The sequence below is a fragment of the Rutidosis leptorrhynchoides genome, chromosome 5 (assembly GCF_046630445.1).
Source record: "Rutidosis leptorrhynchoides isolate AG116_Rl617_1_P2 chromosome 5, CSIRO_AGI_Rlap_v1, whole genome shotgun sequence".
In the NCBI taxonomy this organism is placed as follows: Eukaryota; Viridiplantae; Streptophyta; class Magnoliopsida; order Asterales; family Asteraceae; genus Rutidosis; species Rutidosis leptorrhynchoides.
In genome coordinates, this window is record NC_092337.1 from 89,929,042 (window position 1) to 90,073,220 (window position 144,179).

Sequence of the window (144,179 nt, forward strand, 5' to 3'; positions counted from 1 at the left end):
TACAATCAAAATGGTTCAAATTATTGATGAGAAACGTCTAAAAATTACAAGAGTACGTGAAATGTCCCATTCATATTGATTATAAACGTTCCATATTAATTGATTTCGTCGCGAGGTTTTGACCTCTATATGAGACGTTTTTCAAAGACTGCATTCATTTTTAAAACAATCATAACCTTTATTTTATCTATAAAGTTTTAAAAAGCATTACGTAGATTATCAAATAATGATAATCTAAAATATACCGTTTACACACGACCATTACATAATGGTTTACAATAAGAATATATTATATCAAAAATAAGTTTCTTGAATGCAGTTTTTACATAATATCATACAAGCATGGACTCCAAATCTTGTCCTTATTTTAGTATGCAACAGCGGAAGCTCTTAATAATCACCTGAGAATAAACATGCTTAAAACGTCAATAAAAATGTTGGTGAGTTATAGGTTTAATCTATATATTATCAAATCATAATAATAGACCACAAGATTTCATATTTCAATATACATCTCATACATAGAGATAAAAATCATTCATATGGTGAACACCTGGTAACCGACATTAACAAGATACATATAAGAATATCCCCTATCATTCCGGGAAATCCTTCGGACATGATAAAAATAACATCGAAGTACTAAAGCATCCGGTACTTTGGATGGGGTTCGTTAGGCCCAATAGATCTATCTTTAGGATTCGCGTCAATTAGTAGATCGGTTTACTAATTCTTAGGTTACCAAGCAAAAGGGGCATATTCGGCTTCGATCATTCACCCTTATAATGTAGTTTCATTTACTTGTGTCTATTTCGTAAAACATTTATAAAACTGCATGTATTCTCATCCCAAAATATTAGATTTTAAAAGTGGGACTATAACTCACTTTCACAGATTTTTACTTCGTCGGGAAGTAAGACTTGGCCACTGGTCGATTCACAAACCTATATAAATATGTACATATATATCAAAGTATGATCAAAATATATTTACAACATTTTTATTACGTTTTAATGATTTGAGTTTGTTAAGTCAGCATTCCTCGTTAGTAACCTACAGCTAGTTGTCCACAGTTAGATGTATAGAAATAAATAAATATAAATTATCTTGGATCAATCCACGACCCAGTGTATACAAGCCTCAGGCTAGATCACAACTCAAACTATATATATTATTTTGAAATCAACCTCAACCCTGTATAGCTAACTCCAACATTACTGCATATAGAGTGTCTATGGTTGTTCCAAAATATATTATATAGATGGGTCGATATGATATGTCAAAACATTGTATACGTGTCTATGGTATCCCAAGATTACATAATATATATTAGAATACATGAATAATACAATATAAGTTAGCTAGGATATGATTTGTATAGAATTGTTACAATATTTCCCGTAGCTACAACAATCAAAAATATCCAATCTTGTTTTACCCATAACTTCTTCGTTTTAAATCCGTTTTGAGTGAATCAAATTGCTATGGTTTCATATTGAACTCTATTTTATGAATATAAACAGAAAAAGTATAGGTTTATAGTCAGCAATATAAGTTACAAGTCATTTTTGTAAGAGGTAGTCATTTCAGTCGAAAGAACGACGTCTTGATGACCATTTTGAAAAACATACTTCCACTTTGAGTTTAACCATGATTTTTGGATATAGTTTCATGTTCATAAGAAAAATCATTTTCCCAGAAGAAAAACTTTTAAATCAAAGTTTATCATAGTTTTTAATTATCAAACCCAAAACAGCCCGCGGTGTTACTACGACGGCGTATATCCAGTTTTACGGTGTTTTTCGTGTTTTCAGGTTTTAAATCATTAAGTTAGCATATCATATAGATATAGAGCATGTGTTTACTTGATTTTAAAAGTCAAGTTAGAAGGATTAACTTTTGTTTGCGAACAAGTTTAGAATTAACTAAACTATGTTCTAGTGATTACGAGTTTAAACATTCGAATAAGATAGTTTTATATATATGAATCGAATGATGTTATGAACATCATTACTACCTTAAGTTTAGTAGGTAAACCTACTGGAAGTGACAAGAAATGATCTAGCTTCAAAGGATCTTGGATGGCTTGAAAGTTCTTGAAGTAGGATCATGACACAAAAACAAGTTCAAGTAAGATTTTTACTCGAATTAAGATAGTTTATAGTTATAGAAATTGAATCAAAGTTTGAATATGAATATTACCTTGAATAAGAAAGATAACCTACTGTAAATAACAAAGATTTCTTGATCTTAGATGATTACTTGGAATGGATTAGAAAGCTTGGATGTAAACTAGTAAACTTGAAAGGATTTTCGAAGTATTCTTCCTAAGATGATTATAGCTTGATTCTTGAAGTAATTTTTGATGAAGATGATGATTAGCTACTGGAAAAATTCGTTCATAAGTGTGTGTATGTGTGTGTGTTGAGAGAGAATTAGAAAGAGAATTGGAAGTGAAATGGAGTGAATGATGAGTGGTGAGTGGTGAGTGGTGAGTGGTGAGTGGGGTTAAAAGGAGTTCTAGTTAGTTGACTAGTTCATGGTAGAAGTTAAAATTGATTAGTAATACATGACATAATCAAGAGTGGAATTCCATGCTAGTTCTAATTGGTATATACCCACAGTAAGTACGTCTAGAAGCTGTGTATAATACGGGTATGAATACGACTAGAATTCTTGATGGAAAAAGAATGGGAATGTAACTGTACCCATTTTCGTTAAGTATGAGTGTTTTGATATATGTCTTGAAGTCTTCCAAAAGTATATTAATAAATCTAAATACACTACATGTATATACATTTTAACTGAGTCGTTAAGTCATCGTTAGTCGTTACATGTAAGTGTTGTTTTGAAACCTTTAAGTTAACGATCTCATTTAATGTTGTTAACCCATTGTTTATTATATCTAATGAGATGTTAAATTATTATCTTATCATGATATTATGATATATTAATATATCTTAATATGATATATATACATTTAAATGTCGTTACAATGATAATCGTTACATATATGTCTCGTTTCGAAATCCTTAAGTTAGTAGTCTTGTTTTTACATATGTAGTTCATTGTTAACATACTTAATGATATATATAATTATCATTTTATCATGTTAAATATAGTGTAACAATATCTTAATATGATACATATGTATTTAGTAAGACGTTGTAATAACGATAATCGTTATATATATCGTTTCGAGTATCTTAACTTAGTAGTCTCATTTTTATGTATATAACTCATTGTTAATATACTTATGGAGATACTTACTTATCATAATCTCATGTTAACTATATGTATATTCATATATATATCGTCATGTCGTTTTTACAAGTTTTAACGTTCGTGAATCGCCGGTCAACTTGGGTGGTCAATTGTCTACATGAAACTCATTTCAAATAATCAAGTCTTAACAATTTGATTGCTTAACATGTTGGAAACACTTAATCATGTAAAAATCAATTTCATTTAATATATATAAACATGGAAAAGTTCGGGTCACTACAGTACGAGCCGCAAAACGCAAAATACAAGATATTAAATTGTACGCAAGGATGTTCGAAAATCCGGAACCGGGACCAGAGTCAACTCTCAACGCACGACGCAACGGACTAAAAATTACAAGTCAACTATGCACAAGAATATAATATAATATATAAATAATTCATAATAATAATAATATATAATAATATCTCAATTTACAAATTGAGAATTAGCGAACGTACAGAATTGAACAAGCTGATTGAAAACATCACCAAAGTCTTCTCATCTACCAATCAACACATGCAGTACCTTTCCAACTTTATCAACTAAATTATCACCTAAGGATCAAACTTGAAATAGTGTGATAAAATTGCCTATAAAAACAAGCATACGGAGCACTCATCAATTACACCTTCATCAATCATCAACTCTCTGTCTCTCTTATATATTTATATTTATATTTATATTTTAATTATAATTTTAATATTAAGTTAATAATAATAAGGTTATAGTGGCGAATGTTGTAAGTTTGTAAGTCGAAACTCTGTCCGCGTAACACTACGCGATTAATACTCATTGTAAGTTATGTTCAACCTTTTTAAATTAATGTCTCGTAGCTAAGTTATTATTATGCTTATTTAAGCCGAAGTAATCGTGATGTTGGGCTAAATATTAAGATTGGGTAATTGGGCTTTGTACCATAATTGAAGTTTGGACAAAAGAACGACACTTGTTGAAATTGGACTATGGGCTATTAATGGGCTTTATATTTACTAAACGATACCTCGTTAATTTAATATAAAGATTACAATTTGACGTATCTATATATGACCACATACGCTTAATCGGGTACGGTGGGCGGGATATCTATAAATACGAATTATTGTTCATTTGACCGGACACGGGGATGGATTAATAGTTAATGGACTCATTAAAACAGGGGTGGATTACATTCAAGGGTAATTGGTGTAATTGTTAACAAAGTAGTAAAACCTTGGATTACACGCTGATAAGGCTAAAAAGGAACATATATTTCATAGCAATATCCCTCCTAAATAATAGGTTTTCATATGTAATTGTATTATATTTTAATTGTAATTGTTTAAATAAATAAGTGCGAAGACAAAAGGCGAAAACGAAGATTTGAAGACACAAACGTCCAAAAAGCTCAAATGTTCAAGATACAATCCAAGTGGTTCAAATTATTGATGAAGAACGTCTAAAAAAGATAAGAGTACAAGTTACAAAACGCAAAGTACAAGATATTAAATTGTACGCAAGGACGTTCGAAAATCCGGAACCAGGACATGAGTCAACTATCAACGCCCGACGCAACGGACTAAAAATTACAAGTCTACTATGCACAAGAATATAATATAATATATAAATAATTATATTAATTATTTATATTTTATATTTATATATATAAAACGTCGGCAAAGAAGATCTAAAGGGGTGTGAGCTGTATTCCATTTCCCCGCGACTCGCGGAGTTCACAGGCACAAAGTGCCGCGACTCGCGGAGCACAGAAATTTCAGAATCCCTATAAAAGGTCGCGAATTCTGCCGAGTTTAAAAACATAATAATAATAATACTCCCTAGTATAATATAAATAAATATAAAATATATATATATATATATATATAATATAGATTAGTGTTATATTAGATTAGTTCGGGTTATGTAAAGGTTATTTTACGGGTTTTAAAGTCGGGGCTCTGTCCGTGTAACACTACGCGATAAATAATCAATGTAAGCTATGTTCTCCTTTTTAAATTAATGTCTCGTACTTAAGTTATTATTATGCTTATTTGATCCAAAGTAATCATGATGTTGGACTAAATATTAAAGACGGGGTAATTAGGCTTTGTACCATAATTGGGGTTTGGACAAAAGAACGACACTTGTGGAAATTAGACTATGGGCTATTAATGGGCTTTATATTAAATTAACGATACCTCGTTAATTTAATATAAAGGTTATGATTTGACGTATCTATATATAACCACATACGCTTAATCGGACACGATGGACGGGATATTTATAAGTACGAATTATTGTTCATTTGACCGGACACGGGGATGGATTAATAGTCAATGGACTCATTAAAACAGGGGTGGATTACATTCAAGGGTAATTGGTGTAATTGTTAACAAAATATTAAAACCTTGGTTTACACACAGTCGATAACCTGGTGTATTCATTAAGCAAAGTATTAAGACCTTGTTACAGTTCGAATCCCCAGTTAGTTGGAATATTTGACTTCGGGTATAAGGTTAAATTTGCCGAGCAGTTTATAATTATGACCGATGAACTATTATGGACAAAAACCAGATAGGTTTCAAATACATCCAGGACAAAGGATAATTAACCCAGGACAATAAATTAAAATCAAAACGTCAAACATCATGGTTACGGAAGTTTAAATAAGCATAATATATTTTATTTCATTTTTCCTCGTACTTTTATTTATTGTCATTTTAATTATTGTTATTTATTTTATATTGTTATTTAAATATCGTCATTTACTATACGCTTCACTTAAAATATAAATCGACAAACCGGTCATTAAACGGTAAACCCCCTTTTATATATTATTATATATAATTATATATATTTTGTACAAATATAGTTGTTTAAAAATATAGTGTGCAATAAGCCCGCTCCCTGTGGAACGAACCGGACTTACTAAAAACTATACTGCTCTACGATTAGGTACACTGCCTATAGTGTTGTAGCAAGGTTTAGGTATATCCCATTTGTAAATAAATAATTAAAACTTGTGTAATTTTTAATAGTATTTCTTGTAAAATTAATAGTATTTTATATACACCTCGTACGACATCAAGTTTTTGGCGCCGCTGCCGGGGACTTGGCGAAACGCTATATTTGTAATATATATTTGTATAAATATATTTTTAGAAAAACAATATCAAATTTAAAAAAAAAAAAAAACCGAAAAAAAATAAAAAATAAAAAATATATATAAATCTAGTTTTACGAGAGTTGAATTAAAAACTGTACCAGAGTTGAATTTTGGAACCCCGCGACTCGCGGAGACACTCTGACACACGTGACAGAACCCTAATTTCACATTAATTACGGATTTTATTATTATTATTATTAATAAACCCTAATTAGTTTAATTATTATAATTAGTTTAAGTTTTTTTTTAATTAAATTGTATTTTAAATTTTAATTAGTTTTATTATATGTAAAATTAATAGTTTTAATAAATAAATAATATAAAAATAATATTTTTATAAAAATTGTACTTTTTACAACTTTTTGTATATTTTTATATTTTGTCCCTTTTTAATCGTTTTAGCGTAATATTTGTATTTTTAGCTCATATTTAGTTTTAAACTTAGTTTTTGCCATAGTTATTTTTACTTCTAGATTTTTAGGCTTTGCCGTAAAATCCCTTAAGTGCTTTTTCTTTAGACTAAGATTTAGGTGCTTTAGAATTTTGCGACGCCGTTTTTATATTTTAGTACCTTTTTAAGTTATTACCATTTGGGATATAGTTTTTCTTTTAAGCTTTAATATTTTTAGACGCAACTTTTAATTCTTAGTTTTTAATTCCTTTTTAAGTTACGACGAGCTATTTTCTTATTTTTATTTTTCGACGTTTTTCGACGCGCATTCTTTTTCTTTCTTATTTCTCGACGCTTTAGTTTTTAGGACTTACAAATTTTCTCTATTTCTTATCTAATATCTCAAACAGAAAGAAAAATTATTTAAGTGGTTAAATTAATGGACGTTGACAATTTTCTGCTTCGTAGTAATAGTTGGATTTGTTAGTGGCTGAGTTGTGAGCTTCCGATTTAAAGGGTTCTGGCTCCCTGCTGCATCTTTTGGCTATTCGAAACGTGGGCAAAAGCAGAAAAGTCTATTAATTGGACAACTTATATAAGTTTTTCTATTTTTATAACTAATAGGATAATTAGTAAATGCACCACATTGTAGCTAAAATTTGGCCATCGCAATAAAATGGAAAATTTTGAAAACAAGGCTATGAAAACTCTTTTTGATATCCAAAATCAATTAAATCAATACTCTCAACCGAGTGTTGATGACAATTCGCTCAGTCAATCTTGGATCACCAATGACGAAACAATAACTGGTTGTGAAATCTGTGGAGATTATCACTCAACATGGGAATGTTATTATTACGTTCCTATGGAAAATTACGCACCCACGGAACCTGAATGGAATGATTATGAAGAATACAATTCAAATTGGGATTATTCCCAAGAATATTTCCAAACTCAACAACCAGTAGACGAGGAAAATTACGTGTCTAAAAATTTATTAGACAATATGAAAATCAAACTCGAAGAACTCAATGCTCAAAATGAACAAATGAGAGAGTTTGTAAACCGGCAAGCTGAAACTCTATCAGACTACACACCTGTTGATCTGAGGAGTATTGTGCAAGAAAATCTCATATCATCGAATTTTGATGAATTCGAGAGCTCCGAAATCACCAACTATCCCGATGATACTTTTTATTCAGTCTTACCAATTTCACAACATATCGACACATTAGCCTCTACTGACGAAATCAACGATCCATCAATGGATGAAGAAGAAGAAGTAAGGGTGACAAATTGGTACTCTTGGGAAAACGATAACGTTGAAAATTTTACCCCCGAGACAAAAATGGAGGGACTGATAAGGACCGTTAATGAAGAAGAATTTACTTCGATCCCGAAATTCACTATTCAACAACCTTCCAACCCAATATTCTCAATAGACGAGTCATCTACTGAAGATGAACTACGAGCTTTAATAGATAATGACACCTCAGATTTCACCCAAATGGGTAATAGAGGTGAAAACTTTGATCCCGAGAATAAACGGAAGGAAATGTTAGGAATTGTCCACCCTATAGTATGTATGTCGGTGTATATCGATCCATTTGACCAAGAACCAGAAAAGAGACATATCCATTTACTAAAAGCTACACTTAAAAAAGAATTAAGTAGTGATGATTTGGTGAGTCTAAACTTTAAACCCATTGATATATTATACACCACCCGAGATGTAAATAACTGGCTCACTATTTTAATTCGTGGAACTTATTCTACCGACTTCACATGTCGTCAGCTAAGTGTGGGGAAGTTTAACCCCACTTAACGTTAAATTAGGGGTTCGGGTTAGTGCATAACTCGTTAATAAACATGCATAATAAATTAGGGTAAAAGACGCATTTTTAAAAATTATCAAACAGTTCAGAAAAGCAACCATTTTTTGAAGAAAAACATGTGTGATAAAACAAAAAGGAATGACGATGAGGCGCGCCATCTATCATTCAACGAGCTTTGAAATTACAAACTGGGTATTTTCAATCACTTTTCTACACTAATCACCCTCATGAATTTATAATTAGAGTCTGATTTCATGCAAATGAGGGCATTGCATGATCTCAAGTGTGGGGAAGGGTTATAAATTCTCTCGGGTTTATACCTGGTTTATTTGCCAAATTTTATGAAAATTTGAAAAAAAATTTCAACTAAATGAAGTCAAAATCATGTTTATACATATTTATGAACGATGAAAACTAGGTGTTAATACCGAAATTATCGTTACCTCGAAAAAGACATAAATTGAGAAACAACTTAAAACGCTTGAATTCATTTAAAATGGAATAAAGGAGAATAAAAAGGCAAAGAAAGAAACTAAGTGTGGGGAGAATGTACCAAGTTATTCAATTAAAAACTATCTATCACATGTTTCTGTAAAGTTATTGCAGGTACTTTTGTTTTGAATAATAGTAATCAGTTTTACCCGATTTATTGTAATACTTTTGAAAGAAGAGATGGATCTACACGATGAATCAATTCCATCATTAAAAGGAAGTAAAGTCTTTCGAAAAAGACACGCGCTTCTTGATTTAGGTCAGGAAGTGGTCGTCCAGACCAGCTGTAGGTTGACGAAAAATCTAGAAAAGTCATCTCTAAAATCAGCAGGAAATCCACGGACCTCAGCATCAAACAGGGTCGCCAAGTGGTCAGACTTATCCTAACCATGAGAGGATCTGTCTCGTAAAATGGGGAGGGTGCCATGCAAATTAGCTTGATAAGACTAATGAATCAGACCCCCAGAAAGGATAATCTCCTTTTAAAGATTAAAAATCAGCTTTTAAGACTGATATTACTCAATCCTTGAGATTGACTTTAAAGATTGAGAATTACAAACTCGTGGAATTCGATGATATCTAAACTCGAGCTTGAACGAGAAAATATTTTGATCAAATTAAAACCGATTTGTTTTCTGAAAACCCATTTTCAATGCGTTCATTACCATTGAACGTAAAATCCTAGGAATTCACCTGGAATTCATTAGGTCACCTGAACCAAATCGGGTGTCAACCGTAAGAACGGTGGTTGCATAGCATGGTCGAAGACAGGACCTTGTGCCAGACCGAAAAACTATAGGGTGATCTTTACTATTGCTCCTACAAAGGATAGTAACTGCATCCGACACGTTTTTGACCATAATTAAAAGCATGTCAGGGGACATTGCCTTAACAGTTGCTTGTTCAACGCTTTCCTTTACAACTGGACGGTAGTTTACCGAAAGGTAATATACGGAGCAAGTATACTGGATGTGTGCTTTCCTAAATACAAGGTTAGCAAGTGGGTGACACAAAACCGCAAGTTTTGAGCTAAAATTTTAAATCTGAAACCCACAAAACCCACAAAAATATTTTGCAAACACCGGTGAAGGGTTATTCCGGAAAACTTGTCTAGGGTAAAATCTAGCTTGAATTTTCAAAAGATCAAATGTTTTCATAAAGATCCAATTTTCTTAAGGATCTACATTTTCATAGTCATGTGGGACTGTAAACCGCCTTTCAAATGTGCACTTTGCTTTGGAAACCGAAAGTAAATCGGCTATTTGATTGCAAGTGTCGTTGCCCTAAACCCAAGGCAACTGTGGATGACACACCCACCTTTAACCATGGTTCTATCGTTACTATCATTGTTTATACCACCATATCAAAATCACTGATGTACAAAGTGTGATGAATAAAAAAGTGATTCATGTATGTTTTTATTTCAAGTTCTGTATTGCTTGAGGACAAGCAACGCTCAAGTGTGGGGATGTTTGATAAGGCTAAAAAGGAACATATATTTCATAGCAATATCCCTCCTAAATAATAGGTTTTCATATGTAATTGTATTATATTTTCATTGTAATTGTTTAAATAAATAAGTGCGAAGACAAAAGGCGAAAACGAAGATTTGAAGACACAAACGTCCAAAAAGCTCAAATGTTCAAGATACAATCCAAGTGGTTCAAATTATTGATGAAGAACGTCTAAAAAAGATAAGAGTACAAGTTACAAAACGCAAAGTACAAGATATTAAATTGTACGCAAGGACGTTCGAAAATCCGGAACCAGGACATGAGTCAACTATCAACGCCCGACGCAACGGACTAAAAATTACAAGTCTACTATGCACAAGAATATAATATAATATATAAATAATTATATTAATTATTTATATTTTATATTTATATATATAAAACGTCGGCAAAGAAGATCCAAAGGGGTGTGAGCTGTATTCCATTTCCCCGCGACTCGCGGAGTTCACAGGCACAAAGTGCCGCGACTAGCGGAGCACCGAAATTTCAGAATCCCTATAAAAAGTCGCGAATTCTGCCGAGTTTAAAAACATAATAATAATAATACTCCCTAGTATAATATAAATAAATATAATATATATATATATACATATATATATATATAATATAGATTAGTGTTATATTAGATTAGTTCGGGTTATGTAAAGGTTATTTTACGGGTTTTAAAGTCGGGGCTCTGTCCTTGTAACACTACGCGATAAATAATCAATGTAAGCTATGTTCTCCTTTTTAAATTAATGTCTCGTACTTAAGTTATTATTATGCTTATTTGAGCCAAAGTAATCATGATGTTGGACTAAATGTTAAAGATGGGGTAATTAGGCTTTGTACCATAATTGGGGTTTGGACAAAAGAACGACACTTGTGGAAATTAGACTATGGGCTATTAATGGGCTTTATATTAAATTAACGATACCTCGTTAATTTAATATAAAGGTTATGATTTGACGTATCTATATATAAACACATACGCTTAATCGGACACGATGGGCGGGATATTTATAAGTACGAATTATTGTTCATTTGACCGGACACGGGGATGGATTAATAGTCAATGGACTCATTAAAACATGGGTGGATTACATTCAAGGGTAATTGGTGTAATTGTTAAAAAAATATTAAAACCTTGGTTTACACACAGTCGATAACCTGGTGTATTCATTAAGCAAAGTATTAAGACCTTGTTACAGTTCGAATCCCCAGTTAGTTGGAATATTTGACTTCGGGTATAAGGTTAAATTTGCCGAGCAGTTTATAATTATGACCGATGAACTATTATGGACAAAAACCAGATAGGTTTCAAATACATCCAGGATAAAGGACAATTAACCCAGGACAATAAATTAAAATCAAAACGTCAAACATCATGGTTACAGAAGTTTAAATAAGCATAATATATTTTATTTCATTTTTCCTCGTACTTTTATTTATTGTCATTTTAATTATTGTTATTTATTTTATATTGTTATTTAAATATCGTCATTTACTATACGCTTCGCTTAAAATATAAATCGACAAACCGGTCATTAAACGGTAAACCCCCTTTTATATATTATTATATATAATTATATATATTTTGTACAAATATAGTTGTTTAAAAATATAGTGTGCAATAAGCCCGCTCCCTGTGGAACGAACCGGACTTACTAAAAACTATACTGCTCTACGATTAGGTACACTGCCTATAGTATTGTAGCAAGGTTTAGGTATATCCCATTTGTAAATAAATAATTAAAACTTGTGTAATTTTTAATAGTATTTCTTGTAAAATTAATAGTATTTTATATACACCTCGCACGACATCACACGCAGTCGATAACTTGGTGTATTCATTAAACAAAGTATTAAGACCTTGTAACAGTTCGAATCCCCAATTAGTTGGAATATTTGACTTCGGGTATAAGGATAATTTGACGAAGACTCTCGCACTTTATAATTATGACTGATGGACTATTATGGACAAACCCGTATGGACATATCGAATAATTCAGGACAAATGACAATTAACCCATGGTAATAAATTAAAATCAACACGTCAAACATCATGATTACGGAAGTTTAAATAAGCATAATTCCTTTATTTTATATCTTGTCGCACTTTTAATTATCGTACTTTTTAATTATCGCAATTTTATTTACTGTCATTTTATTTATCGCACTTTTAATTATCGCAATTTTATTATCGTCATTTATTTTACATTAGGTTTAATTGTAACTTAAGACGTAAAATCGACAAACCGGTCATTAAACGGTAAAACCTCCCTTTTATAATAATAATAATATTACTTATATGTATATTTTTATACAAATATAGTTTAAAACATATAGCGTTAAACTTAGCTGAGTCCATGTGGAACGAACCGGACTTACTAAAAACTACACTACTCTACGATTAGGTACACTGCCTATAAGTGTTGTAGCAAGGTTTAGGTATATCCATTCAATAAATAAATAAATAACTTGTGTAAATTGTATCGTTTTAATAATATTTTGTAGTAAAATATAATCTTTTACGTACCCCTTTGCTTTAAAATCAAGTATTTTTGGCGCCGCTGCCGGGGACTCGTGGTTATTTAAAAAAAATAATTAAAAAAATCTCGTTTTTTTTAAAATAAAATAAAATAAAATAAAAAACTTTTTAAAAAATAAATTTTAAAAATAAATTTTTTTTAAAATTAAAACGTAAAAAAAATAAAATAATAATTTAAAAAAAATTTAAAAAGTATTAATTTCGTAAAAAAAAGAATTTTTTTTTTTTTAAATATTAAAATCGTAAAAAAAATAAAGAAATTTTTTTTTTAAAAAAATTATAGTATTTGGGCCAAACCAGTTTGAACCTGCAATTTCAGAATTTACACATGCAATTTCGGATTTCAACAGGCAATTTCAGATTTTACACATGCAATTTCAGATTTTAAACATGCAATTCCAGTTTTAAACACGCAATTTCATATTTTTAACAGGCAATTTCGGATTTTACACACGCAATTTCAGTTCTGAACACGCAATTTCGGACTTTCAACACGCAGTTTCAGTTTTTGAACACGCAATTTCAGTTTTTGAACACGCAATTTCAGTCTTGAACATGCAATTTCGGATTTTACACACGCAATTTCGGTTTTGAACTTGCAATTCCAAATTTAAAAAAAAAATTAAAAAAATATATATTTTTAAGATTTTGTCTATAAAATTAAAAAGTGTTTTTAATTTAAGTTTTATTACCTTTAGATTTTTAGACTTTAGTCGCAACTTTTAGTTGTAAGTTTGTAGACGCTAAGCTTTAGACGTAAAACTTTAATTTGTAAGTTTATTTTGTTTTTGACGATTATTTTTCGACCTCTTATTTTTCGACGCGCTTTTTCTTTTTCATTTCTACGCTCTAGTTTTTAGGACTTAGAATTTTTTCTATTTCTTCTCTAAAATTTCAAAACGAAAAATTATTTTAAGCGGTTAAATTGATAGACATCCAAATTTTCTGGTTCGTAGTAATAGTTGGATTTGTTAGTGGCGAGTTGTGGGCTTCCGATTTAAAGAGTCCTGGCTACCTGCTGCATCTATTGGCTATTCGAAACGTGGGCAAAATCAGAAAAGTCTTTTAACTTGATAACTTATATAATTTTTATCTTTTATAACTAATAGGATATTCAGTGAATGCACCGAGCAAAACATTCACCACCTTTTATACGTTCACCACCTGTAACTCGATCAAGACATCTAGCCAACATTGTCGCCGTTGATTTTTCTTTAGAATCGTCATCCAGTCGACCAAGTACTCCAATTTAAATTTCTGATAATCCATTTTTTGAACCCAACTTCACAATTGAGAACCTGGAGGATATTCAGGGACAATTCAGAGATCCTGAACCACTAATCATTCCTCCTGAACCACAAATCACTCATCCAGAAATTATCGAGGAAGAAACCATTAAGTCAGAATCTTCTAGCGATTCAGATTCAACAAACTCAATCATGGAAAATCTGGAACCTCTAAGTATGGAAGACCGAATGAGAGCTAAACGCACTAGCCAATGTTATGCCATTACTCAACCAGACATTAATGCGCCAGATTATAAAATCAAAGGACAAATCCTACACATGGTAACTAATCAATGCCAATTTAGTGGTGCGCCGAAGGAAGATCCAAACGAACATCTTCGAACCTTTAATAGGATCTTTACTCTATTCAAAATCCGAGAAGTGGAGGATGAACAGATATATCTTATGTTATTTCCCTGGACTTTAAAGGGAGAAGTCAAAGATTGGTTAGAATCGTTACCTGAAGGGGCGATTGATACATGGGATGTTTTAGTTGAAAATTTTCTTAAACAATTCTTTCCGGCATCAAAAGCCGTGAGACTTTAAGGAGAAATTGTTACGTTCACGCAAAAGCCAAATGAAACTCTATATGAAGCATGGACAAGATTTGGAAAGTTATTGAGAGGATGTCCGCAACATGGTTTAGATACTTATCAAATAGTACAAATATTCTACCAAGGATGCGACATCACTACACGAAAAGACATCGATATAGCAGCTGGTGGTTCTATTATGAAGAAAACCGCAACTGAAGCTTACAAAATTATTGATAACACTGCTTCCCACTCACATGAGTGGCACCAAGAAAAAGATATCGTTAGATCATCTAAAGCGGCTAGAGCCGATTCTAGCCATGACTTTGATTCCATTTCCGCAAAGATAGATGCTGTCGAGAGACGAATGGAAAAGATGACTAAAGATATTCACTCAATACGAATTAGTTGTGAGCAGTGTGGAGGACCACATTTGACAAAAGATTGTCTCAGTATTGAACAAACAATGGAACAAAGAGAGAATGTTTCATACATGAACCAAAGGCCTGGAAATAATTATCAGAATAATTATCAACAAGACCAATCTACATTCAAAATCAGAATTATAACCGAAATATTCCATACAACAACCAATAAGGTCCTAGCAATCAACAAGTATCCAATAATACTTACAATAAGCAAAGACCTATTTTTCAAAATAAACCACCACAAACCGATGATAAAAAGCCAAATTTAGAAGATATGATGTCAAAGCTAGTTGAATCTCAAATGCAGTTTTTCACATCTCAGAAACAAACCAATGAACAAAATGCTCAAGCATTTAGAAATCAACAAGCTTCTATTCAAAATCTGGAACAAGAAGTAAGCAACCTAGCAAGGTTGATAGGTGAAAGAAAATCGGGGAGTCTACCTAGCGATACAAATGCTAACCCCCGGAATGAAACAGCTAAAGCCATTACCACAAGAAGTGGAATTACACTTAAACCACCTGAAATACCTGTAATTTCTAATGACTCTATTCCTACTCCACAAGAACAACAATATGATCAAGAGAAGGAATCAGAACCGGTAGTAGAAAAGGTTAATGAAGATAACACAGTTAAGGCTAAACCTTATGTTAAACCATACCAACCACCACTTCCTTACCCGAGTAAAATGAGAAAAGAAAGACTTGAAGCCGAGCAATCCAAAATCTTGGATATGTTTAAACAAATAAATGTAAGTCTTCCTTTCATTGATGTGATTTCAGGAACGCCTAGATATGCTAAATTCTTGAAAGATCTAATCACAAATAGAAAGAAAATGGAAGAACTTTCGGCTGTAACTATGAATGCTAATTGTTCTGCAGTGCTGTTGAATAAGATACCAGAAAAATTATCTGATCCAGAAAGTTTCACAATTCCATGTTTTCTGGGTAGTCTTAGTTCAATAGAAGCATTAGCAGATTTAGGTGCTAATATAAATTTAATGCCGTATTCATTATACGCTAAACTAGACCTCGGAGAATTAAAACCAACACGAATAAGCATATAACTAGCCGATCGATCAGTAAAATATCCTAGAGGGATAATGGAAAACATGCTAGTTAAAGTTGGTACTTTAGTATTTCCAGTAGATTTTGTTATTTTGGACATGGAATAAGATTCTCGAGTTCCTCTAATATTTGGAAGACCATTCTTAAACACGGTTAAAGCAATAATAGACGTGTTCGGTAAGAAACTGACCCTAAGTATAGAGGACGAGAGTGTTACCTTTTCTGTGGATAGAGCCATGCAACAACCGCAATCTGCAGATGATACATGTTATTATATTCAAACTATAGATTCACATGCAGAATTGTTAGAAGAATTTCTAGAATTACAAGGAACAGGAGAATGTTCTTTAGGAGAAGGAACTGAACCAATTGATGAAGCTGAAATGTTAGCTGCACTTATGGCTAATGGATATGAACCAACAACAGAAGAAATTCAAATGCTAAAAGAAGAAGACAGATATCGATATAAATCATCGATAGAAGAACCACCGACATTAGAGTTAAAGCCACTTCCATACCATTTGGAATATGCTTATTTACATGGTGAATCTGAATTACCTGTAATAATATCGTCTTCTCTTACTGAAAATGAAAAATCTCAACTCATTTCTGTGCTAAAAGCTCATAAACCAGCTATTGCATGGAAGATTCATGACATTAAAGGCATAAGTCCTTCGTATTGCACACATAAAATCCTTATGGAAGAAGGTAATAAAACGTATGTGCAACGCCAATGAAGACTAAATCCTAATATGCAAGATGTTGTTAAGAAAGAAATTTTTAAACTGCTTGATGCAGGATTAATTTATCCAATCTCTGATAGTCCATGGGTAAGCCCAGTTCAATGTGTACCTAAGAAGGGTGGCATGACTGTCATCACAAATGAAAAAAATGAGCTTATTCCTACTAGGATTGTAACAGGATGGCGTGTTTGTATTGATTATAGAAAATTAAATGACGCCACCAGAAAAGATCACTTTCCCTTACCTTTCATTGATCAAATGTTGGAAAGATTAGCCGGAAATAGTTACTATTGTTTTCTTGATGGTTTCTCTGGATATTTTCAAATTCCAATAGCACTCGAGGACCAAGAGAAAACCACATTCACTTGCCCTTATGGTACTTTTGCTTACAAACGCATGCCATTTGGACTTTGCAACGCCCCTGCAACCTTTCAAAGGTGCATGATGGCGATTTTTCACGACATGATAGAAGAATGCATGGAAGTTTTCATGGATGACTTCTTAGTCTTCGGTGATACATTTGAATCATGTCTAGTTAATCTTGAACGAATGCTTATTAGATGCGAACAATCAAATCTAGTACTTAATTGGGAGAAATGCCATTTCATGGTTAAAGAAGGCATCGTTCTTGGTCATAAAATTTCAAAGGAAGGAATAGAAGTGGATAGAGCTAATGTAGATGTAATTGCTAAACTTCCACATCCCACCAATGTTAGAGGAGTTAGGAGTTTTCTAGGGCATGCCGATTTTTACCGACATTTCATAAAATTTTTTTCTAAAATTGCCACTCCTATGAATAAACTCCTAGAAAAGGATGCTCCATTCATCTTTTCGGATGAATGCATCAAATCTTTTAATATTCTTAAAGAAAAACTCACTAATGCGCCGATCATGATAACTCCAAATTGGAATTTACCTTTTGAACTCATGTGCGATGCAAGTGATTTTGCAATGGGAGCCGTTTTAGGACAAAGAATTGAAAAACAATTTTAACCTGTTTATTACGCTAGTAAGACGTTACAAGGAGCACAAACGAACTACACAACTAATGAAAAAGAACTCCTTGCTATTGTCTTTGCTTTTGACAAATTTCGTTCATATCTCGTTCTAGCTAAAACGGTGGTCTATACTGACCATTCTGCTCTTAGATACCTATTTTCAAAACAAGATGCCAAACCACGATTAATCCGTTGGATCTTACTCTTACAAGAATTCGATATTGAAATCCAAGACAAAAAGGGAGCAGAAAATCTCGCCGCTGATCATCTTTCTCGTCTTGAAAATCCCGAATTAGAAGTTCTAAATGAATCGGCCATACAAGATAACTTTCCTGATGAATATCTCTTGAAAATCGATTATAATGAAATTCCATGGTTTGCGGACTATGCAAACTACTTAGTATGTGGATTCCTTGAAAAAGGGCTGTCGTACAAAAAACGAAAGAAATTCTTTAGTGATATAAAACACTATTTCTGGGAAGATCCACATTTATTTAAAAGTTGTCCCGATGGAATAATACGCCGATGTGTATTCGGGGATGAAGCCAGTCAAATCTTAAACCATTGTCACACAAGACAAACATGAGGGCATTATGGGCCTCAACTTACAGCAAGAAAAGTTTACGATGCTGGATTCTATTGGCTTACAATTTTCAAAAACGCACACCTTCTTTGTAAATCCTGTGATGCATGTCAAAGGGCCGGAAAAATAAGTCAACGTGATGAAATGCCACAAAATGTCATTCAAGTATGTGAAGTATTTGACGTTTTGGGTATTGACTTTATGGGTCCATTTCCAAAATCTCATAATAATCTCTACATTCTCGTTGCTATTGATTATGTATCTAAATGGGCGGAAGCACAAGCTCTCCCAACTAACGATGCACGAGTTGTAGTCAACTTCTTAAAACGTCTTTTTGCTAGGTTCGGAACACCGAAAGCTTTAATAAGTGATCGGGGTACTCATTTTTGTAATAATCAACTTGAGAAAGTTCTCAAAAGATATGGAGTAACTGATGTGTGTAATGTGGGGGTACGAAATAGTTATATTTTTTTATTGCGAAATACTATTACAAATTACACAAGTTTTAATTATTTATTTACAGATGGGATATACCTAAACCTTGCTACAACACTATAGGCAGTGTACCTAATCGTAAGATAGTATAGTTTTTAGTAAGTCCGGTTCATTCCACAGGGAGACGACTTATTTTACACTATATTTTTAAACAATTATATTTGTACAAAATATATTATATATAGTAATAATATATAAAAGGGGGTTTACCTTTTAATGATCGGTTTGTTGATTTTATATTTTAAGTCACAATTAAAATCTAATGCAAAATATAAATGACGATAATTAAAGGTACGATGAAATATAAAATAAAATAATTATGCTTATTTAAACTTCCGTAACCATGATGTTTGACGTTTTGATTTTAATTTATTACCCTGGGTTTATTATCCTTTGTCCTGGATTATTCGATAAGTCCATATGGTTTTGTCTATAATAGTCCATCGGTCATAATTATAAAGTGCGAGGGTCTTCGCCAGATTAACCTTATACCCGAAGTCAAATATTCCAACTAATTAGGGATTCGAACTGTAACAAGGTCTTAATACTTTGTTTAATGAATACACCAGGTTATCGACTGTGTGTAATCCAAGGTTTTAATACTTTGTTAAGAATTACACCAATTACCCTTGAATATAATCCACCCCTGTTTTAATGAGTCCATTGACTATTAATCCATCCCTGTGTCCGGTCAAATGAACAATAATTCGTACTTATAAATATCCCGCCCATCGTGTCCGATTAAGCGTATGTGGTTATATATAGATACATCAAATCATAACCTTTATATTAAATTAACGAGGTATCGTTAATTAAATATAAAGCCCATTAATAGCCCATAGTCTAATTTCCACAAGTGTCGTTCTTTTGTTCAAACCCCAATTATGGTACAAAGCCCAATAATCCCATCTTTAATATTTAGCCCAACATCATGATTACTTCGGCTCAAATAAGCATAATAATAACTTAGTTACGATGTGATGACCCGGGAATTTCCGACCAAATTTAAACATAATCTTATATGATTCGACTCGATAAGCAAAGTCTATTAAACCGAGTCTCATTATGTTTGAACTATTTCATGATAACATTTGACCTTTAACTATTTCCGACGATTCACGAACCTTTAATTGTAACTAAGAATGTAAATATAAATAATTATATATAAAACTAATTATATTAGTATTAATGAACTATTAAGTAATTTTGTTATTATAAAAGATAACATTTAATAACTAAAGATTTTCATTTTGAATATATATAGTATATTGTATATAAATGATTCAAACATATTTTACCAACGTTATCAAAATATTAAATGTACAATGTTATACTTTGTAGTTAATTGTTTAATATACATAATTAATCATCTACTCAACATTTAAAACATGATTTTATATATATGGTAGTATACATATATACATAAATATAACTATATATATATATATATATATATGATTTTATACATAATTATTATATTATGTATATGTAGAAATTTATAATATATCTATGATGAAATAATGTACTATTTTAATAAATATATATAATACTTACATATATAAAACATTTATATTTTTCATAATTACATACATAAGTATAATATAATTAGTATGTAAATATGTAAATAAATATTATAATATATTTATATTAAAATGCATAAATATATAATATTCAGTATATGTTACAATACATATTACATAATTATTAAATATTACATAATAATAGATGATATTAATAAATTAAATTTAAATACAAATATAGTTGTTGTATTAATGTTATTTGTATCGTCAAATATCAATATTTGTATTCATAATATCACTTTATATCATATAAAGATGAAATTGGATGTATATATTAGATTATTATTACTAATATTATTATTATCGATAAAATATTAATATTATCATAATTAGTATGGTATTATTATTATTATTATTGTTATCATTTTTACAATTATTATTATCATTAATATTATATTTATCATTATTATTAATTTTATTAATATTATTAGATATTAATAGTATTGTTGTTATATATTATTATTATTAATTAAAAAAAACAGTAGGGATCTATATTATACGCGTGACCTCTGTATCCTTTATCTCTATTATTATTATTTTTTTTTGTTTCTTTCCTGCTCCCAACTCGCGAACCTGTGTTGACATTTTCTCCATTTTTTATCAACCGATCTCTGTTATTACAACATGATTATGTATAATTGCAAATCAAATAAAAAGGAAATCCAATGGGATTAAAGAGCACATCGATATTATTTTTTTTTCTTCTTCTCTGCACGCTCCAATTTTTTTTTCCTCTTAATTCAATTTCGAATAAAGTTTCAAAATCTAAAAATGCAGAAAGGTTAGAAATCTTTCTTTGAATCTATCTGCAAAATCTCAACTCTCAAATCTTTATATCGATCTTGAATTTTGAAGTCAAAGTTTAGTTTAAAAAAAGTCAACAATTGTTCTTGAGACAAATTCGCGTTCGTGTATATGTTTCTGATCAAATTGACGATTCCAGTAGTTTTTATACATGTTTAGAAAACTATTTCATGTTATAAACATTATCTATAATGTTATCTATTACGAAATCAATTTTTTTTATTTTTTTCCAAGAACCGACGCTGCAGTAGGCCTTTAGTATTTTTTTTTTATTTTAGAACCCAAATTATTTTTTTTTCTGTAATGTTTTGAAGCTTTAAAGGGAACCCCGATTTTGTTTTTTTTTTGGTTATTGATGTTTTGTTGAATCCATGAGACTTGTGGAGAAGAAGAGGAATAGAAGAAAAACAGTTTATATATAAAATTTAAATTCGAGGTAGTTTTCTTTTCTAATTTTATTATTGTTATTATATATTAATTATTATTAGTATTATTATTATTATTGTGATTGTTTTGATTGTTATTGTTATTGTTATTATTAGTATCATACTTGTTATCATATTTGAAAGTATTATAGACATTACTATTATTATTATGATAGGTATTAATAATATTATTATTAGTAATAAACTTATCATTTTAGTATTTTATCATCATTAGGATTATGATTATGATTATCATTATTATTATTATGAAGGAAATAAAAATATATTATTATCATCAATATTAGAATTTGTACCGGTTTATAAATAATAGTATCATCAGTACATTTACAATTAATAATATCATATTTATCAGTATCATCATTAATATTTACTAGTATTATTATGATTATCATTTATCATTTTATAAATATTAGAACCCTTATTATTAACATAAGTATGGTATTAGTATTAATATTATTTTAGAGTTATTATTATTAGTATCATTAACAGTTATCATTTTCATTTTTTTTGCTATTAGTATTATCATTATTAATAAAATTATTATTATTATTAGTAAATCATTATTATTTAAATTATTATTTTAACAAATAAATCTTTTGTACACTATATATATACTTATGGTATATATTAGGATTGTATTAATAATTCACATAACAAACTAATAAAATTTCATAAATACAATACTAACCACAAATATATGTATATAAATATATTAATGTCACTATTTATATAAACGTAAATCATTATAGATATATATACATAAAATCGATATATATATAAAATATAACTTAAAATATAATATAAGTATACGTTTAAAATAAAGGTTAGAATAAATTCTACAAAACTATAATATATAAATAATACATATTAATAAATGAAATTTTGTAACTTACATTATACGTATTAATATATACACAATTGATATAGGTTCGTGAATCCGAGGCCAACCCTGCATTGTTCAATGACGTCATATGTATTTTTACTACAAAATACAGTATCGTGAGTTTCATTTGCCTTTTTACCCTTTATATTTTTGGGCTGAGAATACATGCGCAACTTTTATAACTGTTTTACGAAATTGACACAAGTACGTGAAACTACATTCTATGGTTGGATTATCGAAGTCGAATATGCCCTTTTTTATTAAGTCTGGTAATCTAAGAATTAGGGAACAGACACCCTAATTGACGCGAATCCTAAAGATAGATCTATCGGGTCCAACAAGCCCCATCCAAAGTACCGGATGTTTTAGTACTTCGAAATTTATATCATGTCCGAAGGAGGATCCCGGAATGATGGGGATATTCTTATATATGCATATTGTTAATGTCGGTTACCAGGTGTTCAATCCATATGAATGATATTTTTGTCTCTATGCATGGGACGTATGTTTATGAGAAATGGAAATCTGAAATCTTGTGGTCTATTAAAATGATGGAAACGATTGTTTAAGTTAAACTAATGAACTCACCAACCTTTTGGTTGACACTTTAAAGCATGTTTATTCTCAGGTACGAAAGAAATCTTCCGCTGTGTATTTGCTCATTTTATAGATATTACTTGGAGTCATTCATGGCATATTTCGAAAGACGTTGCATTCGAGTCGTCGAGTTCATCAAGATTATTATCAAGTCAATTATAGTTGGATATATTATGAAATGGTATGCATGCCTGTCAACTTTCGATGTAATGAAAGTTTGTCTTTTCAAAAACGAATGCAATGTTTGTAAAATGTATCATATAGAGGTCAAGTACCTCGCGATGTAATCAACTGTTGTGAATCGTTTATAATTGATATGGACTTCGTCCGGATGGATTAGGACGGGTCTTCACAGTTGGTATCAGAGCGGTGGTCTTAGCGAACCAGGTCTTGCATTAGTGAGTCTAACTGATAGTCGTTAGAATGCATTAATGAGTCTGGACTTCGACCGTGTCTGCATGTCAAAAGTTTTGCTTATCATTTAGTGTCGAAAAATTATTTGCTTATCATCCTTAAAGTCTAAGACACGTCTTACTGCCTTTATTGCATAGACAGTGTATAGTTAAATTCATATCTTAGCGTATCTGTTATTGTTACCTTTGCCTGACAGCTTCCGTAGATTCCTCCGTAGCTTATGGGATTTTAGTATTATATATGCATATGTAAATTATGTATTGCAGGGTACTAATCTACATCCTATAATCTATTTCTTATCGAAAATCCTTCATCTGATCGTACGAGATGAATCCCTCAACCAGTTCGAGTCCATCAGATTTCGATAGCTATTTCGATAGTTATTCCGACAGCTATTTCGATATGGATTTTCACTCGAGCTCCGAAAGCAGAGTAACCGGAATGAATCGATCATTTAGCCATCATCTATTCTGAATGAATTGGAGATGAGTTCGTAGTCGACTTAATCAATGGAAACGCGAAGAAGGCGATCATTTCCACTAACCAAATTCACCTCTTGACAATGAACCTAAAACGTTTACCGGCGAACCTGTTCGAGACACCATTTTCTCTCTCATTTCCAAAGTATCTCATCACGATCATATACTATCTCAGATTCTAAACCTCATTCATCCGCTCGTCCGAACCGACAATCATCCCGGTGTAATAGAAGAAGTTAACGAACTTCGCGCATAAGTTGTAGTCTTGGAAAATATGGTGCAAAACGTACCAGCTTCATCCAAATCACCGGCACCAACAGTACCACCAACAACCCAAATTTCAATATCACATGCCTCAACATCTCAATCTATACCTCGAGTATAATCATCATTCTACATGACATTCTACATCAGTTATCTTCGTTCGACATGGTGATTATGTAATCTCTAATGTTTTAGAGATTATTTATTCTAGTTCCAACTGAAAACTAAATGAGTTTAATATCATGTTAACTCATTAAATTCATGATTACATCTGAAGAAAATATATATGTATATATGTTTTCATAAAGATTGTAATTAAAAATTCTTTTGTACAAACTGTTAATAATAAAAATATTTTAACGGGTAGGTAATACCCGAGGAATATTTAAATTTCACATTAATAAGTTACACTGTATATTCTTCGAATCTGATTCAACAGTTATTCACTATCCTATTTACAACCACCGGGATACTTATCCGTTCACCAAAGAATAACTATTTTCATTCAAATTCAATTTCATATTTGAATTTTGACCTATCAGAATCCAATAAATGGCATAATGAAGAAATAATGGACACAATAAAAATTGATTAGAAACAGACTAATTAACAATATTAAATTTTATTAGGAAACCACGCTAACAAAATCCTAGCTAACTGTTCCTAGCTAACTGTTAATTCCGTATTACATTTTATTTATCGCATTTTATTTATCGCAATTTATTTTATCGCAATTTATATTCTCGCAATTTTATTTATTGTCATTTAATTTCTGTTATTTACTTTACGCACTTTATTTATCGTCATTTAATTTCTGTTATTTATTTTACGCACTTTAAATATCGGGACACGTATACATGGTTTTGACATATCATATCGACACATCTATATATATTATTTGGAATCACCATAGACACTCTATATGCAGTAATGATCGAGTTCTCTATACAGGGTTGAGGTTGATTCTATAATAATACATATACTTTGAGTTGTGATCGAGTCTGAGACATGTACACGGGTCACGATACGTATTAATTAATTCAAATATTATATATTAAACTATATATGAATGATTGCACTGTCAACTGTGGACTATCGACTGTGGACTAATAACATTAGACAATTAAAATGAATTAAAATATTGAATATAACATATGAAACTAAACAATTCTTCAAGTTTGCCACTTGATTTCGTCTTAAACCTCATTTGTATCTTCACGATTACATTCTGCGTTCAAACCTTTCATGATTCTTGAAAACACCTCAATCGATAGGATGAATCAACCGCACTTCATCTACGGAAGGAAAGATTTATGCATATAGTTATGCACCTGAGAAACTCTCGGCAATTGAGCAAAAGTTCAACACGTAGCCGCGTCAGATTCTTTGGCATTTATTAACAAAAACAACTTTGCGATCCCTTTTCAAAATTAGCCAATTTTGTCACAGCTCCAACAAGTCAACTTCGACTTTTCGTACGAAACAACCTTATTATAACGTTTATATATACGCGTGCTCTTTTATTGTTACCAGGTAACCTTTCATATTCCATCATATTACCATCAGCGTTTAATCATCTAAAAACACAATTCTCCTGAAACCACCTCGGATTAATAACCGATGATTCAGATATCATAGCATTAAATGCAGAGGAAACAGAAAAATGGTAGATGGTCTAAACGGACAAAAGTTTGATGATAAAGAAAGGAGTGTTAGGAACGCTCGATAGAAAATTGGGTATTGAAAAACATATTGAGTTACCCATGAAGGAGACCAAGGACAAATACAAGGACCAAATCCTATATTCAAAGGATTCAGGTAATTCTGGATCCGTTGAAATCTTTAGAGAATATCTTGCTCCGAAGTCATGTTAAAATCTTGCGGAAAATCTTTCTCCATCAACCGTCGAACTTAGAAATTCCAAAATATCATCATCAATATCTTTGATATTTCTGAAGATATTTTCATAAATATTCTCGTCCGAAATTATATACCTCTTCGTGCTTCCTGTGTATCAATATATTGGAAACATTCAATAGAAAATATAGTACCGAAAAGCAGATTATGCGAAACTATGAAGAAAGCCGTGGATAAATCACAAAGAATAAGTTTGACTTCAAAGAATCCAAATAATTCAATGTCTGCTAAAGTCTATAGTGAATAACTTGCTCCTTACTCTAAACCCTTGCAGACAATAGTTTCTATCATCCTCTGATCTTAGATATTCTGAGATATTATCGTACCTTTCATTATAAATATCCTCCATATTTCTGGAGATATTTTTATAACTATTCTTATCTGAAATCATTAATCTTTTCGTGCTATCAGTATTACATCATATAGAAACTGTTAGTTTCTATATTCTGTAAATTTTCAAGCTTAAAATATGAATGTTATTGAAGTAATGATGGGAACTGATGCATGAGTTAGTATAATATAATGACACTTGATCAACGTGATTATATTACAGTAAGTCATGCTGAGTTTCTAAATGAAACGTGATGATTCACAGATCATAACGTCATCATGTGCCATGTTACATAACTCTTTCATCCTACTTAACTCCGTAACAAATCAAGAAAATGTATTCTTGATGGTTCTATCTTCCGTGATGTTGATAAATTTGAAAATCAAATCGTGCTATCACGTTCCTTCATGCTTAGAACATTATAATCATTCGAAACTCTATATCTATAAATTCTGGACCATTATTCGCTTGACTTGAAGTCGGGAAGAGAAAACAAAAGCATAGAGCTTTGAAATATAAGGGAGAATATAAAGTTCGATAACAACACATAAATTACAAACCGTGTATATCAATATTTATCGCAACATAAAGACACGGGAGAATTAAAAACATTATAATCCCGAGGGCGAAGTAGAAGAAAGCAGATTCCTCTGGTGGAAGTTGGAAAAGGAGAATGATTGTTGCGATAGTAAGGATGAGGACAAGGATCAGAACTGGATTAATCATTTTTAGAATCTTTTGGATGTATGAACTAAGAAAGAAAGTATAAGAATGGTGAGAATAATGGAAAGGAAGAGCTTAATTTATACTGGAAATATCAGACGTAGTAATCGGGGCAGATCACCGTATTTAATTAAAGAGATCTTAATTTCCATAAATCCCGAAGAATCAGATTTTATAGATCTTCAAGATTTTCTTTAAATCCCTTAAATTCCGGAATTTAACCAAGGCAATGTCAAAAGTTAAGACGCGCCTTATTTTCTAAATTCAAACCTGACTACGTCAAAAGTTAAAAACAAATCTTTGTTTCTCATTTCATCCTTTTGTGAATAGCTTCATTCGCACTCTTCGAATAATCGAATTATTTTTATCCATATTACTCAATGATGATAAAACTCAAGTTATCAACTCATATTCTTCAGGAAAACATATTTATTGTTAGCTATGACGACCTCACTCAAATTTCGGGACGAAATTTCTTTAACGGGTAGGTACTGTGATGACCCGGGAATTTCCGACCAAATTTAAACATAATCTTATATGATTCGACTCGATAAGCAAAGTCTATTAAACCGAGTCTCATTATGTTTGAACTATTTCATGATAACATTTGACCTTTAACTATTTCCGACGATTCACGAACCTTTAATTGTAACTAAGAATGTAAATATAAATAATTATATATAAAACTAATTATATTAGTATTAATGAACTATTAAGTAATTTTGTTATTATAAAAGATAACATTTAATAACTAAAGATTTTCATTTTGAATATATATAGTATATTGTATATAAATGATTCAAACATATTTTACCAACGTTATCAAAATATTAAATGTACAATGTTATACTTTGTAGTTAATTGTTTAATATACATAATTAATCATCTACTCAACATTTAAAACATGATTTTATATATATGGTAGTATACATATATACATAAATATAACTATATATATATATATATATGATTTTATACATAATTATTATATTATGTATATGTAGAAATTTATAATATATCTATGATGAAATAATGTACTATTTTAATAAATATATATAATACTTACATATATAAAACATTTATATTTTTCATAATTACATACATAAGTATAATATAATTAGTATGTAAATATGTAAATAAATATTATAATATATTTATATTAAAATGCATAAATATATAATATTCAGTATATGTTACAATACATATTACATAATTATTAAATATTACATAATAATAGATGATATTAATAAATTAAATTTAAATACAAATATAGTTGTTGTATTAATGTTATTTGTATAGTCAAATATCAATATTTGTATTCATAATATCACTTTATATCATATAAAGATGAAATTGGATGTATATATTAGATTATTATTACTAATATTATTATTATCGATAAAATATTAATATTATCATAATTAGTATGGTATTATTATTATTATTATTGTTATCATTTTTACAATTAATATTATATTTATCATTATTATTAATTTTATTAATATTATTAGATATTAATAGTATTGTTATTATATATTATTATTATTAATTAAAAAAAACAGTAGGGATCTATATTATACGCGTGACCTCTGTATCCTTTATCTCTATTATTATTATTTTTTTTGTTTCTTTCCTGCTCCCAACTCGCGAACCTGTGTTGACATTTTCTCCATTTTTTATCAACCGATCTCTGTTATTACAACATGATTATGTATAATTGCAAATCAAATAAAAAGGAAATCCAATGGGATTAAAGAGCACATCGATATTATTTTTTTTTCTTCTTCTCTGCACGCTCCAATTTTTTTTTCCTCTTAATTCAATTTCGAATAAAGTTTCAAAATCTAAAAATGCAGAAAGGTTAGAAATCTTTCTTTGAATCTATCTGCAAAATCTCAACTCTCAAATCTTTATATCGATCTTGAATTTTGAAGTCAAAGTTTAGTTTAAAAAAAGTCAACAATTGTTCTTGAGACAAATTCGCGTTCGTGTATATGTTTCTGATCAAATTGACGATTCCAGTAGTTTTTATACATGTTTAGAAAACTATTTCGTGTTATAAACATTATCTATAATGTTATCTATTACGAAATCAATTTTTTTTGTTTTTTTCCAAGAACCGACGCTGCAGTAGGCCTTTAGTATTTTTTTTTATTTTAGAACCCAAATTATTTTTTTTTCTGTAATATTTTGAAGCTTTAAAGGGAACCCCGATTTTGTTTTTGTTTTTGGTTATTGATGTTTTGTTGAATCCATGAGACTTGTGGAGAAGAAGAGGAATAGAAGAAAAACAGTTTATATATAAAATTTAAATTCGAGGTAGTTTTCTTTTCTAATTTTATTATTGTTATTATATATTAATTATTATTAGTATTATTATTATTATTGTGATTGTTTTGATTGTTATTGTTATTGTTATTATTAGTATCATACTTGTTATCATATTTGAAAGTATTATAGACATTACTATTATTATTATGATAGGTATTAATAATATTATTATTAGTAATAAACTTATCATTTTAGTATTTTATCATCATTAGGATTATGATTATGATTATCATTATTATTATTATGAAGGAAATAAAAATATATTATTATCATCAATATTAGAATTTGTACCGGTTTATAAATAATAGTATCATCAGTACATTTACAATTAATAATATCATATTTATCAGTATCATCATTAATATTTACTAGTATTATTATGATTATCATTTATCATTTTATAAATATTAGAACCCTTATTATTAACATAAGTATGGTATTAGTATTAATATTATTTTAGAGTTATTATTATTAGTATCATTAACAGTTATCATTTTCATTTTTTTTGCTATTAGTATTATCATTATTAATAAAATTATTATTATTATTAGTAAATCATTATTATTTAAATTATTATTTTAACAAATAAATCTTTTGTACACTATATATATACTTATGATATTTTTGTCTCTATGCATGGGACGTATGTTTATGAGAAATGGAAATCTGAAATCTTGTGGTCTATTAAAATGATGGAAACGATTGTTTAAGTTAAACTAATGAACTCACCAACCTTTTGGTTGACACTTTAAAGCATGTTTATTCTCAGGTACGAAAGAAATCTTCCGCTGTGTATTTGCTCATTTTATAGATATTACTTGGAGTCATTCATGGCATATTTCGAAAGACGTTGCATTCGAGTCGTCGAGTTCATCAAGATTATTATCAAGTCAATTATAGTTGGATATATTATGAAATGGTATGCATGCCTGTCAACTTTCGATGTAATGAAAGTTTGTCTTTTCAAAAACGAATGCAATGTTTGTAAAATGTATCATATAGAGGTCAAGTACCTCGCGATGTAATCAACTGTTGTGAATCGTTTATAATTGATATGGACTTCGTCCGGATGGATTAGGACGGGTCTTCACATACGAGACATTAATTTAAAAAGGAGAACATAACTTACATTGATTATTTATCGCGTAGTGTTACACGGACAGAGTTCCGGCTTTAAAACCCGTAAATAACCGTTACATTACCCAAACTAACTAATATAAAACTAACCTATACTATATATATATATATATATATATATATATATATATATATATATATATATATATATATATATATATATATATATATATATATATATATATATATATATATATATATTATTATTATTACAGAGGAAAGATATATGAATTGGTGTATCAAACTCGGCAGAAGCTCGTGCCTTTTATAGGCATTTCTTATTTTGGCTGCTCCGCTATCGCTTAGCAGATGTGCCTTCCAGCTCCGAGATCGTGAAGTGACGCACTCCAGCTCACCAACTTTTGGCCATTTGCTTGTCGACATTTTTATTATATAATATAATATATATATATATATATATATAAATTTATATAATTATTTATATATTATATTATATTCTTGTGCATAGTTGACTTGTAATTTTTTGTCTGTTGCGTCGGGCGTTGATAGTTGGTTTATGTCTCGGTTCCGGATTTTCGAACGCCTTTTCGTATAATTTAATATCTTGTACTTTGCGTTTCACAACTTGTACTCTTGTCATTTTTAGACGTTTTTTATCAATAAATTGAACCATTTGAATTGTATCTTGTACATTTGAGCTTTTTGGACGTTTGCGTCTTCAAATCTTCGTTTTCGCCTTTTGTCTTTGCACTTATTTATTTAAACGAATATTACTTGAAAATAGAACAATTGCAACTGAAAACTTTACATATTGGAAGGATATTGCTACTAAATATATGTTCATTTGGAGCACTATCAAATATCCCCACACTTGAACATTGCTTGTCCTCAAGCAATACAAAACTTGAAATTAAATCACACGAATCACTTCTTTATTCTTCACACTTTATACATCAGTGATTTTGATACGGCGGTATAAACAATGATAGTAACGATGTGGTTTAAAGTCCCACATGACTATAAAAATTTAGATCCTTTAGGAAATTGGAACTTTATGAAAACATTTGATCTTTTAAAAATTCAATCTAGCTTTTACCCTAGATAAGTTTTTCGGAATAACCCTTCACCGGTGTTTGCAAAATATTTTTGTGGGTTTTGTGGGTTTCAGATTTGAAAATTTTAGCTCAAAACTTATGGTTTTGTGTCACCCACTTGCTATCCTTGTATTGGGAAAGCAACACGTCCAGTATACTTGCTCCGTATATTACCTTTCGGCAAACTACCGTCCGGTTGTAAAGGAAAGCGTTGAACAAGCAACTGTTAAGGCAGTGTCTAATGACATACATTTGATTATGGTTCAAAAACGTGTCGGATGCTAGTACTATCCTTTGTAGGAGCAATAGTAAAGATCATCCTATAATTTTTTCGGTCTGGCACAAGGTCCTGTCTCCGACCATGCTATGCAACCACCGTTCTTATGGTTGACACCCGATTTGGTTCAGGTGACCTAATGAATTCTTGTGAATTCTCAGGATTTTACGTTCAATGGTAATGAACGCATTGAAAATGGGTTTTCAGAAAACAAATCGGTTTTATTTTTGATCAAAATATTTTCTCGTTCAAGCTCGAGTTTAGATATCATTGAATTCCATGAGTTTGTAATTCTCAATCTTTAAGGTCAATCTCAAGGATTGAGTAATATCAGGCTTAAAGCTGATTTTTAATCTTTAAGGAGATTATCCTTTCTGGGGGTCTGATTCATTAGTCTTATCAAGCTAATTTGCACGGCGCCCTCCCCATTTTACGAGACAGATCCTCTCATGGATAGGATAAGTCTGACCACATGGTGACTCTGTTTGATGCTGAGGTCCGTGGATTTCCTGCTGATTTTAGAGATGACTTTTCTAGATTTTTCGTCAACCTACAGCCGGTCTTCTTGACCTAAATCAAGAAGCGCGTGTATTTTTCAGAAGACTTTACTTCCTTTTAATGATGAAATTGATTCATCGTGTAGATCCATCTTTCTTTCAAATATATTACAATAAATCGGGTAAAACAGTTAATTTAGTCCAAAATAAAAGCACCTGCAATAACTTTACAGAAACATGTGATAGATAGCTTTTAATCGAATAACTTGGTACATTCTCCCCACACTTGGCTTTTTTCATGCGTCTTTTTATATCTTAATAAATAAATCCAGGCGATTTAGTTGTTTCTCAATTTATGTCCTTTTCGAGGTAACGATAATTTCGGCATTAACACCTAGTTTTCATCGTTCATAAATATGTATAAACAAGATTTTGAAATCATTTAGTTGAAATTTTTTCAAATTTTCATAAAATTTAGAAAATAAGCCAAGTATAAACCCGAGAGAATTTATAACCCTTCCCCACACTTGAGATCATGCAATGCCCTCATTTGCATGAAATCAGACTATAATTATAAATTCATGAGGATGATTAGTGTAGAAAAGTAGTTAAAGATACCATAGAATTGCAGGATGATAGATGGTGCACCTCATCGTTCATTCCTTCTTGTATTATCACACATGTTTTTTTCTTCAAAAATGGTTGCTTTTATGAACTGTTTGCTAATATTTGAAAATGCGTCTTTTACCCTTACTTATTATGCATGTTTATTAACGAGTTATGCACTAACCCGAACCCCGAATTTAACTTTAAGTGGGGTTAGACTTCCCCACACTTAGCTGACGACATGTGAAGTCGGTAGAATAAGTTCCACGAATTAGAATAGTGAGCCAGTTATTTACATCTCGGGTGGTGTATAATATATCAATGAGTTTAAAGTTTAAAACCACCCGATCGTCACTACTTAATTCTGTTTTAAGTGTAGCTTTTAGTAAATGGATATGTCTCTTTTCTGGTTCTTGGTCAAATGGATCGATATACACCGGCATACATACTATAGGGTGGACAATTCCTAACATTTCCTTCCATTTATTCTTGGGATCAAAGTTTTCACCTTTATTACCCAATTGGGTGAAATCCGAGGTGTCATTATCTATTGAAGCTCGTAGTTCATCTTCGGTAGATGACTCGTCTATTGAGAATATTGGGTTGGAAGGTTGTGGAATGGTGAATTTCGGGATCGAAGCAAATTCTTCTTCACTAACGGTACTTATCGGTCCCACTACTTTGGTCTCAGGGGGTAAAGTTTTCAACGTTATCGTTTTCCCAAGAGTACCAATTTGTCACCCTTATTTCTTCTTCATCCATTTATGGATTGATGAGTTCGTCGGTAGAGGCTAATGTGTCGATATGTTGTGAAATTGGTAAGACTGAATAAAAAGTATCATCGGGATAATTGGTGATTTCGGAGCTCTCGAATTCATCAAAATTCGATGATATGAGATTTTCTTGCACACGACTCCTCAGATCAACAGGTGTGTAATCTGATAGAGTTTCAGCTTGCCGATTTAGAAACTCTCTCATTTGTTCATTTTGAGCATCAAGTTCTTCTAGTTTGTTTTCATATAATCTAAAGAATTTTCAGACACATAATTTTCCTCGTCATCTGGTTGTTGAGTTTGGATGTATTCTTGGGAATAATCCCAATTTGAATTGTATTCTTCGTAATCATTCCATTCAGGTTCTGTGGGTGCGTAATTTTCCATAGGAACGTAATAATAACATTCCCATGTTGAGTGATAATCTCCACAGATTTCACAACCAGTTATTGTTTCGTCATTCGTGATCCAAGATTGACCGAACGAATTGTCATCAACACCCGTTTGAGAGTATTGATTTCGTATGTCATAAAGAGTTTCCAGAATATATTCGAGATTTTCCATAATGCGCTTATTACCAAATTTTAGCTACAATGCGGTGCATTTACTAATTATCCTATTAGTTATAAAACTAAAAATTATGTAAGTTATCAAATTAATAGACTTTTCTGATTTTGCCCACGTTTCGAATAGCCAATAGATGCAGCAGGTAGCCAGGACCCTTTAAATCGGAAGCCCACAACTCGCCACTAACAAATCCAACTATTACTACGAACCAGAAAATTTGGATGTCTATCAATTTAACCGCTTAAAATAATTTTTCGTTTGGAATTTTAGAGAAGAAATAGAAAATCTATGTCCTAAAAACTAGCGTGTCGAGAAATAAGAAAGAAAAAGATTACGCGTCGAAAAAAAACGTCGAAAAATAAAAATAAGAAAGTAGCGCGTCGTAACTTAAAAGGTACTAAAATTTATAAACAGCGTCGCAAAATTCTAAAGCACCTAAATCTTAATCTAAAGAAAAGGCACTTAAGGGATTTTACGGCAAAGCCTAAAAATATAGAAATACTACGGCAAATACTAAGCTTAAAACTAATTACGAACGATAAATATAAAAATTACGAATTAAACGATAAAAATACAAATTATAACTAAAATGATAAAAATACAAATTTTATAAAAATATTATTTTTATATTATTATTTTATAACAATATTAATCTATATATTTAATAATAATATTAAAACTTAATATTACAAATTATTATTAAAACTAACTATAAATAAATATAATTAAATAAAAACCCTAATTAGGGTAAATATTAATAAAATCTAACCCTAAATCGTAATTAATGCAATGAGAGTTGACCTGTCAGAAGGCTACGCGATCGCGTAGATATTTGTCTTTGTTACTCCGAGATCGCGGAGTTGTGTAGACTCAGTTTGTGGGCAGGCTCAAAACTCGTTTTTTTTTTTAGCTTTTATATTGTTTTTCTAAAAATTATATACAAATATATTTTTACAAATATATATTAAAAATATAGAGTTTCGTCGACTCCCCGGCAGCGGCGCCAAAAACTTGATGTGTGTAACGTGGGGGTACGAAATAGTTATATTTTTTATTGCGAAATACTATTACAAATTACACAAGTTTTAATTATTTATTTACAGATGGGATATACCTAAACCTTGCTACAACACTATAGGCAGTGTACCTAATCGTAAGGTAGTATAGTTTTTAGTAAGTCCGGTTCGTTCCACAGGGAGACGACTTATTTTACACTATATTTTTAAACAATTATATTTGTACAAAATATATTATATATAGTAATAATATATAAAATGAGGTTTACCGTTTAATGACCGGTTTGTTGATTTTATATTTTAAGTCACAATTAAAACCTAATGCAAAATATAAATGATGATAATTAAAGGTACGATGAAATATAAAATAAAATAATTATGCTTATTTAAACTTCCGTAACCATGATGTTTGACATTTTGATTTTAATTTATTACCCTGGGTTAATTGTCCTTTGTCCTGGATTATTCGATAAGTCCATATGGTTTTGTCCATAATAGTCCATCGGTCATAATTATAAAGTGTGAGGGTCTTCGCCAAATTAACCTTATACCCGAAGTCAAATATTCCAACTAATTGGGGATTCGAACTGTAACAAGGTCTTAATACTTTGTTTAATGAATACACCAGGTTATCGACTGTGTGTAATCCAAGGTTTTAATACTTTGTTAACAATTACACCAATTACCCTTGAATGTAATCCACCCCTGTTTTAATGAGTCCATTGACTATTAATCCATCCCTGTGTCCGGTAAAATGAACAATAATTCGTACTTATAAATATCCCGCCCATCGTGTCCGATTAAGCGTATGTGGTTATATATAGATACGTCAAATCATAACCTTTATAATAAATTAACGAGGTATCGTTAATTAAATATAAAGCCCATTAATAGCCCATAGTCTAATTTCCACAAGTGTCGTTCTTTTGTTCAAACCCCAATTATGGTACAAAGCCCACTAATCCCATCTTTAATATTTAGCCCAACATCATGATTACTTCGGCTCAAATAAGCATAATAATAACTTAGTTACGAGACATTAATTTAAAAAGGAGAACATAACTTACATTGATTATTTATCGCGTAGTGTTACACGGACAGAGTTCCGGCTTTAAAACCCGTAAATAACCGTTACATTACCCAAACTAACTAATATAAAACTAACCTATACTATATATATATACAATATATATATTTATTATTATTACAGAGGAAAGATATATGAATTGGTGTATCAAACTCGGCAGAAGCTCGTGCCTTTTATAGGCATTTCTGATTTTGGATGCTCCGCTATCGCTTAGCAGATGTGCCTTCCAGCTCCGAGATCGCGAAGTGACGCACTCCAGCTCACCAACTTTTGGCCATTTGCTTGTCGACATTTTTATTATATAATATATATATATATATATATATATATATATATATATATATATATATATATATATATATATATATATATATATATATATATAATTTTATATAATTATTTATATATTACATTATATTCTTGTGCATAGTTGACTTGTAATTTTTTGTCCGTTGCGTCGGGCGTTGATAGTTGGTTCATGTCTTGGTTCCGGATTTTCGAATGCCTTTTCGTACAATTTAATATCTTGTACTTTGCGTTTCACAACTTGTACTCTTGTCATATTTAGAAGTTTCTTATCAATAAATTGAACCATTTGAATTGTATCTTGTACATTTGAGCTTTTTGGACGTTTACGTCTTCAAATCTTCATTTTCGCCTTTTGTCTTCGCACTGATTTATTTAAACGAATATTACTTGAAAATAGAACAATTGCAACTGAAAACTTTACATATTGGAAGGATATTGCTACTAAATATATGTTCATTTGGAGCACTATCAGTAACTCATAAAATCTCAACCGCTTATCATCCACAAACAAGTGGACAAGTTGAAAATACCAACCGAGCATTAAAACGTATTCTAGAGAAAACCGTAGGATCAAATCCAAATGAATGGTCCATGAAATTGGAGGATGCACTCTGGGCTTTTAGAACAGCCTACAAAACTCCAATTGGCACCACACCTTTTAAACTCGTTTACGGAAAAGCATGTCATCTTCCAGTAGAAATTGAGCACAAAGCATTTTGGGCTTTGAAGACATGTAATCTTGATTTACATGAAGCCGGACGTCTACGGTTAAGTTAATTAAACGAATTAGAAGAATTAAGACATGAAGCATATGAAAATTCGTTAATCTATAAGGAAAGAACGAAGAAATGGCATGATAAAAGAATCAGAAGTTCAAAAGAATTTAAGGAAGGAGACCGAATTCTTCTTTTCAATTCACGATTCAAGCTATTTCCTGGAAAATTGAAATCTAGATGGTCTGGACCATTCATAGTCAAAAGAGTTTTTCCATACGGAATAATAGAGTTAATAAATTCAAATGGGATTGAATTTAAAGTTAATGGTCACAGAGTTAAACATTACATACATGGTCCGATGGAAGTTGACAATGAAGTCAATCATAATTTCACAACCCAAGAAAACCCTCAGAATGAAAACATAAATATGTTATCAACAACATATGAAAAACCAAAATTGGAAGACGGGGAAGCTTCAAATTGGAATGATGAAGAAGAATTCCTATACAAACCTCCCATTCCAAGAAACGAAGAAAAACGTGAACAAGAAGTTCAAGTAGAAGTGAAAGAACCAAGAAAAGATCACTTGGAAAAGGTTAATAAACCAACTCTACTTAATAAAGTAGGAGACCCAGGTGAATTTATCATTTCTTTCTTGCTTAAGGATGGTGCTATGTATAATGGACTCGCAGATTTAGGAGCAAGTGCAAATGCTATGCCTCTTTCCTTATACAAAAGATTAGGTATGGGTAAATTAAGACCAACTAGAATAGGTGTTCAATTATTTGATAAAACCATTAAACAACCGGTTGGAATAGCAAATAATTTACTTGTTAAAGTGAGAAGTTTGACCTTTGTTGCAAATTTCATAGTTATTAATATGGAGAAAGACCTTGATATTCCTCTAATTTTAGGTCACCCATTTTTAGCAACCACCGAGGCATTCATTGATGTAAGAGAAGGTAGAATGACACTTAGGGATGGTGACAAATCGGTTACCTTTGTGAACCGAAAGTTTAGATCTCCACCAACCAAAACTATTGAACCAATAAAAACGCCTAAGTGTGAGGAAGATGAAGCAACAACCAATGATGACCTGATAACAAAGAACCTCGTTATTGATACGAAATTAGATGAACCCATTTTTAACAGTTCAACGAAGAAACTTTATAAACGGATTCAAGATGCTAGGATTAAGGGGAACTTTAAGTTATGTAACCGATTAGTATCCAATTTGTCTCCTAAAGAAAAGGAAATGTTAGTTGAATTTGTGAAAGTTACAGAGGAAATCAACAATTGGCTTGAAGCAAAAGTCAGAGATATACAAGTTGTTGATAGTCCAACTGAAAACGAAGATAATCACAATTTCGACACCACATCTAACTAAGTGTGGGGAGAATCAAGTCTTTTAAGGATAATATATATTTCTGTTAGAGTTAGATTTTCTGTTTTCATGTAGTTCTCAAAAATGGAATCCGAATGGTCTTTCCCTAGCAGACCCTAAAGAACTAGTCTTCTCCCTCCATTCTGAATTTTTATTTTTTTAGGTTTTACGAGATGAAGAATTCCTTTGATCTGAACCATGGTCTACTACTACACGTTATGATTACTAAACGTAATAATAACATCTTCCCGAGTGAACTGGTATCATTCGTAAGAGGAAAAATGGACGAAGTAAGGAAAGAACTCAGGAAAGATCATCATAAGACACATTTTGGTAAAGGAAAATCAAAATCCGCAACAAAAAGAAGAGCACGACACCTTGAAAGATGTTATAAATGCGGAAAATGGACGCACGAAGTTAAATGTTCAAACAATCAAACATATTCAAATACCGAATTTGTTACTCTATGCAGAGAAGGACCGTTCATATGTTTAGAAGAAAAGATATTGAAGAATCGAGGTTACGCTTATGTAGGTATGGAAAATCAAATCACACGACTCTCCTATGAGTCGACTAAAGCAGGTCTCTGATAATTCTATCTCACAGGTAACTATGTACAGTTTTTATTTGTTTTTATTTTATTGCTTTTAACCTTTTGATAATAAACGCTGAATCGTTCGCTATAAAGTATTAAATTGATATTCAATAAAACTAGGAGTAAATATTCAATAAAACTAGGAGTAAATAGTTACCTTCGTCAGGAGTAAAACTAGGTAAAATAGCCGAAATTACTTTACCTAAAAGAGGGACGTATATTTTTGTTAATATTTGATTGATTAAAGTGGGATTAAAAAAAAACCAAAAAGATTTTAATTTTATTTTTACCTTATTTTTAAAATTAATATATAACTATATTATTTTAAATGTAAAATTGTAAAATTAATGTATATAAAAAAATAATAATATTTATATGAAAATTTATATGCTTTTTAAATTTAAGTTTGGTGTGAATTTAAAAACAAAATTTACTTTATTTCATTAAGTTAAAAATTGATTTCCAAAATTCATCGTAAGTTGAAGGCTAGGTCTTTGAACCAAAATTGCTTTACCCAATGGCGGGACGAGAAATTTTGTTATCATTATTTTTAATCTTATTGATTTAAAGTATGCCAAAAAAAAAAAATCCGAAAAACTTCGCTTTTAAAACAATCACTTTAAAATGACAAATTTTAAAATTTTGTCGAGGGACGGACTAGGTAAACATACTGAAACTACCTCTACCTAAAGTAAAAGGAAACAAAATAATAAAAATTATTCATTTAAATTGTTTTAATAAATAAAGGTTTTATAAAAAAATATATTATGTATATATTTGTTTGTAGTTTATATTATGTACAAAACAGGGTAAAATAGCACACTTTCAAAAACTGGCATTATGTTGAGCAAAAGCTACTAATTTTAACGACAAGACGTAAAATATCAAATGTGATATAAAACAATAGGTTTGCAAACTCGGTAGTTTTAATCATTTTTCTACACTAATCACCCTCGTGAATTTAAATTTTTACTGATTTCTTGCAAATGAGGGCATTGGAAGATCTCAAGTGTGGGGAAGGGTTATAAATTCTCTCGGGTTTACACTTGGTTTAATTGCCAAATTTTGTGAAAATTTGAAAAATTTTCAACTAAATGAATTCAAAATCATGTTTATACATATTTATGAACGATGAAAACTAGGTGTTAATACCGAAATTATTGTTACCTCGGAAAGGACATAAATTGATAAACACCCTAAAACGCTTGAATTCAATTAAAACAGAATAAAGGAGAATAAAAAGGTAAAGAAAGAAACTAAGTGTGGGGAGAATGTACCAAGTTATTCAATAAAACTATCTATCACATGTTCTGTAAAGTTTATTGTAGGTGCTTTTGTTTTGATATAAATTAACTGTTTTACCCGTAATATTATAATAAAGATAAAAGAAAAGATGGATCTACACGATGAATCAATTCCATCATTAAAAGGAAGTAAAGTCTTCAGAAAAAGAAATGCGCTTCTTGATTTAAGTCAGAAAGTTGTCATCCAGACCAGTTGTAGAGTCTACGAAAAACCTTAAAAAGTTTTCTCGAAAATCAGCTGGAAATCCACGGACCTCAACATCAAACAGGTTCGCCAAGTGGTCAGACTTATCCTAACCATGAGAGGATCTGTCTCGTACAATGGGGGGCACCGTGCAAATTAGCTTATAAGACTAATGAATCAGATCCCCAGAAAGGATAATCTCCTTAAAGATCAAAAATCAGCTTTTAAGACTGATATTACTCAATCCTTAAGATTGACCTTAAAGATTAAGAATTCAAACTCATGGAATTCAATGATATCTAAACTCGAGCTTGAACGAGAAAATATTTTTATCAAAATTACAAATCGATTTGTTTTCTGAAGCCCTATTTTCAATGCGTTCATTACCATTGAACGTAAAATCCTAGGAATTCACCTGGAATTCATTAGGTCACCTGAACCAAATCGGGTGTCAACCGTAAGAACGGTGGTTGCATAGCATGGTCGAAGACAGGACCTTGTGCCAGACCGAAAAATTATAGGGTGATCTTTGCTATTTCTCCTACAAAGGATAGTAATTGCATCCGACACGTTGTGGACCATAATGAAAAGCATGTCATTAGACATTGCCTTAACAGTTGCTTGTTCAACGCTTTCCTTTACAACCGGACGGTAGTTTACCGAAAGGTAATATACGGAGCAAGTAAACTGGATGTATGCTTTTCTAATACAAGGTTGGCAAGTGGGTGACACAAAACTGCAATTTTGAGCTAAAATTTTCAAATTTGAAACCCACAAAAACATTTTACAAACACCGGTGAAGGGTTATTCCGGAAAACTTATCTAGGGTAAAAGCTAGATTGAATTTTCAAAAAGATCAAATGTTTTTATAAAGATCCAATTTCCTAAAGGATCTAAATTTTCATAGTCATGTGGGACTGTAAACCACATCGTTACTACCATTGTTCATACCGCCGTATAGAAATCACTGATGTACAAAGTGTGAAGAATAAAAAAGTGATTCTAGTATTTTTATTTCAAGATTATATTGCTTGAGGACAAGCAACGCTCAAGTGTGGTAATATTTAATAATGCTAAAAATGAACATATATTTCACAGCATTATCCTTCAAGAAAGACAAGCTTTTGGTTGCAATTGTTCTATTTACAAGTGATATTCGTTTAAATAATAAAAGGTGAAGACAAAAGACAGATTCGACGATTTGAAGACGCAAATGACTAAAAAACTAAAAAGTACAAAGTACAATCAAAGTGGTTAAAATTATTGATGAGAAACGTCTAAAAATTACAAGAGTACGAGCCGCAAAACGCAAACGGACTAAAAATTACAAGTCAGCTATGCACAAGAATATAATATAATATATAAATAATTCATAATAATAATAATAATAATATAATAATAATATATAATAATATCTCAATTTACAAATTGAGAATTAGCGAACGTACAGAATTGAACAAGTTGATTGAAAACTTACCCAAAGTCTTCTCATCTACCAATCAACACATGCAGTACCTTTCCAACTTTATCAACTAAATTATCACCTAAGGATCAAACTTGAAATAGTGTGATAAAATTGCCTATAAAAACAAGCATACGGAGCACTCATCAATTACACCTTCATCAATCATCAACTCTCTGTCTCTCTTATATATTTATATTTATATTTTAATTATAATTTTAATATTAAGTTAATAATAATAAGGTTATAGTGGCGAATGTTGTAAGTTTGTAAGTTGAAACTCTGTCCGTGTAACACTACGCGATTAATACTCATTGTAAGTTATGTTCAACCTTTTTAAATTAATGTTTCGTAGCTAAGTTATTATTATGCTTATTTAAGCCGAAGTAATCGTGATGTTGGGCTAAATATTAAGATTGGGTAATTGGGCTTTGTACCATAATTGGGGTTTGGACAAAAGAACGACACTTGTTGAAATTGGACTATGGGCTATTAATGGGCTTTATATTAACTAAACGATACCTCGTTAATTTAATATAAAGATTACAATTTGACGTATCTATATATGACCACATACGCTTAATCGGGTACGGTGGGCGGGATATCTATAAATACGAATTATTGTTCATTTGACCGGACACGGGGATGGATTAATAGTTAATAGACTCATTAAAACAGGGGTGGATTACATTCAAGGGTAATTGGTGTAATTATTAACAAAGTAGTAAAACCTTGGATTACACGCAGTCGATAACCTGGTGTATTCATTAAACAACGTATTAAGACCTTGTTACAGTTCGAATCCCCAATTAGTTGGAATATTTGACTTCGGGTATAAGGATAATTTGACGAAGACTCTCGTACTTTATAATTATGACTGATGGACTATTATGGGCAAAACCGTATGGACATATTGAATAATCCAGGACAAAGGACAATTAACCCATGGTAATAAATTAAAATCAACACGTCAAACATCATGATTGCGGAAGTTTAAATAAGCATAATTCCTTTATTTTATATCTTATCGCACTTTTAATTATCGTACTTTTTAATTATCGCAATTTTATTTACTGTCATTTTGTTTATCACACTTTTAATTATCGCAATTTTATTATCGTCATTTACTTTACGCTTTAAATTAAGTTATATTTATTTTTAATATTTTACATTAGATTTTAATTGTAACTTAAGACGTAAAATCGACAAAACGGTCATTAAACGGTAAAACTCCCCTTTTATAATAATAATAATATTACTTATATGTATATTTTTATACAAATATAGTTTAAAACATATAGCGTTAAACTTAGCTGAGTCCCTATGGAACGAACCGGACTTACTAAAAACTACACTACTCTACGATTAGGTACACTGCCTATAAGTGTTGTAGCAAGGTTTAGGTATATCCATTCAATAAATAAATAAATAACTTTTGTAAATTGTATCGTTTTAATAATATTTTGTTTTAAAATATAATCTTTTACGTACCCCTTTGCTTTAACATCAGATCCCAACCATGCGATTTGACGTCTAGATAGTGTTAGCCACGGATTTTACTAATCCCTTAATTTTGGAAGGAGACCATAGGTATAAAGAACCCGATTTTTAAGAAACGTTTGTTTGATTAAATGAATTGAAATTTTAGCCGAAGGTGACAAATCAGACTTACATGCAATGCCAGCCATAATTATTTATAGTGTCTTCAGGACGATCTGAATGAACAATGAAAGATATCACCCAGTTTTCCATGATACATGTGATCTTATCCTTGAATGGAATGAAAGCACAGTTCTATAATGTAACTTTATCCTTTCAGTTACACGTTGAAGTTAGGGTTAACTTTAACTAGAAAACATATAGTTGTAACCAACGAAGGAAGGAATATGTAGAGTATCCACATCAGTGTCGTAAATGTTTTAAGCAGTCCCCTTCCAAGAGGATAGCAAGATTCATAGATTCCTAAAGTATTTTACAATTCCAAAAGAAAATCGCACGAAAGGTGTGATCTTTGAACGAGAGTGAATTCTTCGAGCGTTTCGTTCTGAATTTATCCTTATACTTAAGGGGATGCGCGGATGAGAAGATACGTGAACTTTTAGTTCTAAAGAATGGTTTACTCCAAGTGAAAAAAATCTCAAAAACGATTCCTTGTACCTCAACCTACTGATTCATAGCGATGATGTTTACGAGGGGGTTGCGATTAGCCGTGAAATATTGAGAGTAGAAACCCTCCTAGTGCCTTTCCTACGATAGGGTGACCACTGAGTGTACCCCAGAAAAATGATTTATCAGCCCGCGTTTTTGCCATGTCTAACCTTACATTTTATGAGCGCAAAGACTTCTTAACAAATTTTGTAAAATTGCCATCTAAAGTGGCTCAAGAGTTTTTAACAAAGATTTTAATAGTAAAATTTTTCCCTAACGGAGTGCGAGAAAAAGTGTGATCCATACATGGTGTAGTCTAATACGAAAACTTTTAATAAAATCAACCAAGGGAGTTTTGAAACAAAACCTGTAAACATTTGATGTGACAACATAAACGAAATGAAGTTCCTGGTAATTTAGAAGTATGTACAACGTGTATCATTTTGCACAAAACTATTTGACTTAAGTTAAACAGCTCACTAAAGGAGTGATCTTTAAATAATTTAAAGGTACCAACCAAAATAAGTAAAGGTAAATTTATTAACTTAAATATATACATACATATATGATTTTATAAATCGCATAAGTGACAGAAAAATTTTATTATTTTCATTTGTCCACAAAATCTCGTGAGGACCGCACAAATAAACGACGTGCAAAATTTTTGATAAACATAGTTTTTTCGTATTTCAAAGGTTACGAGTTAAAAAAGATTGAGTGAAAAATCTTTGGATCATTGGGTTACATGTTACTAGGAAATGAAAACTTATGAATTAAATGTAGTTTTGATAATTATCAGGACACAAGTCCTTGGGCCAAAAATGTTCACGCGCGAAGCCGTTGCTAAAAGGTGAGGTATGAAGGATAGAGCATGAGGATGAGAGGTTAATCACTTCTTGACTTTGCAAAATGTCAAACAGGTTATGACTAATACTAAAGTCATAATATTGATGGTATTAGTATCACTAAATGAGAATCCCATGGAATAAGTCAGGACTTAGAGTTATGTAAGAAAGAGCATCGCTCCAACAGGTGTGGCAAATAAGATCCCTGGGGTAATGCAAGAATTTTGAATGGTTTAAGTGTTAATGGATGCCCGAAGGCTCTGCATGACGTGGTAGTAAGTGCCTTCATCACATACACACACACATGAATCTCTTAATTTCAACGGTTGTCATTCTTCATGATGACTTGGATACGAATAAGCAACGAAAAATTTTATAAAACAAGCAACGAAATTTTATAGAAATCGTTTAAGGTGACAATGTAAGAACGAAGTTCTTTAGTAAACTAGGGTTATGTACAACACGTACCTTTCAAAAGTAAAATATCTTTTGAATAAAAGATTTGATTTGTAAAAGTGAAAGTAAAATTTCATATGTATTTGTCAAAAATAAGTAATCATTTATTTTATTTTATATAACATATACGATTTCAAAATTTTGCACGAATGGTAAATAAAATAAATTTACTTTTGTAAAACCTTGAGAGGATCGTACCGTAAAATAGTGTGTGAAAAATTTTGGCAAACAAAATTTTCATATTTCGAAGGTTACAAGTTGGAAATAGATTGATGAGGATTGAGCAAAAGATTTTGAAAATTTCGGGTGATCTTTTAGGTACTAAAAACCATTGAGTTTAAATGTGGTTGATGACTATTGGTAGGGCATAAGTCTTTCGACCAAAAATGCTTAAGTGTAAAGTTGTTGCTTATAAGTGAGATACGAAAGGGAGAGTATGAGGATGAGAATTAACCACTCATTGATTTTGGAATATTTCGAACTGGTATGACTGATATCAAAGTAAGAAGGATGATGGTGTGATTATCATCAAATAAGAAATCTCTCAGAATAAGTTAGGATTTAGAGTCGCGTAAGGATGGGTATCAAATAAGATTCTTGGGTAGTCCTTAATATAGAATTTGAATCGCTGAAGTGACGGGATGCAATTTCCTTTATGTATCATTGTGCAAGTTTGTCCATTGTATCGGTTTCTTTCATGGCTAGAAGGTGAGCAGATTTTGGTGAGATGGTCAGCAATAACCCAGATATTGTTCTAATCGCCTACCGTCTTTGGTAGCTTCGTGATGAAATCCATTGTTACTCCTTCCCATTTTCATTGTGGGATTTCGGGTTATTGTCATGCAACTAATAAGGTTCAGCTTCGGGCCTCTTCTCTCCTCGTAAACTATTAGTGGCTCACTATTCTTGTGAGGTATACGAAAAAATCTTCTTACTATAAATAACTTTCGCTTCCATCCTTGAAAGCCAGTCCGTTCCAACTATTTCATCAAAGCTTCCTAACCTGATGAGTATCAGGTTAATCTTAAGGTTTATTCCAACCAAATCTTATTATACTATCGCGAAAAATTCTATCAACCTTCTCAAATATCATCTGCTCGTGCGTAGGTAACTAATCCTTTCCAACTACTACTTTAAAACTTCCAAGTTTAGTTGACATGAGGTCATCTCCAAATGATTCACCTGTTAATTTTAAGGTACTACCTTAAATTATTCCTCTATCTCTGCCAGCTTCCCATTAGCTTGTCCTATAGAATACTTAACTCTCATGGTTGTTAATGGCTTATTAGTCATAACACTAAGGCTCTTAGATATAAGGTTTCTATCGCTCTAGTACTAAACAACTTCGAGACCATAATACGTTGTGATGAAACGTACCCTAACTAAAATCAGGATCCATGCGAGTCTCCATAGCTGAGATAATGATTGCTCTACCGCAAGTAAGTCCAACATTTTTCCTATTTGAGAACTTTTTCCTTAAGTGTCCAGGGTGTCGATATCTATAACAAACTTTCGGGTTATCAATTCTGCAATCAAGGCCTTTCTTGTATAGTATTTGGGCTAAGTGGTTATTCTTTCCCTACCTCTAACAGACCATAATGCGTATACTCAAGTGGTTCCTACCAAAATTTTCTTTGAATCACTTCATATTCCTTATATAGTAACATTGGGACTTCTGCATGATTCACTTCAATATAATCACGCTGGTCTGGCATCATTATATTGTACTAAATCGTACGTTCATTCCAACAGCACTCCATACGGTCAATGTAACGTGATCACTTCCAGTTCTACCTAATTTCATCTGACGGTGCTTTATCTATGCTATCTCAAAACAAAATCTACATAATTAATCTCACGGTTTCTCAGTGTGGGTGCGTAGGTTTCGTAGGTCATGCATCAATGCCTAAATATCCCGAAATTTCTTTAAAATGTTCGGGTTCAGGTAATGTCGTTAGGTTCCTTTCTAGAAATTCAATCTGGGTCTCGTGTCGTGTTGTACGTGTAACAAGTAGTAATACAATATGTCTTGAGGCAACCTCCAAGTATTTAGGTATGGCTGAGAATTAGCAGAAGACACTATGACCTTGTGAAAGGAGATGTCCTCCCGACTTCTCCAGTGCCTAAGAGTGTTAGGGACCTAAGTCCAGAAGTGTCGTTAGATTGTCGAGTAGTGGTGGAGAATGGAAGAGATAAGTGACGGTCATGAAAGTGTACGGGATACGAGTCATCTTGTAGAAACTGAACATCCTTCTAATGTTCATACATTGTACGTGGCTAATTAGAGTGAGCTCAGGGTGCGGTTACTCCAACAAGTTCTCACATATCTCTTCCTTCGAGGATCAACTTTAGTGGTCATGTAATCTGAGGGGTACTCCTTCTAGATTGCGTGAAGTAATGTTTCAATCTCTGAAATGGTGGAACAGTAGTAACATGTAGATTACATTACTAGTTCTTAGGGTTAGACGAGCGGGAACGTAGTTCAGAAAAACATCCGAATTGGGAAGGATAAGTTCTCCAAGTCGGTACAGCGAAAAGCAGACGGGCAGCACGCACGAAATCAGGCATAGTAACTACAGCAGCCTAGGTCGTCTACATAACATGGCAGTAATAATAGTATTGAGCATGCAATCAAAAGCAGATAGTAGCATGCAGTAGCAAGAATAACCTAAGCATACAACGAGTTTTCATAGCAGTAAAAGGAAATGGTAGCATGTAGCAAGTTCATACGGCAATATAAGTAAGCAGTATCATGCAGCAGTAGTAAGCAGTAACATGCAGTAATATAACACAGTGCCATGCAGTAGGTTCCGCAGAAACAAGTAAACGAGCAAGTTATAGATTAGTCCTATTAGTGAATCCTACTCAGCCTGGTCTAGACTCACTAATGTAACCTAATTCCCTACAACCAATGCTCTGATACCAAATGTGACGCCCTGTACAAAACCATCGTGTACGGTTCGTCAACAACAGGATCTTTACACGGTCAAACACTACATGCTGTTTGAAAACCAGTTTTGTATTCATAAAAAGATAGCGTTTACAAAAGATAACATGCTTACTAGAAGCGTTAACATAAGTATGTGACCCACAGGTCGTTACAAAGCCATTATTTGAAAAAATAACATAAGTTATGAATGCAAGATAAAAGTTTCATGGTTGAGACATCTCTAAGTAATGCAGCGGAAAACTAAAGGTCCATAACAGCAAGTCTATAACACCAAGACAGCAAGTATAGCAGTGAAAGTACCATCGTCTAAGCACCTGAGAAATACACGCTTAAAAGTCAACACGAATGTTGGTGAGCTATAGTTTGTTTGTAATCAGTAATGTAATGTAGACCACGAGATTTCAGTGCTTCAACCAGCAGTTTAAATTAGTGTTTCAAAATAGTATGAACAGTATATGCTTATCCGTGGGCACCTGGTAACTAACTTAACGTAATAGTAATACCCCATAAAAGTACACTTGGCGAGTGCGTATGTCCTCGAAGTATCAAACACCCGTTAAATGCTAGCGCGACTAGCCCGAGTGGGGAAGTCAAACCCTATGGATCCATATCTAATATTCGCGTTCACCGGTTCAAAACCAATGATTAAACGTTACCGTGCTAAGGGAAATCTTTATGCCGTTATATAACTCACACATATGTAAAGTTTAAGTACTCATGTCAAGTAAGTAAAACATAAAAAGTGCATGTATTCTCATCCCAAAAATAGTATAAGTAAAAAGGGAAGCTATAACTCACAGTGAATAAGCAGAAAAAGTCGATACGAAACGTATGCAGGTAGTAAGTCGGTCCGAAAGGTCGTCAACCAAAGTTAAAGGTCACTAGGTCATTATGTTGTCCCAAAAGGTTAAAAGTGAATAAATTAATTTTAAGTGTCATCATCGACATCATCATTATCATCATCATTCATCAATACTAAGGTAAGTTTAACAAGAATAGAGATCGAAACAAAAGGCTGACTTCGGACAGCTGTTACGACCTCTATACAAATCGAAAAGAAGCGTAGTCAGTGGCTATGGCTCTGAATGTGAGTCCTCTAATCGCTGATCAATATTCAGAACTTAACTCGTCTTCTTTTGACCGTGGCGACGGTTTAAGTTCGAGTAGGTCAGAAATTTCAGCACAACGTTACAAGGGCGTAGTGACTTCCGGAAGGCCATAAATCCTAAACCGTATATCGGATTAAGTAGAGGCCTAAACGAAAAGTCATCTAATCGAAACGAAATATCTGAAAATTTATTTTCCAGAAGCCCAAGAGTCTGATCAAACCCCTAAAAACAGCAAACAAGTGCTCCGGTGAGGTTCTTGGTACTTGATGCTCATCACGGTTCTCATACTTGATGCTTGTAAGCTTCAAGTGTACAACTCTTTGATGTTTTAGCATCACTTTGACCAAGGTTCAACCATCAACACACAACTAAAAGTAAAATCTATCATTCTACAAGTTTTGAACATCAAGATTGCCTCTTTATTGCATGAATCCAATAAAGCTTCAACCTTTGTCCATTTTACACAAGTTCATGCAACTATATCATATGTAATGATGAAGACTTGATCTTTATCATCACAACAAACACAAAAAGGTTCCAAGTAAGTGAGATCTACATTAATAACTTAGATCTCAAGTATTAAGAAAACCCTAAGCTAGAAAGCTTGGATCTTTACAAGATTAATGAGACCATAAGCTAGAAAGCTAAGATCTTTAACAAAATAATGAAAGTAATGAGACCATAAGCTAAAAAGCTAAGATCTTTAATAAAATAATGAAACCCTAAGCTAAAAAGCTTGGATCTTTAGTGTTCTTGAATATCTTGAAACATAAAGCTTGGATCTTTAAGATACATGAAGATTACAAACATAAGTTTGAATCTTTATAACAAAATAACAAGATTAAAGCTAAAAAGATTTAGATCTACAAAATAAGTGAAGATTCAAAGCTAGAAAGCTTGAATCTTCCATGATCTTGAAGGATTCAAACCCAAGTTTGAATCTTTAAGATATAACAAGATCAAAAGCTAAAGGCTAGATCCATACATGATGATGATGATGTCGTGGGTGATGAAGGGAGAAGAAGAAGAAAAATAAAATACTTACACTTTTTAGAGAGAGAAGAACTAGAGAGAGAATTAGAGAGTAAGTGTGTGTAAATTACAAATGAAATCAAGTGTGAAATGGGTGAGCTAAGGCTTATATTTATAGTGGGAATGGGTGAGGCAAGGGCCTCATGGCTGTAGGTTTGGGAGGGGACAAGTGGGGGACAACTTTTGCTTTTTGGTTAATGGTTGTCTAAAGTTGGTGCATATGTTAGGATTCCATGCAACATTAAGGATAATACTTAACAAAAATACTAGTATGTTCCCTTTAATAAATGGGCATTTGTCTTACATTAATATGGGTCACTAAATTATTAAAATTGGGCTAATTTAATAGTCCACTTGCTAGTGTAGGGTGGACTAAAGTCCAACAAGGTAGAAAGTCCATCAAGAATAACTAGTGTGCTCTAGTAAATTACTAAGCGTAATTAAGCATCCAAAAACCTAAGTAATTGTTATTATAAAATAACAATTAGTGTTTCGTAGTCATAATATTCCGATTATGACCAAAGTTAAACGTGTACCAAAATACATAGCTCGTTTCAAAAGTCAAGTGACACCAACGGTCGTAAAAGCTTTCGGGGATCAAGTTAAGTGATCACACACTTAATAGCACGTTGCAAGATATTAATGAAAGTAATTAATCATTAAATAAGATCCCAGAGCATAAACTAGCTCAGTATGCACATATACGCAGTTTTGTGAAGGTACAAAAGCAAGTCGAAAAAGCCGGGTTGTTACAAAATTATACCACACAATCCGAGTATTAGATGAAGGTGTGACGACCCGAAAAATTTCGACTAATTTTAAACCAAACTCTCGATACGATTTAATATCGTTGACACGATAAGCAAAGTCTGTAAGGTTGAGTCTCAAAAATTTTGAACTGTTTCTTATATTCAATTTAACCTTGACCAGTTTCGACGATTCACGGACAATTAATTGTAAATAGATATGTGGGTATATAAATGGTAATTGGAATATAATATTATATGTTGTTGTTATTAGAATGAATTATGTAAAATAAAATAAAATTAGGATATTATAATAATTCTTATTTACAACATAACTATATATAAATAAAGAATTTTAAAAATAAATATTAAATGATTGTAATACTCGTTAGACGTTTCAATTATTATTTAGTGAAGTTTAATTCGAACATATGTGATTTTAAAATAAACGGTGATCTGAAAATAAGTGATATAAATTATAGGCTTATTGGAAATGTATTTAGGCTCAAATTATCAAATTTTAACACTTTTTATATTTTACCCGGGATCGAGGGCGGACAACTGAGTTAATTTTTATTTAATAATTAATGACCAAATTTTACACCATAATTACTAAAATAAATAAATAAAATTAATGTAAAAATTTGGGATTTTTAGTAACACTTTTATACGTTAACTGTTTAGCAATGGACACGATATAGTCATCCGGGATAAACTGTCGGCACATAATTCTAATTCTTTCGGCTGCTTACTGTGTTGATTAGAATTCACATGTTTTAATTTTTATTATTATATTATATTATAATTATTATTATATATATATTCTGTTATCAAGTGGCCGTGAAATTGAATGAATTGAAAAAGATTACTGTTATTGATTGATATCAATCGATATTACTATTTGTGCTTTTTCATTCTAATCTATAATATATATATATATATATATATATATATATATATATATATATATATATATATATATATATATATATATATATATATATATATATATATATACACACATACTGTAACGACCCGGATTTTTCCAATCGTTTTATACTTATGAGATTAATATTTACATAAATTAAACCTTACCAACATGATAAGCAATCCAAATTGTTGAGACTTGTGTTTTTGAAAAGAGTTTTACACAACGTTTGACCGTCCAATTTGACCGATGATATCACGAACTATATAACATAAGATAATTATACGTTTGTGTATATATATGTATTTATATATATTTAACATGATCTAAGGATGGTTTAACATCTCATTGTGTACTAATGACAATGAGTTATAAGTATATTTTGAAACTACTAACTTAAGTTTTCAAAACGATAACTATACGTAACATTCTTTGATATATATACTTATAACCTATAATGCTTATACATGTATCGTATATATAATGTATTTAATCACTTTTTAAGGACTTAAATACATAAAACAATATAAGTATATTCACAAAAGATAGCTATATTTGAATTCTCATTCCGTTTCCTCAAGATTTCTATACGTATATCTAGGGTATATGTACCCGTATCATACCCAGCTTCTATATGTATTTACTATTGGTATATACACATCAAATCAACATTCTAATCAACATTATTACTGCCCTAGATATGAGGTAACTAGGATCTGTCAAGTAGCATGAATTATTAGTAAGAAAACAAAATTAGGAATCCTTTTCTTTCTTTATAAACTAAAAACGTTTTTATGAATGAACACCATTTCTTCACTCCATTTTCTCATACCTACACCCTCATTTCTCTCTCAAAATACTCCTAACTTCATACTTGATCATCTCCAAGCATTTTCCCCATCATTTAGCTTCAATTACAAGCCTTAAACACCATAAGAAAACTCTTTCAAGAACATATCAAAATAACCACCCATTTGAAGAAGTATACTTCCAACCTTTTGATCTAACTCCACCACTCTTTGATTCCAAGATTTTTTCTTATCTCTTACAGTAACTTTGTCCAAGTAACTTGAGGTAGTAACCTTGTTCATAATCTTGTTCGATTCATAATTATATAGTTATCTTATTTTATGTTGTAAAATTTTAACAACAAGAACATAGTTTGAATGATTTCAAACTTGTTTGCAAACTAAATAGATCCTTCTAACTTAACTTTTAAAACACTTCAAGACCTGTAATATATCATAATGATATGCTAACTTAATAAGATATAACTTGGTTTTACAAAGAACACCTTAAAAACTGAATCTACGTCGTCGGAGTGCAACCGAGGGCTGTTTTGGGTTGGATAATTAAAAACCATCTTGAACTTTGAATTGGAAGTTCATGTTCTGGAAAAATGATGTTTCTTATGAATATGTTAACACATAAAAATTTCATGGTTTAACTCAAAGTGTAAGTATTTTTATAAAAATGATCATTAAATATTGTTTTTATGATGGAAAATGATCACTTTCATAAGTTTTACCAAAGTTTGACCTATAACCTGTGATTTCGAATAAAAACTAAGGTATTTTCAGTTCATATTCTTAAAATTTGACTCGATCCAAGGAAGTGGCAAGTTGAACCAACAAAAACGGAGTTGTAATGAAGAAACTACGACTAAAACAAGATTGGGTATCCGAAGCTAGTTTAGCTACGAAAATATTTGGAGATAAAGTAAATTAATCATATCTTTTCTAATTAATATGATATTTTATATATAATTACTTATGATTTGATTTTATATATTTCATGACCACCCGTAAACAACACAAGAAGATTAATCATAAGACCTCATGATTGTACGCAACACGTCATTTGACAACACGGTACTTTATGTACGCAACACGTCATTTGACAACATGGTACCATGGGTCGAGATTAATTCTGATCAATACGAATACGATGGGGTCTTTATTTATTTTATTGAGCAACTAATTGTGGACCACTAACATCGGACTGCTAACTAGGGACTAAGAAAATATTAAAAGTATTAAAAGTATATATATATATATATGTAACGATTACTTGAAAAGAAAATATGTTGATATATTATATATATATATGGTTAGGTTCGTGATATCTATCGGAGACCAAGTCGAGTTAAATACCTTCAAGGCAAAAGTGAGTATATAGTCCCACTTTTAAACTCTAAATATTTCGGGATGAGAATACATGCATTTTATGATTTACGTTATGGACACAAGTGATAAAAAAATATATTCTACGTTGAGTTGTACCACTGGCATACTTCCCTGTAACTTGGTAACTACTATTTACATGAGGTATTGTAAACGCGAATCCTGTTGATAGATCTATCGGGCCTGACAACCCCAACCGGACTGGACGACCAGTATTCAACGGTTGCACAGTACTTCGTTTCGGTGACTACACTTGGTACGGTGTAGTAAGATTTCATAATAAAGGGAATATGCGACGTTGATTAAATGTTAAGTATGGTTATCAAGTGCTCAACAACTTAGAATATTTTTATTAAAACGTTTATGTATATGAAATCTTGTGGTCTATATTTATAACGCTGCTAGCATTAAACCTATATCTCACCAACTTTATGTTGACGTTTAAAGCATATTTATTCTCAGGTTCCTAGAAGTCTTCCTGTGACGATCGCTCCAAATCCATATGGACGAACACGTCATTCATCGATTTCATTGCGAGGTATTTGACCTCTATATGATACGTTTTGTAAACATTGCATTCTTTTGAAAAGGCACACCATAAATGAATATTTAAATCAAAGGTTTTCGACATCTGATGATTTCTACATATAGACAATCACCGTAAATAATAGTTTACAATAGTACTTCCATTGACAATGCAGTCAAAATAAGATACATGGTGATGATTTGGTGAATGCAACGTTTCCTTGATAAATATGCCATGTAAGACTCCATGCACATAGCTTGTCTAACATATAAGCAAACAGCGGAAGACTTCTAGGAACCTGAGAATAAACATGCTAACAAGTGTCAACACAAAGGTTGGTGAGTTCATAGTTTTAGTGTTTCGCATAATCTGTATATAAAGGTGGATCACAAGATTTCAGTTGTTTAATCCAGAAACGTTTATCAAAATATTCTACGAAATTGAGCACCCTGGTAACTAAACTTAATGTATATATAATTTGTACCCTTTGTATAATCATCTTAATAATACACGCAAACCAACGTGTACGCTTCTCAAATAGCATACGTCCGTTAAAAGGCTAGTGCTCTAGCTCGAACGGGGATATCAAGCCCTATGGATCCATATACTACTACTCGCGCCCACCAGTTCTTATAACTGGTAGTTGCTAGTTACCAAAGCTAAGGGATTTTCGGTTCAAACTCAGTGTAGAATTTAGTATGTACTTGTGTCCATTGCGTTTAAAATAAAGTGCATGTATTCTCAGCCCAAAAATATATATTGCAAAAGCAATTAAAAGGGGAGCAAATGAAACTCACACATATAAATATTGTATATCGGTTAATAAAGCATTTGCATGTATTCTCAGCCCAAAAATGTAGAGAGTAAAAGGGATCTTATGAAACTCACCTTAGCCGCATAAAAAGTCGTTCACCAAAATGTGACCGAAACTCGGATTACCAAATAACCGTAGATCTCAACCTAGAGAACATATGTTGGTCAATAATTGTTTATCAAGCTAGGTCAGGTCATAGTGTACCACAATCCTAATGCTCGAGATCGACATACAATAGTTATCAAAAGTTATTTCAAAAAGTCAATCTGACTCCATACAATAGTTGAATGATCATGGCAATCGAATCATTTTAATATTTCACATAGTTTTCCAATTCTTGTAAAATTAAACTATAGTTTTTATAAGGCTTTAAAATATGATAAAACAATCAGTTTTGACAATTGTTCAATAAAACGAGACGTGCCTTATATAAGATTTCAGTTACTCGGTTGGTAATATTTAAAAATCCATTTTATCAATCTCGTAAATAAGTTGTTTATATCTTAATTGCAGATTCAAAAGCAATTTCAATTAACGTCAATCATAATTCAGTTGATCATATCTTTTAATCCGTTCATCGAAGCTATTCGATATCTAAATGAAAAGTTATTGATTTTTCGCCAGCTTTCCAAAAACATGTATATCATATACCTTTTACCAGTAATATATGTATTTAATTCGTGATTCATTATAACTGTTTAACGATGAAATTTAGCATACAAGCATATATAAATATATATACTCGAGCACTGGACATGGATACACAATTAATATATAAAAGATAAAATATGAGTGCTTACGTATCAATATTGAGATTCAATATTGTAGGAAAGTACGTAAACGTAACGGAGATGATAAACACTAGGTTTGACTTTACGAGCATAATCCCCAAATCATACCCATAACCTCCATAGCTATAACTCATAATTTCCTTAGCTCTATCCCGCTCGAAAAACCATTTTGAAAGTGACAAGCTCATGACCTCGTCGTAGTATTTTATGTATAATATTACTAGAAATATTAAGATTAATAATAATAATAATAATAATAATAATCTTAATAATATAATAATAATAATAATAATAATAATAATAATAATAATAATTAATATAAATAATAAATAATAATAATATTACACATGGAGTAATATATGTGTAAGAACTCGAGCAGAAACTGGACTTTTATAGGCAACTTTTTGAAATCTGATGCCCATGCGATCGCATGGGTTTTTAGTGTATTTGCCATGCGATCGCATGGCCGCCTGATCCAGCTCAAAATGTTTTTGTTTTCTTGTTTGTCGACATATTATTATATAATATATATAATATATAATTTAAATAATTAATTATATATTATATTAAATTCATGTGCATAGTTGACTTGTAATTTTCGTTCCGATGACCCGTACGTTGTCACTCGACTTATGTCCCGGTTTCGGTTTCTCGAACGCATTTTTGTACGCTTAGAAAACTCGCAATTTACGTTTTGTGACTCGTACCTTTGTCAAAATATAGTCTTAAATTATCAATAAACTATATCATTCAAAGTGTATCTTAAACTTTCGAGTGTTTTGGTCTTTTACTTCTATAAATCATTGTCTCGCTATTTGTTGATATATATATATATAATAACAAATCGTTTTATGACCAAGTTAATATATATTTTCAACATTCATAAACACGTTTTAAATATACGTCGCAAGTTATTCATACAATTAATATTCCAACTTATCATATATATTCAAATAAATATTTAAACCAATAAGTTTAATGTACGGTATTAAACAATTAAAACTTTATTACGTTTTCAAGTTATAGTATATATATGTATCTATTTACATGTAATGGTTCGCGAATCGTTGAGAACAACCGAAGGGTACTTGAATAGTTCAAAAATTTTGAGATTCGGTTTTACAGACTTTGCTTATCGTGTCGGAAACGTTAAATCATTTAAAGATAAAGTTTAAATTTGCTAAGAAATTTCTGGGTCATCACAGTACCTACCCGTTAAAGAAATTTCGTCCCGAAATTTGAGTGAGGTTGTCATGGCTAACAATAAAAATGTTTTTATGACGAATATGAGTCGATAAATAGAGTTTTATCACCGTTGAATAATATGGATAAAACAATCCAATTACTTGAAGCGTATGAGAGAATCCGTCGTAATAAAGTGAAATGGAGAATAGAGATTCATCTTAACTTTTGACGTATTAATGATTGATTTCCGGAATTTAAGGAAAAGAAAATCTTCATAATCTATATAAGATTTGATTCTTCAGAATTTGTGGAAATTAGGATTTTCTTTGATTAAATGCGTAATCTGCCTCTATTGCTATGCCTGATATTTCGCTATAAATTGACCTCTTCCGTTTCATTTCTTTCACCACTCCTACATCTTCTTTCTTATTTCATACATCCCAATAGATTGTGAAAATGCTTAATCCAGTTCTGATTCTTGATATTTTCTTGGCTATCGTATCCTTCATTCTTCTTTTTCATCTGCCACCAGAGGAGGTTATTTTCTTCTACTATTACCTTGGGGTTATAGTGTTTTTCATTCTCCCGTGTCTTTATATTGCTATACGCATTGATATACACGGTTTGTAATTTCATGTTTGTTATCGGGCTTTATATCTCCCCTTATATTTCAATGTCCCTACTTCTGTCTTCTATAATCATTGTCATTCATGGTTAATACTCCCTCTTATTTGCTGCGATTTATACTCCAATTTCTATTTCGGAGCTTTGTCCCTTCGTTTCTTCTTCTTGCGATTAGGCATCTCTTGTAATGGTCCAGAATTCGTAGTTATGGAGTTTTGGATAAACATAGTTAATGTTCTAAGAAAGAAATGGTAATGGCACAATCTGACTTGTCAAATTACCAGAATATCCGGAAAAGACCGAATCATCAAGAAATATATTTTCTTGATATATTTAGAGATTATATGGAATGAAAGAGTTATGTAACATGGTTTATGATGAGGGTGGGATCTGTGAACCTTTATCAAGTTCCATTAGAAACTTAGCATGACTTACTGTAATATAATCACGTTGATCAAGTGTCATTATATTATACTAACTCATGCTTCAATTCCCAACATTACTCTAAAACATCTATTTTTCAAATTTTTTTGATTTTAGAAACTAAAATAGTTTCTTTTATGATGTAACAAAGATAGCGCGAAGAGATGAATGATTTTAGATAAGAATGGTTATAAAAAAATATCTTCAGAAATGTGGAGGATATTTATAATGGAAGATACGATGATATCTTAGAATATTTAAGATAAGATGGTGATGAAGAATATTGTCCGCAAAGGTTTTAGAGTAAGGAGCAAGGTATTTGCGAAGGATTTCAGCAGACATTGAATCATTTGTATTCTTTGAAGATAGATTTCGTTTTTGTGATTTGTCCACAGCCTCCTTCATGGTCTGCTCAATCCGTTTTCCAGTTCCAAACCTTCTCTTTTCTCAGCTTTACCACCATACTATTCTTTATCATCAAACTTTTGACTGTTAAGGTCGTCTACAGTTTTTGCTGCTTCATCGGCATTTTTCCAAAATAAGGAGAACTAGTTTCGTAGTTTGGGGTGTTTTTCGGAAACTTCACATTCGAAGTATGTAAGTCCAGGAGGTAGTTGTTATATGTACACATATAACTGTTGGCGTAGACGTGCTACAAGATTTCAAAATACTGATTGCTAATTCCCGATAGTTGGTATGGCAATTGCCGTTACAAGATGTGGATGAGTACATGATACGGTTTCAATGAGTATAAGGATTTTTTTGGAAGGTCAAAGATCAATGAAGTTATTGGTAAATTTACTGCTAATGTGGTGGAACATGAAAGGTTCCCCAGTAACAAAAACGTATATGCCAAAATTACAAGTCTGAAAGGTCGTCGTTGACTGGTTGAATGGTTGATAATACTGGATACTTTGAAAAGGAATTGCAAGGTTATTTTCGGTAAAAACAATGCTAAAGGATCTTGCATAGTTTTGAAGTCAAAGTATAGTTTTGAAAGATGTAGAGATCTAAGAATGATGTCACCGGTTCAGAGTTATGGCTTGGATTCTGATCCGTCGATATCAGAATATGTGATTGAATTTGTATGAAATGATTGTGTATCATTGTGAAGATAGTGAGTATAGTTAATGATTTTTGAATCAAAATTGAAGAATGTACAGTATAACATATTAATTGTGAACTTAAATATTTCTCGAGTAGTACCTACCCATTAAAGATTTCACAATTAATATTTTGTACACAAGAATTTTTTTATTACCGTCTTTATGAAAATATATGTATGTATATTTATTTATTTTTTTTCAAATCAAATACAGATTTAATGAGTTAATATCATATTAAGCTCATTTGATTTTCGACTTGACTTAGAAATGATTAATCTCTAAAATATTAAAGATTACATAATCTTTGCGGAGTATTTCGCTAATGTAATCGATACTCCATTATTTATTCTTATTTCTCGGTGAAGGATGTTGATGCTTGTGGAATCTTTGTGAACCTTACAAGGCACAGATGATGTTTTCTGGAAAGTTTCGAGTACATCGAAAATGAAAATGTAAAATCAATTATGTAATTGAATAATACACTTGGTTAATTATGAAATGGAATTCATTAAGTTGAAACAGAGATTGTAGTTAACAATGGTTAAGTTGTTAAGAAAGGATGTACATCATTGCATATTAGTAATATGAACTAACCAAGTAATACCTACCAGTTAAGATTCACACGTAATAGCTTAGTACGAAAAGATTTATTTTGATTTCAAAATTCATATATATTAAATATACATAAAATTTCTTCAGGGGAAATAAGTTAATACTTCATCGGTTATTGTTGCTGGTATTTCTTGGTAACTACGATGCGTATGACGTTGATGTTCAAGGTACATATTGTGATGTTGAGGCTTGCGGTGTGGATGTTGTTGGTGGTGGTAATGGTACTGTTGGTGTTGTTGTCGGTGGTACTGTTGATGCCGGAGATTCTGCTGGTGCTTGTAACCTTTGCACCATATTCTCTAAAGCCACTACCCGAGTGCGAAGCTCGTTGACTTCTTCTACTACACCGGGATGATTGTCGGTTCGGACGAGCGGATGAATAAGATTTAGAATTTGAGATAGTATATTATCGTGACAAGATACTCTGGAAATGAGAGAGAAAATAGTGCCTCGAACAGGTTCGCCAGTAAGTGCTTCAGGTTCTTCGCCAAGAGGGAAATGTGGTGAATGGAAGGGATCATCTTCTTCTTGTCTCCAATGACTAAGCAGGCTACGAACCCATCCCTAATTCATCCAGAATAGGTGATGGCTGATTGGTTGATCCATTCCGGTTACACTGTCTTCGGAATTCAGGTGAATATCCATATCGGAATAGCTGTCAAAGTTTAAGGAATTTGAACTAGATACGGGATCCAACTTGTATAATTAGGGAGATGATTTTTGATATGAATTATATTATAGAATTTAGTTTGGTATTCTTCAATACATAATTTACATATGTATATATAATACCAAATTCCATAAATCACGGAGAAATTTTCGGAAGATGTCAGAAAAAGTTTACAGTAACAGATACGCTAAGATATGAATTTTTGTCTATACACTATTTATGCAATAAATGCAGGAAAACGTGTCTAGACTTAAGAATGATAAGCATGTAATATCCGACAAGAAATGATAAGCAAAACTTTTAACATGCAGACACGGTCGAAGTCCAGACTTACTAATGCATCCTAACAACTATCAGTTAGACACACTCGTGCAAGACCTGGTTCACTAGGACCAACGCTCTGATACCAACTGTGACGATCGCTCCAAATCCATATGGACGAACACGTCATTCATCGATTTCATTGCGAGGTATTTGACCTCTATATGATACGTTTTGTAAACATTGCATTCTTTTGAAAAGGCACACCATAAATGAATATTTAAATCAAAGGTTTTCGACATCTGATGATTTCTACATATAGACAATCACCGTAAATAATAGTTTACAATAGTACTTCCATTGACAATGCAGTCAAAATAAGATACATGGTGATGATTTGGTGAATGCAACGTTTTCTTGATAAATATGCCATGTAAGACTCCATGCACATAGCTTGTCTAACATATAAGCAAACAGCGGAAGACTTCTAGGAACCTGAGAATAAACATGCTAACAAGTGTCAACACAAACGTTGGTGAGTTCATAGTTTTAGTGTTTCGCATAATCTGTATATAAAGGTGGATCACAAGATTTCTGTTGTTTAATCCAGAAACGTTTATCAAAATATTCTACGAAATTGAGTACCCTGGTAACTAAACTTAACGTATATATATTTTGTACCCTTTGTATAATCATCTTAATAATACACGCAAACCAACGTGTACGCTTCTCAAATAGCATACGTCCGTTAAAAGGCTAGTGCTCTAGCTCGAACGGGGATATCAAGCCCTATGGATCCATATACTACTACTCGCGCCCACCAGTTCTTATAACTGGTAGTTACTAGTTACCAAAGCTAAGGGATTTTCGGTTCAAACTCAGTGTAGAATTTAGTATGTACTTGTGTCCATTGCGTTTAAAATAAAGTGCATGTATTCTCAGCCCAAAAATATATATTGCAAAAGCAATTAAAAAGGGAGCAAATGAAACTCACACATATAAATATTGTATATCGGTTAATAAAGCATTTGCATGTATTCTCAGCTCAAAAATGTAGAGAGTAAAAGGGATCTTATGAAACTCACCTTAGCATCATAAAAAGTCGTTCACCAAAATGTGACCGAAACTCGGATTACCAAATAACCGTAGATCTCAACCTAGAGAACATATGTTGGTCAATAATTGTTTATCAAGCTAGGTCAGGTCATAGTGTATCACAATCCTAATGCTCGAGATCGACATACAATAGTTATCAAAAGTTATTTCAAAAAGTCAATCTGACTCCATACAATAGTTGAATGATCATGGCAATCGAATCATTTTAATATTTCACATAGTTTTCCAATTCTTGTAAAATTAAACTATAGTTTTTATAAGGCTTTAAAATATGATAAAACAATCAGTTTTGACAATTGTTCAATAAAACGAGACGTGCCTTATATAAGATTTCAGTTACTTGGTTGGTAATATTTAAAAATCCATTTTATCAATCTCGTAAACAAGTTGTTTATATCTTAATTGCAGATTCAAAAGCAATTTCAATTAACGTCAATCATAATTCAGTTGATCATATCTTTTAATCCGTTCATCGAAGCTATTCGATATCTAAATGAAAAGTTATTGATTTTTCGCCAGCTTTTCAAAAACATGTATATCATATACCTTTTACTAGTAATATATGTATTTAATTCGTGATTCATTATAACTGTTTAACGATGAAATTTAGCATACAAGCATGTATAAATATATATATACTCGAGCACTGGACATGGATACACAATTAATATATAAAAGATAAAATATGAGTGCTTACGTATCAATATTGAGATTCAATATTGTAGGAAAGTACGTAAACGTAACGGAGATGATAAACACTAGGTTTGACTTTACGAGCATAATCCCCAAATCATACCCATAACCTCCATAGCTATAACTCATAATTTCCTTAGCTCTATCCCGCTCGAAAAACCATTTTGAAAGTGACAAGCTCATGACCTCGTCGTAGTATTTTATGTATAATATTACTAGAAATATTAAGATTAATAATAATAATAATAATAATAATAATAATAATAATCTTAATAATATAATAATAATAATAATAATAATAATAATAATAATAATAATAATAATAATAATAATAATTAATATAAATAATAAATTATAATAATATTACACATGGAGTAATATATGTGTAAGAACTCGAGCAGAAACTGGACTTTTATAGGCAACTTTTTGAAATCTGATGCCCATGCGATCGCATGGGTTTTTAGTGTATTTGCCATGCGATCGCATGACCGCCTGATCCAGCTCAAAATGTTTTTGTTTTCTTGTTTGTCGACATATTATTATATAATATATAATATATATAATTTAAATAATTAATTATATATTATATTAAATTCATGTGCATAGTTGACTTGTAATTTTCGTTCCGATGACCCGTACGTTGTCACTCGACTTATGTCCCGGTTTCGGTTTCTCGAACGCATTTTTGTACGCTTAGAAAACTCGCAATTTACGTTTTGTGACTCGTACCTTTGTCAAAATATAGTCTTAAATTATCAATAAACTATATCATTCAAAGTGTATCTTAAACTTTCGAGTGTTTTGGTCTTTTACTTCTATAAATCATTGTCTCGCTATTTGTTGATATATATATATAATAACAAATCGTTTTATGACCAAGTTAATATATATTTTCAACATTCATAAACACGTTTTAAATATACGTCGCAAGTTATTCATACAATTAATATTCCAACTTATCATATATATTCAAATAAATATTTAAACCAATAAGTTTAATGTACGGTATTAAACAATTAAAACTTTATTACGTTTTCAAGTTATAGTATATATATGTATCTATTTACATGTAATGGTTCGCGAATCGTTGAGAACAACCGAAGGGTACTTGAATAGTTCAAAAATTTTGAGATTCGGTTTTACAGACTTTTCTTATCATGTCGGAAACGTTAAATCATTTAAAGATAAAGTTTAAATTTGGTCAGAAATTTCTGGGTCATCACAACATCACTCTTAGGACTCTTACATCTTTCAAAACTATACTTTGACTTCAAAACTATGCTAGAACATCATTCAATTCTTGGAACCCAGAAAAATATTTGTATCATTCAAAGTCCTAAAACATCATATGTATATTAACAATTACAATCTATTATCAAACCCTTTGAAATTCCTGAAGACAATTCAAATAATGGACAATCGAGATGATGATCCAACCACACATTACCCGCAGTCTTGCACCTGAAAAGCTCTCGAAACCAAGGACATAATTTAACACGTATCCGCGTTAAATCTTTTAGCATTTATTAGCAAAAATAACTTTGCGATTCCTTTTCAAAATAGCAAATTTTGTCACAGTTTCAGCAAGTCAACCTCGACTTTCCATTCGAAGTAGCCTTATTATAACCTGTAATACATACGATTACCCTTTTGTTACCAGGGAACCTTTTATATTCCACGACATTATCAGCAGATGTACCAGCAACTCGTTACCCCTTTAGCGGAATCAACAATTGGTATTTTGAAATCTCGCAGCATTTCTATTTCGGTAGTTATATATATATATATATATATATATATATATATATATATATATATATATATATATATATATATATATATACAACGTCTATCCCCAAGAATTACATATTTCAAATGTGAAGTTTCTGAAAAATGCTCCAGTCTACGAATTAGTGCTATTAAGTTTTGGAAAAGACTGATAAAGTGGTAAAGACAGTAGACAACAATTACGGTCAGAAGTTTGACAATAAAGAATAATAGATTGGAAAAGTTCGAACGAAAAATTTGGTACTAGAAAACGGATTGAGCAAAGTATAAAGGAGGTCGTGGACAAATCATAATGACAAAATCTACCTTCAAAGGATTCAAATGATTCAGTGTCTGCTGAAACCGTTAGTAAGAACCTTACTCCTTATTCTAAACCTTCACAGACAGATTTTCTCCGTCATTCCCTGATCTTAGATATTCTAAGATATCATCGTATTTTTCATTATAAATATCTCCGATATTCCTGAAGATATATTCCCAACTATCCTCATCAAAAATCATTTATCTCTTCACAATATTTGCGTTACAACATAAAAGAAACTGTGTTAGTTTCTAAATTCTGAAAAATTCGAGTTTAAAATATGAATGTTTTGAAGTAGTGTTGGAAACTGAAGCATGAATTAGTATAATATAATGACACTTGATCAACGTGATTATATTACAGTAATTCATGCTGAGTTTCTAAATGGAACATAATGATTCACAGATCATAACGTCATCATGTGCCATGTTACACAACTCTTACATTCTACCCAATCTCCAAACATATTAAGAACATATCTCCTTGATAATTCTATCTTTTTGGACATTCTGGTAACTTACCAAATCAAGATCGTGCAATTACTATTTCCTTCTTAGAACATTAACTATGTTTAGTTCAAAATCCATACCTACAAATTTCGGACCATTATTCGCTTGACTCGAAGTCGGGAAGAGGAAACAGAAGTATGGAACTGTTGAATATAAAAGAAAATATAAAGCTCGACAACAACAAATAAATTACAAACCGTGTATATCAATACGTATTGCAGCGTAAAGGCACGGGAGAATTAACAATACTATAACCCCAAGGTAATAGTATAAATAAATAAAATCCTCTGGAGGTAGATGAAAAAGAAGAATGACAGAGATGAAAGTTAAGAGTATATCCAGGATCAGTACTGGATGAAGCATACTGATAAATGTTTTAAAGTATGAATTGAGGGAGGAAGAATAGAAGGTATGAGTTGTAAGGAAATGAAGGGATGTGGATTTATAGTAAAAGATCCAACAGAGCAATCAAAATAGATGAACGCATTTAAAGCGAATTCTAATTTCCTTGATTATCGAAGAATCAAATCTCATTATGAAGATTTTACTCCAAATCTCTTGAACTTGGAAATCAATCCTATCTACATCAAAAGATATGACGAATCTATACCTACTCATTTCACCCTTTGGTGATAGCCTCACTCGTACTCTTCACAAAAATCAAATTGCTTTATCAATATTACTTGATGATAATAAAACTCTAATTTCCAACTCGTATACATCATGAAAACATACTTATTGTCAGCCATGACCATCCCATTCAAATTTCGGGACGAAATTTATTTAAGGGGTAGGTACTGTAACGACCCGGATTTTTCCAATCGTTTTATACTTATGAGATTAATATTTACATAAATTAAACCTTACCAACATGATAAGCAATCCAAATTGTTGAGACTTGTGTTTTTGAAAAGAGTTTTACACAACGTTTGACCGTCCAATTTGACCGATGATATCATGAACTATATAACATAAGATAATTATACGTTTGTGTATATATATGTATTTATATATATTTAACATGATCTAAGGATGGTTTAACATCTCATTGTGTACTAATGACAATGAGTTATAAGTATATTTTGAAACTACTAACTTAAGTTTTCAAAACGATAACTATACGTAACATTCTTTGATATATATACTTATAACCTATAATGCTTATACATGTATCGTATATATAATGTATTTAATCACTTTTTAAGGACTTAAATACATAAAACAATATAAGTATATTCACAAAAGATAGCTATATTTGAATTCTCATTCCGTTTCCTCAAGATTTTTATACGTATATCTAGGGTATATGTACCCGTATCATACCCAGCTTCTATATGTATTTACTATTGGTATATACACAACAAATCAACATCCTAATCAACATTATTACTGCCCTAGATATGAGGTAACTAGGATCTGTCAAGTAGAATGAATTATTAGTAAGAAAACAAAATTAGGAATCCTTTTCTTTCTTTATAAACTAAAAACGTTTTTATGAATGAACACCATTTCTTCACTCCATTTTCTCATACCTACACCCTCATTTCTCTCTTAAAATACTCCTAACTTCATACTTGATCATCTCCAAGCATTTTCCCCATCATTTAGCTTCAATTACAAGCCTTAAACACCATAAGAAAACTCTTTCAAGAACATATCAAAATAACCACCCATTTGAAGAAGTATACTTCCAACCTTTTGATCTAACTCCACCACTCTTTGATTCCAAGATTTTTTCTTATCTCTTACAGTAACTTTGTCCAAGTAACTTGAGGTAGTAACCTTGTTCATAATCTTGTTCGATTCATAATTATATAGTTATCTTATTTTATGTTGTAAAATTTTAACAACAAGAACATAGTTTGAATGATTTCAAACTTGTTTGCAAACTAAATAGATCCTTCTAACTTAACTTTTAAAACACTTCAAGACCTGTAATATATCATAATGATATGCTAACTTAACAAGATATAACTTGGTTTTACAAAGAACACCTTAAAAACTGAATCTACGTCGTCGGAGTGCAACCGAGGGCTGTTTTGGGTTGGATAATTAAAAACCATCTTGAACTTTGAATTGGAAGTTCATGTTCTGGAAAAATGATGTTTCTTATGAATATGTTAACACATAAAAATTTCATGGTTTAACTCAAAGTGTAAGTATTTTTATAAAAATGATCATTAAATATTGTTTTTATGATGGAAAATGATCACTTTCATAAGTTTTACCAAAGTTTGACCTATAACCTGTGATTTCGAATACAAACTAAGGTATTTTCAGTTCATATTCTTAAAATTGACTCGATCCAAGGAAGTGGCAAGTTGAACCAACAAAAACGGAGTTGTAATGAAGAAACTACGACTAAAACAAGATTGGGTATCCGAAGCTAGTTTAGCTACGAAAATATTTGGAGATAAAGTAAATTAATCATATCTTTTCTAATTAATATGATATTTTATATATAATTACTTATGATTTGATTTTATATATTTCAGGACCACCCGTAAACAACACAAGAAGATTAATCATAAGACCTCATGATTGTACGCAACACGTCATTTGACAACACGGTACTTTATGTACGCAACACGTCATTTGACAACATGGTACCATGGGTCGAGATTAATTCTGATCAATACGAATACGATGGGGTCTTTATTTATTTTATTGAGCAACTAATTGTGGACCACTAACATCGGACTGCTAACTAGGGACTAAGAAAATATTAAAAGTATTAAAAGTATATATATATATATATATATATATATATATATATATATATATATATATATATATATATATATATATATATATATATATATATAACGATTACTTGAAAAGAAAATATGTTGATATATTATATATATATGGTTAGGTTCGTGATATCTATCGGAGACCAAGTCGAGTTAAATACCTTCAAGGCAAAAGTGAGTATATAGTCCCACTTTTAAACTCTAAATATTTCGGGATGAGAATACATGCATTTTATGATTTACGTTATGGACACAAGTGATAAAAAAATATATTCTACGTTGAGTTGTACCACTGGCATACTTCCCTGTAACTTGGTAACTACTATTTACATGAGGTATTGTAAACGCGAATCCTGTTGATAGATCTATCGGGCCTGACAACCCCAACCGGACTAGATGACCAGTATTCAACGGTTGCACAGTACTTCGTTTCGGTGACTACACTTGGTACGGTGTAGTAAGATTTCATAATAAAGGGAATATGCGACGTTGATTAAATGTTAAGTATGGTTATCAAGTGCTCAACAACTTAGAATATTTTTATTAAAACGTTTATGTATATGAAATCTTGTGGTCTATATTTATAACGCTGCTAGCATTAAACCTATATCTCACCAACTTTATGTTGACGTTTAAAGCATGTTTATTCTCAGGTTCCTAGAAGTCTTCCTGTGACGATCGCTCCAAATCCATATGGACGAACACGTCATTCATCGATTTCATTGCGAGGTATTTGACCTCTATATGATACGTTTTGTAAACATTGCATTCTTTTGAAAAGGCACACCATAAATGAATATTTAAATCAAAGGTTTTCGACATCTGATGATTTCTACATATAGACAATCACCGTAAATAATAGTTTACAATAGTACTTCCATTGACAATGCAGTCAAAATAAGATACATGGTGATGATTTGGTGAATGCAACGTTTCCTTGATAAATATGCCATGTAAGACTCCATGCACATAGCTTGTCTAACATATAAGCAAACAGCGGAAGACTTCTAGGAACCTGAGAATAAACATGCTAACAAGTGTCAACACAAAGGTTGGTGAGTTCATAGTTTTAGTGTTTCGCATAATCTGTATATAAAGGTGGATCACAAGATTTCAGTTGTTTAATCCAGAAACGTTTATCAAAATATTCTACGAAATTGAGCACCCTGGTAACTAAACTTAATGTATATATAATTTGTACCCTTTGTATAATCATCTTAATAATACACGCAAACCAACGTGTACGCTTCTCAAATAGCATACGTCCGTTAAAAGGCTAGTGCTCTAGCTCGAACGGGGATATCAAGCCCTATGGATCCATATACTACTACTTGCGCCCACCAATTCTTATAACTGGTAGTTACTAGTTACCAAAGCTAAGGGATTTTCGGTTCAAACTCAGTGTAGAATTTAGTATGTACTTGTGTCCATTGCGTTTAAAATAAAGTGCATGTATTCTCAGCCCAAAAATATATATTGCAAAAGCAATTAAAAGGGGAGCAAATGAAACTCACACATATAAATATTGTATATCGGTTAATAAAGCATTTGCATGTATTCTCGGCCCAAAAATGTAGAGAGTAAAAGGGATCTTATGAAACTCACCTTAGCCGCATAAAAAGTCGTTCACCAAAATGTGACCGAAACTCGGATTACCAAATAACCGTAGATCTCAACCTAGAGAACATATGTTGGTCAATAATTGTTTATCAAGCTAGGTCAGGTCATAGTGTATCATAATCCTAATGCTCGAGATCGACATACAATAGTTATTAAAAGTTATTTCAAAAAGTCAATCTGACTCCATACAATAGTTGAATGATCATGGCAATCGAATCATTTTAATATTTCACATAGTTTTCCAATTCTTGTAAAATTAAACTATAGTTTTTATAAGGCTTTAAAATATGATAAAACAATCAGTTTTGACAATTGTTCAATAAAACGAGACGTGCCTTATATAAGATTTCAGTTACTCGGTTGGTAATATTTAAAAATCCATTTTATCAATCTCGTAAACAAGTTGTTTATATCTTAATTGCAGATTCAAAAGCAATTTCAATTAACGTCAATCATAATTCAGTTGATCATATCTTTTAATCCGTTCATCGAAGCTATTCGATATCTAAATGAAAAGTTATTGATTTTTCGCCAGCTTTCCAAAAACATGTATATCATATACCTTTTACCAGTAATATATGTATTTAATTCGTGATTCATTATAACTGTTTAACGATGAAATTTAGCATACAAGCATGTATAAATATATATACTCGAGCACTGGACATGGATACACAATTAATATATAAAAGATAAAATATGAGTGCTTACGTATCAATATTGAGATTCAATATTGTAGGAAAGTACGTAAACGTAACGGAGATGATAAACACTAGGTTTGACTTTACGAGCATAATCCCCAAATCATACCCATAACCTCCATAGCTATAACTCATAATTTCCTTAGCTCTATCCCGCTCGAAAAACCATTTTGAAAGTGACAAGCTCATGACCTCGTCGTAGTATTTTATGTATAATATTACTAGAAATATTAAGATTAATAATAATAATAATAATAATAATCTTAATAATATAATAATAATAATAATAATAATAATAATAATAATAATAATAATAATAATTAATATAAATAATAAATAATAAATAATAATAATATTACACATGGAGTAATATATGTGTAAGAACTCGAGCAGAAACTGGACTTTTATAGGCAACTTTTTGAAATCTGATGCCCATGCGATCGCATGGGTTTTTAGTGTATTTGCCATGCGATCGCATGGCCGCCTGATCCAGCTCAAAATGTTTTTGTTTTCTTGTTTGTCGACATATTATTATATAATATATATAATATATAATTTAAATAATTAATTATATATTATATTAAATTCATGTGCATAGTTGACTTGTAATTTTCATTCCGATGACCCGTACGTTGTCACTCGACTTATGTCCCGGTTTCGGTTTCTCGAACGCATTTTTGTACGCTTAGAAAACTCGCAATTTACGTTTTGTGACTCGTACCTTTGTCAAAATATAGTCTTAAATTATCAATAAACTATATCATTCAAAGTGTATCTTAAACTTTCGAGTGTTTTGGTCTTTTACTTCTATAAATCATTGTCTCGCTATTTGTTGATATATATATATATAATAACAAATCGTTTTATGACCAAGTTAATATATATTTTCAACATTCATAAACACGTTTTAAATATACGTCGCAAGTTATTCATACAATTAATATTCCAACTTATCATATATATTCAAATAAATATTTAAACCAATAAGTTTAATGTACGGTATTAAAAAATTAAAACTTTATTACGTTTTCAAGTTATAGTATATATATGTATCTATTTACATGTAATGGTTCGCGAATCGTTGAGAACAACCGAAGGGTACTTGAATAGTTCAAAAATTTTGAGATTCGGTTTTACAGACTTTGCTTATCGTGTCGAAAACGTTAAATCATTTAAAGATAAAGTTTAAATTTGGTCAGAAATTTCTGGGTCATCACAGTACCTACCCGTTAAAGAAATTTCGTCCCGAAATTTGAGTGAGGTTGTCATGGCTAACAATAAAAATGTTTTTATGACGAATATGAGTCGATAAATAGAGTTTTATCACCGTTGAATAATATGGATAAAACAATCCAATTACTTGAAGCGTATGAGAGAATCCGTCGTAATAAAGTGAAATGGAGAATAGAGATTCATCTTAACTTTTGACGTATTAATGATTGATTTCCGGAATTTAAGGAAAAGAAAATCTTCATAATCTATATAAGATTTGATTCTTCAGAATTTGTGGAAATTAGGATTTTCTTTGATTAAATGCGTAATCTGCCTCGATTGCTATGCCTGATATTTCGCTATAAATTGACCTCTTCCGTTTCATTTCTTTCACCACTCCTACATCTTCTTTCTTATTTCATACATCCCAATAGATTGTGAAAATGCTTAATCCAGTTCTGATTCTTGATATTTTCTTGGCTATCGTATCCTTCATTCTTCTTTTTCATCTGCCACCAGAGGAGGTTATTTTCTTCTACTATTACCTTGGGGTTATAGTGTTTTTCATTCTCCCGTGTCTTTATATTGCTATACGCATTGATATACACGGTTTGTAATTTCATGTTTGTTATCGGGCTTTATATCTCCCCTTATATTTCAATGTCCCTACTTCTGTCTTCTATAATCATTGTCATTCATGGTTAATACTCCCTCTTATTTGCTACGATTTATACTCCAATTTCTATTTCGGAGCTTTGTCCCTTCGTTTCTTCTTCTTGCGATTAGGCATCTCTTGTAATGGTCCAGAATTCGTAGTTATGGAGTTTTGGATAAACATAGTTAATGTTCTAAGAAAAAAATGGTAATGGCACAATCTGACTTGTCAAATTACCAGAATATCCGGAAAAGACCGAATCATCAAGAAATATATTTTCTTGATATATTTAGAGATTATATGGAACGAAAGAGTTATGTAACATGGTTTATGATGAGGGTGGGATCTGTGAACCTTTATCAAGTTCCATTAGAAACTTAGCATGACTTACTGTAATATAATCACGTTGATCAAGTGTTATTATATTATACTAACTCATGCTTCAATTCCCAACATTACTTTAAAACATCTATTTTTCAAATTTTTTTGATTTTAGAAACTAAAATAGTTTCTTTTATGATGTAACAAAGATAGCGCGAAGAGATGAATGATTTTAGATAAGAATGGTTATAAAAAAATATCTTCAGAAATGTGGAGGATATTTATAATGGAAGATACGATGATATCTTAGAATATTTAAGATAAGATGGTGATGAAGAATATTGTCCGCAAAGGTTTTAGAGTAAGGAGCAAGGTATTTGCGAAGGATTTCAGCAGACATTGAATCATTTGTATTCTTTGAAGATAGATTTCGTTTTTGTGATTTGTCCACAGCCTCCTTCATGGTCTGCTCAATCCGTTTTCCAGTTCCAAACCTTCTCTTTTCTCAGCTTTACCACCATACTATTCTTTATCATCAAACTTTTGACTGTTAAGGTCGTCTACAGTTTTTGCTGCTTCATCAGCATTTTTCCAAAATAAGGAGAACTAGTTTCGTAGTTTGGGGTGTTTTTCGGAAACTTCACATTCGAAGTATGTAAGTCCAGGAGGTAGTTGTTATATGTACACATATAACTGTTGGCGTAGACGTGCTACAAGATTTCAAAATACTGATTGCTAATTCCCGATAGTTGGTATGGAAATTGCCGTTACAAGATGTGGATGAGTACATGATACGGTTTCAATGAGTATAAGGATTTTTTTGGAAGGTCAAAGATCAATGAAGTTGTTGGTAAATTTACTGCTAATGTGGTGGAACATGAAAGGTTCCCCAGTAACAAAAACGTATATGCCAAAATTACAAGTCTGAAAGGTCGTCGTTGACTGGTTGAATGGTTGATAATACTGGATACTTTGAAAAGGAATTGCAAGGTTATTTTCGGTAAAAACAATGCTAAAGGATCTTGCATAGTTTTGAAGTCAAAGTATAGTTTTGAAAGATGTAGAGATCTAAGAATGATGTCACCGGTTCAGAGTTATGGCTTGGATTCTGATCCGTCGATATCAGAATATGTGATTGAATTTGTATGAAATGATTGTGTATCATTGTGAAGATAGTGAGTATAGTTAATGATTTTTGAATCAAAATTGAAGAATGTACAGTATAACATATTAATTGTGAACTTAAATATTTCTCGAGTAGTACCTACCCATTAAAGATTTCACAATTAATATTTTGTACACAAGAATTTTTTTATTACCGTCTTTATGAAAATATATGTATGTATATTTATTTATTTTTTTTCAAATCAAATACAGATTTAATGAGTTAATATCATATTAAGCTCATTTGATTTTCGACTTGACTTAGAAATGATTAATCTCTAAAATATTAAAGATTACATAATCTTTGCGGAGTATTTCGCTAATGTAATTGATACTCCATTATTTATTCTTATTTCTCGGTGAAGGATGTTGATGCTTGTGGAATCTTTGTGAACCTTACAAGGCACAGATGATGTTTTCTGGAAAGTTTCGAGTACATCGAAAATGAAAATGTAAAATCAATTATGTAATTGAATAATACACTTGGTTAATTATGAAATGGAATTCATTAAGTTGAAACAGAGATTGTAGTTAACAATGGTTAAGTTGTTAAGAAAGGATGTACATCATTGCATATTAGTAATATGAACTAACCAAGTAGTACCTACCAGTTAAGATTCACACGTAATAGCTTAGTACGAAAAGATTTATTTTGATTTCAAAATTCATATATATTAAATATACATAAAATTTCTTCAGGGGAAATAAGTTAATACTTCATCGGTTATTGTTGCTGGTATTTCTTGGTAACTACGATGCGTATGACGTTGATGTTCAAGGTACATATTGTGATGTTGAGGCTTGCGGTGTGGATGTTGTTGGTGGTGGTAATGGTACTGTTGGTGTTGTTGTCGGTGGTACTGTTGATGCCGGAGATTCTGCTGGTGCTTGTAACCTTTGCACCATATTCTCTAAAGCCACTACTCGAGTGCGAAGCTCGTTGACTTCTTCTACTACACCGGGATGATTATCGGTTCGGACGAGCGGATGAATAAGATTTAGAATTTGAGATAGTATATTATCGTGACAAGATACTCTAGAAATGAGAGAGAAAATAGTGCCTCGAACAGGTTCGCCAGTAAGTGCTTCAGGTTCTTCGCCAAGAGGGAAATGTGGTGAATGGAAGGGATCATCTTCTTCTTGTCTCCAATGACTAAGCAGGCTACGAACCCATCCCTAATTCATCCAGAATAGGTGATGGCTGATTGGTTGATCCATTCCGGTTACACTGTCTTCGGAATTCAGGTGAATATCCATATCGGAATAGCTGTCAAAGTTTAAGGAATTTGAACTAGATACGGGATCCAACTTGTATAATTAGGGAGATGATTTTTGATATGAATTATATTATAGAATTTAGTTTGGTATTCTTCAATACATAATTTACATATGTATATATAATACCAAATTCCATAAATCACGGAGAAATTTTCGGAAGATGTCAGAAAAAGTTTACAGTAACAGATACGCTAAGATATGAATTTTTGTCTATACACTATTTATGCAATAAATGCAGTAAAACGTGTCTAGACTTAAGAATGATAAGCATGTAATATCCGACAAGAAATGATAAGCAAAACTTTTAACATGCAGACACGGTCGAAGTCCAGACTTACTAATGCATCCTAACAACTATCAGTTAGACACACTCGTGCAAGACCTGGTTCACTAGGACCAACGCTCTGATACCAACTGTGACGATCGCTCCAAATCCATATGGACGAACACGTCATTCATCGATTTCATTGCGAGGTATTTGACCTCTATATGATACGTTTTGTAAACATTGCATTCTTTTGAAAAGGCACACCATAAATGAATATTTAAATCAAAGGTTTTCGACATCTGATGATTTCTACATATAGACAATCACCGTAAATAATAGTTTACAATAGTACTTCCATTGACAATGCAGTCAAAATAAGATACATGGTGATGATTTGGTGAATGCAACGTTTCCTTGATAAATATGCCATGTAAGACTCCATGCACATAGCTTGTCTAACATATAAGCAAACAGCGGAAGACTTCTAGGAACCTGAGAATAAACATGCTAACAAATGTCAACACAAAGGTTGGTGAGTTCATAGTTTTAGTGTTTCGCATAATCTGTATATAAAGGTGGATCACAAGATTTCAGTTGTTTAATCCAGAAACGTTTATCAAAATATTCTACGAAATTGAGCACCCTGGTAACTAAACTTAATGTATATATAATTTGTACCCTTTGTATAATCATCTTAATAATACACGCAAACCAACGTGTACGCTTCTCAAATAGCATACGTCCGTTAAAAGGCTAGTGCTCTAGCTCGAACGGGGATATCAAGCCCTATGGATCCATATACTACTACTCGCGCCCACCAGTTCTTATAACTGGTAGTTACTAGTTACCAAAGCTAAGGGATTTTCGGTTCAAACTCAGTGTAGAATTTAGTATGTACTTGTGTCCATTGCATTTAAAATAAAGTGCAGGTATTCTCAGCCCAAAAATATATATTGCAAAAGCAATTAAAAAGGGAGCAAATGAAACTCACACATATAAATATTGTATATCGGTTAATAAAGCATTTGCATGTATTCTCAGCCCAAAAATGTAGAGTGTAAAAGGGATCTTATGAAACTCACCTTAGCCGCATAAAAACTCGTTCACCAAAATGTGACCGAAACTCGGATTACCAAATAACCGTAGATCTCAACCTAGAGAACATATGTTGGTCAATAATTGTTTATCAAGCTAGGTCAGGTCATAGTGTATCACAATCCTAATGCTCGAGATCGACATACAATAGTTATCAAAAGTTATTTCAAAAAGTCAATCTGACTCCATACAATAGTTGAATGATCATGGCAATCGAATCATTTTAATATTTCACATAGTTTTCCAATTCTTGTAAAATTAAACTATAGTTTTTATAAGGCTTTAAAATATGATAAAACAATCAGTTTTGACAATTGTTCAATAAAACGAGACGTGCCTTATATAAGATTTCAGTTACTCGGTTGGTAATATTTAAAAATCCATTTTATCAATCTCGTAAACAAGTTGTTTATATCTTAATTGCAGATTCAAAAGCAATTTCAATTAACGTCAATCATAATTCAGTTGATCATATATTTTAATCCGTTCATCGAAGCTATTCGATATCTAAATGAAAAGTTATTGATTTTTCGCCAGCTTTCCAAAAACATGTATATCATATACCTTTTACCAGTAATATATGTATTTAATTCGTGATTCATTATAACTGTTTAACGATGAAATTTAGCATACAAGCATGTATAAATATATATACTCGAGCACTGGACATGGATACACAATTAATATATAAAAGATAAAAATGAGTGCTTACGTATCAATATTGAGATTCAATATTGTAGGAAAGTACGTAAACATAACGGAGATGATAAACACTAGGTTTGACTTTACGAGCATAATCCCCAAATCATACCCATAACCTCCATAGCTATAACTCATAATTTCCTTAGCTCTATCCCGCTCGAAAAACCATTTTGAAAGTGACAAGCTCATGACCTCGTCGTAGTATTTTATGTATAACATTACTAGAAATATTAAGATTAATAATAATAATAATAATAATAATAATCTTAATAATAATAATATAATAATAATAATAATAATAATAATAATAATAATAATTAATATAAATAATAAATAATAATAATATTACACATGGAGTAATATATGTGTAAGAACTCGAGCAGAAACTGGACTTTTATAGGCAACTTTTTGAAATCTGATGCCCATGCGATCGCATGGGTTTTTAGTGTATTTGCCATGCGATCGCATGGCCGCCTGATCCAGCTCAAAATGTTTTTGTTTTCTTGTTTGTCGACATATTATTATATAATATATATAATTTAAATAATTAATTATATATTATATTAAATTCATGTGCATAGTTGACTTGTAATTTTCGTTCCGATGACCCGTACGTTGTCACTCGACTTATGTCCCAGTTTCGGTTTCTCGAACGCATTTTTGTACGCTTAGAAAACTCGCAATTTACGTTTTGTGACTCGTACCTTTGTCAAAATATAGTCTTAAATTATCAATAAACTATATCATTCAAAGTGTATCTTAAACTTTCGAGTGTTTTGGTCTTTTACTTCTATAAATCATTGTCTCACTATTTGTTGATATATATATATATATATAATAACAAATCGTTTTATGACCAAGTTAATATATATTTTCAACATTCATAAACACGTTTTAAATATACGTCGCAAGTTATTCATACAATTAATATTCCAACTTATCATATATATTCAAATAAATATTTAAACCAATAAGTTTAATGTACGGTATTAAACAATTAAAACTTTATTACGTTTTCAAGTTATAGTATATATATGTATCTATTTACATGTAATGGTTCGCGAATCGTTGAGAACAACCGAAGGGTACTTGAATAGTTCAAAAATTTTGAGATTCGGTTTTACAGACTTTGCTTATCGTGTCGGAAACGTTAAATCATTTAAAGATAAAGTTTAAATTTGGTCAGAAATTTCTGGGTCATCACACTTCCGCTGTTTGAATATATGTTAGAGAAACCATGTGCATGGAGTCATACATGTTTTATTCGAGGAAGCATTGCATTCAAAAAAATCATCACCGTGTATTTATTTTGACTACATTGTCAACGGAAGTATTCTTGTAAACTGTTATTTACGGTGATTGTCTATATGTAGAAATCATCAGATGTCAAAAACATTGAATTTAAAATATTCATTTATGGTATATCTTTTCAAAAGAATGCAATGTTTATAAAACGTATCATATAGAGGTCAAATGCCTCGCGATGTAATCATATGTTATTGTATTCGTCCCTATGGATTGGGTTGGGTCGTTTCACATACATATACATACACACTAGCATTAGGATATTAAACATACATATATATTTATAAGCTAGAACATACTACCATCACCACCACCTTAACAATCCACCATCATTGTGATTCACTTCTACTCACTCATTTCTAATTCTGGTTACATTCGACAAACCACCACCATCTCCAACACCAAACCATCATTTCTACTACTACCGTTATGAATCTGTTTTCAACCAAACATCATAAAACAACGATCACCACTATGATCACACCCTTGCTACTTATCTTACTGTTTCGGTCAAGTTATACCATCGTTTCCAACTACAAACACCACTTTTGAAAGATGAACTCGACATTGTTATTCCCACAATCAGAAACCTCAAATTCTTTGAGATGTGGCGACCATTTTTCGACAAATATCATTGAATCATCAAACAAGCTGGTAATCCTTCCTTTACGTTTATTATCACTAATACGTAGCAATTTATGCTACTATCTGTTTCTAGTTACGACAATCATCAACCTACCACGCCATATTTATATAACCATTAAACCATCAACTTACATTATAATCGATTACCATCAAATCGCCACCACCTCCACAACCACCGGAGCAACCACCGTGATTATCATCACCATGCATCACTCTCTTGAAACCCACAACCGAATCACCATCACTGCAACCCCTTTGCACCACCACCCATCCGTCACCTAGATCACCAACAACTGTCACCCTATCTCTCTTCTCTCTCTAACTCTCTCTCTCTCTCTCTCCTTCAAAATTCTGTCACACAACACCACCAAAATCATGATATAACCTGTAACTCAAAATTGTTGCTACTACATATACCTTCAGTATCTATTTTCTGTTTCTATTTTAATCTTAAACATTCACCTTCAAGCTTGTTTGAACGACTACTATTATCGAGCTGTGTCTAATTCACATTGATATCACAAAACAATCCAACACCCATTTAATTCATGTTGCATCGTTCTTATGTGAAGATGATGATGTAAAACTCGGATAATTTTTATATTTATGATACTGTGATAATAATGGTACTACTTTAATCATTGTGATACGTACAGTGAAAGTAATAAAGTGAATAAGATAAGAATTGATATTAAATAGATGATGGTGGGGCTTCAATTACGGTTTCCTCAATCTAACTTAATACAAATCTTGGTTTGGGCCAACTTATTGATGGATTGCAATATGTAATCAGGTTTAAATTTGGATTGTCGCTTGAATATTGAAGTGGACTGTTTTGACACGTTAAACATAACGATCCATATATTTCATTTTTGTTGGGCCGAATTAAATCCAAGTCCATTCGCAAAGATATGAAACTGATAACAATCTAAACTTGGAAGTAACAAATTATCATTGTTGCTCACTGCTACTTCTTTTACTTGTTTTGATCGGTTAAATATTACAACCGAAATCTTTTATGGTTACTAATGGGATTGTGGATTCAATCTAACACAAAATGGATTATTAATTGGACTTGGTTCATTGGGTCGTGACCCATGAGTTTCAGTTAGGCTGCTAAGGTAGTTAATAAATGATGATTGATACAATGATAATTACGAACATAAAGATAGTGATTATAATGATATGATTATGTTATGATGTAAGATAGTAGGATGATGATGAATAGACGATTAAGATTTGGTGATGAACGGGTTAGATGCTGACGGTAATGAGAATATGATAATAATGGTGACTTTATTGGTGCAAGAAAGGAGGAAAAAACGAAAATGACGAACTCAATTGCTTCTGTTGTAATTTAAAACACAAAAAGTAGAAACATGATGATGATGATCATCATGATCATGAATATGTGATGATGATACGTATATGATACTGGGATGATGATGGGGTATGATATATAAAATGGTGATTTTATGATAGTTAAAATGTTAGTGAAGAAGAAGAACACAAAGAACGAGTTAAATGAATTCATGGTGTAAACTAAAACAAAAAAACATAGACAGAAGGATGGTTTGGGGTGTTTATGTGTTAGCGAGTGGTCTTGGGTTCGAGCCTTGAGTGTGGCATTTTTTTATATAAGAAGAAGAAGAAGACAGACATTTGTATTAGGATAAATAGATTTGGTATATCAATTAAATCAGAAATGAGGTGACAAAGGAATGGTTAAAGGTGTTATCGGGTTAGCGAGACGTCGCGAGTTCAAACCCGGACTTGGGCATTTTTTTAGGGTTACTTCTTTGAGGTAGTATTACTATTACCATTATTACCATTATTATTATTATTATTATTATTATTATTATTATTATTATTATTATTATTATTATTATTATTATTATTATTATTATTATTATTATTACTACATTAATATAAATATTATACTCATTAATATTACTATCATTAAAATGAGCATTAGGATTATTATTACTATTATTATTATTAATATTATTATTAGTATTATCTTTATAATTATTTTTAAATTATTATTATTAACAAAAGTGTTTTTAGTAAAATTATCATTTTCATTATCATTATAAGTATTATTTTTTTTTATTATCATTACTAACATTATTATTATTATTATTACTATTATTTTTTTACTTTTATTATTATTATTATCATTATATTAACATATAACATTTTTATCATTTTATTATTAGTATTATCATTATCATTATTATTAAAAGTATTATCATTTTTATTATTATCATTACTATTATTATTTTAGTATTATTATAGTTATTATTTTTAACAAACAAATGTTATCTATATAAAAATATGTTACAAGTAAACTAATATTACATACTAATATGTTTTTTTAACTAATATATTACCATTTATATTGATAAAACTTTAATTAAATTATATACCATATATTTATTATAAGTATAATTATATTTAAAGATACTAATTTTAATAAATTATAAAATACAAGTAAACTTAGTTGATTAAATGGGATATGTGTTAATATATATGCAACCTTGCATTGCTCAGTATCGTCGTATGCATATTTTTACTACAAAATATCGTATCGTGAGTTTCATTTGCTCCCTTTTTAAATACTTTTGCAATATATATTTTTGGGACTGAGAATACATGCGCTGTTTTTATAAATGTTTGACGAAATAGACACAAGTAATTGAAAATACATTCTATGGTTGGATTATTAAACTGAATATCGCCCCTTCAAGTCTGGTAACCTAAGAATTAGGGAAATGGCCCCTAATTGACGCGAATCCTAAAGATAGATCTATGGGCCTAACAAACCCCATTCTAGAATTTGGAATGCTTTAGTACTTTGATTTAAATGGTGATTGCGATTGCCAATATTTATGGCATACTTGCGAGTATGCGGGGGATATTCTATATGCATTATGTTAATGTCGGTTACCAGGTGTTCATCATACGAATGATTTTTATACACTTGCGAGTGTATGGTTATCTATAAAATGAAATCTTGTGGTCTATTAAAATTATGGAAATGAATGATTACGATAAACCTATGAACTCACCAACCTTTGGGTGACACTTTAAAACATGTTTATTCTCAGGTATGAAAGAAATCTTCCGCTGTGCATTTGCTCATTTTAAGGATATTACATGGAGTTGTTCATGGCATATTTAGGACAGTACCTCGCAATGAGACCAAATGTTGATGACTTCGTCCAGGTGGATTAGGACGGGTCTCTACAGTTGGTATCAGAGCGGTGGTCTTAGCGAACCAGGTCTTGCATTTTTGCGTCTAACTGATAGTTGTTAGGATGCATTCGTGAGTCTGGACTTCGACCTTAGCTGCATATTATAAGTTTTGTTTATCATTCCTAGTGGAAAATTACCTGCTTATCATTTCCAAGTCTGAGACACGTCTTCCTGCACTTATTGCGTAGATAGTGTATAGATAAATTCATATCTTAGCGTATCTATTACTGTAAACTTTGCCTAACAGCTCCCGAAAATTTATCCGTAACTTATGGGATTTTGATATTATATATACATATATAAATTATGTATTGAAGAATACTAATCTAAGTCCTATAATCTTCCTAATATCGAAAAAATCATTTCCCTGCTCTGTACGAGATGGATTCTGCAACCAGTTCCAATTCCTCGGGTTCTGACCGCTCTTCCGATAGGATTTCCACTTGAGCTCCGAAAGCAGTGTAACCGGAATGGATCAACCAATTAGCCATCATCAATTCTGGATGAATTAGGAATGGGTTTGTAGTCGACTTAATCAATAGAGACGAGAAGAAGGCGATCCCTTCCATCAACCGAATTCACCTCTTGGCGATGAACCTGAAGCACATACCGGCGAACCAGTTCGAAACACCATTTTCAATCTCATTTTCAGAATATCTCGCAACGATTATATACTATCTCGAATTCTAAATCTTATTCATCTTCTCGTTCTAACCGTCAATCATCCCGGAATAATAGAAGAAGTCAACGAACTTCGTGCCCGAGTAGTAACTTTGGAGAATATGGTGCAAAACTTACAAGCACCAGCAGCATCACCCGCACCAACAGTACCACCAGCATCGGCACCAGTACCACCAATAACATAAGCCTCAACATCACACGCCTCAATATCACCATCTGTACTTCGAATATGATCTTCGTTCTACATATCGTTCTACATCAATTATCTTCATTCTACGTATCGTTCTACCTCATTTATCTTCGTTTGACATGACGATTATGTAATCTCTAATGTTTTAGAGATTATGTACTTTAGTTCTAACTGTAAATCATATGAGTTTAATATCATATTAACTCATTAAATCCATGATTACATTAAAAGAAAATATATATGTACATATATTTTCATAAATATGGTAATTAAAAGTTCTCTTGTACAAACTATTAATGATGAGAATATTTTAACGGGTAGGTAATACCCTAGAAATATTTAGATCTCACATTAACATGTTACACTGTACATTCTTCAAATCCGATTCAACAGTCATTTACTATCCTACTTACAACCACAGATATACGTATCTGTTCACTAAAGAATAACCACTTTCATTCCAATTCAATTTCATATACGAATTTCTGCCGATCAAAATCCAAGTCAAAATTTGACAAGTGGCATAATGAAGAAAATAATGGATAAAATAAAATTGATTAGTAACCAATTAATTAACTATGTAAAATTTCTTTATCATCTTCTGATCTTAAATATTTTAAACTCTAAGATTATATATTGAACTATTGGACTATTGAACTATTGGACTACTAACATTGGACAATTAAAAAGTATTAAAAGAGTAGGAAATATTAATTACAACACATTTTGACTTAAAATATCGTTAATAAGCTACATCTTCTACGGTTAAATATTTCTCCAAGTTTGCCACTTGATTTCATCTTAAACATCATTTGTATCTTGACAATTACATTCTGCGTTCAAACCCTTCAAATTCTTGATAACACCTCGGATCGATAACCAATGATTCAGATATGAGAATGTTAATGAAGCAGCAAAAGCTATAGATGGTCTTAATGGCTGAAAGCTTGATAACAAAGAATGATGTGTTGAAAAAGCTCAGATTTAGAACTGGAAAACGAATTGAGCAAACCATGAAGGAGATCGTGGACAAATCACAAGAACTAAACATGTACTTACCGAATCCAGATAATTCAATATCTGATGAAATCTTTAGCGAATACCTTGTTCCTTACTTATTCTAAATCCTTGCGAAAAAGTTCTGCAACATCCTTTGATTCTAGATATTTTAAATTCTAAGATATCATCCTATCTTTCGTTATAAATATTTTCAATATTTCTGAAGATACCTTCATAAATATCTTTGTCCGAAATTATCTATCTCCTCATGCTATATATGTTACATCATAAAAGAAACTGTTTTAGTTTTTATCCTTCTATAAAATTTGAGTTTAAATTATGAATGATTTCTGGAAAAGTGTTGGGAGTTGAAGCATGAGTTAGTATAATATAATGATGCCCGGCCAACGTGATTATATTACAGTAAGTCATGCTGAATTTCTAATGGAATGTGATGATGGTTCATAGATCATACCCTCATCATGTGTCATGTTACATAACTCTTTCATTCTAATTAACCTCTGAACATATCAAGAAAATATATTCTTGATAGTTCTATCCTCAGTGATTCTGGTAATTTACCAAATCAAATCGTGCTATGAAGTTCCTTCCTGCTTAGAACTTTATGATCAATCGAAAATTCATATCTACGAATTCTGGACCATTATTCGCTTGACTTGAAGTCGGGAAGAGAAAAAAATAGCATGGAGCTCCAAAATGTAAGGGAAAAGATAAAGCCCAACAACAACACCGAAATCACAAACCGTGCATATCAATGTGTATAGCAACATAAATACACGGAAGAATGAAAAACATTATATCCCCAAGGTAATAGTAGAAGTTAACAGAATCCTCCGGTGGAAGTTGGAAAAGGAGAATGATTGATGCGACAGTCAGGATAAGGACAAGGATCAGAACTGGGTTAAGCATTGTTACAATATTTAGAAGTATGGATTAAGGAAGAAAGTATAGGAATTGTGAGAATAATGAAACGATAGTGGTTAATTTATAGTGAAAATATCGGATAGATCAATCGAGGCAGATCATCGCATTTAATTAAAGAGATCCTAATTTCCTCATTTACTGAAGAATCATATCTTATAGATTTAGAAGATTTTCTTTAATCCCTTGAATTCCGGAATTCAACCGTGACTACATCAAAAGTAAGACGAAACTTTATTCTCCACATTCACTCTTTTGTGACAGCTTCACTCGTTCGCTTCATATAATCGAATCGTTTAATCTATATTAATCAATAATGATAAAACTCTATTTATCAACTCATATGCATCATGAAAACATTTTTATTATTAGCCATGACGACCTTAATCAAATTTCGGGACGAAATTTCTTTAATGGGTAGGTACTGTGACGACCCAGAAAATTTTGACTAATTTTAAACCAAACTCTCGATACGATTTAATATCTTTGACACGATAAGCAAAGTCTGTAAGGTTGAGTCTCAAAAATTTTGAACTGTTTCTTATATTCAATTTAACCTTGACCAGTTTCGATGATTCACGAACAATTAATTGTAAATAAATATGTGGGTATATAAATGGTAATTGGAATATAATATTATATGTTATTGTTATTAGAACGAATTATGTAAAATAAAATAAAAATAGGATATTATAATAATTATTATTTACAACATAACTATATATAAATAAAGTATATTAAAAATAAATATTAAATGATTGTAATACTCGTTAGACGTTTCAATTATTATTTAGAGAATTTTAATTCAAACTTATGTGATTTTAAAATAAACGGTGATCCGAAAATAAGTGATATAAATTATAGGCTTATTGGAAATGTATTTAGGATCAAATTATCAAATTTTAACACTTTTTATATTTTACCTGGGATCGTGCGCGAACAACTGAGTTAATTTTTATTTAATAATTAATGACCAAATTTTACACCATAATTACTAAAATAAATAAATAAAATTAATGTAAAAATTTAGGATATTTAGGAACACTTTTATACGTTAACTATTTAGCAATGGACACGATATAGCCATTCGGGATAAACTGTCGGCACATAATTCTAATTCTTTCGGCTGCTTACTGTGTTGATTAGAATTCACATGTTTTAATTTTTATTATTATATTATATTATAATTATTATTATATATATATTCTGTTATCAAGTGGCCGTGAAAATGAATGAATTGAAAAGGATTACTGTTATTGATTGATATCAATCAATATTACTATTTGTGCTTTTTCATTCTAATCTATAATATATATATATATATATATATATATACATATATACATATATACATATATATATACATATACATACACACTAGCATTAGGATATTAAACATACATATATATTTATAAGCTAGATCATACTACCATCACCACCACCTTAACAATCCACCATCATCGTGATTCACTTCTACTCACTCATTTCTAATTCTGGTTACATTCGACAAACCACCACCATCTCCAACGCCAAACCATCATTTCTACTACTACCATTATGAATCTGTTTTCAACCAAACATCATAAAACAACGATCACCACTATGATCACACCCTTGCTACTTATCTTACTGTTTCGATCAAGCTATACCATCGTTGCCAACTACAAACACCACTTTTGAAAGATGAACTCGACATCGTTATTCCCACAATCAGAAACCTCGAATTCTTTGAGATGTGGCGATCATTTTTTGACAAATATCATTGAATCATCAAACAAGCTGGTAATCCTTCCTTTACGTTTATTATCACTAATACGTAGCAATTTATGCTACTATCTATTTCTAGTTATGCCAATCATCAACCTAACACGCCATATTTTTATAACCATTAAACCATCAACTTACATTATAATCGATTACCATCAAATCGCCACCACCTCCATAACCACCGGAGAAACCACCGTAATTATCATCGCCATGCATCATTCTCTTGAAACCCACAACCGAATCACCATCACTGCAACCCCTTTGCACCACCACCCATCCGTCACCTAGATCACCACCAACCGTCACCCTATCTCTCTTCTCTCTCTAACTCTCTCTCTCCTTCAAAATTCTGTCAGACAACACCACCAAAATCATGATATAACCTGCAACTCGAAATTGTTGCTACTACATATACCTTCAGTATCTGTTTTCTGTTTCCATTTTAATAGCAAACATTCACCTTCAAGCTTGTTTGAACAACTGCTGTTATCGAGATGTGTCTAATTCACATTGATATCACAAAACAATCCAACACCCATTTAATTCATGCTGCATCGTTCTTATGTGAAGATGATGATGTAAAACTCGGATAATTTTTATATTTATGATACTGTGATAATAATGGTACTACTTTAATCATTGTGATACGTACAGTGAAAGTAATAAAGTGAATAAGATAAGAATTGATATTAAATAGATGATGGTGGGGCTTCAATTACGGTTTCCTTAATATAACTTAATACAAATCTTGGTTTGGGCCAACTTATTGATGGATTGCAATATGTAATCAGGTAAAATTTGGATTGTCACTTGAATATTGAAGTGGACTGTTTTGACACGTTAAACATAACGATCCATATATTTCATTTTTGTTGGGCCAAATTTAATCCAAGTCCATTAGCAAAGATATGAAACTGATAACAATCTAAACTTAGAAGTAACAAATTATCATTGTTGCTCGCTGCTACTTCTTTTACTTGTTTTGATCGGTTAAATATTACAATCGAAATCTTTTATGGTTACTAATGGGCTTGTCGATTCAATCTAACACAAAATGGATTATTAATTGGACTTGGTTCATTAGGCCGTGACCCATGAGTTTCGGTTAGGCTGCTAAGGTAGTTAATAAACGATGATTGATACAATAATTACGAACATAAAGATAGTGATTATAATGATATGATTATGTTATGATGTAAGATAGTAGGATGATGATGAATAGATGATTAAGATTTGGTGATGAACGGGTTAGATGATGACGGTCATGAGAATATGATAATAATGGTGACTTGATTGGTGCAAGAAAGAAGGAAAAACGAAAATGACGAACTCAATTGCTTCTGTTGTAATTTAAAAAGCGAAAAGTAGAAACATGATGATGATGATCATGATCATGAATATGTGATGATGATACGTATATGATATTGGGATGATGATGGGGAATGATATAGAAAATGGTGATTGATGTCAAAGCAGAGGGGTATAAAATACTATTAAATTTTAGCAGGAAATACTATTAAATACGATACAATTTTACACAAGATATTTATTTATTTATAGAATGGATATACTTAAACCTTGCTACAACACTTATAGGCAGTGTACCTAATCGTACAGTAGTGTAGTTTTTAGTAAGTCCGGTTCGTTCCACAGGGAGATCTTTAAGCAAAGCTCAACGCTATATTAGTTTACTTTTATAAAAATACAAATATATATATAAGTAATATTATTATTATAAAGAGGGGTTTTTACCGTTTAATGACCGGTTTGTCGATTTTAAAACTTTAGTCGCAGTTAAAACCTAATGTAAAACATAAAATAAATACAAGACTTTAAATTAAAGCGTAAAGTAAATAACGATAATGAAATTGCGAATAATAAAAATGCGATAAAAATTAAATTGCGATAATTAAAAAGTACGATAATTAAAAGTGCGATAAAATGAAATAACAATAAATAAAAGTGCGATAATTAGAAGTGCAATTAAATATAAAATAAAGGAAATAAAATATGAAATAAAAGAATTATGCTTATTTAAACTTCCGTAATCATGATGTTTGACGTGTTGATTTTAGTTTTATGCCCATGGGTTAATTGTCCTTTGTCCTGGTTTATTTGATACGTCTATCTGGTTTTTGTCCATAATAGTCCATCGGTCATAAATATAAAGTGCGAGTATCCTCGTCAAATTACCCTTATACCCGAAGTCAAATATTTCAACTGATTAAGGATTTAAACTGTGACGCAGTTATCACTTCTGTCAACAATTACACCAGTTATCACTGTATGTAATCCACCCCTGTTTTAATTAGTTTATGAATATTAATTCATCCACTTGATCAGAATGAATAATCAATTACCCAACCCAATTGATTAATTAAATGATTATAACAGATTCCATATGAACATCACTAAATAGGACAACCATAATCATTATTAATTATTAGGTTAATTAATTTGAAGATAGGTTCGACAGACTCCAATGAGTTGTCACTCAATTAGACAATACCCCCCATCTATTAATAGTCAATAGTTCAATTTCCACAAGTATCGGTCTTTTGCCCAAACCTTAATTATGGTACAAAGCCCAATTACCCAATTTTAGTAATTAGCCCAACATCATGATTACTTCGTTTTAAATAAGCATAATAATAACTTAGCTACGAGACATTAATGTAAAAAGGTTGAACATAACTTACAATGATTAAAAATAGCGTAGCGTTACACGGACAGAATTTCGACTTACACACTCAAACGATCTCTATCATAAATCTTATTATTATCATAATTTAAAATTAAAATTAAGATTATTGTTATATCTGATTACATTAACATTATGATAGAGAATTATAAATATAGATATTGATATTTGATATAGAAAAATAAGAAAAAAAGATAGAAAGAAAAAAAGATCGAAAAAATCTCCCCCTAATTCATCGAACATATCGTTCGTTTTATAGGGAAATTAGAATTCAAATTTTCATTTACGACCCCTGAACTATGCTCAATTAACAACTTTTTATTATTTAATATTATTCTTATTATGAATTATTTAAATATTATATTTTATTCTTGTGCATAGTTGACTTGTAATTTTTACACCGTTGCGTCGAGCGTTGAGAGTTGGTTCATGCCTCGGTTCCGGATTTTCGAACGTCCTTTCGTACAATTTTATATCTTGTACTTTGTGTTTTGTAACTTGTACTCTTGTCATTTTTAGACGTTCTTCATCAATAAATTGAACCTTTTGAATTGTATCTTGTACATTTGAGCTTTTTGGACGTTTTGGTCTTTCAAATCTTCGTTTTTGTCTTTAAATCTTCATTTTCGAGCGATTTGCGTCTTTCGTCTTCGCACTTATTTATTTAACTATTACAACTAAAAATAAGGAAATTACATTTAAAAACTTTACATATTGGAACGATATTGCTACTAAATATATGTTCATTTGGAACACTATCAAATATCCCCACACTTGAGCGTTGCTTGTCCTCAAGCAATACAGAACTTGAAATAAAAACATACATGAATCACTTTTTTATTCATCACATTTTGTACATCAGTGATTTTGATATAGCGGTATAAACAATGACAGTAATGATGGTTAAAGGTGGGTGTGTCATCCACAGTTGCCTCGGGTTTAGGTCAACGACACTTGCAATCAAATAGCCGATTTACTTTCGGTTTCCAAAGCAAAGTGCACATTTGAAAGGCGGTTTACAGTCCCACATGACTATAAAAATGTAGATCCTTTAGGAAATTGGATCTTTATGAAAACATTTGATCTTTTAAAAATTCAAGCTAGATTTTACCCTAGACAAGTTTTCTGATTTGATCCACCATTGGTGTTGCAAAATATATTTGTGGATCAATATTTTGGCTAAAAACATTTAGGTTCGTGTAATCCACTGCTATCCCGGTATCGGAAAGCACACATCCAATTTACTTGTTCCGTATATTACCTTTCGGCAAACTACCGTCCGGTTGTAAAGGAAAGCGATGAACAAGAAACTGTTAAGGCAATGTCTAATGACATGCTTTTGGTTATGGTCTTTTAACGTGTCGGATGCTAGAACTATCCTTGGTAGGAGCGATAGTAAAGATCATCTTATGATTTTTCGGTCTGGCACAAGGTCCTGTCTCCGACCATGCTATGCAACCACCGTTCTTACAGTTGACACCCGATTTGGTTCAGGTGACCTAATGAATTCCAGGTGAATTCCTAGGATTTTACGTTCAATGGTAATGAACGCATTGAAAATGGATTTTCAGAAAACAAATCGGTTTGCAATTTTGATCAAAATATTTTCTCGTTCAAGCTCGAGTTTAGATATCATTGAATTCCATGAGTTTGAATTCTCAATCTTTAAGGTCAATCTCTAGGATTGAGTAATATCAGTCTTAAAAGCTGATTTTTAATCTTTAAGGAGATTATCCTTTCTGGGGATCTGATTCATTAGTCTTATCAAGCTAATTTGCACGGTGCCCCCCCATTGTACGAGATAAATCCTTCTCATGGTTAGGATAAATCTGACCACATGGCGACCCTGTTTGATGCTGAGGTCCGTGGATTTCCTGCTGATTTTAGAGATGACTTTTCTAGGTTTTTCGTCAACCTACAGCTGGTCTGGACGACAACTTCATGACCTAAATCAAGAAGCGCGTGTCTTTTTCGGAAGACTTTACTTCCTTCAAATGATGGAATTGATTCATCGTGTAGATCCATCTTTCTTACAGTAAATCGGGTAAAACTGATTAAAATCGTCCAAAGCAAAAGTACCTGCAATAATCTTGTACAAAAATATGTGATATATGTTTTAAATTGAATAACTTGGTACATTCTTCCCACACTTAGTTTCTTTCTTTGCCTTTTTATTTTCTTCTATTTCATTTTAAATGAATTCAAGCGTTTTAGGGTGTTTCTCAATTTATGTCCTTTTCGAGGTAACGATAATTTCGGTATTATCACCTAGTTTTCATCGTTCATAAATATGTATAAACATGATTTTAAATTCATTTAGTTGAAAATTTTTCAAATTTTCACAAAATTTGGCAAATAAACTAAGTGCAAACCCGAGAGAATTTATAACCCTTCCCCACACTTGAGATCATGCAATGCCCTCATTTGCATGAAATCAGACTATAATTATAAATTCATGAGGGTGATTAGTGTAGAAAAGTGATTAAAAATACCCAGTTTGTAAGCATATTATTTTACATCACATTTGATATTTTGCTTCTTGTCGTCAAAATCAGTAGCTATTGCTGAACTTAATGTTAGTCTTTGAAAGTGCGTTGTTCTACCCTGTTTTGTACATAATATAAAATACAAACATATATATACATATTTTTGAAGTTGAGTATATTACCCTACGTTCAAAAATTTATAAAGTCTAATATCTTTTTGGCATACTTTAGATCAATAAAATTAAAAATAATGATAACAAAATTTGCCGTCCCACCCTCGGGTAAAGCAATTTCGGCTTAATGACCTAGTCTTCAACTCACGACGAATTCTAGAAATCATTTTTTCAACTTAATGAATTAAAGTAAATTTTGTTTTTAAATATCACACAAAACTTAAAAGCATATTAATTTCATATAAAACCTATAAAAAAAAAAAAAAATAATAAATTCAGAATGGGGGGAGAAAACTAGTTCTTTAGTGTCTGCTAGCGGAAAAGACCAATCGGATTCCATTCTCGGAACTACACGAGAACAGAACAACTAACTCTAGATAGCATTTTCTTTTTAGAACATTTGAATCTCCCCACACTTAGGTAGCCGTGGTGTCAAAATTGTGATTAACTTTATCGTCAATTTCTCTTGGTCCATAATCAACTTGCATATCCGTGACTTTTTCTTTAAGCCATTGGTCGGATTCCTGTGTAATATCCATAATTTCAACTAGTTTCTCCTTTTCTTTAGGTGATAGATTGGATACTAACCGGTTACATAACTTAAAGTTCCCCTTGGTTCTAGCATCGCGAATCCGTTTAATAAGTTTCTTCATTGAACTATTAATAATGGGATCATTTAATTTCGTATCAACAACGGGGTTCTTTGTTATCATGTCATCATTAGGTTTTACTTCATTTTCCCCACACTTAGGCGTTTTATTATTGCTAAGCACTACCGTTGGAGTTGGTAAAACAACATGGTTATTACCAATCGTTTTTACTGGTTCAACGGTTTTAGTTGGTGGAGATTTAGACTTTCGAATCATAAAGGTGATTGATTTGTTACCACTTTTAAGTGTCATTCTTCCATTTCCTACATCAAATAACGCCCCGGTGGACGCAAAGAATGGTCGACCTAAAATTAGAGGAACGTTTGGGTCCTCTTCTATGTCAATGACAATAAATTCGACTAGAAAGGTTAAATTGCCTACTTGAACGGGTAGGTTGTCAGCAATTCCAACTGGGTGCTTAATGGTTTGATCAAAGAGTCGAACACTCATATCCGTTGGACTTAACTTACCTACACCTAATCTCTTATATAAGGAAAGAGGCATAACACTTACACTCGCACCTAAATCTGCTAGTGCATCATACATGACACAATCACTAAGTAGACAAGGAACAATAAATTCACCCGGATCACCTACCCTAGGTGGAGGTTTTGGTGGAACTGTCTTCACCGGGTTTATATTTACGGCTTTTGTTTCTTGCACTTTCTTATTCTTTTTCTTCTTCTTCTTTCCAGAGGTATCACAATCTTTATTACCTATCACTTGCTCATACTCAACTCCTTTTCTTGGAAACGGGATGGGTGGTTTGTATGGTGCCACCACTGGCTTTACATACTCGGGTGGTGGTGGTGTAACTTCTTCATTTTTACTCTCATCTAAAACCTTTCCATCTTCCGGAGCTGGTTTTTCAGAATTTGTTGAAACCATATTAACATTCTCTTTCCGAGGATTTACTTCAGTATTACTCGGTAGCTTTCCTTGTTCCCTCTCACTCATCATGCTAGCAAGAGTACCTACGTGTTTTTCTAGATTCAAAATGGAAGCTTGTTGAGTTCTTAATGACTGATCAAACCTCTCGTTCGTTTGGGTTTGAGATGTAATGAATTGTGTTTGAGATTCAATCAGCTTTGCTATCATTTCTTCTAGATTTGACTTTTTCTCTTCGAGTTGTTGTGGTGGTTTATACAAGCTAGGTCTTTGTTGATTGAAAGTGTTGTTTTGAGTTGGTTGGTTATTCGGACCTTGTTGGTTGTACAAGTTATTTTCGGGTCCTTTTGGATTGTAAAGAATGTATTGATTTCGATTGAAGTTCGGCCTTGGCGGTTGATAATTATTTTGATAATCATTTCCCGGCCTTTGGTTCATATAAGAAACATTCTCTCGTTGTTCCATCGTTGGTTCAACATTACAATCTTTCAATAAGTGTGGTCCACCGCATTGCTCACAACTGATTCGTATTGCGTGAATATCTTTATTCATCTTTTCCATTCGTCTTTCGAAAGCATCTATTTTTGCGGAAACGGAATCAAAGTCATGGCTAGAATCGGCTCTAGCCGCTTTAGATGATCGAAATATATCTTTTTCTTGGTGCCACTCATGTGAGTGGGATGCTGTGTTATCAATGATTTTGTAAGCTTCAGTTGCGGTTTTCTTCATAATGGATCCACCAGCGGTTATGTCGATGTCTTTTCGTGTGGCGATGTCTACGCCTTTATAGAAGATTTGTACTATTTGAAAAGTATCTAATCCGTGTTGAGGACATCCTCTCAACATCCTTCCGAATCTTGTCCACGCCTCATATAATGTTTCATTTGGCTTTTGCGTGAACGTAACAATTTCTCCTTGAAGTCTCACGGCTTTGGATGCCGGAAAGAATCGTTTAAGAAATTTTTCAACTAAAACATCCCATGTGTCAATCGCCCCTTCAGGTAACGATTCTAACCAATCTTTGGCTTCTCCCTTTAAAGTCCAGGGAAACAACATGAGATAGATCTGCTCATCTTCCACTTCTCGGATTTTGAATAGTGTACAAATTCTATTAAACGTACGAAGATGTTCGTTTGGGTCTTCATTCGGTGCACCACTGAATTGGCATTGGTTAGTTACCATGTGTAGGATTTGTCCTTTAATTTCATAATCTGGAGCATTAACTTCTGGTTTAATAATGGCGTGACCTTGGCCCGTGCGTGTGGCTCTCATTCGATCTTCCATACTTAGAGGTTCCGTTAGTTCCATAATTGAATTTGTTGAATACGAATCACTAGAGGATTCTGATTTAATGGTTTGTGGCTCAGGAGGAATAATTAGTGGTTCAAGATCTTGGAATTGTCCTTGAATATGCTCCGGGTTCTTAATTGTGAAGTCGGGTTCAAAAGATGGATTATCGGAAATTTGAGTTGGAGTTCTTGTTCGACTAGATGACGATTCTAAAGAAAAATCAACGGCGACAATATTTGCTAGATGTCTTGATCGAGTTACAGGTGGTGAACGTATGAAAGGTGGTGAACGTTTTGCTCGGTGCATTCACTGAATATCCTATTAGTTTTTAAAAAGGAAAGAAAAATTATAATAAGTTATCCAATTAATAGACTTTTCTGATTTTGCCCACGTTTCGAATAGCCAAAAGATGCAGCAGAGGGGCAGGATTCGTTTGGTCTCAATATAATTGAGGACTGTTTGGCTCCAATAACCCGGTCCACGTACAAATCCAACTATTACTACGAACCAGAAAATTTTGATGTCTATCAATTTAACAACTTAAAATAAATTTTCGTAATTTTAAGAAATTTAGAGAAGAAGTAGAAAAAATTCTAAGTCCTAAAAACTAGAATGGCGAGAAATAAGAGAGAAATAGATTGCGCGTCGAAAAATGTCGAAAAATAAAAGGTCGAAAAATAGGCGTCGAAAAATAAAAATAAGAAAGTAGCACGAAAAATGGCGTCGCAAAATTCTAAAGCATCTAAAACTTAGTCTAAGGAATAAGCACTTAAGGGATTTTACGGCAAAGCCTAAAAATCTAGGAGTAAAAATAACTATAGCAAAAACTAAGTTTAAAATTAAATATGAGCTAAAAATACAAAAGTTACGCTACAACGATTAAAAAGGTACAAAATATAAAAATATACAAAAAGTTGTAAAAAGTACAATTTTTATAAAAATATTATTTTATATTATTTATTTAATAAAACTATTAATTTTACAATTTAATAAAAACTTATTTAAACTAAATACATAAATAAAAATAAAACTTAAAACTAATAATAATAATAATAATAATTAGGTTTTAATAATAATAATAATTAAAAATAACCCGTGATTAGGGTTTTTGTCCGTGTGTCAGAAGGCCTCCGCGAGTCGCGGCAAATAAAGAGGAAAACTCCGCGAGTCGCGGGGTTCAGGAATTCAGTTGACAGCTTTTGTTTTTACGCGTTTTTTTTTTTTTTTTTTTTTTTTTTTTTTTAATTAAATAAAAGATATTAAAATTAAAACTTATATTTTTATAAACTAAAATAAAAATAAAGAAACTTTTAAAACTTAACTATTTAACAAAGTCTTAAAAATACATATATTTTTTTTTTTTTTTTCTTTTTTATATTTTTTTTTTTTTTTTTTTTTTTTTTTTTTTTCGTTTTTTTTTTTTTTTTTTTTTTTTTTAAAAAAAAACGATTTTTTTTTTTTTTTTTTTTTACAATTTTTTTTTTTTTTTTTTTTTTTTTTTTTTTTAAAACGCTTTTTTTTTTTTTTCTTTTAAAAAAAAAACGATTTTTTTTTTTTTACAAATTAATAATTTTTTTATAATTATAATTTTTTTTTTTAAAACTCTTTTTTTTTTTTTTTTTTTTTAATTCATTTACTATTCATGAATAGTAAATGAAAATAAATTAATTAATTTACTATTCACATGAAAGCGACATTATAGCAATTATTAATTATAAGTTACATAATATACCCCTGAAGTATTTAATAAATACGACTTTTTTTTTTTAAAATTTACGTAAAGATTCTTAAATATTTTTATATTATTATATTCTATTTCAATATTATTATATTATTATATTCTATTTCAATATTATTATATTATTATATTTTATTTCAATATTATTATAATTAAAAATATAGCGTTTTAGCGCTCCCCGGCAGCGGCGCCAAAAATACTTGATGTCAAAGCAGAGGGGTATAAAATACTATTAAATTTTAGCAGGAAATACTATTAAATACGATACAATTTTACACAAGATATTTATTTATTTATAGAATGGATATACTTAAACCTTGCTACAACACTTATAGGCAGTGTACCTAATCGTACAGTAGTGTAGTTTTTAGTAAGTCCGGTTCGTTCCACAGGGAGATCTTTAAGCAAAGCTCAACGCTATATTAGTTTACTTTTATAAAAATACAAATATATATATAAGTAATATTATTATTATAAAGAGGGGTTTTTACCGTTTAATGACCGGTTTGTCGATTTTAAAACTTTAGTCGCAGTTAAAACCTAATGTAAAACATAAAATAAATACAAGACTTTAAATTAAAGCGTAAAGTAAATAACGATAATGAAATTGCGAATAATAAAAATGCGATAAAAATTAAATTGCGATAATTAAAAAGTACGATAATTAAAAGTGCGATAAAATGAAATAACAATAAATAAAAGTGCGATAATTAGAAGTGCAATTAAATATAAAATAAAGGAAATAAAATATGAAATAAAAGAATTATGCTTATTTAAACTTCCGTAATCATGATGTTTGACGTGTTGATTTTAGTTTTATGCCCATGGGTTAATTGTCCTTTGTCCTGGTTTATTTGATACGTCTATCTGGTTTTTGTCCATAATAGTCCATCGGTCATAAATATAAAGTGCGAGTATCCTCGTCAAATTACCCTTATACCCGAAGTCAAATATTTCAACTGATTAAGGATTTAAACTGTGACGCAGTTATCACTTCTGTCAACAATTACACCAGTTATCACTGTATGTAATCCACCCCTGTTTTAATTAGTTTATGAATATTAATTCATCCACTTGATCAGAATGAATAATCAATTACCCAACCCAATTGATTAATTAAATGATTATAACAGATTCCATATGAACATCACTAAATAGGACAACCATAATCATTATTAATTATTAGGTTAATTAATTTGAAGATAGGTTCGACAGACTCCAATGAGTTGTCACTCAATTAGACAATACCCCCCATCTATTAATAGTCAATAGTTCAATTTCCACAAGTATCGGTCTTTTGCCCAAACCTTAATTATGGTACAAAGCCCAATTACCCAATTTTAGTAATTAGCCCAACATCATGATTACTTCGTTTTAAATAAGCATAATAATAACTTAGCTACGAGACATTAATGTAAAAAGGTTGAACATAACTTACAATGATTAAAAATAGCGTAGCGTTACACGGACAGAATTTCGACTTACACACTCAAACGATCTCTATCATAAATCTTATTATTATCATAATTTAAAATTAAAATTAAGATTATTGTTATATCTGATTACATTAACATTATGATAGAGAATTATAAATATAGATATTGATATTTGATATAGAAAAATAAGAAAAAAAGATAGAAAGAAAAAAAGATCGAAAAAATCTCCCCCTAATTCATCGAACATATCGTTCGTTTTATAGGGAAATTAGAATTCAAATTTTCATTTACGACCCCTGAACTATGCTCAATTAACAACTTTTTATTATTTAATATTATTCTTATTATGAATTATTTAAATATTATATTTTATTCTTGTGCATAGTTGACTTGTAATTTTTACACCGTTGCGTCGAGCGTTGAGAGTTGGTTCATGCCTCGGTTCCGGATTTTCGAACGTCCTTTCGTACAATTTTATATCTTGTACTTTGTGTTTTGTAACTTGTACTCTTGTCATTTTTAGACGTTCTTCATCAATAAATTGAACCTTTTGAATTGTATCTTGTACATTTGAGCTTTTTGGACGTTTTGGTCTTTCAAATCTTCGTTTTTGTCTTTAAATCTTCATTTTCGAGCGATTTGCGTCTTTCGTCTTCGCACTTATTTATTTAACTATTACAACTAAAAATAAGGAAATTACATTTAAAAACTTTACATATTGGAACGATATTGCTACTAAATATATGTTCATTTGGAACACTATCAGTGATTTTATGATAGTTAAAATGTTAGTGAAGAAGAAGAACACAAAGAACGAGTTAAATGAATTCAGGGTGTAAACTAAAACAGAAAAACATAGACAGAAGGATGGTTTGGGGTGTTTATGTGTTAGCGAGAGGTCTTGGGTTAGAGCCCTGAGTGTGGTATTTTTTTTATATAAGAAGGAGAAGAAGACAGACATTTGTATTAGGATAAATAGATTTGGTGTATCAATTAAATCAGAAATGAGGTGACAAAGGAATGGTTAAAGGCGTTATCGGGTTAGCGGAACGTCGCAGGTTCAAACCCGGACTTGGCATTTTTTTAGGGTTACTTCTTTGAGGTAGTATTAGGGGTGTTCATGGTTCGGGTAGAACCGAAAAAAATCGAGGACCGAAGAGGAACCGAACCGAAATCGAAATACCCGAGAATATTTGGTCCGGTCCTTGATCCATATATTTTGATTATTTCGGGTTTCGGTCCGGTCCGGGTCATACCCGAAAAAACCATGGTTTTGGACCGAACCGATATATATGTGCATAATCTTCTTCTCTAGATATATAACAAGTATGAATATTGTAAAATTTGTACTAAATACAGATTCCTTAGTATCTATAGTAACTGGTCTTATATATATACATGTTTTCTTCATAGAATTATTTTCTTCATAAATTAACATTATATGTATTATTAATTTTCTTTGCTTTAATACTCGATTAAAAACTCTAAGGTTACTATATATCTTCTCTTTTTTCAAGACAATTGCGAATTACAATCTACGATTTCTTAATACTATATTACGTTTAGGCATGTATCTTGTATTCTTGTGTTTCTTGTTTTCTTCCTCATTCGATACACATTATGTTCATAGTAGGTTTTGAATAATCAAAACTTGTACGTGATAACAACTGTAAAAAAAAATATCTTAGTAGTTATTGTGATTGGGTACCTATTGTAAACAAAAACTACTCTATTAGATATTATCGTGATATAGTCCTTTGAAGTTCTGTTATTATTTTAATTTTAAACTTGGATTAGTTTTATCTATATGTTAAGTTTTGCCATTTATGTATATTGATAATTATATGAAGTGCATTTTAAATATGAGAATAAAATTATATATATATATATATATATATATATATATATATATATATATATATATATATATATTATTTTTTCAAAATGATAAAACGAGTCGGATTTTACTCAAACCGTTTGGACCAATGCTAAAACCGGATCGGACCGGATCGAACCATATATTTATGGTCCGGTCCTCGATTCCTATTTTCACAAAAATTTGGGTTTCGGTCCGGTTCGGGTATTGCTTGGTACGGTCCGGGTATGGACCACGCACAGCCCTAGGTTGTATTACTATTACCATTATTATTATTATTATTATTATTATTATTATTATTATTATTATTATTATTATTATTATTATTATTACTACACTAATATAAATATTATACTCATTAATATTACTATCATTAAAATGAGCATTAGGATTATTATTACTATTATTATTATTAATATTATTATTAGCATTATCTTTAAAATTATTTTTAAATTATTATTATTAACAAAAGTGATTTTAGTAAAATTATCATTTTCATTATCATTATAAGTATTATTATTATTTTTATTATCATTACTAACATTATTATTATTATTACTATTTTTATCACTTTTATTATTATTATTATCATTATATTAACATATAACATTTTTATCATTTTATTATTAGTATTATCATTATCATTATTATCAAAAGTATTATCATTTTTATTATTATCATTACTATTATTATTTTAGTATTATTATAGTTATTATTTTTAACAAACAAATGTTATCTATATAAAAATATATTACAAGTCAACTAATATTACATACTAATATGTTTTTTTAACTAATATATTACCATTTATATTGATAAAACTTTAATTAAATTATATATCATATATCTATTATAAGTATAATTATATTTAAAGATACTAATTTTAATAAATTATAAAATATAAGTAAACTTAGTTGATTAAATGGGATATGTGTTAATATATATGCAACTGATATAGGTTCGTGAATCCGAGGCCAACCTTGCATTGTTCAGTATCGTCGTATGCATATTTTTACTATAAAATATCGTATCGTGAGTTTCATTTGCTCCCTTTTTAAATGCTTTTACAATATATATTTTTGAGACTGAGAATACATGCGCTGTTTTTATAAATGTTTGACGAAATAGACACAAGTAATTGAAAATACATTCTATGGTTGGATTATTAAACCGAATATCGCCCCTTCAAGTCTAGTAACCTAAGAATTAGTGTGATGACCCGAAAATTTTTGACTTATTTAAACCAATTCTCTATACGATTTATTATTTTAACACGTTAAACAAAGTCTGTTAGATTGAGTCTCAAAATTTTAGAACTGTTACATATATACAATTACCTTTGACTACTCTCGACGATTCATGAACAATTATATGTATGTATATATATGTACAAGTAAAAACGACTTTTCTACAGAAAAAATTACTTTGCTACAGTAAAACACTATTTGCAACAGTGAAACCGTATTTTGCTACAGTGCTACAGTAAAACACTACTTGCTACAGTAAAACACTATTTGCTACAGTAAATACTATTTGCTACAGTAAACACTATTTGCTACAGTAAACACTATTTGATGTCGACGAACTAGCAAACAAAAACAGAAAAGGCGGCCATGCGATCGCATGGCAAAAACACTGAAAACTCATGCGATCGCATGAGCTACAGTAAATCGAAAAGTACTATAAAAGGTCAGTTTTGCTCGACGAAGTTTTTCATAAATATTTATGTACTTAAATTTTATATTTATAATTATAATTTTAATTTTAATTTTAAGTTTAATAATAATAAAGTATATTCGAGGGTATTTTTAATTCGGGTTTCAAACCGTTTTAAAATAAGGAAATATTGGGTATTGTTCGGGGTATTGTTCTTGAATCCAAGACCAACCATACAGTCGTCTACCATCATTACGTCTACGCAATTTGCCTACAATATTGAATCGCAATATTGAACTGTGAGTTATAGTCTCCCTTTTTAAATACTTTAAATATTTTTGGGCTGAGAATACATGCAATTTATTTTAAACGCAATAAGACACAAGTACATACAAAATTCTACACTGAGTTAAACCGAAAATCCCTTAGCTTTGGTAACTAGTAGCTGCTAGTACATAGGATATGGACTGGTGGGCGCGAATAATTGTATATGGATCCATAGGGCTTGACATCCCCGTCCGAGCTAGAGCGCTAGCCTTTTAACGGACGTATGTTATTTGAGTTTAAGACACGTTGGTTTACGCGTATTAAAACGAATGGGGTAATTATCACTATAGCGTTAAGTTTAGTTACCAGGGTGCTCTGTTACGTAGAATCTATTGATAAACTTTTGATGAAATCTTGTGGTCTATCTTTATATATGTTTATGACTCGAGCAATTAAACCTATAACTCACCAACATCCGTGTTGACTTTTTAGCATGTTTTATTCTCAGGTCCTTAGAATGCTTCCGCTGTGATGTGTGATAGTGTTCCAAATGAACATATATTTAGTAGCAATATCGTTCCAATATGTAAAGTTTTTAAATGTAATTTCCTTATTTTTAGTTGTAATAGTTAAATAAATAAGTGCGAAGACGAAAGACGCAAATCGCTCGAAAATGAAGATTTAAAGACAAAAACGAAGATTTGAAAGACCAAAACGTCCAAAAAGCTCAAAAGTACAAGATACAATCAAAAAGGTTCAAATTATTGATGAAGAACGTCTAAAAATGACAAGAGTACAAGTTACAAAACGCAAAGTACAAGATATTAAATTATACGAAAGGACGTTCGAAAATCCGGAACCGAGGCATGAACCAACTTTCAGCGCTCGACGCAACGGTGTAAAAATTACGAGTCAACTATGCACAAGAATAAAATATAATATTTAAATAATTCATAATAAGAATAATATTAAATAATAAAAAGTTGTTATTTGAGCATAGTTCAGGGGTCGTAAATGAAAATTTCAATTCTAATTTGCCTATAAAAAGGCAACGATGTAACGATGAAGAAAAGATATTTTTTCGATCTTTTTTTCTTTCTATCTTTTTTCTTATTTTTCTATATCAAATATCAATATCTATATTTATAATTCTCTATCATAATGTTAATGTAATCAGATATAACAATAATCTTAATTTTAATTTTAAATTATGATAATAATAAGATTTATGATAGAGATCGTTTGAGTGTGTAAGTCGAAATTCTGTCCGTGTAACGCTACGCTATTTTTAATCATTGTAAGTTATGTTCAACCTTTTTACATTAATGTCTCGTAGCTAAGTCGTTATTATGCTTATTTAAAATGAAGTAATCATGATGTTGGGCTAATTACTAAGACGGGGTAATTGGGCTTTGTACCATAATTGGGGTTTGAACAAAAGAACGACACTTGTGGAAATTGAACTATGGGCTATTAATAGATGGGGGGTATTGTCTAATTGAGTGACAACTCATTGGAGTCTGTCGAACCTATCTTCAAATTAATTAACCTAATAATTAATAATGATTATGGTTGTCCTATTTAGTGATGTTCATATGGAATCTGTTATAATCATTTAATTAATCAATTGGGTTGGGTAATTGATTATTCATTCTGATCAAGTGGATGAATTAATATTCATAAACTAATTAAAACAGGGGTGGATTACATACAGTGATAACTGGTGTAATTGTTGACAGAAGTGATAACTGCGTCACAGTTTAAATCCTTAATCAGTTGGAATATTTGACTTCGGGTATAAGGGTAATTTGACGAGGATACTCGCACTTTATATTTATGACCGATGGACTATTATGGACAAAAACCAGATAGACGTATCAAATAAACCAGGACAAAGGACAATTAACCCATGGTAATAAATTAAAATCAACACGTCAAACATCATGATTACGGAAGTTTAAATAAGCATAATTCTTTTATTATATTTCTCATCGTATCTTTATTTACTGTCATTTTATTACTCGCAATTTTATTTACTGTCATTTTATTTATTGTCATTATTTTACGCACTTTAATTATCGTCATTTATCTTTGCGCTTAAAATATAGAATCGACAAACCGGTCATTAAACGGTAAAATCCCCCTTTTATAATAATATTACTACTTATATAATTATATATATTTTGTATAAATATAGTTAAAAATATAGTAAGTATCACCAGCTCCCTGTGGAACGAACCGGACTTACTAAAAACTACACTACTCTACGATTAGGTACACTGCCTATAGTGTTGTAGCAAGGTTTAGGTATATCCCACTCCGTAAATTAATAAAACTTGTGTCATATTTTGTAGTATTTTGTATTAAAAATAATACTATTTCTTACCCTCACGCTACATCATCAAGTTTTTGGCGCCGCTGCCGGGGAGCGCTAAAACGCTATATTTTTAATTATAATAATATTGAAATAGAATATAATAATATAATAATATTGAAATAGAATATAATAATATAAAAATATTTAAGAATAAAAGTTTACGTAAAATTTAAAAAAAAAAGTCGTATTTATTAAATACTTCAGGGGTATATTATGTAACTTATAATTAATAATTGCTATCATGTCGCTTTCATGTGAATAGTAAATTAATTAATTTATTTTCATTTACTATTCATGAATAGTAAATGAATTAAAAAAAAAAAAAAAAAAAAAAAAAAAAAAAAAAAAATCGTTTTTTTTAAATAGAAAAAAAAAAATCGTTTTAAAAAAAAAAAAAAAAAAAAAAAAAAAAAAAAAAAATCGTTTTTTTTTAAAAAAAAAAAAAAAAAAAATTTAAAAAAAAAACGTAAAAAAAAATTTAAAAAAAAAAACGTAAAAAAAAAAAAAAAAAAAAACGTAAAAAAAAAAAAAAAAAAAAAAAAAAACGTAAAAAAAAAAAAAAAAAAAAAAAAAAAAAAATTATTAAAAAAAAAATATATATATTTTTAAAATTTTGTCTATAAAAAAAAATGTTTTTTTTTTTAGTTTTATTACCTTTAGATTTTTAGGCTATAGTCGCAACTTTTAGTATTAAGTTTAGTTTTGCCATAGTTATTTTTACTTCTAGAATTTTTAGGCTTTGCCGTAAAATCCCTTAAGTGCTTATTCCTTAGACTAAGTTTTAGGTGCTTTAGAATTTTACGACGCCGTATTTCGCACTACTTTCTTATTTTTATTTTTCGACGCCTATTTTTCGACCTTTTATTTTTCGACATTTTTCGACGCGCAATCTATTTCTTTCTTATTTCTCGCCATTCTAGTTTTTAGGACTTAGAATTTTTTTCTACTTCTTCTCTAAATTTCTTAAAATTACGAAAATTTATTTTAAGTGGTTAAATTGATAGACATCAAAATTTTCTGGTTCGTAGTAATAGTTGGATTTGTACGTGGACCGGGTTATTGGAGCCAAACAGTCCTCAATTATATTGAGACCAAACGAATCCTGCCCCTCTGCTGCATCTTTTGGCTATTCGAAACGTGGGCAAAATCAGAAAAGTCTATTGGTTGGATAACTTATTATAATTTTTCTTTCCTTTTTAAAACTAATAGGATATTCAGTGAATGCACCGAGCAAGACGTTCACCACCTTTTGTACGTTCACCACCTGTAACTCGATCAAGACATCGTTTAACAAATATAGCTGCCGTTGATTTTTCTTTAGACTCGTCATCAAGTCGACCGAGTACTTCAACTCAAATTTCCGATAATCCAGTTTTTGAAACCAATATCACAATTGAGAATCCGGAGAATACTCAGGGACAATTCCGAGACCCTGATCCATTAATTATTCCTCCGGAACCACCAATCATTCAAACAGAGATTGTTGAGGAAGAAACCATTAAATCAGAGTCCTCTAGTGATTCGTATTCAACAAATTCAATTATGGAAGTAACGGAACCTCTAAGTATGGAAGATCGAATGAGAGCCACACGCACGGGCCAAGGTCACGCCATTATTAAACCAGAAGTTAATGCTCCAGATTATGAAATTAAAGGACAAATCCTACACATGGTAACTAACCAATGCCAATTCAGTGGTGCACCGAATGAAGATCCTAACGAACACCTTCGTACGTTTAAAAGAATTTGTACACTATTCAAAATCCGAGAAGTGGAGGATGAACAGATCTATCTCATGTTGTTTCCCTGGACTTTAAAGGGAGAAGCCAAAGATTGGTTAGAATCGTTACCTGAAGGGGCGATTGACACATGGGATGTTTTAGTTGAAAAATTTCTTAAACAATTCTTTCCGGCATCCAAAGCCGTGAGACTTCAAGGAGAAATTGTTACGTTCACGCAAAAGCCAAATGAAACATTATATGAGGCGTGGACAAGATTCGGAAGGATGTTGAGAGGATGTCCTCAACACGGTTTAGACACTTACCAAATAGTACAAATATTCTACCAAGGTGTCAACGTTGCTACACGAAAAGACATCGACATAACCGCTGGTGGTTCCATTATGAAGAAAACCGCAACTGAAGCTTACAAAATTATTGATAACACAGCCTCCCACTCTCATGAGTGGCACCAAGAAAAAGATATCGTTAGATCATCTAAAGCGGCTAGAGCCGATTCTAGCCATGACTTTGATTCCGTTTCCGCAAAAATAGATGCTTTCGAAAGACGAATGGAAAAGATGAATAAAGATATTCACGCAATACGAATCAGTTGTGAGCTATGCGGTGGACCACACTTATTGAAAGATTGTCACATTGAACCAACATTGGAACAACGAGAGAATGTTTCCTATATGAACCAAAGGCCTGGAAATAATTATCAAAATAATTATCAACCGCCAAAGCTAAACTTCAATCGAAATCAAAACATTCTTTACAATCCAAAAGGACCCGAAAATAACTGGTATAACCAACAAGGTCCGAATAACCAACCAACTCAAAACAACACTTTCAATCAACAAAGACCTGGCTTATATAAACCACAACAACAAACCGAAGAGAAAAAGTCAAATATGGAAGACGTGGTATTCAAGCTAGTTGAATCTCAAACACAATTTATTGAAACTCAAACCCAAACGAACGAGAGATTTGATCAGTCATTAAGAACTCAACAAGCTTCCATTTTGAATCTTGAAAAACACGTAGGTACTCTTGCTAGCATGATGAGTGAGAGGGAACAAGAAAAGCTACCGAGTAATACTGAAGTAAATCCTCGGAATGAGAATGTTAATATGGTTTCAACAAATTCTGAAAAACCAGTTCCAGAAGATGGGAAGGTTTTAGATGTGAGTAACAATGAAGAAGTTACACCACCACCACCCGAGTATGTAAAGCCAGTGGTGGCACCATACAAACCACCCATCCCGTTTCCAAGAAAAGGAGTTGAGTATGAGCAAGTGATAGGTAATAAAGATTGTGATACCTCTGGAAAGAAGAAGAAGAAAAAGAATAAGAAAGTGCAAGAAACAAAAGCCGTAAATATAAACCCGGTGAAGACAGTTCCACCAAAACCTCCACCTAGGGTAGGTGATCCGGGTGAATTTATTGTTCCTTGTCTACTTAGTGATTGTGTCATGTATGATGCACTAGCAGATTTAGGTGCAAGTGTAAGTGTTATGCCTCTTTCCTTATATAAGAGATTAGGTGTAGGTAAGTTAAGTCCAACGGACATGAGTGTTCGACTCTTTGATCAAACCATTAAGCACCCAGTTGGAATTGCTGACAACCTACCCGTTCAAGTAGGCAATTTAACCTTTCTAGTCGAATTTATTGTCATTGACATAGAAGAGGACCCAAACGTTCCTCTAATTTTAGGTCGACCATTCTTTGCGTCCACCGGGGCGTTATTTGATGTAGGAAATGGAAGAATGACACTTAAAAGTGGTAACAAATCAATCACCTTTATGATTCGAAAGTCTAAATCTCCACCAACTAAAACCGTTGAACCAGTAAAAACGATTGGTAATAACCATGTTGTTTTACCAACTCCAACGGTAGTGCTTAGCAATAATAAAACGCCTAAGTGTGGGGAAAATGAAGTAAAACCTAATGATGACATGATAACAAAGAACCCCGTTGTTGATACGAAATTAAATGATCCCATTATTAATAGTTCAATGAAGAAACTTATTAAACGGATTCGCGATGCTAGAACCAAGGGGAACTTTAAGTTATGTAACCGGTTAGTATCCAATCTATCACCTAAAGAAAAGGAGAAACTAGTTGAAATTATGGATATTACACAGGAATCCGACCAATGGCTTAAAGAAAAAGTCACGGATATGCAAGTTGATTATGGACCAAGAGAAATTGACGATAAAGTTAATCACAATTTTGACACCACGGCTACCTAAGTGTGGGGAGATTCAAATGTTCTAAAAAGAAAATGCTATATAGAGTTAGTTGTTCTGTTCTCGTGTAGTTCCGAGAATGGAATCCGATTGGTCTTTTCCGCTAGCAGACACTAAAGAACTAGTTTTCTCCCCCCATTCTGAATTTTTGTTTTTTTTTAGGTTTTATATGAAATTAATATGCTTTTAAGTTTTGTGTGATATTTAAAAACAAAATTTACTTTAATTCATTAAGTTGAAAAAATGATTTCTAAAATTCGTCGTGAGTTGAAGACTAGGTCATTAAGCCGAAATTGCTTTACCCGAGGGCGGGACGAAAAATTTTGTTATCATTATTTTTAATTTTATTGATTTAAAGTATGCCAAAAAAAAAAAATACTATGATTTATAAATTTTTGAACGTGGGGTTATATACCAAACTTCAAAAATATGTATATATGTTTGTATTTTATGTTATGTACAAAACAGGGTAAAACAGCGCACTTTCAAAGACTAGCATTAAGTTCAGCAAAAGCTAATAACTTTGACGACAATATCAAATGTGAGATAACAACAATATGTTTGCAAACTCGGTATTTTTAATAACTTTTCTACGCTAATCACCCTCATGAATTTATAATTGTAGTCTGATTTCATGCAAATGAGGGCATTGCATGATCTCAAGTGTGGGGAAGGGTTATAAATTCTCTCGGGTTTACACTTGGTTTATTTGCCAAATTTTGTAAAAATTTGAAAAATTTTCAACTAAATGAACTCAAAATCATGTTTATACATATTTATGAACGATGAAAACTAGGTGTTAATACCGAAATTATCGTTACCTCGAAAAGGACATAAATTGAGAAACAACTTAAAACGCTTGAATTCATTTAAAATGGAATAAAGGAGAATAAAAAGGCAAAGAAAGAAACTAAGTGTGGGGAGAATGTACCAAGTTATTCAATTAAAAACTATCTATCACATATTTTTGTACAAACAATTGAAAATACTTTTGTTTTGAACGATAATCAACTGTTTTATCCGATGAAAGAAAAGAAGAGATGGATCTACACGATGAATCAATTCCATCATTTGAAGGAAGTAAAGTCTTCCGAAAAAGACACGCGCTTCTTGATTTAGGTCATGAAGTTGTCGTCCAGACCAGCTGTAGGTTGACGAAAAATCTAGAAAAGTCATCTCTAAAATCAGCAGGAAATCCACGGACCTCAGCATCAAACAGGGTCGCCAAGTGGTCAGATTTATCCTAACCATGAGAAGGATTTATCTCGTACAATGGGGAGGCACCGTGCAAATTAGCTGGATAAGACTAATGAATCAGATCCCCAGAAAGGATAATCTCCTTAAAGATTAAAAATCAGCTTTTAAGACTGATATTACTCAATCCTTGAGATTGAACTTAAAGATTGAGAATTCAAACTCATGGAATTCAATGATATCTAAACTCGAGCTTGAACGAGAAAATATTTTGATCAAAAATACAAACCGATTTGTTTTCTGAAAATCCATTTTCAATGCGTTCATTACCATTGAACGTAAAATCCTAGGAATTCACCTGGAATTCATTAGGTCACCTGAACCAAATCGGGTGTCAACCGTAAGAACGGTGGTTGCATAGCATGGTCGGAGACAGGACCTTGTGCCAGACCGAAATATCATAGGATGATCTTTACTATCGCTCCTACCAAGGATAGTTCTAGCATCCGACACGTTAAAAGACCATAACCAAAAGCATGTCATTAGACATTGCCTTAACAGTTTCTTGTTCATCGCTTTCCTTTACAACCGGACGGTAGTTTGCCGAAAGGTAATATACGGAACAAGTAAACTGGATGTGTGCTTTCCGATACCGGGATAGCAGTGGATTACACGAACCTAAATGTTTTTAGCCAAAATATTGATCCACAAATATATTTTGCAACACCAATGGTGGATCAAATCAGAAAACTTATCTAGGGTAAAAGCTAGATTGAATTTTCAAAAGATCAAATGTTTTCATAAAGATCCTATTTCCTAAAGGATCTAAATTTTTATAGTCATGTGGGACTGTAAACCGCCTTTCAAATGTGCACTTTGATTTAGAAACCGAAAGTAAATCGGCTATTTGATTGCAAGTGTCGTTGACCTAAACCCAAGGCAACTGTGGATGGCACAACCACCTTTAACCATGGTTCTATTGTTAATATCATTGTTTATACCGCTTTATCAAAATCACTTATGTACAAAGTGTGAAGAATAAAGAAGTGATTCGTGTAATGTATTATATTATTTCAAGACTGTATTGCTTGAGGACAAGCAACGCTCAAGTGTGGGGATATTTGATAGTGTTCCAAATGAACATATATTTAGTAGCAATATCGTTCCAATATGTAAAGTTTTTAAATGTAATTTCCTTATTTTTAGTTGTAATAGTTAAATAAATAAGTGCGAAGACGAAAGACGCAAATCGCTCGAAAATGAAGATTTAAAGACAAAAACGAAGATTTGAAAGACCAAAACGTCCAAAAAGCTCAAAAGTACAAGATACAATCAAAAAGGTTCAAATTATTGATGAAGAACGTCTAAAAATGACAAGAGTACAAGTTACAAAACGCAAAGTACAAGATATTAAATTATACGAAAGGACGTTCGAAAATCCGGAACCGAGGCATGAACCAACTTTCAGCGCTCGACGCAACGGTGTAAAAATTACGAGTCAACTATGCACAAGAATAAAATATAATATTTAAATAATTCATAATAAGAATAATATTAAATAATAAAAAGTTGTTATTTGAGCATAGTTCAGGGGTCGTAAATGAAAATTTCAATTCTAATTTGCCTATAAAAAGGCAACGATGTAACGATGAAGAAAAGATATTTTTTCGATCTTTTTTTCTTTCTATCTTTTTTCTTATTTTTCTATATCAAATATCAATATCTATATTTATAATTCTCTATCATAATGTTAATGTAATCAGATATAACAATAATCTTAATTTTAATTTTAAATTATGATAATAATAAGATTTATGATAGAGATCGTTTGAGTGTGTAAGTCGAAATTCTGTCCGTGTAACGCTACGCTATTTTTAATCATTGTAAGTTATGTTCAACCTTTTTACATTAATGTCTCGTAGCTAAGTCGTTATTATGCTTATTTAAAATGAAGTAATCATGATGTTGGGCTAATTACTAAGACGGGGTAATTGGGCTTTGTACCATAATTGGGGTTTGAACAAAAGAACGACACTTGTGGAAATTGAACTATGGGCTATTAATAGATGGGGGGTATTGTCTAATTGAGTGACAACTCATTGGAGTCTGTCGAACCTATCTTCAAATTAATTAACCTAATAATTAATAATGATTATGGTTGTCCTATTTAGTGATGTTCATATGGAATCTGTTATAATCATTTAATTAATCAATTGGGTTGGGTAATTGATTATTCATTCTGATCAAGTGGATGAATTAATATTCATAAACTAATTAAAACAGGGGTGGATTACATACAGTGATAACTGGTGTAATTGTTGACAGAAGTGATAACTGCGTCACAGTTTAAATCCTTAATCAGTTGGAATATTTGACTTCGGGTATAAGGGTAATTTGACGAGGATACTCGCACTTTATATTTATGACCGATGGACTATTATGGACAAAAACCAGATAGACGTATCAAATAAACCAGGACAAAGGACAATTAACCCATGGTAATAAATTAAAATCAACACGTCAAACATCATGATTACGGAAGTTTAAATAAGCATAATTCTTTTATTATATTTCTCATCGTATCTTTATTTACTGTCATTTTATTACTCGCAATTTTATTTACTGTCATTTTATTTATTGTCATTATTTTACGCACTTTAATTATCGTCATTTATCTTTGCGCTTAAAATATAGAATCGACAAACCGGTCATTAAACGGTAAAATCCCCCTTTTATAATAATATTACTACTTATATAATTATATATATTTTGTATAAATATAGTTAAAAATATAGTAAGTATCACCAGCTCCCTGTGGAACGAACCGGACTTACTAAAAACTACACTACTCTACGATTAGGTACACTGCCTATAGTGTTGTAGCAAGGTTTAGGTATATCCCACTCCGTAAATTAATAAAACTTGTGTCATATTTTGTAGTATTTTGTATTAAAAATAATACTATTTCTTACCCTCACGCTACATCATCAATGTGCTTGTTGCCTGCATGGAGTCTCTCATGCTTTGTACAAAGTTTATTGCATTCAAAATAAAACTGCGTTGTGTAATAAATAATTGGACTGTGATGTCAACCTGTAAATTAAAGACTTATGTATTTTGGGGTTTTGCTTATACCTAAGCACTCGCCCACATGTTTATAACTTTCTATGTTTAGAAAGTCACTTATTTTAATGAATGCAATATTTTATCAAAACGTATCATATAGAGGTCAAAACCTCACTGTGGAATCAATGATTAACGTGCCGCGTCAATAGCGATTTTGACGGGTCGTTACAGTTGGTATCCGAGCTTGAGGTCATAGGGAACCAGAAATTACATTAGTGTGTTTAACTGGTAATTGTTAGGATGCATTAGTGAGTCTGGACTATGACCATATCTGTTTTTACTGATTTTTGCTTATTATTTGGTCAAAAACATTATATGGGATATATTTATATGTTAACGTAATTGTTGTTTCAATTATGTGATAGATGACTTCCTCTAATCCTATCATTTTGTACGACTCGGAATCGGACACTGAATCTATTCTATCCACAACTGAAAAGGGCGTTCCAATACCTATTAAAGAAGAAATTGTGTTAGCCGAGGAATCTCAACTCCCGGTAAACCCAGAGGAGGTTCCAGCTCCACCCAGCTTTAGTTTTCCGGAGCCACAGTATCGTTGGCATGGACCCATGATCCCTGGAGTAAACGAGGATCGTCCATTTCTAAACAAATATGGACATTGGTCCAGATATACTGCCGACGGGCGGGTTGTGCCGATTACGCCTGGCAGATTTCGGTTCATGACCACCGGTACATATTCTTGCAGTTCGTCATCATATTCTCCTACACATGACTCAGACAGTTCGTCATCAGACGAGATCAGTAAGGAGGAGGATTTCGCTAATGAAATAAAAGAGATCACTAAGGAGAAATTCCAACTTGCTATAGATAATAAAAACAACCACAATAATAAAATGTCCTTAATTATTAAAAAAGAACAGGACCATTCGATCCGTAACCACCCTTATTGTATTAAACCCACTGAGGTAACGGGTACCTCAAAACCCCAACTAAAAATAAAATACACTGCCAGAATGTCTGTCGGACCATGTGCACACAAACAATTGGCAGAGAGAACCAAATGGGAAGAAGTTTCTGATAGTTCTGAATGAACGACCTCGCAACCATAAATCTTCCATGCGCTATTTTATTACTTATGTGTGCTACTCTATCTTGTTATGTAAAATAAGCATATGTAAAATATCAGTATTGTATGGTATTGTATTATTTTGGTTTATTAATAATAAATGCATGGAATGATTATTTGTATTATTACTACTTCTTATTATTATTATTACATAATAATGTAGTAACTCGCTATAATTTTTCATAGTGGAATATTATTAGGATTTTAGTAGTTAATTCCTTGTACTAGCTATTATGTATGAACTTAACGGGTAGGTAATACCCTAGAAATAATTATAAAATGCTAATAAGAAGAAAAGGATTTTATAATAATCGGTTCATATTAGTAATATGCTACGATTAACTATTGACAACTCATTTTACCTATAATATTCTATATGATTAAATTATATCTGTTGTGTTTATTGAAGAAACATGTCTCAAATGTCGGATGCTGAGTTTGAGCAACTAGTCGAGAAACGTGTGAATGAAAGAATTGCTGCAACCGAAGCAGCAAAAGCAACATCCGAAGCAGCAGCCAAAGTAGCAACCGTAAACACAAATTCACGAAACGGATGCTCATACAAAACTTTTCAAGGATGCAAACCACAGACGTTTAGTGGAACTGAGGGACCAGTCGGTCTAACCCGATGGTTTGAAAAGATGGAGTCCGTTTTCAAAATCAGTAATTGTGCAAACGAAGACAAGTCAAAGTATGCTTCGTGCACGTTGCAAGATGGTGCACTTACTTGGTGGAACAATTATGCTAAAGCAGAAGGAATAGATACGGCATATGATATCTCTTGGGAAGAACTGAAAAAGATGCTAATCGAGGAGTACTGTCCTCGAAACGAGATCAGAAAAATGGAATCTGAGTTACGTAATCTGAAGGTTATCGGCGCGAATCTCAATAACTATGAAAAGCGTTTCATGGAACTAGCCTTGTTGTGTCCCGAATTGGTGCCAAATGAGAAACGAAAGATAGAAATGTATATTGACGGTTTATCGATCAATATCAAAGGAAATGTTACATCGTCCAAACCGAATACGATGCAGGAAGCCATGACAATGGCACACCAACTCATGGACCAGATCACAGAGAGTTCGATTAAGGCACCAATTACCGAAGTCAAGACAACTGAAGGAAAGAGGAAATGGGAAGACTATAAGGGCAAAAGTACTCACCTGAAGAAACAAGAAACTTTTAAAGGTAAACAAGATGGGGCAACTGCAAGTCCAAACTATAAGGGACCCCATCCGTTCTGCAAAAGATGTTACACACATCATGCAGGTTATTGTCAAGTGGTCTGTGATAAGTGCAACAAGAAAGGACATGTGGCGAAAGATTGTTATGCCACCGTTTCTGAAGTAAAGACAAAACTGACCGATGTCAAGAAATGTTTTGGATGCGGGAAGTCTGGTCACTTTATAAATCAATGCCCTGATAAGGAGAAGAACAAAGAACCCGTACGTGGGAGGGCATTTAATGTTAGTGCCAGTAAAGCACGTGAGGATCCTAATCTTGTCACGGGTACGTTTACCGTTAATAATCAACTAGCTTCTATTATGTTTGATACGGGTGCTGATAGAAGTTATATGTGTAAAGACTTTAGTTTTAAACTAAAATGTGCATCATTACCTCTAGACGATAAATATACTATTGAATTAGCTAATGGTAAACTGATAAAAGCCGATAAAATTTGCCATGGTTGCGAAATGAATCTCGCTGGTGAAACTTTCAAAATTGATTTGATACCCGTAGAATTAGGAAGTTTTGACGTAATCGTTGGCATGGACTGGATGTCCAAAACAAGAGCGGAAGTTGTTTATGCTGAGAAAGCAATCCGCATCCCTCGTAAGGATGAAACGTCATTAATGATTTATGGGGAGAAGAGCAACTCAAAGCTAAATTTTATCAGCTGTTTGAAGGCCCAGAAACTTATAAGAAAAGGTTGTTATGCTATTCTGGCACATGTAAAGAAGATCGATACTGAAGAAAGAAGCATTAATGACATGCCGGTTGTAAGAGAATATCCCGGAGTATTTCCAGAAGAATTACCGGGGCTACCTCCACACAGATGTGTAGAATTCCAGATTGATCTCATACCAGGAGCTGCACCTGTAGCCCAATCTCCATATAGACTTGCACCTTCAGAAATGCAAGAATTACAAGACCAGTTGCAAGAATTATCGGACCGTGGATTTATTCGTCCTAGTTTTTCACCTTGGGGTGCTCCTATTCTGTTCGTCAAGAAGAAGGATGGATCTATGAGAATGTGCATAGATTACCGAGAATTAAACAAATTAACGATCAAGAATCGGTACCCATTACCGAGGATTGATGATTTGTTTGATCAATTGCAAGGTTCAAGTGTTTATTCTAAGATTGATCTACGCTTCGGATATCATCAACTGAGAGTGAAGGAAGAAGATGTTCCTAAAACCGCGTTCAGAACCCGTTACGGTCATTATGAGTTTCTAGTCATGCCTTTTGGATTAACTAATGCTCCAGCAGTATTCATGGATCTAATGAATCGCATCTGTAGACCGTATTTAGACAAATTTGTCATTGTTTTTATCGACGACATATTGATTTACTCGAAGAACAAGGAAGAACATGAGCAACACTTAAGACTGGTACTGGAGATACTCAAGAAAGAAGAATTGTACGCAAAATTTTCGAAGTGTGATTTCTGGTTACAAGAAGTACAATTTTTGGGCCATGTTGTCAGTAAACATGGAATTAAAGTTGACCCCGCCAAGATCAAAGCCATTAGTAAATGGGAAACCCCGAAGACTCCAACACAAATTCGCCAATTCTTAGGTCTTGCTGGTTACTACCGAAGATTCATTCAAGATTTCTCTAGAATCGCCAAACCCTTAACTGCATTGACTCAAAAGGGAAAGAAGTATGATTGGTCCACAGAACAGGAATCCTCATTCCAGTTATTAAAGAAGAAGTTAACGTCTGCACCCATTTTGTCATTACCGGAAGGAAATGATGATTTCGTGATCTATTGTGATGCTTCACGCCAAGGTTTAGGATGTGTATTAATGCAACGCACAAAAGTCATCGCATATGCCTCACGACAACTAAAAATTCATGAAAAGAACTATACGACGCACGATTTAGAACTTGGAGCAGTAGTTTTTGCACTCAAAATATGGAGACACTATCTATATGGCACCAAGTGTACAGTGTACACTGACCATAAGAGTCTTCAACATATTTTTGATCAAAAACAACTCAATATGAGGCAACGTCGCTGGGTAGAGTTGTTAAACGATTACGATTGTGAAATCCGTTACCACCCCGGAAAGGCTAATGTTGTAGCTGATGCCCTAAGTCGAAAAGAAAGAGTAAAACCTCTTAGGGTCCGAGCTTTGAATATTACAATTCGTACTGATCTCACAAAGCAAATTCAAGCAGCACAGTTAGAGGCTTTAAAAGAAGAAAACGAAAAAGGCGAAATAAGCAAAGGGTTAGAAAAACAACTTGAAGAAAAAGCCGATGGAACCCTGTATTTTGCTGGTAGGATATGGGTACCAAAACATGGTAACCTAAGGCAACTAGTACTGGATGAAGCACACAAAACAAGGTACTCAATTCACCCAGGAAACGGAAAAATGTACCACGATCTCAAGAAGTTTTATTGGTGGCCTAATATGAAAACAGAAATTGCTACTTATGTAAGCAAATGTTTAACGTGTGCAAAGGTCAAAGCTGAGCACCAAAAGCCGTCAGGATTACTGCAACAACCAGAAATTCCGCAGTGGAAATGGGAAAGAATAACCATGGATTTCATTACGAAATTGCCAAGGACTGCAAGTAGTCATGATACTATTTGGGTGATAGTTGATCGTCTAACTAAATCAGCTCACTTTCTACCAATAAAGGAGACAGACAGTATGGAGAAACTAGCACGCCTATATTTGAAGGAAGTAGTTTCCAGGCATGGTGTACCCATCTCTATCATATCTGATCGCGACACCCGATTCACATCACGTTTCTGGCAGTCATTACAAAAAGCATTAGGAACTCGATTAGATATGAGCACCGCTTATCACCCACAGACAGATGGTCAAAGTGAAAGAACAATACAAACATTGGAAGACATGTTACAGGCATGCGTGATTGACTTTGGAACCAGTTGGGATCGACACTTACTGTTGGCAGAATTTTCATACAATAACAGCTATCATACGAGCATCAACGCAGCGCCATTTGAAGCACTTTACGGTAGAAAGTGCAGATCTCCTATCTGTTGGAGTGAAGTAGGAGAAAGACAACTTACTGGACCAGAAATTATTCATGAAACCACCGAAAAGATCATTCAAATACAACAGCGATTGAAAACGGCCATGAGTCGCCAAAAGAGTTATGCTGATGTAAGAAGAAAACTGCTAGAATTTCAAGTGGGCGACAAAGTCATGTTGAAAGTGTCACCCTGGAAAGGCGTTGTACGATTCGGTAAACGAGGAAAGCTAAGTCCTAGGTACGTAGGACCCTTTGAAATCACCGAAAGAATTGGAACAGTTGCTTATCGATTAAAGCTACCGCAAGAACTTAGTAGTGTTCACAACACATTTCACGTGTCAAATTTGAAGAAATGTTTAGCTGAAGAGGATGTCGTAATTCCTCTTGATGAAATACGAATCAATGATAAACTCCATTTTATCGAAGAACCTGTTGAAATCATGGACCGTGAGGTCAAACAATTAAAACAAAGCAAAATACCGATAGTTAGGGTTCGTTGGAACGCAAGACGAGGACCCGAGTTTACTTGGGAACGTGAAGATCAGATGAAGCAAAAGTATCCACATTTGTTCACTGATATCGCTCATGAAACAGGTACTACTCAAAATTTCGGGACGAAATTTTCTTTAACGGGGAGGTACTGTGATGACCCGAAAATTTTTGACTTATTTAAACCAATTCTCTATACGATTTATTATTTTAACACGTTAAACAAAGTCTGTTAGATTGAGTCTCAAAATTTTAGAACTGTTACATATATACAATTACCTTTGACTACTCTCGACGATTCATGAACAATTATATGTATGTATATATATGTACAAGTAAAAACGACTTTTCTACAGCAAAAATTACTTTGCTACAGTAAAACACTATTTGCTACAATGAAACCGTATTTTGCTACAGTGCTACAGTAAAACACTATTTGCTACAGTAAAACATTATTTGCTACAGTAAACACTATTTGCTACAGTAAACACTATTTGATGTCGACGAACTAGCAAACAAAAACAGAAAAGGCGGCCATGCGATCGCATGGCAAAAACACTGAAAACTCATGCGATCGCATGAGCTACAGTAAATCGAAAAGTACTATAAAAGGTCAGTTTTGCTCGACGAAGTTTTTCATAAATATTTATGTACTTAAATTTTATATTTATAATTATAATTATAATTTTAATTTTAAGTTTAATAATAATAAAGTATATTCGAGGGTATTTTTAATTCGGGTTTCAAACCGTTTTAAAATAAGGAAATATTGGGTATTGTTCGGGGTATTGTTCTTGAATCCAAGACCAACCATACAGTCGTCTACCATCATTACGTCTACGCAATTTGCCTACAATATTGAATCGCAATATTGAACTGTGAGTTATAGTCTCCCTTTTTAAATACTTTAAATATTTTTGGGCTGAGAATACATGCAATTTATTTTAAACGCAATAAGACACAAGTACATACAAAATTCTACACTGAGTTAAACTGAAAATCCCTTAGCTTTGGTAACTAGTAGCTGCCAGTACATAGGATATGGACTGGTGGGCGCGAATAATTGTATATGGATCCATAGGGCTTGACATCCCCGTCCGAGCTAGAGCGCTAGCCTTTTAACGGACGTATGTTATTTGAGTTTAAGACACGTTGGTTTGCGCGTATTAAAACGAATGGGGTAATTATCACTATAGCGTTAAGTTTAGTTACCAGGGTGCTCTGTTACGTAGAATCTATTGATAAACTTTTGATGAAATCTTGTGGTCTATCTTTATATATGTTTATGACTCGAGCAATTAAACCTATAACTCACCAACATCCGTGTTGACTTTTTAGCATGTTTTATTCTCAGGTCCTTAGAATGCTTCCGCTGTGATGTGCTTGTTGCCTGCATGGAGTCTCTCATGCTTTGTACAAAGTTTATTGCATTCAAAATAAAACTGCGTTGTGTAATAAATAATTGGACTGTGATGTCAACCTGTAAATTAAAGACTTATGTATTTTGGGGTTTTGCTTATACCTAAGCACTCGCCCACATGTTTATAACTTTCTATGTTTAGAAAGTCACTTATTTTAATGAATGCAATATTTTATCAAAACGTATCATATAGAGGTCAAAACCTCACTGTGGAATCAATGATTAACGTGCCGCGTCAATAGCGATTTTGACGGGTCGTTACAATTAGGGAAATGGCCCCTAATTAACGTGAATCCTAAAGATAGATCTATGGGCCTAACAAACCTCATTCTGGAATTTGGAATACTTTAGTACTTCGATTTAAATGGTGATTGCGATTGCCAATATTTATGGCATACTTGCGAGTATGCGGGGGATATTCTATATGCATTATGTTAATGTCGGTTACCAGGTGTTCATCATACGAATGATTTTTATACACTTGCGAGTGTATGGTTATCTATAAAATGAAATCTTGTGGTCTATTAAAATTATGGAAATGAATGATTACGATAAACCTATGAACTCACCAACCTTTTGGTTGACACTTTAAAGCATGTTTATTCTCAGGTATGAAACAAATCTTCCGCTGTGCATTTGCTCATTTTAAGGATATTACATGGAGTCGTTCATGGCATATTTAGGACAGTACCTCGCAATGGGACCAAATGTTGATGACTTCGTCCAGGTGGATTAGGACGGGTCTCTACAGAAGGAAGCAACGCAGATCCATGGTCTCTCTCGCAGCTTTCACCGAGTAAATACCGTCTGAGGTTAAATCAAAATGTCATCTATCTTCACGATCTGAAATATAGCAGTTTTGTAGCTCATTACGAAAGGAATTGAGTAAAGACAGATTGCGACTACCAAGATACTCTCTAGACCATACCCAATGTCATGCACCATTAACCCATTTGTCTGCGATAACATCATTCTTATTCTTATCCAAGTGGTATAGATGATTAAACCGTGAAGATAAACATGTATTCTCGGACGATAAGTCGAGCCAAAATATAACGTTACACCCATTACCAACCTCCATGCGAATGGCATCCGAAGGCAATAAGTTACCCAACAACACTTTAGTACATGTATCGACGATAGAATACCAAACACCATTAACCATAGTCCGCTCAAACACATCACCATGAATGGACTTTACTATCGTTACACAAAAGTCGTTGGAAATAAGCAAGTAAGGCCAACGCCACTATAGAATTAAAGCAAGAATGAAAGCTTTTAAACTACCAAAGTTTAATCCTCAACGATCAAATAGATGTTAATATACTTTCCCATTTCACCCATGCCAAGTTATTAACAGACGTATTACCACCCCCAAAAAATCTAAATCGTATTGAATGGAGGCGTTTTATTACCTTTCCGGATATTTGAAAACCGACATAAAATAAATTTCAAGGCTTCCCATTACCGACTTAAATAAAGTTAGCCTACCACCCGCTGAAAATTAAGTCGCCTCCCATGTCGAAATTTTGGATTGAAATTTCTCAACTATGGTAACCCAATTCGATACTAACTTCATATTCAAACCAATAGGAATACCTAAGTATTTAGTGGGAAATATCCTCACTCGACACCCTGCTGCCGCCGCCAAAGCATTCACCTTGGAACAATCTACACCGACACCAAAAATATGAGACTTGGACACGTTTATCTTTAAATCCGAGATGAGGTAAAATACCTCAAGAATGTGGAGTATGTGATTGAGTTCTTGTTTAGCCCATTCGAAAAAATGATGATATTGTCTACGTAAAGAAAATGTGAAAGATGGATCTCCCTAGAACCCACATGGATACCCCGAATAAAATTAGCTTCCATGGCACGATGAAAAGCATGATGTAGACCCTCCATGGTAATAATGAAATCAAAGGGACTATGTTGGTCACCTGGCTTAACCCTCTTTTTACGGGAATTCGTGACTCTGGGAGCCATCCACTAACACCGAAGTTCTAGCTGAGTTCAAGCATCCTAATATCCACCCACACCAAGTCGGTCCAAACATAAAGATGAGAGCATGAACATGAGGTAATCCCAATTCACCAAATTGTATGCCTTTCAAAATCAATGTTGTAAAGTAACATCTTTGAGTTCGACTTTCTGTACCAAGACATAATCTCGCTCAACATTAACGATCCGTCTAAAATTTGACGACCCAAAATAAAAGCCGATTGAACCGGGCTAATCATGTAACGACCCTGGATTTTCCAACGTTTATTTATTAATAATTGTTATTATTAATATGTGTGATTAAACGAATGTATGTTAATACATTTACATGTTGCCATGACTAAACGTACTTGACTTTAATTGCCCGAAACGTCTTTGTGACACCCGAGACTTACACGAATAATATTTTTAGATATTATTTACATTCATGATTAGTTTTATTAATCATTTTAATTAACTATGGTGATTAGTTAGTTACATGGGCTTTATTTGGATTCATTTGTTAATTACATACATACTTGGGCTTTTATTTGAACTTGGGCCTTTATTAGTATTAGTGGACTTTAGAAGCCCACCCTACACTTTAGTGGACTTATTTAGCCCACTCATTCACGTAAGTATCCATTTAGTTATAACTAGTTAGTTTAAGAAGACTTGGAATCTAGTTGGCACATAATCCCCATGAAATCAACTCTAATATCCATCTTTTTCAAGCTTTACATTCTAGTGACCTTTGAACCTTACCCTCCCCCCATTTTCTACTGTAAAAACCGTAGCCCAAGGCTCCCTCATGGAGTGCTTTGTTTTCATTTTTCATCACTTCATCACTTGATTTTCTCTCATTTTCAAAACACACACTTATCTCTCATTTTCTCTCAACCATTCTCTCTCACTTTTCTCTCTTTCTTGTAAGTGTTTGAACAACTTTTCTTCTTTTCTTTTGTTGGTAAAACCGAATTCAAACAACCCACAATCATCATCATCTTTTGTTACTTGTAGTTTGACTACTTGTTGTTGTTAGTTTGTTACATGTAATTGTTAGTTGTTCTTTACTAGTTACAAGATCAAACTTACTAGTTTGATTCTTCATAATATCTTGTATTTATCAAGAACACAAGAACATAAACTTACTAGTTTATGATTCTACTTTTATTGTTTCAAAGATTGTAAGTTCATGTGTTGAAATCATACTTGTAGTTCTTGAAGTAAACTTAAAGTTTACTTTACTTAAAGATCAAACTTTGGTTGAATCTTTAAAAGTATGAACAATCATGAACCTTTTACTTATTTACTTAGTTTATCTCTTCATATCATGCACTTTAATTTCATATTTGTTAGTTAAATTGTCAAATACTACAAGTTAGACTTGATCTCATTAATCTTGAACTAAAAGTTAACTTAAAAGTTCAAGAACATGTAAATAAGTTTTCTTTAAAAATAACTTTGTATACTTATGCTTGATCTAGACTTTTGAGTCTTGAATCTTCAAGATCTAACTAAGAACTATGTTCTACATCTTAAGATCTTGATTAGTTAGTTTACTTTCAAGTTTGTAACTTGTTATTAGCTTTAAAGTTCATGTATGTGTTAGATCTAAGACTTTGATGTAACTTTGGTTCATCAAAACACTTGCAACACTTAAGTGAGTTGTGCTTCATGTCTTAGACTTGCACTTGGGTTATGATGGTCAAATCTTGGTCAAGATAATGCAAACACATCAATGAGTTGTACACTTGAAGCTATATGCATCAAGGATGAGAACCGTGATAAGCATCGAGCACCGGAACCCATTATTTTCTGTTTACTGTCTTCTACCTACTGTTTTGGTGATTCTGTAACAGACCAGTAGACCTGGGCTGTTGTGATTATGATTTTCAAATAGATCTTTTCTAGTAGATAACTTTTCATTTAAGACTTGTCTTCATCCGAGTTACGGTTTAGGATTTATGGCCCTCCGATCGTCACTAGGTCCTTTTAACGTTGTGCATAAATTTCAGACCTACTCGCACTTAAACCGTCACTACGGTTAAACGAAGACGAGTTTGATTCTGTAAATTTTACCACACTTAAAAGACTTATATACAGAGCCATGGCCACTAGTCTCACCTTAATTCAGTAAGGGTAGAGGCCGTGGTGACTGACTGAAATCAGCTTTTGTTGTAAACTACTTTCATAAACGAAACTTACTTTACGCCTTTTGTTTGATGATGAATGATGATGACCCTTAAGACCTTATTTACATACTTTTAAACCTATTAAGACGATTTACTGACTTATTACTATTTGACTTAGGTTGAGGACCTTCGGACCGATTACTTGCACACCTTTTTCGAACCGACTTTACGACTACATTATCATTGTGAGTTATAGCTTTCCCTTTTTACTTTAACTTATTTTGGGAACTGAGAATACATGCGGATTTTACGTTTTACATACTAGGAACGAGTACTTAAACTTATATATGTGTGGGTTATATAACGGCAGAAACATTCCCTTTAGCTCGGTAACGTTTAGTCATTGGTTTTTGAACCGGTGAACGCGAATCTTAGATATGGATCCATAGGGTTTGACATTCCCACTCAGGCTAGTAGCGCTAGCATTTAACGGGTGTTTAATACTTCGTAGACATACGCACTTGCCAAGTGTACTTTCAGGGGGTATAAACGTTAAGTTAGTTACCAAGTGCCCACGGTTAACATATACTTTATCATACTGTTTTGAAACGCTCTTTGTAGCACTGAAATCTCGTTGCCTACCTTACTTACTGTTATACTTAAACTATAGCTCACCAACCTTTGTGTTGATGTTTCTAAGCATGTTTTTCTCAGGTGCTTGAGGTTAGCTTCCGCTGTGTACTAGTCGTATTGTAGACACCCGCTGCTTAGAGTTGTCGTCGCATGAACTACTTTACCTTGCATTCAAACTTTAGTACTTTTGAACTATGACTTGTAATGACCATTGTGGTCACATACACTTATTATTTGCTTCTACTTAGTGAAGCATGCTTTTGGATTGTAAAACAATTGGCGTTAGTTATGACGTCACCTTTTATTAATGAATGCAAACTCTTTTTGAAAACGCGTATAGTACTTAACCTTGTAATGATCCTGTTGTTGATGATTCGTACACGATGGTTTTGTACGGGGCATCACATTTGGAATCAGAGCATTGATTGTAGGGAATTAGGTTGCATTAATGAGTCTAAGACCGACCCGAGTAGGATTCACTAATAGGACTAATCTACAACTTGCTAGTTTACTTGTTTCCGCTGGACTTACTGCATGCTGCTGATTACTGTTACTGCTATATGTCGTATGCTACTACATGATTTCACTAATGTATGATATCACTTGCTTTCGATTGCATGCTACTTCTGTACGATTCGTTATTATTGCCATGCTATTTATTGTTATACATGATTTAAACTGTTGGCCTAATACGTGCTTGCTTTATGACTTACTGACATGGAAAATTTATTTTTCCTTGTTCAGATGTCGGATGTACCACCTGCTATCGTTTTGGGCAGTTTAGACTCTTCAGCTACCCCACCTACCACCGTTGCCGATCCACCGATCCCGATACGCGCGAGTGACCCCGGCGCTTCATCTTCCGGGACTAGCAGCTAGCTACCTTCACCAGTGGCTACTATTGACGGACACATGGACCCTACGGAGATTCCAGCTCCGTCTGCTCCCGGATCCTCGGAGTCACAGCCCCGCATCGGTGGTGTTGTAATTCCCTCGGAGTTCGGGGAAGGGCCATTCTGTAACCATATGCGCATGCCGTGCCGACGCGCTCCAGATGGACGTTTAGTGCCGATTCCGCCATTCAGACACAGAGAGATGTTGGCCGCCTTAGGACTGCCAGTTCAGCCACCTGTGTCACCACCACATGATTCTGATGATCCTTCATCCGATGACTCCTCTACAGATGACTCCAGTGACTCCGACGAAGAGAACCCTGCGGATATACCTATACAGGCACCCTCCACCCCGCCGAAGAAGCGGTACCGTCCTGATGGCACCGTTATTCCAGGGGTGAATGGAGGTCGTATTTTCACTGACGCTTTTGGTCGGCGTCGGAGGGTTACTGCCCGTAAGCGGCTTGTGCCGTACCCTGCCAACCCACTCATACGTAAGGCACCTCGTTACGTGCTGACTATTTCTGGAGCCGGGACATCTGCACCTCATTTAGTGAGGTCTGCACCACCTGCACCACCGGAATCACCCGCCCCACCTGCACCACCAGCACCGCCTGCCCCACCAACACCCACTGTCGAGGAATTGACAAGGGAGGTGGGAACCCTCCGAGCTCGGGTTACTGAGCTCGAGGAGCAGTTGGCTCAGGTTTTAGACATCCTTCACCCACCTTCACCGTAGGACTTTTGTATTTAGATTTCGTTATGTAATCTAGTTGTAGTTTTATGTTTCACTTATGTATTGTACGGACTTATTCAGATGTATGAAACTTATTATTATTAATGAATGGAACTTTGCGTTATTTAATTCTTGCACGATGTTCTATTTACATTACTATACGATGATTCTATGGTATTTGTACCTAGATGCATTATTTAATAACATGTGATGTTTTGATTCCATGTTGGTCACTATATACTGTATTATTACTACTTGCATACTGGATTTTGACTTGAGTCAAAATTTTTGTTTAGAACATCATGGCTAACGGTCGATCCACATCTACTGTTGCTCAAATTGAAGAGATGATCCAAGAACGGGTCGCTGCAGCCCTAGCAGAAAGAAATCTCCAAGCTCCACCGCCACCACCACTGGTTATCCCACCCGTTCGAAATGGGTGTACTTACAAGGAATTCCAGAGCTGCAAACCACATAACTTCAGTGGAACCGAGGGACCGGTTGGTCTCACCAGATGGTTCGAGAAACTTGAATCAGTATTCCGAGTTAGCAACTGTTCGGAGGACAACAAGACCAAGTTTGCTTCGTAAACGCTATCTGACGGCGCGCTAACGTGGTGGAACACGTTAGCTCAAGCGAAAGGCATTGATGAGGCGTATGCTACGCCATGGGAGGAATTCAAAGCGGCAATGATTGATGAGTATTGTCCGAGAACCGAAATCCAGAAGATGGAAATCGAATTTTTGCAGTTAAAGGCCGTTGGGAACGACCTTGATGGTTACAACAGGAGGTTTCTTGAGTTAGCTCTTATGTGTCCGACAATGGTCACCCCAGAATTCAAGCGAATGGAAAGGTACTTCTGGGGACTCCCTAAGTCCATCAAAGGAAACGTCACATCGTCCAAACCACCGAATGTTCCCGAAGCAATGCGCATGGCGCATACTCTCATGAACCAAATCATTATTGATGAGCCGGAGAAGGCTAAGTTTGAAGCTGGTAGTAGCGAAAAGTGAAAGTGGGATAATAACAAAAACAGCAACAACAACAACCACCACAACAACAGGGGAAGAAACTATGAACAGAACCCGGCGAAACGACATGAGGGTTTCAGAGGAAACAACAACGGTGGAAACCCCAACCCCAACAACAACACCAACTCCAACCCGAACTATAAGGGAACCCTACCTCAATGCAAGAGGTGTTACAAACACCACACTGGGTATTGCAATGTTGTCTGCGAGAAGTGCCAACGGTCTGGGCATGTTGGAAAAGACTGCAAGGTCACCACTTTGAATGGGAAGCCGAACCCCACAGGGCTGAGGAAGTGTTACGAATGCGGACAGACGGGCCATTTCAGAAATACGTGCCCAAACAAGCGAAAAGAAGGCGGACCACCCCGCGCTAGAGCTTTCAATGTTAATGCAAGGGACGCACGCGAAAACCTCGACTTGGTGACATGTATATTCAAAATCAACAATCTTTTAGCTTCTGTCTTGTTTGATACTGGTGCGGATAGAAGTTATGTATGTAGACATTTTTGCGATAAGATTAATTGGTCATTAGTCCCGTTAAAAGAGAGTATGCTTGTCGAGATCGCCAATGGAAAACTTGAAAAGGTTGACCATATTAGTCGTGGAGCTATTATCAACATAGCCGGTACAGATTTCGAAATTGATTTGATACCTATCAAACTGGGAAGTTTTGACGTGATCGTCGGTATGCATTGGTTGAGCAAGATAAGGGCCGATATTATCTGCGGAGATAAAGCACTTCGCATACCACAAGGAGATGGTGAACCACTGGTTATCTATGGAGAAAGATGTACCTCAAAGTTGAACCTCATTAGTTGCATGAAAGCGCAAAAGATTATGAAGAAGGGACGTTTTGCTGTCCTAGCACATGTGAAAGCGGTAGAAACTGAGGTGAAGAGCGTGAACGACGTTCGAATCGTGAACGAATTTTCCGATGTCTTCCCTGAAGAATTGCCTAGATTACCACCGCCGAGAGCCGTAGAGTTTCAGATCGACTTAGTGCCAGGAGCTGCACCTGTAGCTCGTGCTCCTTATAGACTCGCACCTTCTGAGATGCAAGAATTACAGAGTCAACTACAAGAATTACTTGACCGAGGATTTATCCAACCAAGTTTCTCGCCTTGGGGTGCACCTGTGTTGTTTGTGAAGAAGAAGGATGGATCCTTCCGTATGTGTATCGACTACCGTGAACACAACAAATTGACAATCAAGAATCGGTATCCTCTTCCACGAATTGACGACCTTTTAGATCAACTACAAGGATCGAGTGTCTACTCAAAGATCGATTTGCGATCCGGTTATCACCAGTTGAGGGTGAAGGAAAGTGACGTGATGAAAACTGCATTCAGGACCCGTTATGGTCATTATGAGTTTCTTGTGATGCCATTCGGGTTGACAAATGCACCTGCCGTGTTTATGGACCTTATGAATCGTGTCTGCAAGCCATACTTGGATAAGTTTGTTATCGTCTTCATAGATGATATCCTCATCTACTCTAAGAGCGAAGAAGAACATGAGCAACACCTCCGACTAGAACTTGAACTCTTGAGACAAGAGCAACTTTACGCCAAATTCTCCAAGTGTGAATTTTGGTTGAAGGAAGTACAATTTCTGGGTCATGTTGTGAGCGACCAGGGTATCAAAGTTGATCCCGCCAAGATTGAAGCCATCAGCAAGTGGGAGACCCCCACTACTCCAACGCATATTCGCCAATTCCTAGGTCTCGCCGGTTATTATCGAAGATTCATCGAAGGATTTTCTCTGATTGCGCGTCCTTTGACCGCGCTGACTCACAAGGGCAAGAAGTTCATTTGGGAACCCGCACACGAATCAGCATCCCAAACTTTAAAGAAGAAGTTAACCTCCGCACCTATCCTATCACTTCCTGAAGGCAATGACGACTTTGTTGTTTATTGCGATGCGTCGAAAAGTGGTTTTGGTTGTGTACTGATGCAACGATCAAAGGTTATTGCCTATGCCTCCCGACAATTGAAGATTCACGAGCGGAATTACACTACTCACGATCTTGAACTTGGAGCCGTTGTCTTTGCACTCAAATTGTGGAGACACTATTTGTATGGAACTAAGAGCACTATCTTCACCGATCACAAGAGTCTCTAGCACATCTTTGATTAGAAGCAACTGAATATGAGACAGCGTCGATAGATCGAGACGCTCAACGACTACGATTGTGAACTCCGTTATCACCCTGGCAAGGCCAATGTTGTAGCTGACGCTTTAAGCCGAAAGGAGATGACGGCACCTCTTCGTGTTAGGGCTCTGAACATCACCATCCATTCGAACCTCAACAGCCAGATCAGAGTAGCCCAAGATGAGGCTCTCAAGGAGGAGAATATATCTCACGAACATTTGAACATACTTGTCTCTCGATTCGAGGTTAGGGAGTCTGGACTCCGATGTTATGCCGGAAGAATTTGGGTACCTTATTATGGAGATCTACGAAACCTGATACTTGATGAAGCACACAAATCGAGATATTCGATTCATCCTGGAGCGGGCAAAATGTACCACGACCTTAAAGAACAGTATTGGTAGCCGAATCTTAAGAAGGACGTTGCGACTTATGTTGGTAAGTGTTTGACTTGCTCGAAGGTTAAAGCCGAGCATCAGAGACCTTCTGGGTTACTTCAGCAACTGGAGATCCCACAATGGAAGTGGGAAAGGATAAAAATGGATTTCATTACTAAGCTGCCAAAGACGGTGGGCGGATACGATACTATTTGGGTTATTGTTGACCGCCTTACCAAATCTGCACACTTTCTAGCGATGAAGGAAACAGATACGATGGAAAGACTTGCTCAACTGTACATCAAAGAGGTTATATCACGTCATGGTGTACCTTTATCGATCATCTCCGATCGCGATGCCCGTTTTGCCTCTAGATTTTGGCGTTCTTTGCAAGAAGCCATGGGAACTCGTCTTGACATGAGTACTGCTTATCATCCTCAGACTGACGGGCAAAGTGAACGAATGATTCAGACGTTGGAAGACATGTTGCGTGCATGTGTCATTGATTTTGGAAAGGCCTGGGAAAGGCATTTGCCACTAGCCGAATTCTCGTACAACAACAGTTATCACTCTAGCATTAATGCTGCACCTTTTGAAGCATTGTATGGCCGCAAGTGCCAATCTCCTATTTGTTGGGCCGAAGTAGGCGAAAAGCAAATCACCGGACCCGAGGTAGTCCATGAAACGACGGAGAAGATTGCTCAGATTCAAGCTAGACTTAAGACTGCCCGCGATCGTCAAAAGAGTTATGCCAATCTTAAACGTAAAGACTTTGAATTCAACGTTGGTGATCGTGTAATGTTGAAGGTTGCACCTTGAAAAGGTGTGATCCGTTTTGGAAAACGTGGAAAGTTAAACCCACGATACATTGGTCCTTTTGAAAGCTTGGAATGTGTTGGACCCGTTGCATACCGTTTGGATCTACCAGCACAATTGAGCTCAGTTCATCCTACCTTCCACGTGTCAAACTTGAAAAAGTGTCTTGCTGCACCCGAACTTATCATACCACTTGAGGAACTTACGATAGATGACAAACTTCACTTTGTGGAAGAACCTGCTGAAATTATGGATCGTGAGATCAAAAGTTTGAAACGCAACAAGATTCCGATCGTCCGAGTGCGATGGAATGCCAAACGAGGACCTGAGTTTACTTGGGAGCGAGAGGATCAAATGATACGGAAGTATCCTCACCTTTTCCCGACTCCTCCATCTACCTCATCTTAAATTTCGGGATGAAATTTTCTTTAACAGGTGGGTAATGTAACGACCCTGGATTTTTCAACGTTTATTTATTAATAATTGTTATTAATAATACGTGTGATTAAACGAATGTATGTTAATACATTTACATGTTGCCATGACTAAACGTACTTGACTTTAATTGCCCGAAACGTCTTCGTGACACCCGAGACTTACACGAATAATATTTTTGGATATTATTTACATTCATGATTAGTTTTATTAATCATTTTAATTAACTATGGTGATTAGTTAGTTACATGGGCTTTATTTGGATTCATTTGTTAATTACATACATACTTGGGCTTTTATTTGAACTTGGGCTTTTATTAGTATTAGTGGACTTTAGAAGCCCACCCTACACTTTAATGGACTTATTTAGCCCACTCATTCATGTAAGTATCCGTTTAGTTATAACTAGTTAGTTTAAGAAGACTTGGAATCTAGTTGGCACATAATCCCCATGAAATCAACTCTAATATCCATCTTTTTCAAGATTTACATTCTAGTGACCTTTGAACCTTACCCTCCCCCCATTTTCTGCTGTAAAAACCGTAGCCCAAGGCTCCTTCATGGAGTGCTTTGTTTTCATTTTTCATCACTTCATCACTTGATTTTCTCTCATTTTCAAAACACACACTTATCTCTCATTTTCTCTCAACCATTCTCTCTCACTTTTCTCTCTTTCTTGTAAGTGTTTGAACAACTTTTCTTCTTTTCTTTTGTTGGTAAAACCGAATTCAAACAACCCACAATCATCATCATCTTTTGTTACTTGTAGTTTGATTACTTGTTGTTGTTAGTTTGTTACATGTAATTGTTAGTTGTTCTTTACTAGTTACAAGATCAAACTTACTAGTTTGATTCTTCATAATATCTTATATTTATCAAGAACACAAGAACATAAACTTACTAGTTTATGATTCTACTTTTATTGTTTCAAAGATTGTAAGTTCATGTGTTGAAATCATACTTGTAGTTCTTGAAGTAAACTTAAAGTTTACTTTACTTAAAGATCAAACTTTGGTTGAATCTTTAAAAGTATGAACAACCATGAACCTTTTACTTATTTACTTAGTTTATCTCTTCATATCATGCACTTTAATTTCATATTTGTTAGTTAAATGGTCAAGTACTACAAGTTAGACTTGATCTCATTAATCTTGAACTAAAAGTTAACTTAAAAGTTCAAGAACATGTAAATAAGTTTTCTTTAAAAATAACTTTGTATACTTATGCTTGATCTAGACTTTTGAGTCTTGGATCTTCAAGATCTAACTAAGAACTATGTTCTACATCTTAAGATCTTGATTAGTTAGTTTACTTTCAAGTTTGTAACTTGTTATTAGCTTTAAAGTTCATGTATGTGTTAGATCTAAGACTTTTATGTAACTTTGGTTCATCAAAACACTTGCAACACTTAAGTGAGTTGTGCTTCATGTCTTAGACTTGCACTTGGGTTATGATGGTCAAATCTTGGTCAAAATGATGCAAACACATTAATGAGTTGTACACTTGAAGCTATATGCATCAAGGATGAGAACCGTGATAAGCATCGAGCACCGGAACCCATTATTTTCTGTTTACTGTCTTCTACCTAATGTTTTTTGATTCTGTAATACACCAATAGACCTGGGCTGTTGTGATTATGTTTTTCAAATAGCTCTTTTCGAGTAGATAACTTTTCATTTAAGACTCGTCTTCATCCGAGTTACGGTTTAGGATTTATGGCCCTCCGATCGTCACTAGGTCCTTTTAACGTTGTGCAGAAATTTTAGACCTACTCGCACATAAACCGTCACCACGGTTAAACGAAGATGAGTTTGCTTCTGTAAATTTTACCACACTTAAAGGACTCATATACAGAGCCATGGCCACTGGTCTCACCTTAATTCAGTAAGGGTAGAGGCCGTGGTGACTGACTGAAGTCAGCTTTTGTTGTAAACTACTTTCATAAACGAAACTTACTTTACGCCTTTTGTTTGATGATGAATGATGATGACCCTTAAGACCTTATTTACATATTTTTAAACCTATTAAGACGATTTACTGACTTAGTACTATTTGACTTAGGTTGAGGACCTTCGGATCGATTACTTGCACACCTTTTCCGAACCGACTTTACGACTACATTATCATTGTGAGTTATAGCTTTCCCTTTTTACTTTAACTTATTTTGGGAACTGAGAATACATGCGGATTTTACGTTTTACATACTAGGCACGAGTACTTAAACTTATATATGTGTGGGTTATATAACGGCAGAAACATTCCCTTTAGCTCGGTAACGTTTAGTCATTGGTTTTTGAACCGGTGAACGCGAATCTTAGATATGGATCCATAGGGTTTGACATCCCCACTCGGGCTAGTAGCGCTAGCATTTAACGGGTGTTTAATACTTCGTAGACATACGCACTTGCCAAGTGTACTTTCAGGGGGTATAAACGTTAAGTTAGTTACCAAGTGCCCACGGTTAACATATACTTTATCATACTGTTTTGAAACGCTCTTTGTAGCACTGAAATCTCGTGGCCTACCTTACTTACTGTTATACTTAAACTATAGCTCACCAACCTTTGTGTTGACGTTTCTAAGCATGTTTTTCTCAGGTGCTTGAGGTTAGCTTCCGCTGTGTACTAGTCGTGCTGTAGACACCCGCTGCTTAGAGTTGTCGTCGCATGAACTACTTTACCTTGCATTCAAACTTTAGTACTTTTGAACTATGACTTGTAACGACCATTGTGGTCACATACACTTATTATTTGCTTCTACTTAGTGAAGCATGCTTTTGGATTGTAAAACAATTGGCGTTAGTTATGACGTCACCTTTTATTAATGAATGCAAATTCTTTTTGAAAACGCATATAGTACTTAACCTTGTAATGATCCTGTTGTTGATGATTCGTACACGATGGTTTTGTACGGGGCATCACAAATCAATTTATAAATCACATGAGCTAAGCGATTCGTGAGAAGTTTCGTTATGATATTATAAAAAAGACCAACGACAGAAATCGGCCGAAAATCTGTGATAAGATACGGATTGCACACTTTTGTGATGTGAGAAAAAAATAAAGCAGAGTTCACCCCGGATGGCATGATCGATGTCACAAAGGACTCCCGAACGTCTCTACAAATATCATAATGAAATAAATCTCAAAAACGTTTGATGCGAAAGGAAAACCCGTCAGGGCACGGTGCTTTTGAACTACCGCAATCCCATACCGTACATTTAATTTCTTCGTCATCAAAATTACGTTCCAAATAATTAACATCATCACGTGTAATAATAAACGATACTTAAGTGACCAATTAATTAAAAATAAATGAAAAACAAATATGTACGAGTAATATGAAACAAATGTTAGAACCAACCATGTATACTTTTTTCTAAATAAAACAAACAAAATGTTTCTCATTGAAAGTTAACCAGATAATGATCTTCAGATCTGTCTCTTGAATTATTTTGCAAAGTCAACCCATTAATTGATTATACATGTCCAATTGACTAATAATCTCAACAATGACCAACTTAATTAGCCTTCACTATCAAACTAAACAATACGGAGTACTACTTTATATTTATATATGCTTTAAATAGGAACACTATATTTGCTTTATTTATTATGTCAAATTGGATTGGATTATATATTCATTAGAAAGAGATGTCCTATAATTAGAAGATTGAGGTTTTAATTAATACTGATGGTGTTTGGTGGTGGTCGTATATGCATACACATATGTTGCAACTCGAATACATGGATATCTTTGTATGTGTGTCAGTGTGTGTGACTACGATTATGTCAGAATAAGACTGTATATATATATACACTTGTGATAATAATGTGCACATATAAAAAAATTATAAATAAATAAATAAAACATATCATTTGAATCCTAAGTTTGAAGCTTTCCAAACATTTGCAAATATTCAAAATTATATACTCTCTTCGTCTCAAAATAATTTGTCTTGTTGGACTTTTCAAAATTAATTTATTAAGTTTTGAATTTAATTATTTGTTAACTTTTGTTATAAAATATTTGATTAAATTTATATGCATAAATTGATTTTCAAATGTATTTTCATTTACTATAACTTTCATTCGATATTATATAACACAAAGAAAAATATCTAAAGTCAAAGTTGAAGAAAAAAGACTCAAATAGTCAAAACGGGACAATTATTTTGGGACGGAGGGAGTAAATATAAATCCCATAACTTCTGGTTCACCGTGGCGATCTTGTAAATACCGTAGCCAGAGGGTATTTTGGTAATTTGATAGTTTTCTTTTTCTTTTTATTGAATATTTTTTCTTTTTCCCCTTTTCTTTACATCATTTTTTCATTTTCTTTTTCATCAAGTTATATTTTAAATGTCTAATTAAATGGCCGTTAACTGATCGAAATCATATTTTCTTTATAATATTTTTTCTCTTTTCTTTACAACCTTTTTTTCACTTCTTTTTTCATTTCTTATATTTTAAACGGCCGCGAACCGACCAAAATTCCGATCATTAACCAACCGAAACCACCAAGCAGCGAAACACGGATTTATTTTCTTCGTTAGAACCAACTAAAAGGACAACATTGACTAACAATAAACAAAAACCAATCTCAACCCAACTTTTACATTATACAAGTAGTTTTATATATCAAAGAAAGTGGAACGAGATTATAGACAACAATGAATCAAATATACATCGGATAATGTCACATTCATTTAATTTTCGTTTATATATATATATATATATATATATATATATATATATATATATATATATATATATATATATATAAGATTTGTTTAGCTTAGTAATCAACAAAACCATTTTTAAGGGGTTAATGACAAGTGGAATTTACACTTGTCATATTCTCCATGATTGTGATTAAAATTCATTAAATAAATGATTAATAAACAGTATTAGAGAATAAAGAAATTAATAAAAAAATGAGAACAATTTAGTACGGATAATTCTAAGAGATTGTTGTAACTAACCAATTAGAAAAATATGCTTAATTATAGTAGAACACATATATCTTTATAACAACAACTCACGAGTCAAATATAATTTGTTTAAGAAAAAAAATAAACAGCCCCTTACTCTATAGCAAGCCATTTAGATTAATTACCACTTGTGAATTAGTAGACCACTTACGATATATTTTCATTATTGTGTCGTTATTCATTTATACACATTATTGTGAACCAAAATCGCTAGAGAAAAGAATTATGTTTTTATATAACTAATCTATAAACAGATTTTGAGTAGCCGTGCAACGCACGGGCTCAAAAACTAGTATATATATATATATATATATATATATATATATATATATATATATATATATATATATATATATATATATATATATATATATATATATATATATATATATATATATATATATATATATATATATATATATATATATATATCAGATGATAATAGATATATATATATCTTTAGATAAAAACTTTCATTTATATTCATACTTATTTAATTTTGATTCATTCATTTCTCTATCCATATTCACTATTCCTTTATTTAAATAATTCAAATATACTAGTAAACGGACGAATGAGATAAATATCCATTCGAGTAATTATTGCCACCCTATTATTATAGCGGTACAAGTTTTCTAGGCATGTGTAGTATGAGTATATATCATCGTTATTATACCCACGTAGCCAAATGTAACTATTTTAAAATAGGATTTGGCTAACTTATGCTTTAAGGACAGAAGTTAAGTCTCCTATGTTTTACTCAAACTTTCTAAATATATTAGAAAATTAAACTATTAAACTCACAAATTTTCAAATTTACATTTTACATTAATTACATTTTACAATATACATGGAAACTTTGAATTCATTAATCACTCTTAACTAGTGCCTTTAGAGCACAAGTTAGTTTTTCCCTTTAAAATAAGCATTTAAATAAGCATTGATACTTTTTAATGTATTAAATTTTATAAATTAATCGCACTTATACAATAATAATTTAATGTGCAATTTTGATATAAATCATGTAGTTAAAATATTATTCTTTTGAAATAAATAAATAAAAAGGAAAGAATGACAAGAAGTTGGCGTAGTGGTTATTCTAGAGCCAGCGAACTCTGAAAGACCTTCATCTCACAGTTAAAAAACTGGTTGATAGTAGTGGAAAGAGTTTGAAGACTTTCCACTTGTCTCCCGACTGGTTTCTTTATCCAAATAGAAAGTCCTAAGAAAAATTAGGGTTTTTTTCCCCAACGGCGATTTTGACGATTCATTTTCTCCTGCTTCCGTCCGATTACCAGCGGGATCAAACGCTGTGTAATCCTCTCCTTTCATCATGTCTCAGCGAGAAGATCACATCAACACTGCAAAAATTGCTACATCGATTTTTATTACGAATTTTCCTCCAACTTTCGGCATCAATGATCTACGAGGAATCTGCAAGGACCATGGTACTTTATTGGACATCTATATCGCCCGTAAATTGTCTAAACAAGGTAATAGATTCGCTTTTGCTCGTTTTTTGAATGTTGATTCGATTAACGCTCTTGAAAGGAGGTTATCAAGTGTCTGGGTTGGTAATTACCATTTGTTCGCGGCAAAGGCCCGCTTTGTTCGAGATGATATACGAAAAAAAACGGGTAACAAGCAGGGTGTTTTTTACCCAGTTCATCCCTCTAGAGTCCCAAACTTTGAAGATTTCCCTTCACTTGTCAAAGGTACTTATGTATCGGCTGTAAATGGAAAGTCTTTCCCTACTCCGGTGGTGTTTAAGACAGGATTGAAATACTTAAGCATTCCAGATGATGAACTGATTCAAGGAACTGATGCTCCTCTGTTACTATTTGTGAAGGTAAAAAACACTACTTTAATTCCACATATCAAACGCATTTGGCATGTTGAGGGGTTTCAAAATCTGGATATTCATCATATTGGTGGATCATGGGTCGATGTAACATTCCCAAATGAAAAATCTTTAGACGCGTTTATATGCAACGAAAAGATTATCTCATACATTGAAGAATTCAAAGAATTTGACGAAAATTTTGTGGTTAACGAAAGAGCAGTCTGGATTGATATTACTGGACTGCCAGCATGTGCCTGGAAAGACGGAATTTATAAGAGAATTGCAAGCTCCTTTGGCAACAAATCGTTCATTGCTGCCATAAATGGGAAAGTGGGGTGCGGTAAATTGGGTATTATTACCACCAGGATGGATTATATTCATGATATGATCTCTGTAGTTATCAAGAAAAAAACTTACAAGGTTCTAGTTCGAGAAACATCTAACTGGAATGTGAATGTGCTTGATCTGGAAGAAGAAGAATCATCGGATGATGATGATGCGTATTCGGAGGATTCGTCGATAAACTCGGACAAAGTGCAAGTTGATCAACCCATTGAAACTATGTTTGAGCAAAATGTATCTCCTGCAATAGAGAACACTATATCAGAAACAAAGTTGGCAGATCAGGTGGAAGATTCTCAGAGTTCAACCGAGGGAACTTTTGTTGCGGATAGCATTACTTCGCAGCCTGCTACTTCTGCAAAAAACAATATGGTTTTAGAAGATTCAGGTTCCTCTTCCTTGTCCAAGCCTCCAGGCCTCAACGGTGTCCGTTTTCATTCCCCTATCGTTAGTTCAACTAATTCTTCAGGTGGCACTCACAATGTATTTAGATCCAATATGTTAAAGATGGGTAAAACTCTTGGATACAACTTAAATTCTTCTTCTTTTGATCTCAACAAGGTGGTAATTAGTATGAGAGGTTTCAATACCATCTCATGAATTTAATGTCGTTAAACATTGGTGGAGGGATGCAACTCAAAATGAAACAAAGATGGGTGAGTAGGCTATGTGTTGAACATGGTATTAATATTTTAGGTATCCAAGAGACCAAACTTAAAAACCTGTGTCACTTTGCCGTTAAAGCAATGTGGGGCAATTTTAATTTTAAGGTTGCTTCCGCATCTGCTCGTGGAAGATCGGGTGGCATTATCACCGTATGGGACCCAAGATTTTTTCTTAGTAGACGTATCATTTCCTTTGATAATATGCTTATTGTGGAAGGAGTGTTTGTGGGGAATTCAACTCCGATCTTCCTTATCAACATTTATGCTCCACAACCGAGGGAAAGAAAGCAGAGATTGTGGGACTATATCCGCAATTTTGTTTCTATTAATTCAGGGGAATTCATTGTTTTTGGGGATTTTAATTCAGTTCGGTTTCCTCATGAAAGATATGGATCGAGATTTAATCACCTGGAAGCAAACGACTTCAATTGCTTTATTCACGACTGTAATTTAATCGATATAAATTTGGGCGGAAGATCATTTACACGTTTTAACAAATCGTTCACGCAACGCTCCTTGATTGATAGATTCTTCGTCTCGGATGGTATTTTGGGTTTGTTTCCTTCGCTTACGGGAAGTATTCTATCAAATTTGTGGTCAGATCATTGCCCGATCATTCTCCGCAACGTAACGATTGATTATGGCCCGACCCCGTTTAAACTTTTTCACTCCTGGTTCGAGCTTGATGGTTTTGATGAGGTGGTCAGTAAGGCATGGAATGACCATTCTATGTTAAGAAGTAGCAATCCCCAACTTCGCTTCAAAGACAAATTAAAGCAAGTAAAATCTGCCCTCAAGACTTGGTACAATGCACACAAGCTGAGCCAAATCGGAGAAAGAACTAAATTAATGCAGGAAATTGAAGACATCGATATGAGCTTAAATGGGGCTGCTGACCCTTTTCAGCTTGCAACCAAAAGATGCGAAAATATTATTGCTGTGGAGAACCTAGACTCATTGGAAGCAAGAAATAAGGCGCAAAAATATAAGAAGCTTGCGCACTCGTTGGGAGACGAAAACACTTCTTTTTTCCACACAGCGATTAACCGAAAAAGAAAGAAACTACAAATAGAAGGTGTAATGTCAGATGGCAATTGGATCACCAATCCGGTACAAGTTAAAGAAACATTTTTTTCTTTTTTTGTTGACAAATTTAAGTGTGTGCAGCATGCTTCTTTGGAGCAACCAAGTGCCCATATTCGTACACTGCCTTCTGATCTAAGTGACGCAATCAGTAGCGACTTTACAGTAGAAGAAATCAAGATAGCGATTTGGTCGTGCGGGAATGATAAGTCTCCTGGTCCTGACGGTTTCACCTTCAAATTCGTGAAGTATTTCTGGGATCTCATCAAATCGGACACTCTGAACATGGTTTTTGATTTTATGTCCAATGCTTTTATTCCAGGTGGTTGCAATAGTTCTTTCTTTTCCCTCATCCCAAAAAAAGAGAACCCGATTCATGTTCAAGATTTTAGACCGATTAGTCTAATTGGTATCCAATATAAGATAATTGCAAAAATTTTGGCAAATAGACTAGCCTCGGTCATTGATGCTGTTATAGGTCCAAATCAGACGGCTTTCATAAAAGGTAGGCAAATCTTGGATGGTCCTCTTATGATTAATGAAGCAATCACGTGGTGTAAGAAACGAAAGAAGAAAGCTATGATGTTCAAAATTGATTTCGAAAAGGCTTTTGACACCATTCACTGGGACTATATTTTCACGATGATGAAATTCATGGGATTTGGCGATCGATGGATTTCTTGGATTCGGGCGTGCCTCATCTCTTCAAAAGCTTCATTACTTCTAAATGGTAGTCCGTCTTTGGAATTCCGGATTGGTAGAGGACTTCGTCAAGGTGACCCTTTATCACCCTTTCTCTTCATAATTGGAATGGAGGGCCTTCAAGTGGCTCTAAAAGATGTTGTTGACGCATCATTGTTCAAACCACTTAGATTTGGTAACGAACACTGTTTCTATGAATTATCGTCGTGCATGTATGCAGATGATGTCATTTTCGTAGGCGAGTGGTTGGATTCAAACCTTGAAAATTTGGTTATCATGCTCGCATGCTTTTACTCTGTCTCGGGTTTAAAACTTAATCCCCTTAAATCATCTCTATACGGGATACAAATTCCCCCTTTTTTGGTTTCGGAAGCAGCAAGTGCTATTGGTTGTCAAGCATCATCTCTCCCGTTTGTCCATTTGGGCCTACCTGTAGGCAGGAATATGCATAAGGTGGAGAGTTGGGAGCCTGTTATTGAAAAAGCAAATAAACGTCTTGCATCTTGGAAATCCAACCTTATTTCAATGGGAGGTCGACTTACGCTCATAAAATCCGTGCTAGGTTCGGTTGGCACGTATTATTTTTCAATGTTTAGAGCTCCAAAGAAAGTCATAAACAAACTTGAATCAATGAGAGCCGCCTTTTTTTGGGGTGGAAAAGAAAATACTCGTAAAATACATTGGGTAAAATGGCGTTTAATACTCAATTCCTTGGAGCAAGGAGGCCTTGGCGTACCTAGCCTAAATTCTCTCAATTTAGCGCTTATTTACAAGTGGAGATGGAGGTTTATCACGAGTAAAAACTCAAGTTGGGCTAGTCTAATCACGTTGATACATGGACAGCCACAAGGTCCTATGGTTCCTTGTACTCCATACGCTTCTGGAACATGGGCGACTATCTCTAAAACCATTGATATGCTTCACAATGATTACTCTTTTGATGCAGGTCTCCTTCGGTTGAATCTGGGCAATGGGGTAAATGCAAAATTCTGGTTTGACCCATGGTACAATGGCACAACACTTGCTGCCCGTTTTCCGCGTTTGCTCTCCTTGGATACTGATCAGCGAGCTACTGTTGCATCCCGATACCTTAACCATTCATGGTTACTTTCATGGAGAAGAGATCCTAGATATGGAGTGGAGGTGGAAAATTTGCAAGAGCTAAAAGATATTCTTAATTCGATAACCTTATCTAGTGACAAGGACCGATGGACTTGGAATGGCGATTTATTTTCAGTCTCAAAAGCTCGCAAGCTGATAGATGCTCATGATGCAACCCCTTTTGTCAACAGTACTACATGGTGTAATTATGCTCCCATAAAAGCCAACATTTTCTTGTGGCGCCTGAAGCTATCTAGGCTTGCTACAAAGGTTAATCTTCTTTCTCGTGGCATTGATCTCGAACATGCAGGTTGTAGTTTATGTGACGAGCCAATCGAAGATGAAAATCATCTATTCCTACGGTGCGAAAGCAGTCAGCAAATATGGTCAAAAATTGCACAATGGTCCAACATCTCGTTTCCTAATTGGTCATCGTTATCTAATTTGTGGGCTTGGATAGATGGTGTTCCCATTCACAATAACAAGCGCCTCATTGTCAACATCATTATCATTGCAACATTATGGAATATATGGAGATTGCGTAACAGTTACATATTCAAGGAAAAAAACTTTCGGAAGTGCCACGTGATTGACAGTATTGTGGCGACAAGCTTCAATTGGATCTTTGCTAGATTCCGAAAAAAGGCTTGTAATTGGAATCAATGGATGCAGTCTCCCTTACTTTCCTTGTAAATATTTGTTTTTTGTTGTAACTTTTTCTTTAGCTTTTGCTTATTTAATAAAATTGCAGCCGTTCGAAAAAAAAAAACTGGTTTCTTTATCCCT